Source organism: Lagopus muta, chromosome 12, assembly GCF_023343835.1.
Source record: "Lagopus muta isolate bLagMut1 chromosome 12, bLagMut1 primary, whole genome shotgun sequence".
NCBI classification, from domain to species: Eukaryota; Metazoa; Chordata; class Aves; order Galliformes; family Phasianidae; genus Lagopus; species Lagopus muta.
In genome coordinates, this window is record NC_064444.1 from 18,904,294 (window position 1) to 19,017,967 (window position 113,674).

Consider the following 113,674-nt stretch of genomic DNA (forward strand, 5'->3'; position numbering starts at 1 on the left):
GAGCGCTGATGGAGCTGTGGGTGTCCCTGCTCAGTGCAGGGCTGGGAACAGATGGCCTTTAGGGTCCCTTCCTACTCAAACTGCTTTGTGATTAAAGGTCACGCTGCTGTGGACAAGGAGACCAAAATAAAGGTGGTTTACATGTTGGAGGTGAGGAACCACAGTTAAAGCACAGCAGGGCAGATATGAGTGATAACTGCCACATCTGAAACCCTCCTACACAGCTGCAGGATTTTAGGAGGTTGGCTTAAAGCAGCCAACGGGATGGTGCTGATCACGTCCCAGAATCGTGCAGAGTTGTTTTAGTAACTTCAGACTCTGAAAGTGTTTCCGTGCAAAAGAACGAGGTGTAACCTTGTTTCATGCTTTTTAAAACCTGCCTGCAAATGGAGCAGGCATTGCCCGACGCAGCGCCTGCTGTCTGTGAGCCCTCCGGAACGCTTCTGCAGCTGGGAAGGAGTGAGCCCTGAAAACAAAACCAGACACCAAGCAATGCCACTCCGTGTTCCTGAAGCTCCCAAATTGCTCCTGCCTGTTGTGCGGTCACTCCTGGCTTTCTTTCCAACCTCTTGCAGTTATGCAGCCCCTTACCCTGAGAGAAGCTGCGATGTGGTCCGTTCTCCCACATTAGTTAGGTTTTCAAAGCCTGCGTGTGTTTCCCAGGCTCCCTTTGGTGGCAGCTGTCCTGATCTGCGCTCTCGGTCCCACTTCTGTAGCAGGCAGTGATGGAAATGGAAATGCTTTTTTGTTCCACTGTACTCTGGTCTCACAAGAGCCATATCCACACAGTGGGGAGGAGGTTACAAGAAGGAAGGTTGGTTTTGGAGAGGTCCAAAATGCCACAGCCTGCTGGGATCTTGACAGGACTGCCATGTTCAGGCTGCCTTTAATTCAGGACACTGCTTTATTGCAGGGGTATTGCAGGAATCCATCTGTCTGCACTGAAGCAGGGCTGATTTATTTAAAGTACGCTATTTTGTAAGGACATTTCCAATGCAAATAAGTGAGTTATGAAAGTGGCTTCAAGGATGAGAATTACAGTGAGAAGTTACAGCAGGGAGGTGCATTTGCATGGGTGATGCTTCTTGTAACTCATTTGCCTCCTGTGCTGTCCACGCTGCAACAAAATGCAAATCCCAGAGCATGCATATTCATTGGCTGCTGTACAGCTCGCAGCTGCTCAGGCTCAAGGCTCAGGAACTTTATTAAACATCGTTCTTGATTGCAGATTGAGATAAACGAAATGTCAAAATTGCCTCGGGCTCATTTCTTCAAGCTGAGTAGTGGGGGAAAAAACACAGGACAGCCGAGCACAAACCCAGCCATTGCTGTGACCCACAGCGGGCAGCTGTGCAAAACCCAAACGTCTGCAGGGGTGCTGAGAACTGGGATGGCTGTGCTTCTGTTGGCCAAAGCTGGTCGGATTCTGCTGGCTCCTCAGTGGTGTCCACAGGGCTCCTGATGGTGACCTTGTGTGTCCCAGACTGCTTTTCTGTAAAGGAAGGAGGTTTGCCGTAAGTTTGCAGGCACCAATCTGCTTTTCACCAAAAACGCGCCTACATTGAGGTCTTGCTTGTAGCTGTGGATAAATGCTTGCCGGATCTTTCCACACAAACATCTCCTCCTCGTGGAGGTGTGCGGAGTTGACAGCGAGGATTGACAGTGGAGAATTCAGTGTTTGGTGGAGGGAGAGAGGCTGGGCAGTGGGCAGCAAAGCCTCCCCAGTCCTTGCGGTGAATCTTTGCTTACAGTCACGGTTCTGGGCTGTGTCCTCCTATGGAGAGCTATCTCCTGCTGTCAGCCTATGCCTGGGAGCTCAGTCTGCATCCCACAGCTCTGCAATTGAGCTCCTCCTGCTTGCTGCACAATGTGCTCAAAGTTTGCCTAGTTCAGCCTTGCTCATTGCCAAGACTTCTTGCTGGGTTTCCTCACTGGATATCTTTCTCGCTCGGATGTACAAAACCTGGCTAATGTTTGGCCCAGTTTTAGCACTGCGGGCTGCTGTTTCATGGCAGTTGGGCAGGAATGGTCATCCTTGGTGGATTACAGAATTACAGAATCACAGAATTACAGAATCGTAGGGGTTGGAAGGGACCCCCAGAGCTCATCGAGTCCAACCCCCCTGCCAAAGCAGTTCCCTACAGCAGGTCGCACAAGTCGGTGCCCAGGCGGATCTGGAACATCTCCAGAGAAGGAGACTCCACCACCTCCCTGGGCAGCCTGTTCCAGTGCTCCTTCACCTCACTAAAGAAGTTCTTGCACAGTTCTGTGTGGAACTTCCTATGCTGCAGAATGGATGTCTGCAGGTTTCTTTCCTGAGGATTTGCACTTGGACCTCTGACTTGGGGACATCTGTAGGTCCCTTCCATCTCAACCCTTCTATTTATTCATTGTGCTTTCTTCCACAGTGTTTGCAGTGCCTCTCCTGGCCCTTGCCTATGCTGATACAGAAGCTGTTCCCTCAAACAGCGGTCTTGGTCTGTCTCAGCTGCGGGGTTGATGGATTCAGAAGGATGCACCACGGTGGCTGGGAGGTGCTGCTGCTCCTCCTGCTCTGGCTTGGGCAGGTTTGTGGTTTTAGGGTTAGAGCATGCCTACATGAGACAGGACTGACTGGGAGAAGCTCTGGTGGCTACAAGCTTGGAAAGAGCTCAGTCTTATATGGGACCAGCTGGGAGCTGCAGTTCTGGGCCACTTGCTCCTCATCAGGTCACTGAGCAGCCCCTGCTCCCCACCTGGTGCTGCTGAGGAGCCCCCTTGTTCCCTCCTTGCTGGGGTAGGTGCTCCCACACCAAGGACGGATCCTCTTTTTGGTTCTGCTTTCAGTTCTGCTCTGCAGAGCAAGGGGCTGTCAGGATGTGGTCTCAGTGGGCTCATGGAATGCGTGCATCCTTTCACTACCCTGCAGCAGCACATCTTTCACTGCTGCTTTGAACCCTGCAGCATTCTGCCACCTGAGTCCATCCACCTGCCCACGCTACACACTGCTGCTGCCTCCTGCTGCCCAAGGTTTGGCCTCCAGTGCTGAAGATACCCCTGTTTCAGGAATAGCTTGGCAAAGCTATCAGCCTGGCAGTTGGTCTGTGGTTCTGCAGGGCTTTGCTCCACCCTGGGCTGGAAGGAGCACCTTGCTCCTCTGAGGTGGGCATGGACCCCCGTTTAAAGCTATTGATAAAAGGAAGAACCGAGCATCATTTTGCTTGCACTGTCCTACTTGAGTGTGGCATTGCGCTGAGTAACTTGGGAAGAACAAAACCATCACCCCAAAATGTGGGAGCCCAGGGCAGCATCGTGCTGCATCACAGTGTGCGCTGCTCCCAGGCTGAGCAGCCTCTGGAATAAAAGAGCAATGGGTGAATCTGTTCCCAATGAAGCCCATTTAGATTTTGCCCTGCATGCATCATGGCTTTAAGTGCAATCAGATGGGCTGAGGTCTGTGAATGGCACGCATGGGTAAGGAGGGAAAAGCCCAACTCTCAGGGTTGGGAAGTGATGTTGGTACCACTGAGATCCTGTGCACTTGGGTGAGGGAAGACCTCCCCACCCACTTCCCAGCACAGGGAAGCCAGGCACGCAGGCAGGGTTAGCTTTGAAATGTTTCTAGCTGTGAAAGCAGTGTGCATTGTTAAATCTCATCGGGAGAGGGCAGCCCGCATTCACCATCAGCGCTGCTCATCCTGCTGTGCTTCTGGTCGCTCCTGGTGGCTTTTGCATTATTTTTTTCCCCTTCCCTGTGGTTGGGCTGTGACTTCGGTCCAGCAGCAAGGAAGCCAGGGACTGGGAATGGCAGCAACGAGGGCACAGCCTGTGCCAGGTTCTGGAACCCCAGGGTTCCTGCTCTGGCTGTGGGTTCCTGTCACTGCTGCCAGGTTTTTTTAATGCTCCCTTCCTTTATCCCAGGATCAGAGGTGATGGCAAGGTGATGGTGATCACCTTGCACCAAGGGAGGTTCAGGTGGGATATTAAGAACAATTTGTTCTCCCCAAGAGCAGTGATGCAGCAGCACAGCTGCCCAGGGATGGGGGGAATCACCGCCCCTGGGGTTGTCACAGAGCCGTGGGGATGTGGCACTGAGGGACGTGGGCAGTGGGCACGGTGGGGGTGGGTTGGGTTGGACCTGGGGATGTGAGCGGTCTTTCCCAAACATAATGATTCTGTGGTTCTATGATACGGACACAGTGAGGAGATTAAATCATGACGGTTTCTCGAGGAATGCCCCGATGTGTGCCTGTGGCGGGGCCTGGGGGCATCGCAGCCCCTGGGAGAGCCCCGTTATTGCCACACGTGGTGACGCCAGCCACGTGCGCCCCTAGGGCTGAGCACAGCGAGGTTAGGGAGTGCTGAGCAGGGACGTGGGTCCCTCCCTGCTGCCTGCAGCCTTCAGAGCATCACCTCTCTCCTAAACGCCCTCGCTCGGCACGGCGGGCAGCTCTGTGGGCACGGACCGCGGAGAACAAAGCCCTGGGCGCTCGGATCTGATGCGCCGCAGCCCGGCCCGCAGCGGGGCGTTGGAACTGAATGACCTTCGAGGTCCCCTCCGACGCAGCGATCCCGCGGCGCCGTGCCCGGGGGCTGCGGGACCCCGCAGCGTCTGCTCGCTCCGCAGCGCTGACCTCGTTTGCTGCTCTCTTCCTGGATGACTCACTCAGCTCGCCCGGCTCAGCTGCCTGGTGCCACTTACTAATTTCCACCCGAGCCTTTGTTCCACACCCCTGTGCTTCAACCAGAAAAACGAGATCGGGGTTCAGTGGTTTTTCCTCGTTGTTGGCTGGCTTTCCCAGAGCGGCTCCCGCACGGCCCGAGGCAACGGCGCGGAGCGGCGTCAGGGGAAGGTCGGGGATGCGAGGGGACGGCTCCGCCCCGGGGGGCGGCGGGCACGGCATCGGGACACGGCTCTCAGACGTAGGGTCCGAGTTGCGTTGTGAGGAGACGGGGGCTGAACTCGGCGATCCGTGCGGGCCGCCTCCAACTCGAGATGCTCAGCGATCCCACGCCTCCCATTCACCGCAACCCCGTCCCGTTCAGCGGCGGGTCTCGAACCCGCGGCCTCCAGCACCGCGGCCGCTCCCCGCCCCGGCCCGAGAGGCGGAGGGGCGCGGCCACGCTCTGACCCCGCCCCCTCTCCCGCCCCGCCCCCGGCGCGGCCTCGCCTGACGACGGCCGCAAAGCGCTTTTTCAGCAGCCGCAAGTGAGGTGAGTGGCGGCCCCGCGGCGCGGGGGGGGAGGGGGCCGCGTCCCCCCCCTCGCGCCCGGGGCTCTGCCGGTGCGGCGGGCCTGCGGCGGCTCCCGCCCGCGCGGAGGGGGGCGGCGAGGGAGGGGGCGGGGGGCCGGTCGGCCGGTCGGCCGGTCGCTATGGCGACAGCGCGGGGCGCGCGGGGCGGGGGACGCGGGCCCTCGGCCCTCGGCCGGCCCCCCCTGCTCCTCATCGCTTCCCCGCAGGGGTCCGGCGCCGCCGCTGCCCGTCCGCCGGGGCCTCCGCGCCAATGCTGGACCTGGAGGTGGTTCCCGAGCGCTCCCTGGGGAACGAGCAATGGGAGTTCACCTTGGGTAAGTCCGCGCCCGCGGGGCCCCGCGCGGCTCTCCTTCCCCCCCCACCGCGTTGCGCGGCCCCGCATCGCCGTCCCGGCCCCGCATCGCTTTGTTTGTTTCCCTGCTCCCTGCCCCCCCCGGCCCGCTGCCTCCCTTTGTCTCGGGCCCCGGCGCTTTCTGGCCCCCCCCCCCCCCCCCCCCCCCATCTCTTGCCTCCTCCCCCCCCGTGCGCCGTGCCGTGCCCCGCCGTGCCCCCCGCCCGCTGGGCCCCCTCCTCGTCCCGTTTTCCAGCTTGACACCTCCCTACTCCCCCCACCCTCCCTGCGCGTTGTGTGTGTGCCCTGTGCTCCTGGCCGGAGCTGGGGCTGCTCGTGGGAGGCAGCGGGCGCCGAGGCTGCGGCGAGGTCGGGGTTGGGTGCAGCCTGGTGGCTCGAGGGAGCCTTAGAGGGCTTTGGGGGCCAGTGTCCCGCTCGGAAATCCCGGCGGTCTCCTTGCCGCCCCCGTGCCCTCGCACTGTGCCTGGAGGTCTGTGATCCCTTGGGGGTGTGGATTCGTGGGACCGCAGCGTGGTTGGGTTGGAAAGGACCTCAAAGCCCACCCGGTTCCAACCCTCTGCCCTGGGCAGCGCTGCCCTCTGGGTCAGGTGTTGCCTGAAAACAGGTGCGATCTGAAATGGTGTTAATGAGCACTGCTGGGGTGTGCGCTGCACTGACTACCCCCCCGATCTCCTTACTTAAAGAAAAGTGAAAAAAGAGAGAGGGGAGGATGGAGATGTGACTCTTGTTTTCCCAAGAGCCCCCCAGAGAAGCCCGTTAACACAGTCTCATAGCTAAAACTACATACTGTGTTTATGTCTGTGTGTACACACGCATAGATGTGAGAGGGAGGAAACTCAGCTGTAATTCTTGGAGTAAATATAGCCACCACGTGATGAGTCTAATGTATAATTAGCATGACCTGGTGGTACGGAGCAGGAGGCTGACTCGGCACCCAGACGTTTTGCCCTGTGCTCACGGTGCTGTGTGCTGCGTCCCTGCTGGTGGAGACTCTGGCCATGCAAGTGGAAGTGCTGCTGGAAGTGGGATCCGTGCTGCCCTGCCGTTCCATTCAGCACCCATGTAAATCTGCTCTCAGCCACACTTGTGGCAGCGCTCCTGACCTGCTGCCTGGCTCCCAGCGTTGTGCCTGCACTGGAGATGGCTGGGGGGAAATGCCGGGAGCACTTCTCACATGAGTTCTTGGATTTTGTTTCTGGCTTCACTGTTGACTCACTGCATGACCAGAGCTTGAAAAACTTCACCAAGGCTGAGTCTGGTGCTCGGCTGGGTGCCTGGGTCGCCGCACCTCTCAGGCTACATTCCTGCTGTTTGAAAGAGAACAATTAAATCTTTATTTTGCAGTGCCTATAGCTGTGTTATTAGTGTTAGATGTGTAATTTCTAAGGTACACTTATGTTTCTGCTGCCTTTTATACTTTCTTTTTTGGCGATGTTTCATTTCCCTTTGGCGCATTGCGATTTGTCTTCTCCTTACCTCTTCAGAAAGACACAGGGCTGGAGCTCCCATCAGTGCCTCCACTGAGGATCAGGGTGTCAGTGCCACAAGAGTGAAGAGAGCTACCCTAGTAGTTCTCTTCCCTTGGCTCTGTTAGTGGAGGAGAAGGAGGATGCAGTCCTTTCTATGTTTGGGTTCTGAGTGCTGCTCCTGGAGAATTCAGCTTCCTGTTCGTAGCTTTAATGCACAGTTGCATGGCAAAGTCTGCTTGATTTTCAGCAAAACAGAATGAAGTCAGCCCACGTCTGTTTGCTTGCAGTGTGAGAGAGCTCTGAGTAATGCTGTCATGTGAGCTGTTTGCATGACCCATGGTTGCGGCAGTTATGTTGGGCTACAAACCCAACTTGGGTTTGTGTTCCACCACGTGATTTCTGAGGGAGCCCTGCTGGCACTTGCTGTGAGCGTGTGCTTTGCAAGTACCTGGGAAGCACCGACTTTGGAAATAAGTTTCATGCTTTGAAATCACCTTTGCTGAATTGGAAGCGCAGCTTCTGCTGGATTAAGGGATGCATAGCTTTCACAGCAGCATCTTTGGTCTTAGATTCATTAGCAACAGCAGGAGGCTGTTCCATTTTGGTAACACTATTTACCACTTAACTGTCTTTTCCAAGCAGGCTGCAGAGTTCAGCTGCTCAGGCTGCACCGTGGCTGTTGTTTCCTGGCGAATAGGAAGCAGTTCTGCTTAACTGTGTTCCTCTGCTCCTGTTGTTTTGTTACTGTTGCAGATAGATACTCAAAAAGAGTACTATCTCTTGGAATTTGTAGTGTTTTCTGGTGTAGGACTTCTAGGCACAACCACCTGCTTTGTTTTTCTTATTAGCTCACGCTTTTGGAAACAGTTTTGCCAGAAACATTTGTATACAGTATTTACAGATGGAATCACTGTAGGTCTAATGTATCAAACTTTGCCACAGCTCCGTGGAGGGCTGCGCTGCACAGCAGTGACAGGCACATAGATTAGCACTGTGTTGCTAAGGTTCCTGTAGTGTTAGGAGATCTAAAGCAGAACGGGTGCTGATGGAGGGAGCAGTGTGTGGTTTATAGTTGAGTATTTCCTTTTTTCCATAGATAATGTCTGGAAGGTGCTCTGGAGCTCTGTGTGCACACTATGAAGGGCATAGCTGCTGTCTGAGAGCTCCAGTGCCCAAGCTGTTAGCTGAAGGGAGCTGTAGATCCTCTGCTGAAGTTTTCTAATGGAGGCAATTTGCTTAAAGCTTAAGAACAAGAAGTAGAGGAGGAAAGAGTGAGGAATGTAAACAGAATGTCAGATAACTAAACCATAATTGACTTGCACCAATTACTGAGGAATAAAACCTTGAAATTATGAGCTTGTGCTCTATCTTATAAATGCCAAACCCAGGAGCATGATCGCACGCCACTTGGAAAGGCCCCGGAGCCGCAGCTGGAGTATCTTTATCTTCACTTGCTTTCCCTCATCAAATCTGCTGTCCCTTGCTGTTGGAAGCTGCTGTGTGCTGAAGAAACTGTAAGCTGAGAAGATAGAGTGCCTTCCGACAGCTGTAGTGGCAGAGCTGCTGCGAATATGTTGTATTTTTATCTGTCTTGTACAACTGCTTGGTCGCTTATCGGGCCTGACTGAAAGGTACACCATAAAATGCACCCAGGAACTTGTGGAGTGTGTATGAGAATGCTGACTGACACTGGCGGGTATTTGCTCTGGGCTGTCGTATCGCTGACTGGTGGCCAGCCCAACTTTTCTTATATGCTGCAAGCTGGTGGGTAAACAATGGCCGTTCTGTTCTAGAGCACAGGTTTGCGCTGATAGCGTGAGTCAGGTAGGGGCTCCTCGGTCCATTGCGTGCCTGTGTGTCGTAATGCACTGTTTGCCAATGATGTGATACTCTGCCTCATCCGTAACCTTTCTGCCAAACGTAGGGTGAGCCAGCCTGCGAACTAGAGAAATGCTGTTGTTTTTGCAGGAATGCCTTTGGCTCAGGCTGTAGCGATTCTCCAGAAGCACTGCCGCATCGTCAAGAATGTCCAGGTTCTCTACAGTGAGCAGGTGAGTACGGCTGGTCTGCTCACATCTCTCACCTCCTTGTGTCGCGCAGTTTGGGTGCCATGGCCCGCACTGGTACTGTGTCATGCTAGCACGTGTATTACTCAGAACTGAACAGTTTTGCATTGGGTGTGATGGTCCTCAGCACGCAGCAGTAGTTTAACAGGCACCGGTTTTGTGGATGTGGTGGTGAGGTGCTTTTGTTGTTTTCCCTATGAGGAAGGAAATGTTCTGTAATTTGCGGGATAATTCTAGCCTGTCTTTTCATTGTTGTTGTCAAGTATTACAGTATTATTCAAATCTTAGAACCATTGTGGTTGGGGAAGGCCCCTCACACCCCCAGGTCCAACCCCAGCCCACCATGCCCGCTGCCCATGTTCCTCAGTGCTGCATCCACACGGCTCTGGGACACCCCAGGGCTGGGGACTCCCCACCCCCCAGGCAGCCTGGAGCTGAGTACTCCTTGTATTGGTGTTTGGTTGGGTAGTGATGAGGAAACGCTTCCATGCTTTTCTGGATCTGTAGATCTATCTGCGGGAGGGGCAGTAATTTAAATCTGTTAACGTGTTAATTGTTATTTGTAATTGAAGATTTGTTAGTTCCTAATATACTTTGTCCAAAAGAGGACTAGAGCGGAAACCATTGTGCTGAATGAAGCAAACGTATTATACACCAACTTTACTTTGAAGGAAGGGGGAAGGATGTGGGGCAGAGGAGGCCCCAAGCACGTTATGCGAAATGCACTGCAGTCAGAAGATGATATGCATGTGCTGTAGATCTTTGCATCAGGAAAAAAGCAAAGTCTGCCAACCTTTAATTTTATTTTAGAAGTACAGACTGAGGTCTCATGCATTTACAGTGAGAACTGAATGGCTGAGGAACAAGCTCAGCTCTGGTGGTTTCCTGCTGGATACGCATTTCATGTAATTAGATGAGTTACTCCTTTTGTTTCAGATCATGTGGATTCCTGGCTTTCACGATGGCTGAATGTTCAGTTATTGAAATTGTAGCTCTGTATACTTGATGCATTTGGAGGTGTTTTAGCTGTCTTATTACAGTATGTTTCAGAATTATTTCTAGGCTTGTTTAGATAAGCAGTGAGGCTGCTGTTCCTCTTGGTTTTGTAGAGTCACAGGGTGAGCAGTCCTGTGCTAGAAGGCATGAAGGACGTGCGCCTCTTAATGGGGCATTTACTTATTTCAAGTTGTTCCACCTCATTTCTGATTCTAGAACTCTGGCAGCAAGCATTTCCTTCCAAAAATTAATATGACAATTAAGTGCAATTAAATCTGCCCACGTCCCTCCTTTTAATCTGACATAAGTGGGATGCCTTATAATGCTCTCGTTACTTTTGGAATAGCCTGCTTAGATACCAGGGAGATGCAGATCACGTCCCATTTCAGAGCTGCCATGCTGTTGTGTTTTAGATATAATGCATCCTGTTGTGTTTTTTTTTTTTTGTTGTTGTGTGTTTTTTTTTGTTGTTGTTGTGTGGTTTTTTTTTTGTTGTTGTGTGTTTTTTTTTTTTTGCTGCATCTGTAGGCTTTCTAAATTTGTTTTGTAAGGGACTTAAGGAAAAAAAAAAAACAAAAACCCTTCCTAGGATCGGAATTAGACCTTTTTTCTCAGATCTGTGACCCTAAGGCAGTGCTGCTTCAATTCTAGACTGTATCACGAGAGCTTTGCCAGCAATTGTGAGTGAAGTATTACTGCTGTGCAGGGTGCTGTTAGGCCTTCAGATAGCATGAGGGGAGCAGGCAAGGGGAATGGGAAATCAGCAGCACAGGGCCTTGGAAGCCCTCAGGCTCGTTTGGACCTAGCAATGTGACCTTGAGAACGCGGATTGGGAAGGGGTGGGAGTTGCAGAGAAGTATTCAGGCTATGATGCTGGCATGGCAGCAAGGAGATGAGAAAACTTGGGATGAAAACTAGAGTTCTGACAGTCAAAACACAGACTTCCTCCAGTAGAACAAAGAGTAGCAGTTTTAAGACTGCTCAAGAAAAGGCTGTGTGATGTGGCTGCTCATACAGAAGCTAGAATGTGCCCCAGGTGTCCCAATCCGTGTCAGCCCTCTGCTAGATAACCAACAGGAGCAGCTGTAGGGCACGAGTATTGCCACCAGCCTGTCATGTAGCCTCTTTCCTCCTCTGAGCAGACAGAAATGGAGGGTAGAGTTTTTCAAAGCGAGTGTGCTTCAAGTGGTAGGCTACCAAATAGCTGAACTAGGACCAGCAGGCTGTATGTGCACGGGTTGTACCAGTGCAGGAGAGCTGCTTCCAGAGCTTTGTGGTGGGCTGAGGTGGTGTGGAGCCTGTCCAGACACAGGGAAGCCAGTGGAATGTCTCCTATTGACTCCAGCAGACTGCAAATTAGACTTTGAGTTGTTATGATTCACAGTAACTAAGGAAACCAAAATTCACAGCAGAAGAGTCTGAAGCCTTCCTTTTCAGGCCTGAGGAAGACTGTGACACTCCTGGCTTTCTGAAGTGGAGAACCCTCTCGCTGTCCTTCTGTCGAATGATGTCGTTGCTGTGGTGCAAGATGTGTTATTTCCGTGTGCCAGGGTTGTGGCAGACTGCCCCTGTGTGATGCCTGTGTGTCGTGTGACTGCCCCTGTGTGATGCCTGTGTGTTGTGTGACTGCCCCTGTGTGATGCCTAAGCTTGATGTGTTTGTTTCTGAAGATGCTTGTTTTCCCTCTCAAATTAATAATGGACAGATGCCCTTCTGGGAGTTCTTGAAAGATTCAGAGACCCTAATTTTAGCTGTAAGACAGCTGACGGCATTGGAAGCTTTGGCTAAATGTGTTTGCTTTATACGTATTCACTGAACAAAGAGTTGTTTTCTGAGGCAGTTTTGTTTTTTCCAAGGTAACCTGTTTGTACAAGGATTATATATCTGAATGGAGAAGCCTTGAAATTATAGGCCTAACAGCTTTTCTTGTTTTGCAGTCACCTCTTAGCCACGACCTCATCCTTAACCTGACTCAGGATGGAATCAAACTGCTGTTTGATGCTTTCAATCAGAGACTTAAGGTAATAAAACACCCCTCCTGCAAAGAAAAGGTGCAAAACTAAACCCTAGGATAATACTGCCAGTTAAAGTAGTGTAAATAAGTGTGTGATCTTTCTATGCATTTAATGTACCATATTTAGTGCTGCCTTGTGATAACGAACTGCATTTCTTTTTTGCAGTTCCACATCTGCTCTTTCAGGTGACTGAGTGCTGTTCTGCCTCTCTAGGATGCTGTATGTAGTTAAGACACAAAATAAAGAGCAGGTGGTTGCTAACCTCCCATGGCATTTATGATCTCCAAAAGTCTGTTGTAAAAGTGATGTGAAATGGATCACTGTGGGACTGCAGAGACACAGCTGAATCACTATAGCATTTTAAAAAACTCTCATAACTGCAGCATTTAAAATCTTTCTATCTAACTTTCTTGGTATTTGGGATGATCACAGATTCAGGCTTTGGCACACAGCCATCTGAGCACGGTTCTCTGCTCAGCACCCAGGGGCTGATGGGGCTAATGGTGTGCGAGTGCCCTGCTCCAGCTGCCCAGCTGTTGGACATGTGGCAGTTGAAAGCAGATGTGTGGGTTAAATGCTGTGCCAGAAAATCTGTGCTTACCCTTGAGGTAACTTTGGAGCATGGTGCTCACATCCATACTCCCAGCGGCAGGAGCTGCAACTGCCTTGTCTTTACTTGATACAAGCAGCAGCAAAACATCTCTCTCCAAATCATTTGAAGAACGTGCTGAAGCAGCAGCTGAAGCTGTTCAGATGCTTCTGCTGTAAAACTGTTATGTCTAGCTCAACTCTGTGGTTATTGGAGGCAGTGGTAGCCTGAAACACAGGCATTTTTGGGGGGAGATTTCAGTTTGTAACTGCCTTGCAAAAGTTTCTGTTTTGTAAACTCATTCCTACAACAACGCGACTTTTTGTTTTTTGTTAAGATTTGGAACTTCGAGTTATTCAAGTTGTTTAATTGCATTTACAGTTTTTGAGATAACATCTCACGTATTCTTTGTGAGATAGAACTTTATCAATATAAGCTACACCTGTAGGAGATCTTGGCAAAAAATTATTGTTTTCTGAGGAGGTGGAATTCAAAACTGAATCATGCCAAGCAGACGTCTTACTCCTCTCCAGTCATTTGAATGCCACTGTCCTCTTGTTGAATTACTGCAGGTAGCGTTTGCTCTGTCTTTGCATCTCCAAGCAATTTTTGAAGGTCTTGCTTTGGTGTCACTTCAACACTCAGTGCTGTAAGAAACACGCAGGGATTTTTGCCTGGTTTTTCTCCCTATGACGTTTAGAGTTTTGTTTAAAGACAAAACACACCGACCAACCTCTTCTGGTATGTAGCCATTCAGTGATCAAAGTGGTGTATCTTCTGTTTGTTAGCTCCGGAGAGAGAAGCTGTGTAAAAGCATACAGTGCTATGAAAACTACTCGTAAAACTGCTCCAGAAGCTTTGCAGAAGAAATTCTGTGGGCTTGCTTAGAAGTGAGCAGCAGCACTTGTTGTAAGAAAGTGTGGGTTTAGAATAAGTAATACCTGTTTTTTGAGGTGTGACACTGTTTTCAGTGTTGCTCAGCAGCAGCAAAACTGGAAGAATTGGGATTTTTTTTCTTTATTCTTCACATTCTGTGATTTGTTTCTGTTTGTTGGGCTTTTTTTTTTTTTTTTTTTTTTTTTTAAATGCAGTCTTGCTATTGGATTTGATTGTGAGAAAGAAGTTGAAAGAAAAGTTTGACAGAGCCAAAGTAGCTCATGGTAGCAGTACTCCTAAAACATTCCCTCCCTCTGTTCAGGGAGCACCAGGATGTCTGTGCAATCCCTCTGTTCACTTTCAGGAGCAAAAGCAATGCAGATGTTATGTGAGTTTGTAGCTGATATGAAGGAGGTTGGGTCAGATTCTGAAAGAGTTGCTCTACTGTGAATTTCACTGCACTGACTCCTGTCCAGCTCGGGTAGGGAGAAGTTTTACAGTGCTGTTCTGTTAGTGCTGTTAGAAGACACCTGGACACATCTGTGATCTGTAGTCAGTATGATCCATCAAAGCAGCCCGTGTGACTAAACAGCAGATTTTACTTTGCTAGGCCAATAAGTGCCTTCTGGTGGGGTAGGCAGCCAATTGTTCTTGGTCTTCTCAGTTGTTTGCTCCCCTATATGTAGGATGAGTCAAGCTAAAGTGGCTTCAAAAATGAGTTGTTTTCTGGTGCTGGGGCCTGCTGAACTGTTTCTTCAGTCTCTGTCTTTCATGATTTTGACAAGATCTTTGGACTAGATTTAAGTTTTGCTGAGTTGTGCTTGTTTCTTTCTTTGTGGTAAGCAAAAAGCAATGTTGACATGCATCGATTTTCCACCCAAATTGTGGGAAGAGGGCTGGTGGCAAACCGGTGCCTGCTGGCAGCGCGTTTCTCCATGGCGTGGGCACCTCGTGCTGCAACGTGCTGCCCTTCATTGGCTGTTCTCTGTTGCTCTCTGTTCTGTCTCATGTTCAGCAGAAGTGCAGGAGTGTGTCTGTCTGTTGAGAAATCTGTGCTGCTTTAGGGTAGCTTTGCCATAATTTTAAAGTTACGTGCTTTGTGCTATGCTTGTTGCGTGTGTCTTGAAACATGTGGGCTTTCCAAGCAAACTAGAAATGCTTCAGAGAACTCTTCCAGCTTTTTATGAGTCAACAGCATACCATTGAATGTTGATTTTTCTTTCATTTTTTAATATATAGTGGTTTGGGCGTTGCAAGTAGCTCTATTTAGGGTTATTTGCCAGGCATTTCCCCAAACCAGAACTTCCTTCTTCGCTGGCGATATTTTTGGGCTTTACAGCCACACACAGAGGCAAGGAGTTCTGCTTTGTGCTCTGGCTGAACAGTGCATCCTTCCAAAGCATGAAGAGCACACTTTCTTGACAGCAAATAGGGTGGGCTCTGCCTATTTTCCTTTGTCTGCAAACAGAGGAACACGAATATAGGGTGGAAGAAGACTTTGTTTGACAATGATTCCTTGCTTATCTAGAATCATCCTAAAGCCCAGTGTAGCCCCAGAAATCTAGTAACAGTCACTTAAAAATCACACAAAATCAGTCTTGAATGCCAGTTTGCAATAATGTGTTTGGAACAAAAGAGCCATACGTAGTGTTGATATGCCTAATAATGACTCTGGGGATTCCCCTGGAACATTCAATGAAGTGTGAAATACATTAGAACTAAGAACTGTGGCTTTGGTTCCTTGTGGACTACTGTTCACATTTTCTGCAGTGCTTGGAGAGATGGAAATGCAACGTTACTGTTTAGTTTTTCTGTGTTCATCCTTTCCTTAAAAAAAAAAAAAAAAAAAGTTGGGAAGTGGAAGCGGTGCAGTCAGCACTAGGAATTGCTGCCCTGTAGAGGCATTCTTCAAGGTAGTAAGAGTGACCCAAAGGATGGCCTGCTGCTTGGTTTTCATTTGAGGATCCCCTGACTGGATTACTTTTGGTCTTGCCTAAGAGTAGTCTGTGCAGAAATCAAGATGCTGGCATGCTAGCGGAAAGGCTGCTGTCTGCACATCAGTACTGGTCTGTACAGGATCCAGGGGTACCATGCTGAGTCCATGGCTGTTCTTCACTACTGTTTTGGATGTGCAATTGCTGAATGAGTTCTTGGAGTTTGTCAGTCTGAGATTTATCCTAGCAGAACTGATGGGAGAGGGCCAAGCGCTACAAGCTGCCTTTGCCTTCCCTGCCTTCTGATGAGAATTTGCCTCTGTTATGATGTGCAAATGTGGTAATGTTTGTTTCCTATGTTTCAGGTGATTGAAGTTTATGACTTGACTAAGGTGAAGTTAAAATATTGGTAAGTGACTTAAGACCTTCAACAATCTTTTCTTGATTCCAATGACTGCTTCCTCTCCTTTTTTTTGTTCTGAATTCACTTTTCAACCTTTCTCGTTAAGAAAACAGTAGCTGTTAATAAATAAATGTAGATAACCAAATATTGTGTTTGAGCAAGGTTATTCATTTCCTTCAGTCTTGAGACTTCTCCAATTTAAGTGTGTTGTTGCCTTTAGTAAACGTTTATAATCATTCGTTCAGTGCTCTTAGGGCAGACTCGTTTTGTTTTTCAGTGGTGTCCATTTTAACTCTCAGGCAATTGCTCCAACCATAGAACAAATTGATCAGTCGTTTGGAGCAACGCATCCAGGAGGTAAGCCAAAATATTTCTGGGAATGAGAAGTACACCTAGATTGAGTGACCTTTTTCTATAAAGCCTTTCCTGTATGTCTGCCTGGAGAAATGTGTGGAGACTTCTGTTCTCAAATGATTTGAAGTTGTGTTCCAGAGTGGCCATGTTTTTATAGCTGGAGTCATTGGCACAGAACGCTGCTCTCAGATATCATTAACGATCTCTCTTGAACTGCCAGTACCAGAGAATTCAGAGCTTTGTTGTTGATACTGTTGTTTTTACACGTTCTTCCTCATGGTATGCTCTTAAGTGTCCTTAGGGATTAAGTATACCATGAACATACAGACATTTGAGCTGATCTCCATGCAGAGGCAGCCAGGACAGTTTGCTCAAGCTCTGTGCTCTGAGAGACTTAGTTTGCATCTCCCTGCGCCTCCTTTATGCTCCTGGGAGATGTGAAGCCTTGGGGGCAGCACAACCAGGACTGGGGCAGGTTTCTGTAACCTGACTTGAACCCCCAATGGCTTTTACAGAGCTACTTGGCCTTTTAACACCTCTATAGCAGAAGTGTTATTTTTTTAAGTCCCCTGCTTACATGTGAAAATTGAGTTCGCCTTGGGGGTTTGTTAGATGATGAGAATAAGCAAGTGGTGAAACAGAAGAAGGGGATATTTGTAGCTAACCTGCTCAGGAACCTTCAATAAATGGAGCCCCAAACTGGCATAATGGGAAAGAAGTCGAACTGCATGTGGTTGAGATATCTTCCTCTATTTTTAGCTTACTGGGTTCATTTGCAGTAGTCAGGGTGATCCCAGAAAGACTGGGGCTTCTTGTGGTTGCTGGTGGTTGCACGTCCAGTCTTTGTGCCTATTCTCTGCAATTGGTTTCTTGCACATCACAGAGCAGAGTTTATTAACTGTGGAGGGTCATGTGGCTAAAGTAATATCATTGCATAAAAGCCTGCTGTGGTGGTTGAATATCAGATGGAGATAAATGAAGTTCAGAAGATTTCAGGCTGTAATACTCCAAGGAGCAGAGTAAGCCTTTTTAAATTCCACTTCAGTCGTGATCTTAGCATTTCCTCTTAGGCACACTGAGATCTACAGTTAGCTGTTATGGAAATAGTGTGTACAAGAACTTCATAGAGTTTAGGAAAGGTAAAAGTGGCTGCTTGCCCTTGACAATTTGTAACTTTTGATTTGTTCTGCGACAAAGACTATTTGCAAATATTTTAAAAATTATTGTAAAATTGTGGTGTTATGAAACTTAGAAATAATTATCTCAGCTGTAAGCATTGTTTATGATAGGACCAGCATGTTTTATTACTGTATCAAAATTGCACGTGAGCACTGAAATATGTAGTTTGGAATCATGTGCTTTCATGCTTGCCAGATCCTCGTGCACCTGGCACATTCAATTAAAGTTTGCTTGCTTCATCTGATGGTAGTTTTCACCTGGAGACATGTAGATATGCAAGTCTATTTAAGCTGTTGGCCTCAGTCACTGCTTCACTAGTGTGCAAATGCTTGTTCAGTTTTAATTTTGGAAATCCAGTATCTTCCACTAACAGCCTACTTAGAGTAAGTGCTCTCTAGTAAGCAGTCTGGTCATAAAGAATGCTTGAAGTGTAACATGCGATGCAAAGTTTTGGTCTTTTATTTTTTTTTTTCCTCTGTTTTCTTAAACAGGAAAGGCAAAAACAAGCAAGCACACAACACAGTAGCTTTTCAGTATGTGGGAGGGTTGATGATAGTGTTTTCATGGCCCCCAAAAATTGAAGTGGCTGTGGGGAAAGAAAGGAGGGAAAATAAACTTTCCCCCACTGCAGTGTGACAGAAGGACCAGCAGCCAGTCTCTATGAACAACAGCATGACACAGCCATCTCCTGCTCTGTGCTGTTACTTTCCGTAAAACCCAGTGCAAACTCCTGAAGATGAAGAGCATTCTGTTTGTCTCTGTGTTAACATCCACTAGAATTTCATAACAGAACGTTGAATTTCCCTTAAACCGACGTGGTTGCAGCAGGGCTTTTCTGCACAGGCCACAGTGATAGTTTCAAAGCGTATTTCAAAAGGTTAGCAATGTTTTTTTTTTTTTTTTTTTTTTTTTTTTTTGTCTTGAAACCTTCAATGAGCAGTTCTGGTTTTGCCCCGTCAGTGGTTTTGAAAAAGGAAAAGTCATCAGAAAAATTGTAACCAGCTTCGTTCCCTTTCGGCCCATGTTAGTTTGAAATGTTGTAGTATCTTTGCCATGGAGCTGATTGAAATATGAGTGCTTTGAAGGTCAACAGCTTCACGAAAGCCAAGGCTTTGTACCGCTTTCCATCTTCCTTCCACGGTCTCCTGACCTGAGCTCCTGCTGGGGAGTGCTTGCTCCTGCCAGTGGTTCTACTGCAGTCACATCCTGTGCTGCATCCTCGTGGATGTGGCTGCTTGCCCGAGCGCTGTTCAGTGTGGGTAAGGGCTGTGGGATTGAATGGCACTCGGAGAGAAAAGAGCTGCAGTGGTGTTACTGGAGGGGGTAGGCCCCTGTTTTCCAGCTCTGTAGCTCTCAGGTTGCCCTCTGACTCTCGTGGGGTGCTGGAAAAGTCTCATTTTGAGACCAGTGGGACTTCTGATCTACCTCTGTTTTGCTCAGGACTGGCTCTGCTCTGCTGGTAGCTGTGGCTTTGTCCCATCCTTCTCTACGGGAACTTTTCCTAGCTGCCCACACTTTGCTGCTTTCCTGGAAGGCAGACTCCCTCCCATTCCCTGTCCCAGAATGCAGCAGCAAAGAAGCAGTCCTTTTGCAAGTTCAGCTTTTTCTAGCAAAGTTAATCTGCAGGATACCTGGGTAGTGAGTTTGAAAAGAAAAGCAAACAAAAACCCCTAACAATTAAAAACCATATACCACATAGGTATTTGTGGCATAGGATCTTGAGGGACATGCGAGAAAGATCTTGGGGATAAATAAGTTCCTTGCCCTTTAAACCTCAACATCAATAAACATTGCAGAGGATGGGAATCGATGCGATGTGTATAATCAGATATCACACTTGGCATGACTAGGGGAAAAACACTTCTCCAGCTGGCTGTGGGCTTTGGAAAAGATGCATCATAATTTATCACATGAGAGAGACTTGTGTAATTTTCCTGCAGATCAAAACATTTCCCTCTCCCCACACGTTTTGCTGTGAGTGACAGTCAGGGAAAATGCTCTTAACCAGCACATTCTGCAGCAAAGACAAACGATGACTTCTGAAAGCTTAGTGCTTATTGCCTAACCATTATTTTTCTATCCTGGGCAGTCTGGCATCGTACAGCTATCTTGTGACATGTCTCTGAAGCTGAACATCTAAAAGGCACTTTGTTTTAAAAACAAACAAACAAAAACAAAGCCACAATTAAATGCCTTTTCTCTCTAAATGATAAGCTGCTATGTTTTCTTAAATGTGAAACCGTAAGGAGGAAAAAAACCCCAGAACACTGAACCAATTTCAACTGCATAGGTTGAAGAAAGCAGCTTCTCTTGCTGCGGAGTTTCTTCATTGTGGTGTTTTTGTTGTTTTGCCTCTGCTGTTTTCAAACCCTTCTGCAAGTGAGCCAGCTTCCGTGTGTCAGAAGAACACTGTGTTCTACCCAGCGGCTACCAGGGGCAGGTTGAACCCAGCAGCATCAGTTCCAGAGCTGTTCTCGAGCTCCTGGTCTCCTGGCATTGTTTTTGAGCTTTCCACAGTCTCACAAAACAATGTCTCATCAGAGTAAACAGTGGGGTGACTGTTATTGCTGTTTGTAGATGATGTTGAGCAATTTATTGCAATAAATCGGGACATTTATGACATGATGACAACTGGAAGTCTGTGCATGCCCTGATTTATTATCCTTTTTAAAATCTGGCCTATCAGTGAATGTTTCTGATGGTGCTATTTTTAATTATTGTTACAAACAGATCAGGACTTGTGTGTCTGAAGCCTTTCCTTGTATTACTGCAGCATGCGAGCTGGAGCTCCCCTTGGTGAAGACAGGGAGGGACCTGTGAGCTTTCAACTCCCCCCTCTCCTAGGACCTTGCTTCCCAGTGGCGTGAAATACCAAACTGACTAACCTTTTGGGCTCTTGTGCTTGAAACACCTCGTGGTCAGGGCTGTACAAGTGTCACACAACAGCAAACAGAGTTGTTTAGTGGTAATAGTAGCTGCTGAAACTATTTTAATGCTAAGTGATTGCTGCATTGTATAATTGCATCATTAGGGATATATTAGTGCCTACAGGCTTACATAGGCAACTCTTATTTTAATAAATTTAAGGTTTCTCTTAGTGCTGTCTTTCAACGGCAGCAAATGAGCAGCAAACCAGTTAGCACCCAGTGACTGTGTTCCTCCCAACCTCCTCAGACCTAATGAATTAATTGACCTGCTATGAAAGTGCTTTTGATCTGAGCTGCTAGGGAATTTTGTCAGTTTTTGTAACTGTTTTTTCCTTTCTTTTTCTCTTCTAGTGTATAATTCAGCTGAACAACTCTTTCACCTCAATTTCAGAGGGCTGTCGTTTTCTTTTCAGCTAGACTCCTGGACTGAAACTCCAAAGTACGAGGTCAGCAAATCATTCTTGGTTAATGGATAGTCTTTTTGCCTCTATGCTACTTGCAAAATATCACCTACAGCGTCAAGCCTTTAAGTAAAAGAAACTAGTAATTTGGAAGAAATTTAACTCCTCAGTTGTGCTCTGATTTGTGCTGTGTATTCATTTTGGAGTTAAACATTCTCCCCCTGCTGAAAAGCAGAAGGCACACGCTTAGAGCTTTAGCTTGTATCGTGCACCAGGACTAATAATTCTGTTGTTGAAAAGAATCTGCTAAAAATATGAGCTCCCTCTGTGCAAATACATAAATGTGAAGCAATCTAATGTGGAGCACTTTTTTATCAGATATTTTTGAATCTCATCATAGTGATTATGCAACAAAACTAGGACAGGGTTCATAAAATACGTTTTTTGTCTTAAGTGTCCTTCAGTGTAAGTGCTTTTAGAAAGCCAAGTGAATGAGCTTTATTTGTGATGCCTGTTGGCACAGTTGGCTAAATGTTTGGATGAATTATTGAATGATTTAATGTATTAATGTGTTCTCTGAAATCTTTGGAAATAAGATCACGTCTTCTGTGACTACCACCTGTGCTAATGAAAACAAACATAACTATTTTGTATGATGTTGGGGCAGCTTTCAGTTTATTGCCTGTGATCCTCAGTAAAAAGAATGTGTGCAGTATGGAACCAGTAATAAAACAGAAATGCATCAAATCAAAGTGTGAGCAATCTACCAACATGGGGGCATTTTTTCCGTATCACAGCTTAGCTCTTAAGGAGTTGTATTTCAACATATGAGGAAGCATGGAGCTGGTTGGTGAGGTTACCAGTTAGCAGTAACAAAGGTCAGCTGAGTTCAGAAATACTTGAATCATTAAGGTTAGAAAGGCCTCTAAGATGATCTGGTCAACTGTAAGCCCACCTCACCGTGCCTGCTAACCATGTCCCTCACTGCCCTATCTGCATGGTGACACCTCCTGTCCATTGGCAGCCCTGCCAGCACCTCACCTCTCTTTCAACATTGTTGTTCCTAATATCAAACGTGATCTTCCCATAGTACAACTTGAGGCTGCAACCTTTTGTCTGATGAGTAGTTACCTGGGAGAAGAGGCTGACCCCTGCCTCCCTACAGCCTCCTTTCAGGGAGTTGCACAGTGATGAGGTCTACCTCGAGCCTTGTCTGTTCCAGCCTGAACAACCTCAGTTCCATCAGCTGTTCTCCATAAGATTTGTTCTCCAGACCCTTCACAGTTCCTTTGCACTTCTCTGGACACATTTCAGGACCTTGCTGTCTTTCCTGCTGAGGGTGACCCGAAACTGAACACAGTATCTGGAATGTGGCTTCACCAAGGCTGAGTACATGGGCATGATTACTTTCCTATCCTGCTGGGTTGCACTATTTCTCAATATAGAAGCAAGGATGCCACTGGTCTTCTTGGTCCCTGCTGGCATACGTTCAGCTGGCTGTCAGCTAACACCCCCAGATCCTCTTCTGCCATGCGGCTTTCCAGACACTCTGTCCCAAGCACATAGCACTGCATGGGATTGTTGTGACCAAAATGCAGGACCCGGGACTCAATCTTGTTGAACCTCATCCAGTTGGCCTTAGCCCATTGATGCAGCCTATCCAGATCCCTCTAAAAAGCCTTCCTATCTTCTAGCAGATCTGTGCTTCCTCCCAGCTGCAAACTTTTTGAGGGTGCAGTCAGTCCCCTTCACATCATCAAAGGACTGTCCTAATCCTGACCATGGAGGAACACTACTTGAGACTGGCTACCAGCTGGATTGAACTCCATTCACCACCACTCTCTGGGCCTGGCCATCCAGGCAGTTTTTTTAACAAGTGGGGAGTACACCTGTCCATGTCATAGGCTGCCATCTTCTGCAGGAGAACTCTGTGGGAGATGGACTCCAAGGTTTTACTAAGGTCCAGATAGTCTACATCCACAGTCTTTCCTCATCCACCAGGCAGGTCACCTGGTTGTAGAAGGAGATGAGGTTGCTCAGGCAGGACCTGCCTTTGGTGACCCCGCGTGATCCCCTGCTGTCCCACACGTCGTAGGTGATTGCACTCAAGATGATCTGCTCCATGACCTTCCCTGATAGTGAGGTCAGGCTGGCAGGCATGTAGTTGCCTGAATTCTCCTTCCAACCCTTCTTGTAGATGGCTGTTGCATTAGGAAGTCTCCAGTTGCCTGGAACCTCCTTGGCTGATCTGTCAGGACTGCTGATAAATGTTAGAAAGCTGCCTGGCAATCAGTTGTGCCAGCTCCCTCAGCACCCTCAGGTGGATCCCGTCTGGTCCCTCGTGAAGCAGCAGGTCTCTATTTTCTCTTGAATTGTGGAGGTTTATTCTTCTTCCCCTTCCCTGTCTTCAGCGTTTTTGCTGACCCCTCTCCTGACTTAAACAAGAGTAGAGATTCATTTCATGGTCGCTATGCCCAAAGTGGCTTCCAACCACCACATCTCCCACCAGATCTTCTCTGTTTGTGAATAGTGGGTGCAGGGGGGCACCTCCCCTGGTAGGTTCTTACCAGCTGTGTCAGGAGGTTACCTTCCACACACTCTAGGAACTTCCTAGACTGTTTTCTCTCTGCTGTACTATATTTCCAGCAGTCATCTGGTGAGTTAAAATCCTCCCCAGGAACAAGGGTGAGCGACTGTGTGACTTCTGACAGCTGCTTGTAGAATCTGCCTCTTCATCGTGGTCGGGTGGTCTGTAACCAGGATGTTAGCCTTGCTGGTCTTCCCCCTGATCCTTATCCAAAGGAGAAAAGCTGAAAGCTAACATAAGCCAAATAGAATATCCTAGGAAAGTAGCTTTTTGTGTATGGGTTGAAAGTGCATCTATAAATTAAATGGCTGAGCTCTTAAGAAGGTCAGTTCTAATATCAAAGGTCTGAAAGTGTGAGAATGTAGTGATAAGTAGAGCAGAAAATTTATGCAATGAATGAGTGTTCACCAGATAAGGGCATTTTGCAAACTAGCATCGATGTTAAAGGGATGAAATTAACACAGTAGAAGAGAAAAAATAATTTCTACCTTTAAATAAGTTGTATTTAAGTTCTGAGAAATAGGCTATCCGTTCAAATTTTATATTTCTAGTTGGTGGGAAAACCAAGAAAACTTGAATTCTCATTGCGTGCATGGCTCACTGACCAACTAGTGCCATCTTTTGGTGGATCAGTGCAGTGAGCATTTCATCCCAGCGTGGGAATCCCAGAGCAGTGTAACGTAAGCTCACACCATGTATAAGGCTGGATGTGTTATTTATTTATTTATTTTACCCCCCCTTGTGTTTGGCTAGAAATTCACCTGTGTTGGTAAGATGTCGTGTATTTCTAATGTAACATTTGACCTGAAGAATTTTTAATGTGTCAGGCTAACAAGGCTGGCTCTCTGTCTCCCCAGCCTAACTTTGCGCATGGTCTGGCTTCTCTGCAAATTCCACACGGTGCGACTGTGAAACGCATGTACATCTACAATGGGAACAGCCTGCAGGATACCAAGTACGTGTGGCTGGTTGTGGGGTTTTGATTATTTACTGTGCACTACTTCCTCCTCGTTTACCTATGGTTTTGCAAATGCTAAATGTGGTTATCTATACTTAGTTTTTTATTTCAGTCTTTTAGGGACTAAGCAGTGTGCAGAATGCCTTTAGATATAAATCTCTTTCCAGTTACCATAGGCATTGTCCTCCAACATTGTTATCAAGTGCTAGAGAGTATAAGACTCTTAGGAGGGTCCTGCCATGATGCACATAGCACCAAACTGACTGACTACCAACCAACCAAGAGTCTTATACTCTCTTGCAATATAAAAATAAATTATTTTGGAACTTAAGCCATGTGTGTCTATCTATCTATCTATCACTCAGTCTATATATTTTCAATTCCCTGGCTGAGTTTACTGCTCCAAGGAGGTAACTGATGGAATAGCTGTGTTTGAGCAGTGTGAGTGTTTTCTGTGGCATTGTGTTCTGCCTTCTTCTAAGCAGTAATTTACTGTACAGCATCTGATGTTTTGCTCTTGCTAAAAACACTGTTCCTGGAGTTTGTTACTCAAGTTAAAATTGGAAGAGCTTTTGTAAATTCTTCCTTGTAGTGTATAAACAACCAAACAAACCTAGTGGTAGTTTTGTAGAAATAATTGCAATTTAATGGCAGGAGAAGGCTAACGCATCAATAGATTACTGCTAAGGAGAAAGGCAACCTTGTTTACACAGACACTGTCTCTAATTAGAAATAAGTGCACTTTAGAGAAATGTTGTCTGTGCCTATCTGCGCCGTGCTGGGCTGCAGGGAGAGCACATGCTGCACACGTCTGCCAGCTCAGCACCTGCATTGACTTAGAGGAGAAAGCCCCATCGAACTGGAGCACAAATAAAGCAGCTGTTTGATTGAAGGTATCTTGTTGGTATTTGGGATAGTTTTCTCAAATGTTGTTGAATTGAATAATTTGTTAAACTGAATTAAAATGAGGCCTGTCCCAGGAAAGCAATGTGATCACACACGTTTTGTCTGCACGAGCTGCTTTCACATTCTGGACTATGCAATACATTCCCAGGTGCAGTGAGAGCATGTGGTGAAGGAGCTTCTGGTTGGGTGATATGCCTAGTTTGTGTAGTGAATACCTTTAAAGACCATACGATTTTTACTTTCCTGTGCGAAGTCTGAAATGACTTTTTTTCCTAGGAGCTATTCAGAGGCTATTCAGATGTAGTAATTTCTGGAGTTTTTGAAACTTGCTGTTGGTTTCATTAACAGTAAGGGTCCTTCATTTGAATCCTGACTTGTTACTCCTTTATTTTTCTGCGGGATTTCTAATCCTTATGTTAAATTTAACTTCTGGTCTTCAGTCTGAGCTCAGTGCTGCTTTGTCAAACTTCATGTGCTCTGTTCCAGTGAACTGCCTTCAGGTTGGTAATGGTACCTGGGAAGGCTGTGTCCTACGTACATGTTTGTTTGGTTGGTTTCAGGGCTCCCTTGATGCCCCTCAGCTGTTTCCTTGGCAATGTATATGCTGAGAACGTCGATGTGCTGAGAGATGGGACTGGACCCTCAGGTTTACGGCTTCGCCTCCTCACTGCAGGTATTTGTGACACCCAGAGCACTACAACTGCAGTGCAATTGTAGGTGTTTTCAAAACGGTCTTAAATAACCTTATTTTAAACGATTGGAAGCACAACAAAACTCAGTCACGTTCTCCCGGCCTGCGAGGCGTCACCAAGGGCTGTCCTCTGCAGCCCAAGCTGACAGGTGGGGAAGCGTATCGATGCTGTAGCCCGAGACTTCACTTCTAATTCTGTTCAGCTTTATTTTGCTGTGGAGCCAGCAGCCAGAGTGATGACAAGCCTCACTAGAGGCTGATGAGTAACTTGTCCTTGTGTGTGCTTTCAGAAACTGGCAGGCCTTAGAAATTAGGGAAAGAGACAATGACTGCAAATGAGACTTTTTCAGTGACCTTAACGTGGCAATGTCTTTTTAAGAAGAAATGCTGAGATGTTTGTAACAACTTTTACTAGCAGACCCTGCTTTTTTCTTGTGCTGATTACTAGCTGTGTGTGTGTTAAGGAAGCACTTAGAATATTTTTCTGGTACACAAAAAATGGAAGGGGTTAGAACTTGAGATGAAGAATAAAATGGTTAAAGTAGAGCAGATATTCTCAAGTTACTTTGCTTCTGTCTTTGCAGAAGGAAAAAATGGAGAGCTGTCTAGGGTAGGGAACATGTATCTTCACATGCTAGGAAGGCAGTGAGCTAAGGTAGACTGTCAAGTTGAGTTAGATGTGTGTGTGCAACTCGAGAGAGGTGTTGCCAGTGAATAAAATAATTATTAAAATGTCACAGCAGCGTTCAGGCCACACTTGCAAAGAGGCAGTCCTGGCACGTGGCGTTCCTCTACCAAAGCCTTGCAGAAAGCCCTTTGCAGAAGGTGCCATACAGCAGCTGCAGTGTGAGGTTCTCTGCGGAGATGTTCATTTGAGATAACTCTTGCTTAAAAAATTATGGGTGATTAGGTCAAAATTTTCTGACGTACTGTATTTGAGAGGTGGCTCTGTGACTAACATACAGTGAGAATAATGTATCTGGGAAAAGCTAAATGCGTCCTGTGTTTTGTGTTAATTGATGCCTACGTGTATGTGCATTCTGGGTGCTGCATTCCTGAAAGCAAATGGGGTCACAAACTAATATCCTGCTGCTTGTTGACACGTAGCAGCAGATGTCAGCCATTCATCTTTGTAAGGGGCTTTCAGTGAGATGTATCTGTAACAAACGTGGCTCTCTGATGGCTCCTTCTGATACTGTGCCTCCTGCTCTCAGGCTGTGGCCCTGGTGTGCTGGCAGATGCCAAGATGCGGGTATTTGAGCGCTGCGTGTACTTTGGTGATTCGTGCCAGGATGTGCTGAGCACCCTGGGGTCCCCGCACAAAGTTTTCTACAAGTCTGAAGATAAGGTAAGGGTGCTGGGTAGCACACAGGACTTTGTTACTGTCTAACTACAGGACCTGGGCTTTGTGGGGCCAGCAGTTAGACTTCCACGTAGCACAGATGATGAGCAATTAATTTGTCGCACAGACCAGAATGAACTGCTACATTGTTTTGTTTCTAAAAATATTTTAAGCTGTATTGACGCAAATCAGTTTAAGTTAAAAAATATGCATATATCTGTCATAATTTTTAATCAATAGGAAAGTTGATAAAAATGAGCATTTCTATCCACATAAGCCATAGCAAGTGTGTACCATTTATTTTTTTAAAACATTTTATTTCATTTGAAGTAACCTGATGTACTTTGATCCTTTCCTGATGTTTTTACGGTAACAGCATGTGAGTAATCCTGCTTCATATAACTGAAAAAGAAAAAGGTGTTATGCCTCTGCTAGCAGCTGATGGGCTTGTCGTGAAGCACAGTATCTGACATTTTTGAGCAAGGGCTTCAGTGAAAAATGAGATTATGGCAATTGGTTGGAATGTAGAGAACCAATTGTTAATAATATTCATCTTTGGCAGTGTTTTTAACGTCTGAAAAATGATTCTTGCAGATGAAAATCCACTCACCCTCGCCCCATAAGCAGGTCCCATCGAAGTGCAATGACTACTTCTTCAATTATTTCACACTCGGAGTGGTGAGTGGGAAGCTTCCATAAACAAATGCATGTGAAGTTTTGATTTCCCTACACAGCAGTCCCTTCAGAAGGCTCTGGGGGATGAGAGACTGAAACTCTTGCTGCCTTAGGAATCTCTGCAAATGAAAATAAACACTGGCTTTTTCTAGCACTTGTGAATTCAATCAGTAACCTTTTATCTTATCTAGCACTGGGTGGTGAGCTCCTCATTCTTGTGCTTTGGTGTTCTCTTTGATTTTCTCCTTCTTCCATGCCTGATGCATAGGCAGATGAGCTTTTTGTTCTGAAGTCCATACTCCTGTCCAGTAGAACTGAGACAAGTGTGCCAAAATACCAATGATGAAAGCTTGCAGAGCTGTGGGAAGTACCTCAACTTTTATATCCCCCTTAGTGTAGTAATACAGCTACACTGGTGTAAATAATTAGTAGAAAGACAAGAGTTCCTTGGAAAAATTGCCAACATGAGCAAATGAAACTGCAGTTGTGGTCAAGTGCTGCAGAAAGGGTGCTTTTTTTTTAATTTACAAATAGTCTCATTCTCAAAAATTACTTTTCTTTTTCATTTTTCAATTTGGTTCCAGTTGGATTCACGCTTGTTACTGTATGCAGATACACTTGCTACTCATCTCAAGTTGCTTCATGCCTGTCTATTTTGTTTCTTCTTTTTCTTCAACAGGATATTCTCTTTGATGCAAACACTCACAAGGTGAAGAAATTTGTCTTGCATACAAATTATCCTGGTCATTACAACTTTAACATGTGAGTGTAAAGAACTGATCTGTTTTTGTGTGATCCTCTGTAGAGACAGGAGTTGGACTTGGTGATCCTTGTGAGTCCTTTCCAACTCAGGATATTCTATGGTTCTATGTAGTTAAGGAATAAGTGATTGGATGTCTGAATAAAGAGAACATGTTTCCAGGCAGTAAAGCATTACTATTAGAAAAATCTATAGTACATTTTCTAAGCTGAGTACTTATCTATCCAGTCTGTGTCCCAAGAGTAATTTGTGCTGAAGGAGCTTTTGTGCCCTTTAGAAAATTGTGCTAGAACATTCCAGCTTTATATCCTTTCTGGTGTAGAAAATGAAAGTGGTAATTTTTCCTCTTAATCTGATACTCTCGAGACTCTTCATGTTATTATGCAATAAACTTTTCACTAAACTGCTTGTTAAGAGCTCTTAGTTTGGCTGTGTGGTTTATATTGGCCCTGCTGTTATCTGATAGCTTTACAATTTGCCCTTTCTAGCTACCATCGCTGTGAATTCAAGATCCCACTAGTCATTAAGCGAGGTGAGTATGTCTTGTCCAGTTTCAGGGTGCTTATGCCACAAAACACAAAGTGGCAGTGTAATGAGTTTGCATTTGTAATGCATTCTTGTCTATCAGAGGATAGAGATATGAATGTGTTTTCCCGAGTAGTTTGGAATGGAGGGGAACATGAGCCAGGTAGATTTGAGCCATCTGTCTTAGAAAGGATAACTGATCCTGAATTTATGGCAGAAAAGCCTTGGGATCGGGAGCACGTGGGAGGTGGCAGGCATTTATAGATTACAGCAAAAGAGCAGGTCACAGCTGTTCATTTTGCACTGCATGTGTTAGGCCAGTGCTGTGACCACATTGGATGGGCGCTATGCAAACACCAACCAAGGTGCTGGTGCTTTGCCCTGAATCAATGTGGTTATTCTTTGGGGCCAAATAACATTCCCTCCATGGTCAGTGGTCAATGGACCACAGTCTCTCCATGGTCAGTGGCTCGTGGCCCCACTGTGGTCAGTGGTCGATGGACCTCGGTCAGTAGCTCAGGGTGCCTCTGTGGTCACTGGCAGCACTCCCTTGTCACCAGCTCCCAGTGAAACCAGGGGTTGGGTTTTTTTAGGGTGAGATGATGGTGATAGGTTGACGGTTGGACTTGATGATCTTAGTGGTCTTTTCCAACCTTAGTGATTCTGTGGAATTCCATGCTAATCTTGAAGAAGAAATTTTTTTGCTGTTTTTTTTTTCTTTTGAAGTGAAAAATACTTAAAAATGAGTTCTGCGGTTTTTTAATATTATTTATATTACCTTGTCTACTTGCTTGGATCATACAGATATTTAGCTACAACATCACTGATTTTCTGTAATGGTGCCACTCTTTTGCTGAAATAAGTTCCCTTGTACATAAAGACTCAGAGTCTGCAAGGCAGAATTAGTCAGAGTTGATCTATGCATTTTTCTGTTGAACTTCTTAATGATGTGCTGCTCACTCTTGAAAGGTTTATTCATGATATTCAGTATGAACTGATCCTTGGTAAAACGTGGTGTAGTTGGGAATGAGAACAAACAACCAATAGATACCATCTACATGATGTAGGCAAAATTAACGTCTGTAATGTCCACTTGAAAATGCCCAATCTCAGGAAATAGCATTGTGTGCTGCTCCCAGGTTCTCATATGGGATAACAGTGCTCATTCAGTGAGACACTGAGATGTGCAGAGCTCTGTGCATGCAAGTCCTCTATGTCCAGGTGGAGGCCGGTAACAAGTGGTGTCCCCCAAGGGTCTGTCTTGGGACCGGTGCTCTTTAACATCTTTATTAATGACATCGATGAGGGAATTGAGTGCACCCTCAGCAAGTTTGCTGACGACACCAAGCTGAGTGGTGCGGTTGATACGGTGGAAGGAAGGGATGCCATTCAGAGGGACCTCGACAGGCTGGAGGGCTGGGCTCGGGTGAACCTGATGAGGTTCAACACGGCAAAGTGCAGGGTTTTGCATTTGGGCCGGAAGAACCCCAGGCACCCGTACAGGCTGGGAGGAGTGGTCCTTGAGAGCAGCTCGGCAGAGAAGGACCTGGGGGTCCTGATGGACGAGAGACTGAATATGAGCCAGCAGTGCGCTCTGGCAGCTCGAAAGGCAAATGGGATCCTGGGCTCCATCAGGAGAGGGGTGGCCAGCAGGGACAGGGAGGTGATTGTCCCTCTCTACTCGGCTCTTGTGAGGCCCCACCTGGAGTACTGTGTCCAGGTGTGGAGCCCTCAGTACAAGAAAGACATTGAGATTTTGGAAAGGGTCCAGAGGAGGGCGACTAAGATGATCAGGGGGCTGGAGCACCTCCCCTAAGAGGACAGGCTGAGGGAGTTGGGCTTGTTCAGCCTGGAGAAGAGAAGGCTGCGGGGTGACCTCATTGCAGCCTATCAATACCTGAAGGGAACCTACACCCAGGAGGGGAGTAAACTCTTCAAAAGGGCTGACAACAGCAGGACTAGGGGAAATGGTTTTAAGTTGAAGGAGGGAAGATTTAGGTTAGATGTTAGGGGGAAGTTCTTTACTAGGAGAGTGGTTAGGCCCTGGAACGGGCTGCCCGGGGAGGTTGTGGATGCCCCGTCCTTGGACGTGTTTAAGGCCAGGCTGGACGGGGTCCTGGGCAACCTGATCTGAATGTGTATGTTTGGTGGCCCTGCTAGGCAGGGGGGTTGGAACTACGTGATCCTTGGGGTCCCTTCCAACCCGGGTGATTCTGTGATTCTGTGATTCTGTGATTCTGTGAAGTCATCTGAATAAAGCGTGGGGAACCTTCCTTAGTGGAAAATCAGTGTGGTCCAAAGAACCTTCTTTAGTGCAGGTATTGGCTGATCTGCCTGTCCAGGGAATACTGGGTGCTTGTGAGGGCTTGGCCAGGGATGCATTCTTCTTTGATTGGTTTTCACTGAAAGCACTTAGCTGTGTAAAATGCAATTCTCCTGTGGATGTCACAGCAATTTGAGTGTGTAGAAAAACAATGCCTTTATGCACAAGCTTATATGAAGATTGATTTGTAGCTTAGTCAAGAGGATAAGCATGGAAGTTCTGCTCAGTTGTTTGGTTTTATTTTTTTAATTCTGTTCCTTTAGGTTATAATGCAATACTTAAATGCATTCATTTCTGATTCTTTTTATTCAGCTTGAGTATCACTATGGAGCTCTCCTGTATGCATCCATTTCTTTGTCGTTATTGTTATTTTAGTGTTGTTTTTTTTTCACTTGTTTCATTTCTAATTGACCCTTGAGGATATGTTGGGGACATATAAGTTGAAAACAAACGTTACAAAACACACAAAGAGCCCATCTTTTCCCATCTGGTGGCAGTGCATGATGCTTACTGTCTCCTGTACTTCAGCTTCAGACAGTGAATTGACAGAGTTAAGTTGCACAGTCACTAAGCTCTTTCACCAGAAAGAGGCCACATTTGTTTAGCAGGTGGAAAATACAGAAGAGCTTTCAATCAAATTAAAGACTGTTTGCTACCTTTGGCTTCGTTAACATCTAGCTCCACTCGTACTGCTTCAGGAAAATGCTTTCAGTATTTAGGAGTCGCCAAATGTATGTATAAAACAGTGCTTGAAACCACCAGCAGACAAAGCAATTCTGAGACTGTAAACGTAAATAGGATGCTGTCCTCGCCTGCAGTTTTTCCTGTTATTTTCCTGGGTTTTTTGCTTGTTTACCTTTCTGCAGCAGTGATGCTGGGGCAGTCGTTCCCACGCTCTGCTTGCTTTGTTTTTGAGGCCGTGGTGCTTCAGCCCCAGGCTGTGGGCTTTGCCAGCCTCCTTTCCCAATGCAGTGGTGTGGGACCTGGGTGGCAGGTTGTGTTATTTTGGGGAGTGTCTGTGGTAGGCATGTTGAGCTGTAGGGAAATGTTGTTTCTCTCACATTCTTACACACAACGGGAGAGCTGATCAATGCTCTCTATGATTCTGGTTGCTAGCAAATGGTAGTTAATGTGTATATCAAGTGATGTAATGCTTGCATGTCTCCCTCTATCTAAGGTAACCTCCCTACATGAAGGATTACACAGGGGTCTGTTTGAGCATGAATTACAAGGGCTTTTCTGTTTTTCTTTCACAGATAGCGCCGATTCACAGACTGAAACGTGTACAACGTACAGTAAGGTGAGTCTGTACAGACCTGAATGGTTTCTTCCTTTCCCTAAGCCCCTTAAATGCTCTATGCTGAATTTGCAATGCATTTTGTAGCAAGAACAATGGTTGTTTTATATGGTTTTAAAATATAAAAGTTGCAAGCCAAAACTTACTGTGGTAATGCTTAGTGGTTCAAATGTTTAAGAACTGAAGGTATTTGAATAGTACACTTTGAGCACATGTAATTACTGCGTGCATCTCACTTTAGCATAGCTGCAGGTAGAAGCAGGATAGTAAGTGGAAAGTGAGAGAATGGTGGCTGGATGCAAACAGGAAGAGATGTTCTTAAACCAAATTGTAACAGAGCCTTGTGATCTGATGTAGCTCTTGAAGACATGCAGTAGGTAACTAATGAGGTCCCATGTTATTCCTCTTTCTTCTGGAGGTTGCCAGTAGTTAGATGTTTTTCAGGGCAGCAAGCCTTGCAAAACTCAGTGCCAGTGTGACACCTGGTGAGGGCAGCAGGCTGCTGGAGGATCATATGGCATGCTGAGCCCTGTGAAGTTCCCAACTGGGCAGTTGCTGCTCTGTGTTTGAGAGCTTCTTTAAGTTGAAAAACATTGTGAAAATTCTGCTCCAGAGTGGTTCTACTGTTAACGTGCAGCCGGGATCAGTGCTGTTTTCATAGCTCTGAGGGTTCACTTTCCTGTCAGCAACTTGGAAGCTACTGTTCTTTGCTTTCTGCTTTAAATTACGTTGCATTCTCCAGTGCTTTGACCTATTTCAACTTTGTATGTGAAACTTCAGCTTTTGGTAAGTCTGTTTACAGAGATGAAAATTGCTGGAAATTCCTTGTCATTAAGCAGTGCAGCTTTCCTCCTCTCTTCCCAACCTGCTTGTTAAATGAGGGAGGGGCTTTAGGGAAGGCTAGCAGGGATACTGTTTCTCCCTCTGCAAAAATATGCAAAGGGATATTTTGATGAGGTTTCCCACAGCTGTTTAAAGGACATTCACTCTCCCTGCAATGCTACAAGACTCAGAGGGCAGATCTTTTATATAAAATTTAAGGCTATTTTGAGACAAAAATGAGAATAAACCCTGGGAGCAATGCCTAACTCTGAAAGTTTCTGTTACTGAGTATGGCTCTAGTCACAAAGTACCTTTGTAAATGCAGCTTCTGTGTTAATCAGCAAACAAGCGTGTTGCAAAGACGGACATGATTGGATACCTAGGTTGAAAAATAAAATTAAAAAAGTTTTCCTGTTACTTGCTTTAAGAGAAGGTCTTTGGTGTATTTGCAGTGGGACAGTATTCAGGACCTCCTGGGGCACCCTGTAGAGAAGCCAGTGGTACTTCACAGGTAAGGGAAGTTCTCTTTCTTTTGCTTGGCAGGGATTGAGCTGGTAACAGAGGGTGGGTTTAGGTAGAGAAAGATTATTTATTGCAGTTGCTGCTTCTGGGATTCTTTATTGTCAAAGTTTCATGCCTTTTGGCCAGGAACGAGTTTAGATAACTGCTCTCAGATGAATTAAGGGCTGACATGCAGAAAGAGAATATTTCCAAAATTTCTTGAGTTGTAAAACCCAGTGAAGACCTAAGCAGCATATAAAAGGAATATTTCTGCTTATGTATAATAAATAGTGTAGGTTGTTTATAGTACAGTCACAGGCATTTCAACAACATGACATCTGTGTCTGGAACATATGGCAGCAATCTGTCTGAAGAAGTTTTGCTTTTGGGTACGTGCATGATTGTTCTACAGTTCTTTTAGGCTGACTGAAGATAGAATAGTGTGCTTAAATTTACTCTGTTCCTGCAGGGTCTGAGCTGGCTGTTGGGCAAAAAGGCATTACCTGTTCACAGAACTATTGTGGAATCATATGAATCTATGTTTTTTGTCAGGACAAGTGTAACTTAGGGATACTGTGCCCTTTCTTCCCCCTTATTACTGTTGGGTGCCAGTGAGGTAGAACAGAAACCATGTCAAATAAAGCTGGAGTAAGATAATGATTACATATAGCCCTTACCCATTTTTTTTTTTATGTGTTAAGAGAGTAGATCACCCAGAATTTCCTTTACTGAACACATCTATAAATGTCTCAGACATGCAATTTGAAAGCCTACCAGTTACAAGAAAGGCCAGAAGCTATTTTCTCATTGTTTTTTTTGGCTGCAATCTAAAATCCATTGCAGTGAGCAAGAGTCTGCTATCATTGCATACACGATCAAAAAATATCCGCTGATGCATTACTCTTGAAATATACTGTATCATAATTGAGATTATTCCATTTCTGCATCTGACAGGCTAATTTTTAACATGAGATAGCACATAGTGAATACACTTGAAGGAGGCCAAGAGATTGAAGAATGGCAAGGGATCTTGCACAAAAATAATTTGTAATAGATTATATGGTAGATCTGTCTTCCTATACTTCTGTGTATTTTCAGAGTTCATCCTTCCAAGTTCTGTGAAACAGTTTTCCTGCAGAGATTGTTAGAGGCTTTGATTCCTTTCTTCCTGGTTGTTAGGAACCCTTCTGGGACATTGAACAGAAGTATCCTCTGGCTCACACAGAAACTAGCAGTGCTGTTGCACGACATAGGTTGGCTTTCTTTCTGTGAAAGCCATTCAGTGCCATAAAGATGCTGTAATTTACATTGTATTAAAGAATGGTTATTCTTGCAAGGGAGATCCCAGTCCTCATGCATCCATGTTTCCCTTCTCTTCTATTCAGGTCATCATCTCCGAACAACACTAACCCATTTGGGTCAACTTTTTGCTTTGGACTGCAACGAATGATCTTTGAGGTAAGCAGAGAAAAGCTTGATCTACCTGAGCAAAAGAAGATTAGGAGTTTGCTGATACTGCTACTTAGTAGCTTCTTATTTCATATTTCAACAAAAGCCAGCATTTAAGCTGTGTTTTTGGAGATGGTGGGCAGAACAGGCAACTTCCCAGTTCCTCTCTGAGGCTGTACATTTGCACATTGAAGCTGGCACCTCAGCACTGTTACCTTTGGCTTGTACGAGCAGGAGATATGTGAGTTCAGCTCTGAGAACTGGTGGAGCATGCTGGCGTATCAATGTCAAGGAAGCCTGGAAATCCTTTCTAGGAACTAGCCATGAGTTTTCTGTCTGTGAGCTTGCTTTCCTTTGTTCTTGGGATTTCTTTGTTCAGGCAGATCAGTTCCGTTTTTTTGCTGTTTTCACTCGGTCTGCAGTTCTTCTGATTTTCCTTTTTCCCTGCCATCCTTTTTCAGGTGATGCAGAATAATCACATAGCTTCTGTTACTCTGTATGGCCCAACAAGGCCCAGCAGCCAGTTGAGAACATCGGACCTCCCCCAGTGAGCATCCCCTGCAAAGCCAGCTAATCTAAATGCTACAGAATTAGTACAGCGTGCCTTGATTTGCTGCCACTTATTATACGGAAAGCACGTTATGATTTTTGTTTCTGTTCAGTAAGTCTTTCCACCCAGAAGTGGTGTGGAAGGGAAATTCTCTCAACCCTTCATCGTGGGGCGTGGAACTGTTGATGGAGGAAAGCAGCTTAGGTGCCTGTGCCGTCGAATGTTCCTCTCGGTTGCCCTCATCCTATGCAGCACAGAGCTGGAGAGTGGCCCCTGCCTGTGCCGACAGGAGGGGGACACAGGAGGGGACACGTAATGACTGCAAGAGTTAGAAGCACAAACTTTCTGAGCCTTGGAGCATCTGGAAGCAGGTATTGATTTTAGTCTGTTTGTGTTACTGTATTGATGTGGTGGTCACATTTTAAGAAAACGTGTGCGTGTACATATATAGATATAAACACATGGATATTTCTGTGGCTTAGGACATTGTACCAAGTGTGACAAGGATGTATATATGTCCATGATTTCAGGCACCACATCTTCGTGTAACTTTAAACCAAGCAAGTAGCATGTGCATAATACTTGGTTGTAACATTTGCACTACATACACTTTAATTACTTGATAAATGTTTATCTTCACTGAGGAGCATCTGTGTACTGGGCGTGAGTGGGGTGTGATGGTTATTTAATGTACGCTGCGCATAAAGCTTATTTATACAGTGGATGGAGCTGATCCACCTTCCTGCACTAATATGTACTTGATGTGCTGAAACAATTTTTTTTCTGCCATGGCTGGTTTACTGATTTTTATTTTTTTCATACGCAATTTCAAAAAACGCAGTTCTGGAAGAGGTTATTTCTGTGATCGAATTACGTTTTAGCGACGAGGTTTGACACAGTGCTTCTGGAAAGAAATGGGTGAAGAAATAGCATTGCCTCATATCCATCCCTTCCCAACCCCCTCTTTTCCTACTGTTTCCTCGGGGAGAGAAAGAGAGAGAGAGAGAGAGAGAGAGAGACAGAGAGAGAGAGAAGTTGTATCTGAGTATCTCAGAAAGAATTTCCCAAGCTCTGCCATCACCACAAACACCTTTTCTGTCGCTGTTGATGTACGACTTTAAGTTATGCCAAAGGTTTAGCCAAAGACATCCTTCTTGTTTCACCTTCCTGTACGTAGGCGCTAACCGCACACCCACCCAGCAGACAGGACATAGGCTTCTTTCTAGTTGGGAGATGCTGCTCGCAATGTGTTATCCCAGGAGGATACTTTAGTTTCTAGTTCTTTTATCAGTCTTATCTGGGGGAATAGGTGGTCTGTCTTTGAAATATTGAACCCTTTTTAAAAATGGACAAGAGAAATGTATAATTTTATCCCATTTTTAATATTTTGGTGTAGCAACTTGTGATACATAGATGACAATTTTGTGAGTTTTACTATGTGTGTACAGATTTTGTAAATACGACATTTTTGTAATTTTAACTCCATGTACAGTGTAATCCTGTATAGTTTATCAATGAATGCGAGATAGGAAATCGAATGTTAACAAGTTTTGGATCTCGGACCAGTAGCAGGGATAAATGTGGTGTGTGTGTGAGACGTTCTTTGCCATTTAGTCTTCCTGTATACTGTGACACTCTAAAATGTTTTGCTAAAGCAAACAAAGAAAAAAAGGCACGCGGGGAATCTAATGGATAAGGAAAAAGTTACTGTTTACCTTTATCCCTAGGTGTCACTCCTGTTGAATCCCTGTTCAATCTGTGCTGTCTCCCGTGATCATTGCTTGCTAAGAAAATTCTATGCCTCAACTTTCCTTTAGTTTCCTAATTTTAATTTCATTTTACATAGCCCTTCTGTAAATTAAATGGAATAATAATGAGCATGTACACTGAAAGAAAAATAAAACAAGACTCTCAGTTACTATTTTTGTGTTAAATACAGTTACTGGGTGTTTTTGTAATAAAACCATGGATGGTCCTGCTTTTTTTTTTCTTTTTTTTTTTTCTCTTCTTTTTTTCCCCTTATCAGATAGTCATTTTATTTTAATGTCTTTCAGGTGTGATATTTGAAATACCTTACTGGCATCCCTCCCTTTACAGCAGTACAGACAGGAGCATACATAGCAGCCTGTGTCTCAGCAGCACCTGAAACACGGTGTTGTTACCTCCCCTGAAATGGGGGATGAGAGTCTTTATGGTGCTGTAAATAACTTGCACTGTGTTTAATGAATGTCATGGTTCCACCTACATCAGCTTCCAGGTATTTCCCTCAAATGGATCAAGTTTCAAGGCTAAACGCCTTGAAAAATGTCTGCAGTGAGAAGAGCAGACCTGGTTTCTCCTGCTGCTTGTTTGCACCTTGAGGTCCTCCAGCAGACAAGCTGAGAGCTCCCTGCAGGGCAGGTGTTTCTCATGCAGGTGGAGAAGTGCTCAGCTGCCTGTGCAGCCTGCCCTCCTGCAACATGAGGTGGCGTTGGTCACCCCGTGCTCACTGTGCTCTCAGAGAACTTTGGGATCTCTGACTGGAGGTGCTGCGCGCACTTATGTTCAATACTAAAGCGTGATTGTACTGCTAATAACTTCAATTAACTTCAGTAAATCCTTTTCCAACAGTGACTTGGTTTTAGCTGCAGGAGGAGAAATTCTTGACAGAACAATTTGAGCAAAGGCTACGCAAATGCTCCCAGTGTCCAGCAGCTGTAATTCTCCAGGAGTGGGAGGTCAGGACTGTATAGCCCGAGATATTTAACAGCTTCAGTGCTCCCATTTCACTTGAGGTACTTGGGTGAGTCAAGAAAGAAAAAATACATATATATGTACATATATAGAGTAGATAATTAAATGTTCCTTCTTAATAATTCAGAGACTTCTCAAAGTTGGTCTTGAGGCGTGGAAGAAAACTTGCTTTGAAAAATCTTGCTCAGGCACTAAGAAGAACAGAGCTCATTACCTTACCGTGACTTGTTCTTATTTCCTTTGCTCCCTTTTGATTTGCTGGCAATTTCTTTTGTAAAATGAGAGAGCTTTTCATCCATTAGAAGATTACCCTGGCCCCTAACCCTGTTTTTAAGATCTATTAAGAGCACTTTGCTGTTGTGCAGAGCTGTGCAGGAGGAGGAGAGAAGGAGTCTCCAAAGATAATTTATCAGTGAGGAACGAAAGCACTTTTCCCCTCATTGCTTGGGTTTGGCTTGTTCTTTGTGCTTTCAGTCTGCAGTTTCCTTTCGGATGGGCATGGAGAGAGAATGTGGGACAGCTCCTCTGCGTCTTGCCCACTTGCCCTTTGTAGCTGCAGCTTCATAGCTTGTTTCCCTGAGATGTTTATTTTGTTTTCCACTGTCTGGAGTAAGCTAAGCCAAGCAGTGCCTGTATGGATGCATTAGGGCAGCTAGTATGGAGCCCTGAGGCCTCGTTAGAATGAAGAGCTGAGGAGCAGTGGGGCACTAATGGCAAGTTTGAAGTGCTGGGATGGAATGAGAATAGAGACTGGAGGTGAGAGCTCATGCATGCGTTTGTCTGCTGGGCTTTGAACATTGCAGTGTTTTCCACAGTGTTTCACTTGTTTGTGGTCAACAAAGCTGATCTTGGAGCCCTTCTGTCTGGAGGTGAAACTGACCTTCCTTCCCATGCCCATAGGCCTGCAGGTAGATGCTGATGTCCTGGGAGTGTTGCAAGCAGTGCCACTGGATATCACCAGCACCCTCTGCTCCCAGAAACAGTTTCTGTCAAGAAAACTGAATTTTCTGTTGTAAGGAACTGTTGCACATCTAATTCTTAACAGATTCTTAAAATGAGCCAGCAGTGTGCCCAGGTGACCAGGAGGGCCAGCAGCATCCTGGCTTGCATTGGAAATGGTGTGACCAGCAGGAGCAGGGAGGTGAGCATCCCCTGTACTCAGCTCTGGTGAGGCCGCACCTCGAGTACTGTGTTCAGTTTTGGGCCCCTCACTACAGGAAAGATGTTGAGGCCCTGGAGTGTGTGCAGAGAAGGGCAACGAAACTGGTGAGGGGTCTGGAGCACAAGTCTTACGAGGAGCGGCTGAGGGAGCTGGGATTGTTCAGTGTGGAGAAGAGGAGCTCAGGGGAGACCTCACTGCACTCTACAACTTCCTGAAGGGAGGCTGTGGTGAGGAGGGGTTTGGCCTCTTCTCCCAGGCAACGAGCAGGACCCGAGGAAATGGCTGCAAGTTGTGCCAGAAGAGGTTTAGGTTGGACATGAGGAGAAACTTTTTCTCTCAGAGGGTGGTCAGGCACTGGAATGGCTGCCAGGGAGGTGGTGGAGTCTGGTTTTTGGGGTTGTGAAGGGACAAATGTTCTGAACTGGCTCAGTTATTTCATGTCAACTTTTGTCCCAGTCACCTCAGCTGTTTTCCCCCCTATAGTGTGGTTGCACTGACACAGAGGGATTCTTCTGTGTCTTGGCTGATCAAACACAGCTTGGCACAACACATGCAGCCAGGTGAAAATGTTGCCGCTGTGTTGTGGGGTTAATGCAATACACACCAGCTCTGGTTTGTGCTTTTCATGCAAGGTATTACCCAGGATGTTCCAGAGGTAAAGGTGAAGCAAAATAAGAGGCAAATGAAAATGAAGCTTTCTGAAAATGGAACTCTTGAACATAAAATAGCATGAAGAGTTACAGAAGTATGGGGCCAGATTTGAATGCTTTTAACACAACCTTTTCCATCCCCTAATTCATTCCCCTATGCTATTAGCTCAGTCATTTTAAAGTATACGTATTGCAGTCTTGGAAGCAGGTTTTAAGTGTCTTAATATTTCAGACCTATGTAACAGATTCCTGCTAATGCTTAACCTTCATTTCTACTATTAATGCTCATCAGAGAATGCTTATTTTTAATACCAGTCTCACACACACACACACCAAAAAAACAACCCCGTCATGACGACAAATACGCATTCCCATCAAGTAAATAATCAAAGCAGCCCAAATCTCTTAGTTCCCTCTTCACCACAGCTGGTTTGGGCGAGCTGCAGGAGAGCCTCGGGATGGCCAGTGCTGGTGGGGAGCTGCTTCAGCCTTTGGAGGGACTCAGATGCACTCATGCTTTGGGTTTTAGTTTTCCCTCTCATTCTTCAATTCAGATTTCTGTAAGGCTGAAAAAATCATGGGAGACTGAATTTGGAAGTTCACTGGTTTTGACCAATGTCAGTGGGGTTAGCAGCATCCTTAGGGAAATGCATGGGGCTGATTTTCAGGGCTGCTGAGACCTGCAGCTCCAGCTGGAGGATACAACCCACGGGTGCAGCAGTTCTTCAGATGGACATTCTTCACCTCCCGAGCCTGCAGGTCTCTCAGTGCTCTCTGGACAGTGTTCTTGGTTCTCACATTTAGCATTTAGCTCTGAGATGTTTGATTTTTTTTTTTGCTGCTTGATGCTGCAGTTGGGCTTTGCTTCTGAGAACCCGCTGCAAGATGAATAATTAAGCTGCAGGCAGGAAGCATGGTATTTTAACACTCCATTCCTTCAGAGATGTCCCTGGCTTTCTTTTTTATGGTGTCTAAGCCAGCAGTGGCCTGACCTAATGACAGATCTTGGCATTCCCTACCAGTTTATGCCTTCAGAGATGCGTTCAGAGGTGCTGAATGTGAGGCTCAAGCCAGCTTTGCTCCTTATAATGACCAAATCTGGCTGCTCATGTACAGTAGGAAAAAAATGACTGTGTGCGGGTCTCTAGGTTTCAATAAAACCTACTGTGCTGTGTTAGCTTCGGATATTTGTCTGCCCCGAGGGAGTCTGCCTGCTTTGGTTGCTACTGGTGGTGCCTGCAGAGGACTTTTGTGTTTTCTTTTCTCGTCGTGGGTTATGGTAATGAACGGAACTGCCAAGCAAGGCTTTACGTGGAGCCCCACCTGGTGCAATGAATTAGCCACTTCATAAACCTGCCCCAAATTTCCTTCTGAAATGCACCGTTCTGGGTTTCCGGGAGGTGTCAGGAGGTTTTGCAGAACTCGAGTTGATGAGATCTATGTTTATTCTGCAAATTTTGCTGTGCTTAAAGGGGTAAAGCAGGATGATCGCTGCCTGCTTTTCGTGCACTTAGTGCAGGAGTTAATGGGTCTTTGTGCTCTCCTTGCAGGCAAAAAGGTTTGTGTGGAAAGTCAGGCTCTTCATAGGAAAGGCATAGCTGGTTCCATTGCCACAGCTGAAATTAGGTACTGAAGTTTGTGTCTGAGCACCTGGACATAACAGCTTCATTTCAGAGCAGCATTTCAGTATTCCCCCCATGATCAATGCTGCCAAAAAATTGGGTCAAGTGTAAGATTTTAAAGGTGTTTCCTCCTTGAGCCTGCCTAGTCTATCTTTAGTACTGTCATTGCTGTAAGTATCCCAGTTTTCCCTTCCTGATGCAAAGCACACAGCAATGTTCTTTTTATGCAACTTGCAATCTCTGCCTACAAGGAAGATAACTGATCTGTCCCTGTAAGATAATCTTCTGCATGCTCTGCATTTCCCTAACAAGCTCCACGGGAGCATTCGGAGCTGAGGGTCCACACCTCAGAGCTCTGTTCAAAAGGAGGTCAGCAGAGGATCTTTCCTCCTCATTCTCATACACACCTAAGATTTTAGGGCTACCTGAAAGAGAAGCTCTCTAGTCAAAGGCTTTTTGCCTGCAGTGGCAGTAAGCAGAGTTTAATAAACTGCAGTGGGTACAGCTCTGCCCTCTGGTATTTCCTCAACACATTACTTATGCTGGCATTTGGGGTCTGTAAACTTCCAGCTCCACTGCAGAAGCAAATGGAAACTTTTAAACCGGGTTAAACAGGCCTTGCAGCAAAGACTGGCAAACAGAAGCAGATGTACCTTTCATCAGTAACATCAGATTTACGTTCATTGGACAAAGATATAAGCTGTTCTACAGACAGAGGCAATGCAGTGAGCAGCCTGCCCTAGGTCTGTTTCTGCCAGTCACCAGGTGTGTGCCAGCGCAGGTGGCTCACAGAACTGCAGAAGGGGAGGGGTTGGAAGGGACCTTGGATGTCCTGGAGTTCCAGCCCCCTTGCCCTGGGCAGGGCTGCCAGCCACTGAAGTGCTGTGTTAAACTGCTGCTTCGATCTGGGACAAAATGTGCTCATTGGTGCTGTGTTGTGTGCATGCTGTGGATCTGAAGACATTACAGAGGAAGGAGCCAAACGTTACTGCATCTCCAAGCTCAAAAGGAAGACCTTAATAAGGACTGCTGAACCTGACTGGCTGCTTTGCAGTCACGAGGTAAGCTGTGTTTATTTTTCTACATTAAGTGAAGTCCAGCATAAGGAAAGACTTACCAAGTTGTCCAAAACAATGAATGCTGTGCTTTCACGTTGCTGCCTTGGTGAAAAAGACGTGGTGTTGGTTGATTGCGTGTGGAGATGTACTCAATAGACTCACTCTGACAACTGGAGGCATGCCTGCGTGCTGTCCTTTAATCATGCTATAAGGAATTTCCCAGGCTGTAAACTAAACACAGGTAACACATTTCTCTACAACTCCTAATTCCGTACGTATCGCACATGGTACAGAGGGGTACACCTGGCATTCACTCACCAGTGAAGCTCTGGCTCCTTCCCACATATTACTCCTCATGCAGCCCATGTGAGAATGCTGCATTTCAGGATCTTTCCTGAAAATACCCTTATTCTGCTCATGGCCCTTGGATTCCTGCAGACGACCTTTCCCTGGAAATACATTATTGTAAGGCTTGAACTCTGAAGATGAAGGTAACATGTAAGACGTTACAAATATCGGTAGGTATGACCAGTGTGTTTTCCTTCACAGCTGCCCAGTGATACAAGAACGAAGCCAGCCTACAGCCAGATGGGAGGAAGGATGTGCCCAGGTCTGACTGCATCTGTACTGCAGGCTCTGATGAAATTAAAGCCGCTTCCTGGAGATTTACGACTGATTCCATTTCCTGGCTGTGTGGATGTGCCCTCCTGGTGGGGGATGGCATCTGGAGTTCTCTGAGGGATGGGGGGGGGTTGTTGAGGGAGAAGAAATTACAGAAGGAGTAGCAAATACAGCTTCAGAGGGGAATCCAGATTTTTAACCTCGGTTCTGAGAGATGTACTGTTTGATATCCAAGGAAGGGATGTTCTGTCATGGTAATCTGCTGCTAGAAAAACAAACTGCTTTGAACTATCAACTGTTCTTTGAAAGGCTAAGCAGCCTAGTGTTCTTGTCTGATATTTAAAATACTTAAGAAGTTATAGATTAACTGAAACATGGAAAATCCTTTACCAAGAGGAAGAATACTGGTGGGCTTTTTCTCCCCAAAAGTTTAGAAGGGCTTTTATTCTGAAGCCCTTTTGTCTGAAGACTGCTTTCTCCCTTCACATGACACTCACAGCAATGCTGAAAGTCCTGGCTGCTCTTTGCAGTTGACAGTACGCCAGGAAGAGCACTGAGGTCCAGAGAAGCCAGCCCAGTCCATTGACAAGATTTCCATTGGTTTGAAGAAGCTCTCAAAAGTGATGCAAGCGGCAGCTCTGTGTGTTTTCACCCTCACAAGCAAAAGGATCTCTTCAGATGCAAGCCTTCTGAAGATATGCATTAGAGGGTGAGAGAGGTCAGGTGCTGCTAGAAAGCTATGAGTTTTCACGGAGTGCCAGTCAGCACAGTGTAGAAAGTCTGATCTCCCTCAAGTGCCAAAAGATGGTCCTCTGAGTCATGACAGTGTCAGTGGAGCACGAATTTGAGCTCATGCTGTTGCAAAGAATGCTTTGTAAATCCATCCCTTCCCAGTTATTTACCCACCTGTCTTCTGCTCAACTGGCCTTGTCACCCCAAGCTTATTTTCTTCTAGTCCATGCTGTCTGCATCAACTCAATAGCTGTTCTTTCCTGGGGCTTACAGAAAGCCAATCAGGCAGTGATAATTTCATCTGAGCACCCCCTGAAGACAGCTGATTTCCTTAACTCTAGTTAACCATGTAGTTTGTTTCTCGTTGAGTCTGAATAACTCCAGCCCTAATCAAGGTAACAAGCTGACAGTGATCTCTGTGCTGCTCGGCTTCATCTCTTTCCCTCATCCTCCTTCCATTTTGCACATCTCTTAACAATGCTGAAAAATCTCCGAGGATGGCATTTTGCAATGTCTGTGCACACTGATCTGCTAAGCACTACTGTAATTCTAATAAATAATAATAAATTAAACATATGGTTATGAGTGTTTGGGCACGTTAATGGAGAAGGATCTATGTGGTATGTGTGAGCAAATGTGGAATTCTGGCAAATTCCTGCCAGAGTTTGTTGTCCTGTTAATAGGCTGCACTAAGATACTCCTAAAATCTGTTCATTTGGTTGCAAGCCCTCCAGGTTCCCTTTCTCAGCTGGTTTGACACTTTTCTGCTGCTGGTCTGCCTGCATTAACTGAGAGGTGATGCCTGTGTTGCAATTTGTGCTTTCCTTTTCCATTGGAAAGGCTTCTTCACTTGCCTCTTCTGAGTACAGGAAAGCCTTGGGCTGTGGAGCAGGTTCCACATGAGCCAGATCTCAGCAACTTTCAGACTGTGAACTACCATCAAATCCTTGTAAAAACAGGGGTCAAATGTCTGTAGGTGTGGGGCTGCAGAAGGTTTGACAATACCAAAGGTCTTGAATCCTTCATGCAAAATGGGTTTGAGGCTGATTCTCTGTAAGCACATGCCCAGAAAAACGTCATCGATGGGGAAGAGTTCTACCTCTCCACAAGCCCTGGACAGCTTCCTCATAGTGCAGCTGGACAGCAGGAAGCCTCCTCCTCCTGCATAGGCTGGGTAGATGCTGAGGCCATACATGGTCTCTGGAATGTAGTATTTACTCTTCCGGGTGCGGATGGGACGGGCATTGTAGATGATGTCCCCAACGAAGAGGTCCTCAGTGGGGTTGTGTCTCTCAAGGAAGTCAACGATGTTCTCGATGTTGACAAAAACATCAGCATCACCTTTAAAAATGAATTTCACGTTGTGGCAGAATTCAGCGGCCCAGTTCAGGAAGTGGATCTCCTTCAGGGTCAGGTTGAAGAAAGTGTCCATGAAATCCCAGAGCAAAATGTCCCGGTACGCCTGACTCTCCTGCTGCATCAGGGTCTCCCACGTTGCCAGCGATGTCCTGTTCTTTGGTGTCCCCAGGAGGAACACTCTCTGAATCTGCTCCCCATTCACCAAACCCTCCCTGCCCCAGGTTTTCCGGACAATCTCCCGTCTGTCGAAGTCTTCGACTACTGATTTGATAGCAATGAGCAGAAAGGGGCCTCCAGGTATTCTCCTGCATTTCTTGGGCTGGTTAATGAGGAGGTTGAAGTTCCTGTTGTCCTTGTTTAGGAGGTAACGCTTGAAATTGAAGGCAGAATCAGTGGATGGGGCTGGAGTTGCAGTTTGGACCCTGCCATTAGCCACTTCTGTTCGTCTAGTGCTAGGAACTAATGGGGGTCTGGGTGCTGTTGCCTCAGTCAGTGTGGGTCTCCCAGGTGCTCTGGGGTCAGGGAATATTCTCTGTGTTACTGAAGGCTTCTTCTGCGTCAGCTCCTTGTCCCCTTTGGGGGCTAAATACTCCAGCTGGGTGTAGAGCACTGAGCAAAGCGCTACCACCAGGAAAAGGGTACAGATTGCATCCCCCTTGAGATGAACTCTCATTGTCCCTGCGGTTTTCCTGGGGCTGCTAAAAGCTGTGGCTGAGCTGCCTGGCCCAAGCGTCCATCTGTAAATAAATGCGTGGCACATCAGCAACGAGGATTTACAAAACCAGCCTGCAATTTCATTTTACTTATGCAAACACCAGGACATGTTGAGGAACTCGCTGACAGACACACAGGTCACAAACCTAACGCAGAGCTCAGCACTGCGGCTGTGACTTGGGTAGGAGCTCAGACACCGAGAAGTCATCCCCAACACCCTGAAATACAGCGTGAAACCAGCCCTTCCTGCCCCCTCCCTCTGCCGAGTGCTTTATGCCATTTCAGAGACTTCTCCACTTATGGAGGAAGGTGGAGAATAATGGACAACACCATGCTTTCAGATATCTTTAGACTTTAATTTCTTCTGCCGTGGTCTCTTGGCAGATGGCAGATGTTCTGCGGCAGTGTTTGGTTGGGCCATCACTGGAGCTCTTCCCTGAACGCAAAGGGAGCTCTCCCGAACCAGCAATGATCTGTGCCTTCAGAAGGGATGCATTAGGCACGCTCTTGAATGCACACGGGGCCTTTTCACCGCCAGTAATCTTTATAAAATATTAAACTATTCTGAATAACTTCTCTTCCATTACGAAGGTCGGAAGGGCCATGCTGCCTCTGCCAACTTGCTCCTAACTGGTAAGTGAGAAGCATGCAGATAAATCCCAGCGCACAGAAGCGCAGCAGAGACTGGCATTAGGAATGCCTCATTTGCACATGAGAGACGAGGCTGCCCCGTGCGATACAAGATTTGATTCCCCACTTACGCTCTTCCCGGAGATCTTCTGCCTCATTCGATCAGTCCTTCAGCTGCAAGGAAAAACAGAGAATTAGAAGAAGGCGGAAAGCAGGAGGCGAATCTGGCTCAGGGGAAGAGCTGCTGGCAGCCTCACACATACGTGACTACGTATCTTGCCTGTGCTGTGTTACTAAAAGATACCTTTGAAGATATTACAGTTTTCTGTTATCATCTTTGAACTAGCTGAAGTTCAACTGGCTGAGTGTTTGTGAGAGCACTGCTTCTTGGATGGATTCTGGCCTCAGCCAGGATCCCCTTTAGCTCAGTGGCATCCTTTTTCAGCAAGTCCTTTCTCACTGTCATGGGCTGTATCACATGCTGATGCTAGCTGTGAATTTTGGGTTGGCCATCACCTTTTTAAAGCTCAAAATGAGATGGACAGGCTTGTAATTATGAAGCAGGAAACCAGTGTTACTCCCATGGATCCAGTCAACGTGAAAAAGGCAAATTAATTTCTTGGCTACTCCATTACAGCTGTTAGATGCAGGTTTCATGGACTTCTTCATTTGAACATTTTTTCATTGCTACTTGACCCCGTCTCCAAGTTACTCTTGAAGTGAAGAGCAGTTTGTCATCCTATGGTACCAGTTATCTTCTCCCCACGTGCAGCTCCAGCATACACACTAACCTCTGCATTGCCCCCACTCTTCTCCTAGTGTTACTTTCACAAGAGGTTTGCTTATGCCCCACTAAGGCTCTTTGTGCCTCAGGTAGATTTAAAATCATTTTCTCCCGGCTCTCCGAAACTAGCATGACTTGTGCTCAGCAGGGTACGCCATCACGGCCCTCCAGAGTGAGCAGGAGATGCGCAGCTCTGGGCAGGATGGATCCTGACCGTTTGGCTGTCTCCACTCATCTCTTTCCTCATCTTGATAGCAATTTTTTCCCTCTTTCTATACAAAAGTTTGATCTTATTTCAGCTGTCAGGCTCCAGATGGTAATTAGGGAACTGGATAAAAGTCCTGGCTCTTTCCCATGTTTAATTTTGTCAGCTACGGGTTTGGAATGAAATAATGGAACTCATGATTTCCATGACTTACAGATTTACCCTGCCAGCATCTCTGAATCTGGCAAAAAGGGCCCACAAAAGAAGCCAATAAAAACCCTGAATTGTTTTAAGCCTGGGCTGATAGCCCAGATTTTCTTCTGTGTTTTCAGTTATTGTAAGAAAAGAATCCGAAACAGCGATTTTCATGCTGAACTGAAGCAGTTTGGTGCTGAACAGACATTCAGTCTTCAAGAAGAGCCGCCAGCCTTCGAAGCGATCCCTTGATTGAGTGATGTGGGTTTCCTGGTCAGTGATAATTGTTTCCTTCTTTTGAGAGAAATGCCCTCAGTCGTCACACAGGTGTCAGCTCTGTCCTGTCCCTGAGTTCAGAGCGGCTGATGTCTGTGGCAGAGTCTGTCATGTCCCAAAGCCAAGAGGGTTATTCATCCACCTTGGCACCGGGGGCAAAAACAACAACAACAATTACAGCGCTTTAAAGTGAGCAGATGTGTGATGCCAAACAATAGAGCACATCCTTATGCCGCAGGCCTGATGAGTGGAGAGCCCAGCTGCAGTGATTCGGAGCAGACCAGGAGGGTCCTGGCAGAGGTGGGGCCGCAGGGGCAGAGATGCAGGGCAGGAGGGCTGGGGGCATGCAGCTGGTGGGGCAGCGGGGAGAGCCGGGGGACCAGCTCCTGCTTTTTGAATGTCTGAAAGGTCCTGACAAGTAGCCAAGGGAGGCTGCAATAAAAAATTCTCAAGAGAAAGATGATTTAAAAAATAAAATCTGCTCGCCCTTCATTCTCACTTGAATGACGTGAAGCTTTGGGCTCATCCTGGAAATGTTCTTCTCTTGCAGCGGCTGCCACATCTCCGTTACTTGGCGCTTCTGCTCACACGTGGGGAAAAGCCTTTGGATACTGCTCCTGGATCTCAGTCACGATGGCGTGGTGATTCTGGCGCGCTGCTTTGCGCTGGAAGAGTGGTGACTCAGCCTGCTCGACCTTGGGAAAAGCAGCTGTGATAGCAAAGCAAGCTGCAGATGTGCTACGTGGAGGAAGGGGATCCAGAACAGCCAAGCATAAAGGTGGTCAACCCCAGAGCACGCTGCCCAGAAGGCGTTTCCACCCAGGTCTTCTCCCTCTCTCCTGGAAGGTTTGGGTTGTGCAAGAGAGGGGCTGGGCTGCTGATGGAGATGCCCTACCTGCTTCAAAGAGCTAAAGGAAGCGCTGGGGGCTCTCTGAGTTTCTGCAGTCCTCAGAGGAACCTGCAAAATCTGGGGTGTTGTGGGTGTCTTGAGGCAGCACTTGAGGTTTGAGCTGCTTGTTTTTGCTTTGTGTTGCTTGAACCTGTTTGATGGGAACGGCGCCCAGCGCTGGGCTCTGCCAGCAGCAGGGATTGTTATGTGTAACTGAAGACCAGCGAACATCCTCACACAGGAGCGGTTCAGTTTGAGGAACCCGACAGCAGCTGCACGATGTCCACCGTGAGCAAACCTGCAGCTGGGACTGACGTGGGCCTCCAGCAGAAGGAGAGCTGTGATACCCCCTGTGCTCCTCTGCTCCATCTCCTTTGTCAGCTCTGCCTGTTGCGACAATGGAACCGTTCCTGTGCCACATCTGCCCATGTGAAAGCCACGCAGCACCGCTCACCCCCCGCCTATGGTGCCACTGCTCTCAGCCCAGCGCTGCTGCTCTGACGTGGAATCCCAGCCCCCAGAGAACCTCAGAACAAATCCTGTGAGAAGATGCAGTGCTTCTTGGTTTCTCAACCCTGCCTCATCTGCCAAAGTGATGCTGGCCAGCTCTTATGCTGGTGAACCACGTGTCCTGGTGACCACGTCCTGTACATCAGGTCCTGCAAGTGCTGAAGACCTCTGGGACCCCCTGAAGAAATCTGCTCCCCGGTGCTTGACATTTCTCCAATTTCTGGGCTGTTTGGCAGCTGTGGGGATTTCACCAGCAGCTCACTTGACACAGCAGGTTATTAGATCTTCTATTCTTCTTTCAGCCTCTCCCCCCGCGCTGCCTTTCCCCTTGGCCCAGCTCTAGGAGCAGGCTCTCACTCCACGCCAGGCAGAGGAACAGAGCTTCCATTCACAGTGCTGCTTCCAGGTGATGCTGCCTTTCCTGCAGTCCTTCCCCTCCTGCTCACAGCCACGCTGGCCTCTGGCAGCCCATAGGGATGCCAGGAGCATCCTGGGCTCCTTCCACCTCCTGTTGCTTTGAAACACAGCAGATTGGTCTTAGTGCAAGTCTCATGCAAGACTTCATTTTGTGTCCCATGGGTGTTTGGCTCTGTTGGGTGCTGCAGGAAAACATCAGCACCCAGTGCATGAAAGCATGCACAAAACTGCTGACATTTAGTGGTTTGGGCTGGTTTTGCAGCCTTTAAAAGGGAAAAGAACAGTTCTGTGTGTCTGACCAGGAAAAGAAGCCCTCTTTATTTATTGTCTGGCTGTCATGTAACAAGCTCTAGTTCTGGCATTACTTCTTTTTTGTTCTTGTTTCTTTTATTTGGTTTGGTGCAGGAAAAAAAAACAAAAAAAGAAATCATGAAAGTGAATGCTGTTAGCGGCTTCAATGCTGAACAAATTCTGTGTGTGTGTGTGTGTGTGCTGTAGGATAGCTGTGGAGTGTCCCGTTTGCAGCTCTAGAATTAACAGTGGTGCTGAGCAATCTGAGCGTCTTGCCCAGAAGACGGGCAGGCTGAAACAAAGAGACGCCCTTTGGCACATTGCTTAGTGCGAAGCCCTACAAAAAACAAGAAAAACAGTCGCTGTGCTGCCTAACCAGAAAAAAAGGCAGTCTCATTCCATTCTGAACTCCCTAAACAAAGTGAAAGCAGGTTTAATTAGCTGGATGTCTCCGCAGAGCTCTCCCAGGGGTTGGAAGCTGGAGCCGAATGAAGGCAGTGTGAGGCCACCCGGTGTCAGAGGCTCTGCCCATGAGCAGACAGCATCCCCGCTGCCATGGGGCAGGAGCCCCTATTTCTCTCCCAGCTCGCCCCAGTGCTGCAATGTGAGGCTACATCGGCTCCTATCTGGCCGCTCCCGTTGTATGACAGCCTCCTGCAGCCTGGCCTGGCCCGGGGGGCACGAGGAGATGGCAGTCACACGGTGTTGGTGCGGCTGTCGTGTCATGCCTGGTTACCACTGTGAGAGGCAGCTCCACAAACAGGCTGACAGCACGGCACGAGCGTCTCGGAGCTGCCGAAAGTTCCTGCAAGTCGTGCTCAGCAACTTCCTGCCTCATTCTGCTCTTTCTCTTCCAATTTCCCACGTTTCTCTCAGCGCACAGCCATGAGAGCGCAGGGAGAGATTCCCATCCTCTCGCAGGAAAGAAGCAATTTTCTGTGCGTTGCGCTGTGTGGCCGCGGAGAAACCCCGGCAGCCGTTCTCTAAAAGAAGCCCCGAACTTTGTGCTGTGACAGCGACCAGAGACACGCAAAGAGCGCCCGATGGAGAGCAAAGCACAGCCCACGCGGGGCCAGGGCCGCGCGTCCGGAGGCTGCGATGGCAAGTTCGGGGTCCCGCAGGCAGACACGTCTCAGGAGCCACGGCGCAGAGGGAAGAGCTGGCAGAGGGGAGCGCGGCAAAGAGGAAACGGGAGAACTCCCACCGCTCGCACGGGGCCCGGCTCTGCCCCGACGGAACGCACGCAACGTCTACTTACATCCCATTCGATAGCGCGGATCCCGCGTCCCCTCGGTACCGTCCCGGCAGCGAGCTGCCAGGCAGGCACATCTGGATGTAGTTAGCGGAAGACATTCTTCAGCCTTTCAGCAAAGCCGAGGAAATTCTGGCCGAGCCAGGCGGGGTTCTCCCCTGCACCCCGCGCCGCGCTCACACTGCGGCCCTTCCCCCGCGTGTCCGCGTGGTGCCGGGGGGGCTCGGCCCGCGGGGGTCCGCCACGATGGGGCCCCGTCTGCCCGAGGTCGGTGGGGTGGAAGGAGCGGCCGCACCGGGGAAGCAGCTGGCTGCGGACCCAATGCCGGCACGTGACCGGCGGCCGTGCGCGCAGCTGGCCTGCGGCACAGAGCGCGGGGACAGGATGGGGTCCCCTGGGTTCTGCTCTTTTTCTGGCTGAAGCAGCCAGGAAAAAAAAAGAGAAAAGAGGAAAAAGAAAAGATTTTTTAATTGTAACTTTTTTTTTTTTTTTTTTTTTTTTTTTAACAGGATTTGTTCTTTCCCAATTTAGCTTTTTATTTTATTTTGTTTTGTTTTGTCTTGTTTTTAATTCCATTATGATTATTTACCTCTGCAAAGGTTGCAGAAACTGAGGTTGGGTTCAGTCCTTCAAGAAGGAAACTCAACCTGGTGTTTGTTCCTTTATCCTAGCAGGGAAGTGATGGGAGGGATGGAGAGCTGAGCAGAGTCTGAAGGTGGATCATGGAATCATGGAATCATTAAGGTTGGGAAAGACCTCTAAGGTCATCGAGGCCAGCCATCCTCCTACCAACATCACCCACTGCCCACGTCCCTCAGTGCCACATCCCCACCCTGGGACACCTCCTGGGACGGTGACTCCCCCCCTCCGTGGGCAGTTGTGCCACTATTTCAGAGCAGAACTTTTTCCTAATAATCCAACTACGCCAAAATTCCCTGAACACCAAACTAACACCCCTGCCTTCTTCCTCTTATTTTAAAACTCTTATTTTGAATTACTTCAACACAAAAAGGTTTTAACAGGAGCTGAGTCTGAATGGTTGTCACCACCTACTGATGGCAGTTTCTGTTTCTGTCTCTTGGTTTCTCTGTTTCTGCACTGGACGCACTGACCACTCGTCTTCCCAAGACTGGAGAGTGCCCAGTGGGACCTCCATAGTATGGCAGCTTTTTGTTTATGCCAAGCTTGTCATAAAGCTGTGGTTTTGACCTATTTGGTTGTTTTCAAAAAACCCCTGTGTGGCTGAAGACACCTCCCTCTTTCTCCTCCACAGCAGCAGCCCCAGGCTATCTACCTTTCATCCCTCCCCTGGGTGACAGTCCCGGAGGCGAGGAACAGACGGCGTCCTCTGCTGGGAGCTGTGTCACTCTGCGTGGCAATGCTGTGTCGGTAATTTGGTCAGTGGCGCTGTGTATGCAGTGTCTGCCTGCCTGCCGTAGGGCAGAGCCCTGCTGCCCATCACACCCCTGGGGAGCCATGCTGTGCTGCTGGGAATACAGCGTGGTGATAAATGAAGAAGGGCCGATCTTGGGATTTAAAGTACTGCCTGAGGTTTCAGTGTGTCAGAGTGAAATATTGCTCTGCTCCAGCTCATGGCTGAAGGAATTTCCCCGAGTGCAGCTGTCAGGTCAGCCCATGGCTTCCTGTGCAAACCCAGAGCAGAAGATGGGAAGTCCAAACCCAGCAGCTCCCCCGCAGTGGGCTGCTGCCCCTGAGAACGCTGACCACGAGCGGGGCCCAGGGGGCAGGAGTGGTGCCGTGGGCTTGGAGCAGCCTCACAGATGTAGCAGCACTGGAGGGAACACGGGGAGCTGCCAGATGGCACTTTGGGGTGACCCCACCTGAACAGGCTCAACCATGAGTCGCTAGAAACCGAAGAGGTCATGCTGGCTGTGCTGGGTTTTGACTTGAAATGGCAGCCATGCACTTTCAGGTGGGCACCGGCCTTGGGGAGGACTCTATTCTGCATCCAGAAACCTCAGCTGGATGCTGCTGTGACAGCTGGTGAGGCCAGAACTTCAGAACCCTTTTCTTCTCACCACCGTATGAAGTGCTTAAAAAGAAAGTCTCTCAGGCTCTTTTTGTCAAAAGTATATGTTTATTTATAAAAGAGAATGGAAAAATAGACCAAAGTGCTTTTTTTTTTTTTTTCTTCTCCTATAGAAGACAATACATATAGGCTGAATGTCCCAGACCTGAGTATGCGTGGTTTTGCAGCCCACAGCTGCAGATGCTGATCCCAATCTGATGCTGCATAGTGTGGAAATTTGGAAGTAGAAGGTCAGCAAGGGATTTTTCCACTGATGACTAAGGGACTTGACCACAGATCTCCAACTGATTTAAATTAGTCAAACTCCTTCACTGGCTTTAAAAGTTCAAACCCAGTCAAATCCAGAGAAGAAAAAAAAAATTCATTTTACTGCAATTTTTTTTACTTCAGGCCTTACAAATTGGATCCATTGCTGTGCCAAAGCCAAGTGGCCAGACTCAGCTGTGGGAAGCAGAGCACCTCACCACCCCCACTCACCCACCCTGCTGTGTTGGTCAGACTGAAGAAACCTTCTCCATCCCCATTCCAGTACTACCTTGGATTCAGACGTGCAATGCCAACGGTTCATAGCTACATGTGAAGTTTCAGCTAAACTCAACAAGTGAGTCTGGAGCCCCTCAGTGCCTTGTGTGCCACGTTGGGTTCCTGCTCTGAGGTATGTCTGAAAGGCAGAGCTGACCCTCTGACCCACTGAGGATGTCTCCTCAGTCCTGAAGCAGATTTTTCAACGGATAGCAAAAGGGGAAAAAAACCCACAATTTTGTCACACAAGGAGACCTTTTGCCAGAGCAGCTTCCTCTCCAGGCACCTACAACTTCCCCAAGCAAGTGGTTTCCCTCACCCTACACACCCCTTGATCTTAATGTCCAGATCTTGACATTTTCTGCTGCTATTTCCTCCAGGTTGTGAAACAGATACAGTACTGAGACTTGCTGCGAAACTTCAGGAAACCATTTTAGCTGGGGGCTCTGCAACCTGAAGCTCTGCAACCCGCAGTGCTCAGACAGGAGCTTCCCATTCTGCATTAAAAATAATCCACATATCTGCCTCTGCAAGTGTGTGGAGCCCTGGAAAGTGCAGCTGCAAGCGGTCAATTGGCATTTGTTCTTAATTTGACTTGCTGTGAAAAACTGAAAGTGAATTTTATTATTTCTTTTCAATTTGGCTCACGGTTTTGCAGCGGTTCCAATCACTAACACCAAAGCCCTGTCCTTTTTGCGTCAGCTCGCCCATAGGCAGCTGCAGCTTGTGAGAACTACAGCCAGCAGAAAGCACCTTCCCTGCCCCGCTTCGATTGATCAGCTGGGATGATCAGTCTTTTTCAGCATGTTAAAATCTATGGTGTATTCCTCACCATCATCCAAGAGGCCCAAGGCTGGACTTTGCATGGCTCCGTCCTGCAGGGCAAGTTTGATGCTTTCCTTTGTTCCCATTTTACACCTGAGTGTCTCCCTCTGTTTACCTTCTGAGCAACCTCATGTGAAAGTCTGCGCACTTTGACTTCCACTCTCTCTCGCTGCCCAGCTGTAGCTCCACTGTGCCAAAACAACTCGCTCAAATCCTCCTTTGGATGTGTTTTTATTCCTTCTGGCAGACTGAAAGGAGCCTCCTTCAAATCTGAAACACTGCTAAAACCACAGAAACGGTCTGCACCACAACAAAAGCCCTCTTGGATCCTGCCCTGGACGCATGTTTTGGCCTCGTTTCATGCTGTTTATTTTTTGTCTCTCATTTCATTTTTTACACAGAACTGATAACTATCTTCATTTGCTTTTAATAGCGCGTGCTGGTTTGATGCATGTTTGATGGCCTCCCCCAGCAGCATTTTTTTCAGGCGTATCTACACATAGGGAAAAGCTGCCAAGGGATGCAGCCCAGTCCAGCTGCAGCTTTGCTCTCAGCCCATCTCACACACTAGATTCAGCTGATCAGTGTAAGGAGCACTAAGGGGGTCACCTGCATGTCTTGGCACCTGAGTAGGGGCAGTGTGCAACAGCTTTGCCCAGGAGAAGAAGAAAGCCAGCGTCCAGCACCGAGTGCCTGCTTTCCAGCAAGTATCCCCAACCTGTAATTCTTCCTCTGGTTTCACTCACTGCATTGCTATCAGAGGTAAAGACTCTGATTTCTTCCATAAACCTCTGCTAATGTTTTTTGTTGCGAGTGCTTCTTCCTGTCCTGTGTGCTGCAAGTCCCCTTGTCCTGGCATGCTGGTGCACAACAGCTGTAAAATCTTCTGAATAAAACAGGCCCAAGTAAGTCTGGAGTCATGCCCTAACCATGTGTCAATTCAATGCAAAGGACACTGGATTCTCACATCCTATAATTCGTCTATTTCATCACAAGGCATCTGTGAAAATTGCCTCTATCTGTGTTTGTGCCAAATGACACAGAAAAAAACAACTCTTTTAGCAGGCAGGAGTCTGCTTGAGACCAGAATCAAATGTGCATTGCACATAATATACAACTACTGGTACCTGATTTCTGAAAAGAAGGAGCCAGGAGCTCCAGCACTTAATGGCACGTTAGGGAGGGAATCTGTGAGTAAGAGGAGACACACAGGCCAATTGCTAGCAGAGGAATAAAACGCACAAGGTTTGCATTATAAAAAAAAAAAAAAAGAAAAAAGCATTCATGCTCAGTGCTCCATAATAACAGCAAAGAGAGTTTTTGTACTTAAAGTAGATGCCAAAGAATGAGCTTTTCTCATTTTGAGTGCTAAGAGATGATATAAAAGCTTTTATACACCAATGAGCCACTGCTTTATAATTGTATGAACACTGAACAATGAATACCGGTAGGCTGAAAACTTAGAAATATTCACTACCAATGAGGCAGCACACTGTGCATAGGTCGTGTTTTCTGAAAAGCCATTTGCTGCAAAATAAAGAGCAAACACTGTTGCTCTTACAGCAACTTTCAAGTTTCTGATTTTTTTTTTAGAACCATTGGCCAGGTGGGCTGCTGCCAGAGTTCCCCAGCCAGGGAAAGCTAAATGCTCCCAAGTACAGTCCCACTGCAGCCCAAACTAACAAAGACCAGCATCACTGTGCTGGTCCCAAAAGGAAACGTGGCAGAGATACTCATTTTCTTTTGGGGAGAGCACTGGTACTGCTGGAAGGGAGAGGACAGGACACAGAAAACATTCTTCTATGTCTGACTTAACTTCCAAGACCACCAGCTGTTCCTGCCCATGGATGAGAAGGTCAAAGAGGAAGAGAATTAACACCTAAGTAAAAAAGTATCAGTAAAAAATAAGGAATATGTCAAAACTGGTTGTTGTGCTTCATGGGACCTGTGCTGTGCTAGAAACTTGTTGCTCTGTGCTTTGGTATAGGTAAAGGTATAAGCTCTGCTCTGTTGCAGCCTGCATCAACACACCAAGAGACAGCAGGCCTGTCCCACTGGAACTGAAAGCAGGAATCAGCCCTGAGTTTTAGGTACTTTCTCTTGTAAGCAATATTTTGCCCTCAAAAGCAAGGCAGGTAGGTCCAGGCATGGGATCTGATGCCCAAGTGTCACACAGCAACAACACTGCTGTCATTGGAAAGGCTCTGTGCAGATCCTGACACATCCCTGGTGAACTCAGCAGGCCAAGGACAGGTTGAGCGAAGGCACTGGCAGCCAGCTGGTTGGAGAGGCTTGCTCGGCGGGGTCTGGCTGGTATTTGATGCTGCAATGCACCATACAGCAGCAGGTTCAATCAGTGACCTGTAGGCAATTTGCTGACTCTAAGGCTGTATATTATTCTTGCAGCACTGTGTTTTTCCTTTCACAAACTCCTCCAGGCTGGGAGAAGTGCTAGACGTGAGGCAGTCAATACATTATTGTACACCATAGTCCTGAAAGAGCTCTGAATTTGTGCTTATCCACACTGTTTGTTCAGTGCCTGAAGTCTTCTACAGCAGCAATCTTGTGCCCTGTGGAAGATGATGACTGCCCTTGGTAAAGGCAGTGGGACGTGGTAAGATGTGGGAAGGAACTACACCGGGGTAGAGCAGGACAGGTGTACTTGCTGCAGATGGTCCTCATTTGAAGAAGAAAGAAAACATTATAAACTTGACTTTTCCTTCGTCTTTACATAGTTTCAAGCCCGAAGGCATACATGTCAATATGAGACAATATATTGCAGTTCTCCAGGTGATGGCCCCTGGGCCACATCTGAGAAACACTGGCTTTGCTTCCCAGGGGAATTCTCTGAGATGCCTTCCTTGCTTTTCACCTCTTCCCACCTTCCCCAGGGCTCGTTAACTTGCCTGGCTGCTTCTCTGTGACATTTCAGTCCTGAAGGAAGTCAGGCTGTCTTAGTGGTTCACAGGAAAGTAACATCGACTTCTGGAAACAGAAAGAAATAAGGAACATCAGAGCCCCATGTTGGCTTCTGGGAGCACAGAAACTGCCCAGGGCACTCCCTTCAGCACATAAACCTGCAGTGATTTTCAAGGCATTACATTCCCAGACGCTGGCAGCAGTCTCATACACTAACTAAAGCAAGAAAGCCCTCAGCAATGCCACCACCCTTTGGGCTCTAGGAGTCATCCTCATTAGAATGGAGGCCCAAGAGCTCCTCAGACAAGCTGGTGAGACCATTTTCTTCCAGGGCTGCAATCAGTCGTGCTATCGTTGCCTTCTTCCCCTCCGACTGGATAAATCGAAGAAGCATCTGATAGGCTTGTTCATAAAGTCCGTCTCTGTCGTATTCGTGGGCCAGGTTATCAATGACAGGATCTTGCAGGGCCCGGCAGTTCTTCTGCAAGGAGCGACCCACTTGCTTCCACTTCTTGGACACAAGCTTGGCAAATTTCTGGTGGTCATCTGGTGTGAGCGTTCTGTTGTCTGAAAGGAACAGAGGGCAGATTAAACATAGGGTTTCATGGCTGATGTGATGTAGGCAGGGTTTGGTCAGTGTTCTGTGGAGCTGGGAGGCTGTTCAGAACTCACAGTGCATTGTTAGGAGCTGTGCTGCTGCTCTGCTTGTCTGCTGGTATCTTAACACCTGGCCAGCACTGCGCTGGGAGCAGAAGCGCAAGAGCAGTGAGGCTAAAGGGACTGGTTTGCTGCGGGTAGGGCTTGTGCACTCTGACACAATCCTCTAATGCTGGAAAGAGAAAATCAACTGAGCAGCACCGATGGCTTGGGTGGCACTTACCCATTCCCAGCTGTCTGCTCTGGCATTTCTGGGATTCTGTCAGGCTCATTCCCCTTCCAAAATCCTTCCTTGACATCAAGGTACCTGGGCTTGCCCCTACCTAACATGTTTTTATTTTCCTATTTTTCCTGGGGTTTGCCAGAGCTCAATTTTCTTTGACAGACATCCTCTTTGTTTCCGCCTTTCAAAAGCAACTCAGACCAAGCCCCCTGCTCCCTGGCTACACATCCTTAAAGTACTGAAACGCAGACAGGAGCCCTCTCCTCAGCTGTTTAGCACTGGGGACTGTTCACACACCTTAGGCACGCTTGGAAAAGACCAGGCTGATCTCAAACTAAAACTGCTACACAGGACCACCTGAAAGCTTTCTGCAGCAGACATCACTGGAAACAGACACTGTACCACAGGGTGCCTGGACTAAGCAGGTCAGCCCAGGACAAAAGTAAGCCGAGACCTGATCTGAAGGAGTGTGACAGTATCTTAATACTATTGCAACTCCTTCTCCATGGGATGCTGGGAGATCCTTAGTTTACCCCAGGTACACTCCACCACATGGTGACATTAATGCTCCCTTCTGGCCTTTGAGATTCTCTGGCTCAGTTCTCATTACTCACCAAACTGCTGTCCCTGAAAAAGAAATGTGACTTGTGGGGAAAGGGAGCTGCCTTGAGAAGGTAGAGAAGGGGAGTTCAGTGACATGCAGTCCTTGGAAGGCATGTTGTTGTTGATGTTCTGGTGAAGAATCAGGCTCTTGAGCCGTTCCTCCAGCTCTGTGATCTCCTCGTCCCGCAGGCGGTCAGGCTGTAATGCAAACAGCATTGATGATTTATGTTTCACCATCTCACAAAGCTGTAGGTATTTAGCTGGAGGGCAGGTTTTCAGTGTGGCTTAAGATCACGGTGTTGAGAGTGAAGCAATGAGATTGCTATAGCTGGTATTGTGAATTGGACAGATAGTCTAATGGAGTTCTGGCATAAGTCTGCACATTTCTACCTGCAGTGTGATCTGAAATGGGCAGTGCCCCCCCCCGGGTCTGTCACATGCATCAGTGACTACTTACAAGCTGCACAGAATTGCTCCTAGTCCACATTTATTTTCAGAAGCCTACTGCAAGAATTAAGGCACCAGAGTTTCTCTGATTTACTCCACATGAGAGTCAGACCCACAAAATAGGGTGAGCTGATCTAACAGCTCATGGCCAGCAAAGCAGGCAGCTCCTGCTACTCTCCTTCTCCCTGCCTTCCCCTCCTATACTTAAGTGTTGTTCCTAGTGCTTCTGCAACCTCTCAAGCCTTGCTGAGATAAAACCAATCTGATATCAAAAGAGAAAGTAAGGAGAAAGAGGATAAGGAAATAATGCAGAGCACGTGTGAGCAGTCAAACTCCATGGTGTTCTGACTCAGTTTAGCGCTTACGCTTGCATACAGCAGGTTGGCACCCAGCACTGCCCTCAGCCGGCCACTGATCTTTCTGGCTGCTGCGCTGGTAGGCAGAGGTCAGGCTGAGTCAATTCTGGGGAACAGACAATAACCCATTTCTCTTGTCCAGTCAGCTAATTCAGCAGAGGGAGGGAGCAGCAAGCAGAAGTTGAAAGGATGCCTGTTATCACATGTTTGGTCCTGGGTGAATGGTTTGCATTTCATCTCTGCACTTGCAGAAAAGCAACCTGTCAGAACACGCTCTTGTGCCTAATCTTCCAGTGGAGGCAGAGACTGCCTGATCCTAAGGACTGCTGAGAGGGAAGCAAAGCTGTCAGATACTGGTAGTTCCAGGTGGGAAAAAAACAAGGAGAGGAAAAAGGCAATAAGCTTAATCACAGCAAGTGCTTTGGTTTTGTGGTAAGATGACAAGATCCCACTGTTAGAATCACAGAATCATAGAATCACGAGGTTGGAAAGAACTTACAAGATCAACCAGTCCAACTGCCCTCCCATCACCATTGCCACCACAGGCACTAAACCAGAACTCGCAGCTCCTCATCCAGGTGCCTCTTGAGCACTGCCAGGGACGGCGACTCCACCACCTCCCTGGCAGCCATTCCAGTGCCTGACCACCCTCTGAGAGAAAAAGTTTCTCCTCATGTCCAACCTAAACCTCTTCTGGTACAACTTGCGACCATTTCCTCAGGTCCTGTTTGTTGCCTGGGAGAAGAGGCCCAAACCCCTCCTCATCACAGCCTCCCTTCAGGAGGTTGTAGAGTGCAGTGAGGTCTCCCCTGAGCTCCTCCTCTCCACACTGAACAATCCCAGCTCCCTCAGCCACTCCTCATAAGCCCTGTGCTCCAGACCCCTCACCAGTTTCATTGCCCTTCTCTGCACACACTCCAGGGCCTCAATGTCTTTCTTGCACTGAGGGGCCCAAAACTGAACACAGTACTCATGGTGCAACCTCACCAGAGCTGAGTACAGGGGATGCTCACCTCCCTGTTCCTGCTGGCCTCACCATTTCCAATGCAAGCCAGGATGCCGTTGGCCCTCTTGGCCACCTGGGCACACTGCTGGCTCGTGTTCAGCCGAGCACCAACCAACACTCCCAGGTCCCTTCCTCTTCACACTCATCCAGCCACTCATCCTCAGGCCTGCAGCACTGCATGGGGTTGTTGTGGCCAAAGTGCAGGACCCAGCACTTGGCCTTGTTGAACCTCATCCCATTCACCTCAGCCCAGCGATCCAGCTTATCTAGATTGCTCCCTACCCTCAGGCAGATCCACACCACCTCCCAGCTTCTGCAAACTTACTGAGGGTGAACTCAATCCCTTAACCTAGGTCATCAATACAGATATTAAACAAGATGGGCCCCAGTACTGGCCCTTGTTCTTGCTAGCAGGATTAGCCAGAGCCAAAGTGTGAGATGAGATGGATACAGATGGACACCAGATATCATCCTTGAGAGAGGCACTGATGTCAGAACAGCAGCCTGCTGGCAGCAGATGCTGCATGTCCCCACTCTGTCACAAGCTGTTGGTGCAGTGTGTGATGTTTTTGCTCGTGCTCATGTTACCATTGCTAGGGTTGAGATGTGTGAGGCAGGGGAGAAAGGTAGCTCTATAGTCCTTGAGAAAAGTACCCAGATCTTTTCTGGGGAAGGGCAGAGCTGTTCTCCATATTACAGTTGAGAGCTGAAGGAAGGAGAAGTTGGCAGCCCAGCGCACAGCAGCAGAGCAGAATTTGCACCCGCTTTGCATCCTGTGTTACTGCTTGGCTTCCCTCCCACTCCCATTCACCTTTTCTCTGTATATGCACTCCAGGCAGCGATCCTCATCCTTCAGCATGTTGTCCAGGTGCTCATTGCCAGCCTTCAGCTCCATTTCTAGAGGCACCGTGGTCATGGCCAAGGAGAGCTGGAGGTGGTTCTGGAGGGACTTCTGCAGCAATCCTTCCCGGTAACTCTGCAGGAAGCGGCGGCAGTTCTCCTGCTTGCAGAATTTGAGCTGGACTATCAGGTGTGGGTGGCTGCAGTGCACTTTGAGCATGTCCACACCATTCACGCTGCCGGTGGAGTCTGGCAGGGAGAATTGAGCAGAGTCACTATCCAGGCACGAGACAGACAACCCAGACCCACTCCCATCCACCAACAAGCCTGCAATGGAGTAGCTTTTGAATCATCTTCTCTCTGTGATAAAGTCCTCTGGGATGAAAAGCCTGTATATAAAACCAAGAGGAAAGGATTAGGTTTCGCTGCCCTGTGACCATGAATCCCTGCAGCGTGGCATCCAGAGGAAGCTGTTCTGTACTACAGCCCAGGTAACTTCCCAAAGCAGCTCACTGGGGGAGCTTTTAAGTTCAAGGCTCCACTTCTGGGGCAGAAATGGTTAGATTAAAACAGTACACAACAGAGATACACATTTTATACACAAAAATGCACAGTTCTGTTCAGTTCTGAGCCAGATTTCTGTCCCCATCACTGGAGTTTCAGGCAGTGGTAAAGTTCCTGGAAGGAGACCTAGCATTTCTTTCCCAGCCCTGTGCCCACAGGTAGCTTCTGGCTTGATGCCTTCAGTGCATGTCGCAAATGGCAAATGACAGACCCAGCTACATGACAGACCCAACCACAAGAATTTTGGCTGTCAGAGTGGACACCTTTAAATTTCTTTGCACAAAGAGTGAATTCACTGTAAAATGTCAGCAAGGACAAGGCAAGGATGTGCACTCTGAAGTCAGTGTGGATGGAGCCTGAGAGACACGGACAACAGAGGGAGATCAGGCATTCATCCTTCCTTCCCCCAGCAGAGCTTAAATTCGATTAGCTGTGCACACTGACCGTGTCTTCTATGCTCTCTCTTGCAGCACTGGCCTGTGGGAGGCTGGCTGCACTGCCTGCACAGAGCAGCGTGGATGAATCTGCTCAGACTGCCGTTGTGTCAATGATTTCTAAACCACACACCATGGCATTATTTAAACGTGCCCAGAGGAATACTTAAGGCAAAGCAGACCTGCGTGTTCTGCAATAGCGAGGACAAATGACCTAGCATTTGAAAATCTGTGCTAACAGTGGTATTACAGGGTTTACAGACTGCTGGTTGCATTAGAAGCTTTAGTTTGGTCTAGCATAACTTGCTATGTATATGCTATGCATAACTTGGACTATGTACTTAGGAGAAGCATTTTAATTCTGTTCAGGATTGCTGATCAGAAACGCCCTTTTATTTTTATTACTTCCTTCATGCTTTGTGTTTTGTATGTGCTAATTAAACAAAAGCTTGCATAACTGGGCAAGAGGGCTGGGGTAGGGAAAAGCTGTACAGACATGAAACCTTTCTGAATGGCATACAAGGCAGCCACTTCAAAAGCAGCTTCTTTCTGAAACTTCTGACAGCTTCAGATTCCATGTCCTTTTTAGGTACGAATGAGCATGGTAGCATTTAGCCTTACTGAGAGCTTTCCTCTAAACGTGTGAGCAGATGCACATTCCAGTGAAACAAAGCAGGCAGAAATTGAGCCTAACTGGACAACTCTGTTGGGCTTCCTGCTGTTTCACGTCTTTAGATATGGAACTGGCCTGCACTGGAGCAGCTAGCCAGCTTTGCTAAACTGATGACTGCCAGAAGAAATACATGATAATTGCATAAACCCAGTTAAACACTATGACCTCAGTTGTATGATAGGTAAAGAGCACTGTGTGATAGCTGTTCTAGGTAAATATGATAAATTCTTCAAATTACTATGAGTCTAAAGTCAGCTTGGTGCAAAGGTAGGAAGAGAAACATACTTTTATGGCCATCTGTATCTCAACACCTTTTTTTGATGTTTAAGTACAACTGATGCTAATGTAATTGTGCCTGTTAAAGTCAGAAAATAGCTTCTGTTGGCCATCACTCTTTTAAAAAACAGCCTTCAAAAAAAGGAAATCATGTTTCTGCAGCAGAAATCAACCATTTTTCATACCAACTGCAATCCTCCTACATAACTGTGTTTAAGTAAACATTCATAAAATAGGATCATTCATGAGACAGTTCAAATTGAAAGGAGACCCAGGAAGTCGCTAGCCCATCCTCCTTTGCAAAATAGAGTCAGTTCTGAGGTCAGACCAAGTTTCTGAGGGCTTTATCCATGCCAGGACAGAGAACATACAACTGTGTTCCCAGAGGAAAATGTCTGACCTGTCATCCAATGTCTACTTTGTTTCCATTTATGCCTGCTGTCTCTCATTTCCCATACCACCATCTGAGTGCATCCTTCTCTCCCTGCTAGCCTCCCTGTAGGTACCGGCAGGCTGGTGGTGGGCTCCCCAGATCCTTCTCTTCTCCAGGGTGAACAGGCCTGGCTCCTCAGCATCTCCTTTCCAAGCATCTCGGTGGCCCCCTGCTGAACTTGTTCCACGTTATCAACATCTTTCTTGTACTGCAGGACCCTAAACTGGGTGCAGTATTCTAGATGTGGTCTAATGAGTGCTAAGCAGAGGGAGATAATCATTTCCCTTTGATACACTGTATTTCTGGGTTGCCAGACTTCACCTTTAGCTTGCTACCTACCAAGACCCTCAGGTCCTTTTCAACACAGCTGCTCTCCAGCCAGTCCATCCCCAGCCTGTTCTGCCGCTGGGTTCCTCCTTCTCAAGCTTTGCTACTACTGAACTTCATAGGATCCCTGCTTGCCCATTCCTTCTCCAGATCTCTCTGGATGGCAGCCCTGTCCTTGAGCATACATTGGAGTGCAGGATCATCTGCAAGCCTGACGAGTCATAGTCTGAAGAGAGATGCCAGCCTTTCTGAGTAACAGGGCCTTCCTTTCTGACTTGGCAGCCTCAGCAGACAACAGATGCTTCTGAGCATGAACACAGACACTAAACCCCACAGTACTGATCATAGAATGGCTTAGTGTGGAAGGGATCTGCTGGCTCATGTCCTGCTTTTCATCTACCAGGACCTCCATGTCCTTCTCTGCAGGGCTGCTCTCAATGAGTTCTTCTCTCAGTCTGCACATATATGCCTGCAATTGCCTCAGCCAAGTGCAACATCTTGCACTTGGCCTTGCTGAACCCTGTTAGGTTCTCTAATGCCCTCTTGAGCCTGCCCAGGTCCCTTTGGATGGCATCCCTTCCTTCTATTATCATAGAATCATAGAATCACAGAATTGCAAGGTTGGAAACGACCTGCAAGATCATCTAGTCCAACCACCCTCCCATTGCTATTAGTACCACAAGTTACGAAACCACATCTCGTAGCTCCTCATCCAGGCGCCTCTTGAGTACTGCCAGAGACAGCGACTCCACCACCTCCCTGGGCAGCCATTCCAGTGCCTGACCACTCTCTGAGAGAAGAAGTTTCTCCTAATGTTCAACCTAAACCTCCTCTGGTACAACTTCTGGCCGTTTCCTCAGCTCCTACTATTTGCCTGGGAGAAGAGGCCAGACCCTTTTTCATCACAATCTCCCTTCAGGAAGTTGTAAAGTACAATGAGTGCAATTATGTCAGATGCCCCACTCAGTGCAATTATGTCAGATGCCCCACTCAGCTTGGTGTCATCTCCAAACTTGCTGAGGGTACACTCAGTCCCACTATCTATGTCATTGATAAAGATGATGAAGAGCACCAGACCCAAGACAGACCACTAGGGAACACCACTTGCGACCAGCCTCCAGCACATAGAGCCATTGACCAGAACCTCTGGCTGTGGCCAGCCAAGCAATTCCTTATCCACAGAACAGCCAAGCCTTCAAATCCATCTCTCTCCAATTTAGAGATAAGGATGCAGTGTGGGACTATGTCAAAAGCCTTTCACAAGTCCAGGTAGGTGACATCAGTTGCCCTTCCTTTGTCCACTGATGTTGTCACACCATTATAGAAGGCCACCAAACTCTTCAGGCACGACCTGCACTTAGGGAAGCCACACTGGCTGTCTTGGATCACCTCATCTAGCACGTGCCTTAACAAGTCTTCCAAGAGGATCTGTTCTATCATCTTCCCAGGCACAGAGATGAGGCTCACTGCCTTGTAGTTCTCCAGGTCTTTCTTTCTCCCTTTCTTAAAAATGGGAGTAATGTTTCCCTTTTTCCAGTTACTGTGGACTTTGCATGACAGCTGTGACTTTTCATATATGATGGAGAGCAGCTTGGCAACCACAGCAGCCAGGTCCTTCAGAACCCTGGAATGCATATTGTCTGGCCACAAACTTGTACACATTCAGTCTCGTGAGGTAGTCTCTGACTTGCTCTGCTCCTACAGTTGGAGCGATTTTGCTCCGCTGACGCCCACCTAGAAGTTCAGTGACACAAGAGGTGAAAGAAGCCTGACTGGCAGTGACGGCTGAGGCGAAGAACTTGTTAAGTACCTTAGCCTTTTCCATGTCTGAGGAGGCCAGTTCTCCATTCTCCTTTATCAGAGGGGGTAAACAGTCCTTCATCCATCCCTTCCACCCAGTGTATCTGGAGAATCCCTTGTTTTTCAAGTCCCTTGCCAAGGTTAATTCCACCTGTGTCTGATCCCATCCCTTCACATCCAGACAGCATCGCTACACTCCTCCCAGTCCACCCATCCCTGCTTCCACAGCTTGTACTTTTCCTTCTTTTCCCTCAGTCACAAGGAGGGTGGACACGGTGGCTATGGAGCAGGTCAGCAGCATGCTGAGCCAGACCGCCAGCAGCTGCAGTCTGATGACTGTGGTCAGCTTAAGTCCTGCAACGGCCCCAGCCTGCAAATCCAACTCAGTGTTGCTCAGGTCAATGTAGGTAGCACTCATGAGAAAGCCTGGCCTCATGAAAGCCAGAGCTTGCAGAAGCTGAACCAAGAGTAAATCTTGTTCTTGAGAATGGAGATCTTGCTGTCCAAGTAGGTGGTGGAGGGCTCCTCTGAGGAGGCACCCAGGGGCTGCAGTGGATTCCTGCTGGGTGCTGATGGTGCTGATGCCAGCATGGAACCATCCTGATCGGATGCTCTCAGGTCTGTGTCAGCCACCTCCAAGACCAAGCCCTGCTGGTGGCCCAGGGATGGTTCCTGCTGCCACCTCAGCTGCCCCCACTCCTACCTAATGCCACCACTGCCTCATGCCCCTCTTGGTGGCCTACACTACCACCACACTGCACACTGATCATGAAATGTCTTCCCTTTTTTCCTCTGTTCATTGCTTCATCTCCTTCTTCCCCCCGGCTCACCACCCGACAGACTATGTGAGAGAGCTCTGCATAAAGGCAGGAATCTCTTAATCATAAACTGACTGTAAACCTTTGGAGAGGCTTCTGTGTAGCCTTTTAAGAAATAAATAAGCACAGTCTGTGGCTGATGCAGAATCCTGATAAAAGCTGAAGTGAGACCTACAGAAGTACACTGCAGGCAAAAGAGGAAATGTTTCCCATGACTATAACCCATCCAGACAGATTAATAACTCTTATCACTCATGAAATGGGCACACAGCTGAACACACCTGAGTGCTTCTACAGCAGTGAGTGTATGCTGATTAGATGAAGAGCAGTAGCTGGATGTATTGCTAACCCATTTCAGTTATGAGGGAGATATGTTAGCATGAATGACAGTGAAGGTTTTTGCATCCAGTTGCATTCAAACTCAAATCACAGCCTGAAATTGTGAAAGAAATGGACTAGATTGCATGAAATTGCAGTCATCCTACCCATTAGCTGTGTCTTGGGTTTGCAGAGTAAGCACCAGAACTCCTTACCCTTGAGTGGGGGATTAAAGAAAGGCTTGGCATTGCTATGTGAAGAGATACCAATATATTTCAGTTTGCCAATATATCAGAGAGGATGGGTACCTGCTAATGCCAGCTTCAGTGCCTTGAACACGCAGGGCTTCTTCTGGGCGCTTTCATAGAGATTTGGCAGAATGATAGTCTTGCACGTTGACTGGAGGAAGAGGTAAGCACTGCCGATCCAAGGAGCCGAGCTACCTGCCATCTTCAGCACCTACAAAATCACACAGGTCAGCTGAGAAACCACAGCATAAATGGCCTGACATGGGAAGAACACAAGCATGACAAGATTACGTGGATTTGCCTTGTTTTTTGAAGGAGGTGGTGGTGCTGCTGAAGCAAGCATACCCTATAAGGAGTTCAGTGTTATTTTGTAAAGAACAGCACAATGGAACCTGGTGACCCAAAAACTTGGCAGCTCACAAAGTTCTGCATTCATTCTCCACTGGATTCCATTTATTTATAGTCCAAAAATACTCCATGGCCTCATTTCTCCCCAGCACAGTAAGATTACAACCAAGATGTACTCCGGGATTGTAGATTGCAAACTGAAAATTGATTTATCTAAAACTTTACAGCAAGAAGGTGTATCAGATCATTCTGACCTCATCTGCAGCACCAGTAACCCCCATGGCCATTGCAAAGGCCTTGTTCTCTGTTTACAAAGCTGTTGGGAAGCGTGCATGTGCTCCAGAGAATCCAAACCTGACAACTCAGCAAAAAAAACTGTGGTGCAAGGCCTCCAAAATCCTGAGAGCCACAGCACAGCACAAGAAGAGATGCACAGAGGCTGATGCAAACCGTAACCACAGCAGGATCCCGTGTAGGAACCACATGATACACACCGTAGAGCTGTTGGCACACACAGTGCAAATGCACAGCAGCCTTACAAGCCTCTCACACAGGCTGGGAACCTCATGAGGGTCAGCCAGGGACTCATAACCTGCTCCTAAGAAAGCAGAGCAAAGCCCAGCAGTGCTGCCTTTACCCTGCTGCTGTCACTATGGACTTCGACCAGTCCTGGGGCCATAGGTATTGGAAGGGGGATGGAATCAGTTTGGTCAGACAAACCCTTCGTGTGATTCAATGGGTGTGTAGGACTCTTGGCTCTGCACTGGTAAGCTCTTGGGGATAACTCTTCACTTTAGGTCCTAGCTCTTTTATGATTCCCTTATAGGACAGCGCGTCCATCTCTCCATTCTCACTGTGCCTCACTGGCCAGCTAATACAATCATAGGATGGTTTGAGTGGGAATAGACCCTGAAGGCCATCTGCTCACACCGAGCAGGGACACCCACAGCTCTGTCAGTGCTCACAGCCCCGACCTTGACTGTCTGCAGGGATGGGGGGCAGCACCAGCTCTGTGTGCAGTCTGTGCCTCACCGCCCTGAGTGCGAACAACTTCTTCCTTAGCTCTGATCCGAATCTCCCCTCTTATCCGAATCTCCCCTCTTTTAGTCTGCGGCCATTTCCCCCTGTCCTATCACAACAGAGTCTGCTGAACCGCTGCCCCCCCCACAAACCCACCGGCTCGCCACCGGCGGCCGCCCCGAGCCGCCGGGGTAGTGGGGGGGGAGGGCGGGACGGGCGGGCGCCCCTCCCGCCCTCCCCCCCCACTACCCCGGCGGCTCGGGGCGGCCCTTACCTCCCGCCGCCGCCGCTGCCGCCGCCCGGCCTCGGCGCCGCCGCCGCTTCCGCCTCTGCGCGGCTGCGACGGACGCAGGGAGGCGCCGCCCGCAAGGGGTGAACGGGGAGCCCTGATTGCGTTGCGGGCGGTGTGCCGCGCTCGGCCGCCTCGAGCCCCCGGTGCGAGCCGCTCAGGGCGGGCGGATGGAGCGCGGATAGGGGTGAGGGCTTCGTCGGCAGAGGAAACAGCGACAACAACCAGCGGGCTCCCAGGAAGGAAGCGGGGCTGAGTTCCTCGTTGGGGGAGGGGATGGGGAAGAGCTGCTGTCACTGCGAGGGTGGCAGACATGCTGCGCTGCCGCGTCGCACGCTGAAAGGCAATGAGTCACGCTTCAAAGCGGCGGATTCTTGAAAAAAAACGCGTCCTTCTGTTCCGCTCTGAGCTGTGCTGTTTTGCGTCGCAGCGCTCCGGCATCGGGCAGAAGCCGCGGGAGTGAAGCATTGCTTTGGCTCCGTGGCCCGGAGGCTGTCCCCTGTCTGGGACGCGGCCGTCCCCAGTGCTGTCCCAGGAACGGGGATGCTTGCAAGGCTGCGCGGCTCTGCCGTTTAAAAACCTCGCGATAGGGATTGAGAAGCTGTCTCGTGTCCGTGATTTTATGCGGTGGTTTTAATCTATGAAAAATAAATCTAGAAAAGTGGATGAAAAATACCGTTCCGTTCAGAGCTTATCAATCTCAGCCTTTGTCCCAGTGCTCATAGCTCACACAGAAGGTCAAGCAAAATGTGCTTTCCCGCTTCTAAGTCAGACTTGTGTAAATGGGGCTTATAATGAGTGGATTAAGAGTAATAAAACATTTCTGTCAGGCCGCCATGTCTTCTTGCAGGCAAGGGTCACTGCAATAAAGCTGCCCCATTCTGCTGTGGGCCTTTTGTTTCACAGTCGGTACAAAAATGGATGTGTGGGGCTGTTTTCTGTGTAGAGCTTCTGCTTGCAAAGAGGTTTTTTTCCACTCAGTTTGAGAAATCTATCTCAGCTTTTTGCATACCGGTGCAGCAGCACTAGAAAATTCTCTTGCATTTTTATTACTTACAGTAGCAAAGCCCTTACTGCAGGAAAATGCACTTTTTTTCCCCCAAAGCCTCGATCTAACATCTTTAATACTTGAAGAGTATTTCCCAGCTTCTAGGCTTGGTTGGAAATAGTGTGCAAACATTCGGCCAGTGGATTTCCTCTATTTTTGTGCTGAATTTCAAAATGTGGTGAAGTTTCAAGTTGAAAATAGTGCTGACCCCCTTTGTGACCCAGTCGCGTTGGTTTGACTTTGTATGTAAATGCTAAATATCTCCTTTTTTCTTTCTTTTCTTCTTCTTCTTTTTTTTTAAACAGGTTGTTTGAAAATTCCCTGCAGTTTTGGAAGTTTCCCCAATTTTTGAACCCAGCTGAATCAGCAGCATGCTTGCTCCAGCCTCTGACCCGTGGAGCTGCATCCCAGAGGAAATCCTCATCCAAATTTTCTATTACCTTTCTCTTCGAGATAGATACACAGCCTTCCAGGTGTGCAAGCAGTGGGCTGGGGCTGTTTCTTCCAGCTCCGTTTGGCATTTCACGGAGATCAGGTACGAGGAATGGGTTTCTGAAGCGTGAGCATCTCTGCAGGTGTAACAAGAGCATCACATATCAGAGCGTGTTGAAGATGTGCAGCGCTGTGCTGTGACAGCTAATTGATGTTAGCTGTGATTTGTGTGTGTGGCTACATTTCGTGACTAGCATTTCTTTATGTAACAGAAAATGGTGTTATGCAGTGTGGGCTTTTATGTTAACTGCTGATGATTTGGGTGCCACGGGAAGTATTACATTCTTAGGTAAGTCCCTTCAAGTTGCTCCTTGTATCACCAAGAGACAAAGTTATTGGGTTGTCATCCTCATGGTGGCACTTACCTCCCCAGTGGTCTTTCTGGAGGCTGACTCCTCTATCCCCCTCACTCGGTCAGAGTTTGGCCTTACAGTGACTTGCCAGGCATCTAGTGAGGAGAAATGTGTGTCATCTGTTGGTGTTTGCCAGAACACAGTAAAGGAGAGAATCTGCTCTGTTTGCTCGGTTTACCTTCCGCAGTGACTGACCTTTTGTTTTACCCTTCCAGCTGTGATTCAGAGGATGAGGAGGGCATGCTGCAGAGCCTGTGCCAGTTCCTCAGCCAAATCAAACACCTGAAGATTAGATTTGACCAATCCAAAGAGGTCAACCGCAGGAACGTGACGCGCATCTTGGATGTGCTGGCAAAGCAGAACCACAAGCTGCAGCAGCTGTGCATTGCGTGCCATGGGGAGAACCCCTATTTCTACTCTGGCCAGGACATCCTGCAGAGCATACGGAATATGTGCAACACTAACACCCAGATAGATCTTCAGCATGTTGATTTTCGAAATATGCCCTTTACTCTTGATGGGGAGCTTGTTGAACTCCTAGCTGCCACCAACCCAAACTTGCAAAGTTTGTTCATCAACAACCGTACCCTGGTGTGCAATGTGGCACCGAACACCATTAGGAAAGTTCTCAGTGTGTGTCCCAAACTCTCAGCCTTGGGAGTCTACTATGCCAGCCTGTCCAATGATGTATTTCTGGAGCTGCTCAAGCCAGAAAGAGCAGCTTTCATCCACTTAGACATTTTCTGTGAGCGCCTGGACAAATATATACCAGTCATCTCAGAAGAGCTGTGGGCTGCTGTCAGGCAAAAACATCCTCGACTCTGTGTAGACCTTGAATTCGATCATACGGTCCCTGGCTGCACGATACCACGGATCCTAAAGCAGAACATACCTGTGAGCACACTGCAACTGAACACCTACAATTACATGGTAGATCAGATCAGGTTTGTCACCCAGAGCTACAGCAGTACTCTGAAGAAGCTGACGCTCCAAACCACATCCTCGGAGGACTTGAATTCCTCGCTAGTAGAGCTGGCGAGGCACTGCCAGAAGCTGATGGAGATCCACTGCTACTGCATGGTCAGCAAGGAGGTGGTGGAAGCGTTCCTCACGCACTGCCCCTGCCTGAAGCAATACACTCTCAAGGTCACCAAGGAACGGCACCCCTGGAAACCAGTGGCAGTTCGGTGACCGGATCACCTGTTCAGCAGATGAAGCATTTGTTCTCAAATGTGATTGGTCAATGGCCATACAAAGAAATTGAATTAGATATTTCTAAATTTTTTTTAATGGAATGGGGAGGACAAGTCTTTTCTTTGTGTTCTCTATTTAGCAATAGTGGGAATGCCGTGTTCACCCTTTGTGAAGTTTTACAGGAAATCACAGTGAAATTTAATTTTTATGTTATGTTTTAAGCATATCTCAAAGTCAAGCACACTGTGTCAGGCACCCAGCAACTATTTAGGCAGACACTTAAGGAAGCGACAGCTTCAGTGCAGGTGTTCTGTGTCTGTTGGGGTCCTTAGCCACATGGGTTCACCTATAGTGACAGGCAGTGGTCATCTGATGTAAAATGCCCTCCAAACTTGATATTTCTCTTCTGGCAATTTCTGTGATGATGAGCTCTCCTGGTATCCAGCTATCAGGTAACCTCCACTTTGTAATGGTTTAAACAGGAGCTGAGTTATGTTAGAAAATGTAAGCAGGACGAAAAGCACTTAAGAAAGAGCACTGTTAAGGTCAGAAGAAAGACACATAGCCTGCAAGTATCCTTCTCTGTCCTTTCTTTCTCAGAAATGCACATTTTCAGGTATTTGAATGCCTTTGGCAAAGACCTATGCTTTCACTGCATTGTTAATGTTTCTTAGGAGAATCAACAGTGTTTACAGTTTTTCCTGTCTCAGTCAGCAGCAAATGGCAAAGGTATCTGCCTCTGAGTTAGGATGAGCGTGTTGTGTGGTTGTGCCAAGGATTCTGATGAGCTGTGATTTCAAGAGTAGATTCGGATTTTAAATGGTCCTGGCATAAAGCTCCCTTTGCAAGCAAATATTTAGAGCAATCTAAAGGATTTTGAGTGATAACAATAAAGCATGTTTTCTCACAGTTACACATGTAGCTGTTTTCATCCGCCACTTTTGTCAGCCAAGAGCCAGACCAGCTCTTCTGGTGGATGAGACCCATAGCCAAGCCAACTTACAGTTCTGCCTTTTCAAACCCTTGATGAAGACGTGCAGCTCTGGGCTCTTGGCCAGGCTGCGCTCACCTCCACCGGCCAGCTTTGGGGCAAGAGAATTCCAAAATAAAACTACGTGAGCGCTCAGACAGAGGCGGTGGCAGCGCTGGGGCGTCCCGCAGGCTCCCAGCGGGTGGATTCAGCCTGCAGCCTTGCTGACCTCCCGGTGCAAGGTGCACAGCACGTGTTCCCTCTGCATGACGCTGCGTATTTATTCACAGCTCTGCGAGATCGGCTGCGGTGCATTTTCATTCTGTGTATTGTTCTCTGGGGCTGGTGATGCCATTGCATTGTGCTGAGTTTTTACGAGGGAGAGCGGCACTGCTGATGTGACTCCCAGGAGCCTACTTTCTACTGGCCCAGGATAAAATTCAGTGGTTCATTCTCTGTCGGACACACGCACGTGCAGGGAGGCTGGTGCACTGACAGCGATGGGGTCGGTGTAGCCGGGACACTGGAAAGCTATGCAGGATTCACCCGGCTCCCTGGTGATGGATGGCTACTCCAGCAATGTGCCAGCCTTCCTAACCAAGCTCTGGACACTAGTGGAAGATCCTGAAACAAACCACCTCATCTGCTGGAGTACGGTACGTGCAGCCAATGCTGGGTTTCACTTCGAGTGCTGTAAGGGGTGTCTTAGAACAGAAGCCTTTAAAAAATCCAGACTCTTTAGGAGAGAAAAGTTTTTCACCTTGCTTCAGTTCCCCAAAGTTTTCTGGAAAAGGTGCAAAGATATTAAAGGACTTCAGTGATGACTGGTTGATTTCACAAGCATCTCTTAGCAGCCTGTGCCATGGTAGCAGGCAGCAGGCTGCCATAAGGAGCCCTTGGACCACAAGCTGAAACACAAACGGGTCTCAGATTGGCACTTTAAATTGCCCAGTGTGTTGTAAGAACTTCACTCACCTTTTCAGCTAGTTCATGTGATGGCTGTGGTGATGTGTGTATTTGTCTGTACCACTCCTCTAGTGATAGATTGCTTTGGTTTGGCTTCTTATTTATCTTAGCTCTTATTTATCTTATCTTTAGCTTTAATTTACTTAAGTGCAATCAGTGGATAAAAATGATTAATCTGTCCCTCTCATAACGTGTTTTGAAACCGCATTGTGCTTTTGACCTGAGTAAGGCTTGCTGCAAATGGTGCTGTGATTTGTCTCCAGCGGGGAGCTATCAGATCAGTTGTGTGTATGAGCATGGCCTCTGAAAAAAGGCATCTGTTACAAAAGCAAATTTAAAGGGGGGGGGAGAAAAGCCTGAAGCAGTATTTTTGCCATGTGTTTGTGTCCAGTGCAGCTTTCATTCAAAACCTGAGATGGAATTTAAGTTGTGTTGTTATTCAGGGCTTTCTGAAGTTGGCAGTACATGGCCACTTGGAACCACTGTGTTTTAAATAAGGACTTTTGAACTAAATATTAGTATGTATAAGCAGTCCCCTCTGTGTTACATGTGCAGTATTCCTGATGTCGGTTTCAGGTCAGCTGTTATCTTGGACCTTCCATCACATGCTCTGCTTTCCTGCAGCCAGACAGCAGTCTTCTTGGGTAAGGCTTCTAGATCAGAGAAGCATAGAATCAATTTAAGATTGGAAAAGATCTCTAAGATCATCTGCAGTTGTCTGAGATTCCCACGTTGCATCCTTTTCCTTGTCAGTGCTGTTAGAGCTGAGAGGCTGCGAGCTTTGCTAAGATTTCTGGATGTAATCAGAGCTGTTGATAAATAGGACCCGTATGGACAGAATAAACTGTCACATAGCAGAGGGTCTCTGCCCTGTGGGTCTGTCAGAACCAGTTGGGACAACCATCTGCCAAGACTGATGGGCAGATTGTTAGTGAATCTCCTGAGCACTTGGTGAGTTTTGTTTCTGCTCTGTGCGGCAACGATCAGTGAGAAGGACGCTGGTCAGAAGGCACTGTTGAGGCAAGAAGCAAGGTTGTGCATTGTGAGCATGCAGGGTTAATTGCTAGAGCAGGCAGAAGGGCCTGAACACAGCGGGAATTGGCACCGTGTGCCAGTGGGGTGTGTGATGGGCGGTGGGTGCATGGCGAGACCAGGTGAGAATGCATTGCCAGTTCTTCTGTCCCTTAAGAAGGTGATGTGGATTTGTGTTTGCAGAACACTTCAGGGCAGCTGCAGTGCAGTGTGTCCGCCAGGCAGGAGGCCAGCAAGGGAAGGCACGTGGGCTGCAGTCTCAAATCCTAGTGATGCATCCTCAGAAGCAGCACTTTTATCAAGTTAAAATGCATGTTGCTAGCCTGAGCTGTTAAAGCATAACTGCTAAAACCTTATGCCACGTTCAGCCACGTTTGTGGCTGCCCTTGTGACTGTGTGCTTTCAAAAATAACCCAGAGAAGGCGTGTAGAGCGTCTGCATCAGAGCGGTACCCCCAAGGATTTCACGCTTTGCTGTGTTCTTGTGCCATGTCTCCAGGCACTGCTCCCTCCAGGGCTGCTGTGCTCTGGAGCAGATGGTTCACAGACAGACCTGTGTCAGCACCTTCATTGACTGTAATGGTAATTTCCACTTTCCAAGACCTTCTCTGGACACCAGAGTGTTTCTGGGAGGTGCACACAAGAAAGGGCAGCAATTCTGAGCTATGAACACTTGGGATGTAAAAGATTTTTTCTCACACCTGAGGCTCTGAAAAAGCAGTCAAAAAGGATCAAAAATGCGTCTGTGCCAGAACTGAAAGGGGAACATCATTCACTGAAAGTTGTTGTCACTCTTTGCAGCTTCAAGGTGACAGAGAAGAACTCGTCCTGCTGTAGGACCCAAGGGAACCACCTCCTCCTGGCCTCCTCCTGCAGTCTTCTGACTGCCTCTGTCCTTATTGCCTTTGCAGAGTGGCACCAGCTTCCATGTGTTTGACCAAGGACGTTTTGCCAAAGAGGTGCTGCCCAAGTATTTCAAACACAACAACATGGCCAGTTTCGTCCGGCAGCTGAACATGTGTAAGTTCAACCCGCGTGGGTCTCATGGGATACGGGGAGAGCGAGAGAAAGCAAGGCTGGGATGGGAAGCATGGAAGGGAATTGTAGATAGAGACGTTGGGAGCCCACGTATGCACATCGCTGTGACATCATTGATTTTGCCGAAGAGGACATTCCTCTTAGACCCCAGGAAAGTGAAATTCTTGTGTAGAAGATCTATAGATTCTTCCATAGATGCTAGCATGACATTTCTGTTAGATAAGCTGTGGCTAAGAAATTTCAGCTACCAGGTTCTCCGCTTTCCTTGATTGGTTTAATTGCCATATGGGGATTTTTCTGGCAGCTCAGTACCGTGAAAGCTCCCTCAGAAACAGCTTCCTTTGAGCATAGTGTGCCCCCAGCTTGTCTGTTTTCACAGCCATATTGCTCAGCTAAGGTCAGACAGCATTTCACCCAGCAAGCCATGCTAACTGGACACATTCACCACTCAGCAGAGGTTTGCACGTAGCTGTTAGCAACACCTAGACCATGTTTGCATGAAATATGCATCTTCTCTGATAGTTTTCTGAAGTGCTACTTTCTTTCAGTCACTACTCCGTAAGCTCGTCAGTAAAGTTTTCCCTTTGCAATTTAAGCATACTGTTGTGAATATGATGCCAGTCTTGAGGGGGGGTAGTGTGATGTAGAAACCCTTGCAGAACTTCAAAGAGGTATCCAATGTAGATTTCCCTCACTTCTGGTGGAGGCCAGGAGGAGAGCATGGGCCCACTGACTCTTCACCCCCACCCTTTCCACACAGATGGCTTCAGAAAGGTGGTGAACATTGAGCAGGGGGGGCTGGTCAAGCCCGAGCGGGATGACACTGAGTTCCAGCACCTCTGCTTCCTGCAGGGCCACGAGCACCTCCTGGAGCACATCAAGAGGAAGGTGAGGGGCACTGGGCTGGGGGCTCTGTGATTGAGACGTGTTCGTTGCGTGCATTCTGCCACAGCTGCTTTCCTCTCTTGACAGTTCTCCAAAGGCAGATTTGTTTTTTTCTGAAACGCAGCCTGGCATGCTGTGGGCTGCTTGGCGTAACTCAAACTTCACCTTGCAGTGCGGTTTCCAGCCTGGGTTGTACATTCAGCTGTGACAAGGGTCCTGTGAGTGCAGGGCTTGGCTGTCACCAGCTGTTGGTTTGTTTTGCTCTGTTGCCCAGTGCCACAGATCTCTGTGCTGTGCAGCCAGGCTTGCTTCTGACCGTTCTGGCATTTTGAACATCGTCTTTTTCTAGATCAGTATGACACATCTCTTCCTGGATCCCCAGCACTCCCCTCCGGTTGCTTTAGAGGCAATAACCTACTCCTGCCACCTGTCTATTGTCTTCTAACTTGTTCTTAGCCTCCAAGAAGGGCTAATTGACTTCAAGAAAGTAACCTACTGACTTCAGAAAGCAACTACAACAAAAACATCCTAGAAATCCAAGTGTAATATGTCAGTTGAAAACAGTTACAGTTACACAAAATTGAAACAATTAATCAAATGACCTAGTTCAGCGTGTTCCTGTTCCTCGAAGTTCCTTTTTTTCCAAGTTGATTTGAAATGCATGCCTAGTGGACAATATCCTACAATATCCTACTGCCAACTGCCATCTGTATGGAAGCACTTTTCCTGCTCTTTGCTGCATTTTATCTCACTGGCCCTTGCAGTAATACCCAGACTCTTGTGAACACGTTGCCTCCCTGTGTATGCCAGCATACCAGTCTGGCTCTGGGAGTCCTGCCCCTGAGCCACAGCCATTGCTCTATCTGTCCACAGCCCTTCTGGTGCTGGTGAAGCCCACTTCTGCCTTTTTCTTCCTTAGGTGTCAGTAGTAAAAAGCGAGGAGACCAAGATGCGCCAGGAGGACCTCAGCAGGTTGCTGTATGAGGTACAGATCCTGAGAAGTCAGCAGGAGAACATGGAGTGCCAAATGCAGGACATGAAGCAGTGAGTTGAACCCTACTTGGGCTGCTTCTTTGCAGGCATTTGCTTCTTGAGAAATGGTCTTGGGGAATGCTTGAAAGGAGGAGCCTAGCACAGCTGCCTCCAGGGGAGCACATACTGAGCTAAAAGTCTTCTCTTTGCTTAAATACCCTGACTTTGAAGAAATGAGTTGGTGTTATTTATGTATCTTGTTAGCAGTAAGTATGAACAGAGCAAATGCTGATGCAGGAGTGTTACCTTCACAGTGCTGCACGAGGACCTGCTGCATCTGAACAGCTGACCTCTGGTTTGGTTGGAGGGATTGGATCTGCTGAGATGATAATTTGTGGATTTCTGTGCAGAGCTCCCAGTGAGCTACAGCACACAACCTAATCGTTAGCCTCTCTGTCTTCTATGACAGGTAGACATTATCTCTTCATCCATATTTTCCCTTCACAGATGAGATAAGCACAGAGGAAGCCACACAGGAAGGAAGAGTCTTGGAGACTGACACAACTGTGTTTCCTCCAGATAGAAGTGAAGGCAGAGAGAGATATGTGACACAGTGTCAAACCTAGGAGGGTCTTTGGCAGAAATGCAGTGGTACCACATCCAACTATTTAAAGTCAGAAATCTATCACTGTTATCCTCCACATCCAGTACATATGACCAGCCAAAAGAATGTAAGGACACAAAAGCAGCTGAAGCATTTACATCTCTGGGCCCCTCTCTTTGTTGTGTGGGAGCAAGAAAGGTGTATGCTGCACTTCTTCCATGTGGTCGCCTGACCTCCCAGCCACCTGAATGCGATAGCTCAGCCTTTAATCCTTACTCAATTTATAATGCTTCCCACGCTTAGCATGTGTGTGAAATCACGCTATGAAATCCAGGTACAGTAGAAAATAAAAGAAGTTTTCCTCTAGGCTTGTTTCTTACTTAATTTTTGAGGAATTCTGTCAGGGATTCCTGCTATATAAGCTACTGTATAGGGGTAGCTGCTTTGCTATTTCAAGCCACAGATTATCTTCCCAGCGATAGCATCAGTCCACATTAGGAAGACTATTACCACCAAAAGGATGTATAACGAAAGTATTTATAAATTGTACCTATATGATAGGTTTTGCTGGCCTGACAGTTTTTCTTGCATTCATACACTTAAGATAAATTCGCTGGTGAAGCCATTTGCAGCACAGAACTGGCAGGGATTCAGAGTTTGGCCCAAAAATTTCACAAAGGAACCCAAAAAACATGCCCTCCTACTATCCTCCCATACATGTGGTGGCTTCTCTTTACTTGCTTCTCCTCCAAATTTTGGTCTGTAGTTCTAAAATTGAGGAAAAACAAGGAAAAGAATCGTGGCTGTGGCTGGGACATCTGCAAGTACCCAAATCTGCAGTGACCCAAAGTGAGACTTTGCTGAGCTGAGTGGTGCACATCGTGGCAGCACCATGGACTGTTGGGATGTTTCTGTTTTACTTTCAGGCAGAACGAAGTCCTTTGGAGGGAGGTTGTTTCTCTGCGGCAGAACCACTCGCAGCAACAGAAGGTGATCAACAAGGTAGTGATCATACAAACCACAACTCACGTGGACTGCACAGTGCGTGTCCTCGTCTGATTTTTCTTGTCCCATCATCTTCTCCACACTGATACCACAGTGTCTGTGTTTTCCTATCTTTCTAATTGCATGATGTTCCTACGTGTCCCGTGGCCAATGGTCACCAACAATGCATGGAGCAACTTTTGCTCTATGATTTTCATTTCACTGCCAGGCCATGCTGTGATGTTAGAAGTCACTATTCCATTCAAGTCTTGAGCAGGAGAGCACAGCCCTCACTGCCTGCCCTGTGTGATACCGTCTTTGTTCTGGTGGTCTTGGAACTGACTGCTCTATGCAATACCATCCTTGTTCTGCTAGTCTCGATGCCTTCAGACTTCCCAAGCCTTTCCTCCCCATGCTGCTAATACTGCAGCAGCAGAACTGGCTAGCCCTTTCCTCAGTGGCCACCTTCAATATTTTGACAATTTAGAGGAGCTATCTCCCTTAAACTGTAGTGTGATCTGCTCTCCAGTGGTTCCAATACGGTGCTGACGTGACTGTGCATGTCACGTTTCTCAGTGCCCCCAGAGCCACATTCTGACCCTCACGTGGCATCAGTCATAAGACTAAATGGAAATGCACGAGGCCGTCCAGCCTTCCTCCAGCTCTGAGGCCAGACCAGCCACTCTGCTTGTTGTAGAGGCATTTATGCAACTCTGTTTTGTTACATTTAGGAGTGAGTAAGAGGCAGCTGTGGTATATCGTAATAATGCTCTCTTTGTTAGGAGGTCAAAGCAGAGCTTTAGCTTGAGCTGACCTGGAAAAACGTTGCTAAGTGATTCCTCTCCAAAGCCATCCTGCATCGTACTTGTTGTCAGTTCTATCAGCACTGAACTTCACAGGGCTGAAACGCTCAACCAAAAGGGCAGAGACCTCCCTCCAGGGTCCAGGATGTCCTATGGGAGGTTTCTTCTTTCCCTTGCAAAGACCTTATTAGATTTCATGGAGGGCTTTGAAGGAGCCAAGTCTCACTCCAGGCCTAGGAATCGCACAGTCATGAAGGTTGGAAAAGACCTCTAAGATCATCTAGTCCAACCGTCCACCTAGCACCAGTATTGTCCCCTGCCCATGTTCCTCACTGCCATATCTCCATGGTTCTTGACCACCTCTGCGGATGATGACTCCCCCCAAACCTGGGCAGCCCGATCCATTGTTTGCTTGCGTACCTCCACATGCACGGTGCCCTACTGGATCGGGCTCCATGAGTTCTGCATGCATTGGCATGAGAGCTCTGAGCGCATGCAACCTGCTGCCTTCGTGCACAGTGGATTAACGTCCCAGAGTCCTGTTTCAGGCTTCCTCCTGCAATTTGGCTCCCATATTTCATGGCTGCTCCTGGCTTTGGAGTGGTGTCAGGAGGGAGGGATGTGTGAGGTGGAGTGAGGAGTGCTGAATCACTGCTGATTAACACCGGACTGTGATCTCTCCTGACAGCTGATTCAGTTTCTGTTTGGCCAACTCCAATCAAGCCCTGGCAGCGCTGGGATAAAGAGGAAGCTGTAAGTACCCTGGTGTGGGGCGTGCACATAATGCTGCCCCCTCGCTAAAAGCACAAGCTCAGCTCGCGCAGGCAGGCGGTCACCGGACCGGGCACCATGGTGATGGGGAATGAATGGGCTGAACTGCCGAGTCAGACCTGCTGACATGCCCCATTCAGCGGCCTGTAGAGAAGCACTGTGTCAGCTTATGACCTCTGTTTAGGAAAGATGGGAACAGTCACTGGTGGAAGAAGAAAGGGCAGGGCCTCCGTGCTGGTCGTATGGGCAACCAATTTCCCACTGGAAATGGAAGCAGGGCTGGGCAGTTGTCATAGACCACTGCTGTGAAAAAGAAGCAAACCATTAGTGAGACTGTGCTGAAAGGGGCAGAAGAGCACAGGATGATTGGCACAGAATGTGTTGGCCTCTTTACAAAGAGGGATAGCACTGATACAAGCCGGCTGCAGTTTGCACAGCGCTGTGCTTTTGCTTCCTTGGAAACACTAAGGTCTGTCTCCAAGGCACCCCAGTGCAATGTACGTGCTGGTAGCACTGTGAATACGTGTGCATAAGGCTGCAGAGCAGAAGTCCAGAATGGAAAAATGTATAATGTTGCTGAGGCATAAGGCTTTCCTCACTGCAAGTTACAGAAATCTCTTAAGCTTGTAAATCATTTCAAAATTATTTGTGCAGACAGGGGTCCGGGGATTCTGCGGGGGGGTATCCTAAACTTCAGGTTTGCATTCTCTGCAGCCAGCTCTGACTGTACGGACAGGTATTGCTATCATTTCTTCCTTATGTGGGAAAGAAGTTGTGCTCTGTACATTTCACTCTCCTCTTTCAAGTAAGATCTGTAAGACCCAGACCTTCTTTTCTCTGCATGGCTGCTAAAGGCCCTTTTTAATGGTGATATCCTCTGCTCCCTTTCCTGCTCTGTAGCACTGAACAGAGGCATACACTACAGCTGAGGAAATAAAGAGTAGCCAGGAAACCAACCCTTGGCTGAAGGCTGTTGCTTGTATGAGCAGCCAGGGAATGGCTTGGTTGGTACATACTGGGACAACAAACCTCTTGTTTCTCTTCCAGGCCTCTGATGCTTGACAGTGGGTTATCAGCTCCACAGGTGTCCAAGTTCAGCCGGCATTTGTGTGCAGACGCCCTCCATGATGCCTATTTCATACAGTCGGTGGGTGTACTTCGGGGGGTTTCTTTGGCCATGCAGGGAGGAATGTCTGAAGCAATAGTATGGTTTGCTAGAGTAAGAGCTTGGCAAGAGTGTGGCGGTGAAGAAGAGAAGAGGTTTACAAAACAGAGTGGCATTCTTTAGGTCCTTGCTTGGGCAGGAGTTCTGGAAGATGGAGCTGGACGAAACCAGCAAGCTGCCTTTCCCCTTCTTGGGCCCATGGAGAACCAGCTGACTTACTTCTGCTCTTTACTGCCTCAGCAAGAGAAATCTGTTTTCCTTTTGCTTTCCCCTTAGCCATCGACAGAACCCACCTCCTGTCTGCACAGCCCTGCGATGGCTGCAGGACCCATCATATCTGACGTTACTGAAGCATCACCATCCAGCGTAATAAATATGCAGTCCCCTCCTGATAATGACAGGTAAACGTATTTGTGTGTAAAACCAAAGAGAATGGGGCATACCGGGGCTTGTTGAGAAAGTTTCCTCTTAGCTTTGACAACGAAGAAACCGAATCAAACTGTACATCTTTCTGCTAATGAGAACAGAAGGGTTGCATCATGACTTCCGACGTTTGACATCTTTTCTGAGAAGATGTCCCAGTGACTTAGGAATTGAATGCAGGGGCATTTTAGTGCTTATCTCTTCCTGCCACAGACGTGCAGTGTATTTGGGGCTGGTATCAGAACAGCTACACAACGATGTCAGTGGAAACTATGCAGATTGGTGACTCGTGGAAACAGATTCTCAGGCTTATAGGCAAGAAACTGATCCTAGGAACTGCCTGTAAATCCACCCAATAACTGAGAACATCACCATTAAAGTAGCTAGAAGCATTTAACCAGCTCCAGGTAAAAAACTGTGTGCTGAAAGGCCTTTCTGAAGCAGAAGGATCTCAGCTAATTTCTGAGTGCCATCTGGCGGCCTCTGATCCGCGCTGTGTCTGTGCAGCTCCTCAGGAGTGTGATGCTGCTGCAGCAGCAATGTGAGCTTCCACCACAAGAAGAAAAGGTGATCTAAAAACAAATGCAGGGGAAGGCTGTGTAGTGTCATATACCATCCCATAGGTGGGACCTTGTTCTTGCACTGTCTCGCAGTGGAGCTGGTGGGATGTAAAATAATACAGTCTGGTGCAGCTTCACATCCCCTGTGCCTGTTGGTCCGTGTGCCATTGGCTGCAGCTGCGCAGCTTCCCAGGGAGCTGGATAGTTTTCTGCCAGTGGCACAGAATAAGTTTTGATGTGGGAGGTTGTAATGTTTGAGCCTCCAGTGTCATATGTGTGGTAGGAATAGCATGGAGTGCTCCCACTGCAAAAAAAACAAACCTCTGCTTCCAAACAGATAACCGTCTGACTGGGGCTGTCTGACCCCAATAGCTTCTGCTCCAAATCCTGACTGGCCACCTGTGTCACTGAGATTTCTGGGTAGCTCACTGGTCCAACGCTGGTTCCAGATGGGGAGGTCTCACCGATCCCATTGCTGTTTTCAGGGTGGAGACTTCCCCTTATCTGTAATCCCTCTCTAGCTAGTGCCTGCTTACCTGTATCGAGTCCAATACTCATCTGAAGAGTGATGAATGTGTGAAAGTGTGTTTTCTGTATTTGCAAGACAATCTACTGGGGTAAATTCATTATAACCACGACTGATGCAGTGACTGAAGACATTCCAACTGAGCATGTTTCTGATCATAGAATCACAAAATCATAGAATCAGCAAGGCTGGAAAAAACCTTCAAGATCATCCAGTCCAACCTTCCACCTCCCAGCAATATTTCTCACTAAACCATGTCCCTCAGTACAACATCTCAACATTTCTTGAACACCTCCAGGAACGGTGACTCCATCACCACCCTGGGCAGCTCATTCCAGCCTCTTTACAGCCCTTCTGTGTAGAAGGACCCTTTACTGTATAGCACTTCCCAGATATTAGCAGCTCCTGCTGCCCTTCCCAGTGACCTGGAGCAGTGTGTGTGGAGCTAAGTGTTGTCTCTGCCGCAGGGAGAAGTGCCTCATGCTGATCAAGGAGGAGCCAGCCAGCCCCGGGGTGAAGGCCACTGCCGAGCCCGAAGTCCCGCTGTCCGGCTGCCGGGCCTGCCCTGAGCCCCCTGTGCTTCCAGTTGCCATGGTGCAGTCTGTCCTTGAGGGCAAAGGGAGCTGTGGGGTGGCCCCCCCAGGAACCTCACAGCCCCCTGAGAGGAGAGGAAGGAGGGCACTGCTGGACAGGTGAGGAGAGCTGTAGCCCCATGTGTTTCACAGATCTTCCCATTACTGGGGGAAAGGGAGGCTGACTTTAATCATCCTGTGCAGATGGTGAGCTCTGTCCTGCATCCAGGAGAGTTCTCTCACTTGCTGGCTGTCAAGTGCCTGTCCCCTTCATGCTCTGTTGGGGTATATTTCTGGGATTAATGCTGAAATCATATGAATTGAGGGTGACAGTGGGCTCTTGGACCTCTGAGATCCCCAAGTCCAACACCAGCCAACTCCCACCATGCCCATTAGCCATGTCCCATGGCTCCATTCAGCTGGCTGCCAGCTCACACCCCCAGATCCTTTCCCTCTGTGCAGCTTTCCAGCTGCTCTGCCCCCAGCCTGTAGCAATGCATGGGGATGTTGTATCCAAAATGCAGAACCCACCACTTGGTCTTGTTGAACCTCATCCAGTTGGCTCAACCAATTCAGATGACTTGATGTCATCTGCAAACCTACCAAGGGTGCACTCCATCCCTTCGTCCAGTTCATCAATAAAGATATTGAACAGGGCCAGCCCCAGCACCGACCCCTGGGGAACACTACTCATGACTGATTGCTGGCTGTATTGAACTCCATTCAAAGATATGAAGGTTGCTTAGCTCTGCTTTGTATCCATGCAAGCCTTATCTATGGCAATGTTTTCCCTCATCTTTCCTCAGAACAGATATTTCAGACCCACTGGAGGGCCCCGACTGGAGCCTGGAGGGGCTGCAGCTGCTGCTGAGGAGCCAGCAGTACGGCCTGGAGTCTGCAGGCCTCCTGGATGTGAGTGCAGCCCTGGGCAGTAGGGAGGGCCCTGGTGGGGCTGTGGGATGGGTGGGCTGTGGTGCTTGTTCTCAAGTCGCCCTCTGCCACTGGCTCTGCTCGTTTCTGTTTCCTCATCTTGTTAGGAGGTGTTTTCCTGTTACTGACACACTTTCCTCTGTCGGTGCAACTGAGTGAGAATGAATCATAGAACTGTACCCCAGATCACAGCTCCTTTCCCCGCTTGTTCAATTTCTGCAAAATTGATGTGAGTTCCATCGTGGTGTGTTTTTCCAAACAGGTCTTCAATCCCAACTTACCAATGAGTGAGTGCAATTTGGCTGAAATGGAAGCCGGTCTGTCCCCGGTAAGAGATGGGTTTCTGAGATAACACCAATGTAAACATGCAGCAGAATTTCCTGTAAGCAGAGCTCGGACCTAGCTAAGGAAATGCTATGGTGTAGCCAGAACAGAGAGTGTGGTAATGCACACACATGGAAGAAATGAGGAGAAATCCAGTTTGGTGTTATTTGTTGGGAATTGATGTTGACGCAGATGTTCCTAAAGTGAATATGGTGATTAAATAAAAAGTGAAGTAGATGTGAGGTTCCCAACTATTTTTCTGCCCTCCATGACCAGAGGTAGATTCTCCCTGCCAGTCGGGTGGAATAAAGATTGAGTGTTTCTGCCATGTCTACAGACATGCAAAGTGCGATCTCTTTCTAATGAAGTGCCAGAAGTCTCTAAACCTCCTTCATGATATCACTTGCCTTTGTAGGTTTAGGTTTATTAATTGAGAATTTAGTAGGTAATCCCATTTCCTGAGGGCCTCTGCAGGGACAGGTAGTATTTGCAAGTCCTGCAGCAAGGGGAGGTCTCTTAAAATGGATTGCTGGGAGGAAGCCGCAGTACTCAGTGCTTCACTCCTCAAGTCCACTGAATTTTGCAGCACCTAAGGATGCAGCTCACTCTCATCCTTCTGAGTCCTGCAGAAAACTATGAGCATACCAAAACTGTGAGTAATGTCTGCAGCACGTTGCACCTAGAAGCATAGTACTGGACAGCTGAAAGCTGGTTTTACGTAAAGATAACCACGAATGAACAAATGGAAAGAAAAACACTTTCTGTGCTTGTTGCTTGCTGTAGAGGATGGTGGGTTTGCTTGGTGCAGCCACAGCAGCTCTAGCCTGGCTTGCTCGTGTGATGAGAGCTTCAGTGCGAGTGGGGGATTGCATCTCTATCAGCAGTTGAGTTTGGAAGCAGGGTGGGGAGCAGAGCACACATTGCTGGCGGATGGTACACAGCATCAGTAAGCACTGATTCTCAGAAGCGGCCTGATTCTAACGAGCTGCCCTGTCTTTGTATAACTGTACATCGTAGTTTGTATTTTTGCATCAAGATGCAGCGGCTCACAGTGGATATGGAGAAGAATGCAACTGAGCTGAACTCAAAAGTGTTCAACCCATCATTCAGCAATGCCTGCCCAGGTAGGAGCACTGGCAGCTCTTGCAGACTTGGGGATGGGGTTGTAATGATGCAGAGCCCAGCACTAGTCATTTGCCACCCGGAGGGTTGTTTCACTTTCATGATTTCCATCAGCAATAACTACTGAGTTATTACAGAGAAGAGGCAAAAATATGGGAAATAAACTGAGATTAAATGTAACCAAATGACCCCTGTTCCTGGTTGGGTCCACATCAAATCTGCATTAATTCTGTTTTCTCTGCCTGTTCCTTACCAGCTAGGAGCAATGTGGCAATCTAAGCGAGCTGTTGGGGTGAAAAGAGCTGCATGGGCCCCGTGTTTCCTCTGGCTTCTGCTCCAGGGCTCCCATAGCTGCCAGCAGCATTTCTCTTTTCCACCAGACTTTTTTTTTACCATTCCTCAATGAATTTTCCAGGGAAATGTTCAGCTGAACATCCCACCCCCCCTTAGCGATTCTGAAAAAGTGACTTTTGGTATGAATCCAGAAATGTTTTCTTGGCCATGGAATAGTGATATACTATGATTTTCATGTGTATTTGTTCTGGGCTAGATCTGAAAGAAGGTTCTGTTAGCTTTGTTCAGGTGCCATTGCCACCTGATCCCAATCTGCAGTGTTTTGATGTGTAGTTCATGGGCTTCCAGCCTCCACCTTCAGTTCAGCATCTTACATGAACAACAAAGGTATTAATGCCCAGAAACACTGGAGAGAATTATTCAGCAGGCTGGGGCTGAACAACACAAGGGGTGCATCTCCTGTCTGCAAAGCCTTTCTTGTCCACACGGGGTGAGATGCTGGAATAACAAGGCAATTGGTGGAGGTCTCCTATTGCAAAAGCAAGGAAAGCAGACAGTTCCAGATTGAAAGTCTCTTACTCACCGCTCAATGTCTCCTGTAAGGCATCTCAGTATTCAGGCAGGACCCACCTAGGCCACCTGGAAAGAATTCCACAGATTTTAATGGTCTTTTGACTGAACCCCTGGACTCACATGTTTCCGAGCACTTTTTGCCTTAATCAAGGTCCTTCCCCTCCTTGCGCAGCAGGAATTTGCCCCTTTTCAATGCTACTTTCATAAATGCTGTAATGTGCCTTCCAGGGACTGAGTTTTCTGTTGTCTGTTTGCATTTCTAGGGAAAGACGTCCTCCTTGAAAGCTCCCAGCAATTCCTCACTGACCGGCAGTCAGTCTTTGGAAACGACATCATCAGCTTACATGAAAGTTCATCGCTGTATATTCCATCTGAAAACATGGCTTCCTATCTGTCCTCCGGGGGTGTCCGAGGGGATATCCCCTTAAACCTGAGCTCTTCGACTGATAACAACCAGTGATGTCACTTCCAAGGCATCATCTCCCTCCCACACACCCAAGCATCCACAGGTTTGAATGTAAAAAAACAAAAGCAACTCGGAAACCTACAAGGGAGTTGTCGTGCCCCTTCTTTTTGAGTAGATTGGAACGGTCAGTAGCTGTTGCACTGCACGCCCTGTCCCTGGCTCTCAGTGTTTCATAGGCTCAGTGGCTCTCAGGATCATAGTCTTAGAACAAAATGCTGCTTCTGGTGCTTGTTCCTACGTGGAGCGGGAATGTGGTGGGAGCTGTTTTTCTTCAAAATGCTTTTACAGGTGTCAAACTTTTTAAGAAAATTGAGTGAAAAGTAGCTTGGAAGTTCATCAGGGACCTCACAGAACAAAGCAATCCCAAGTGGTGTCTGCAGCAACAAACTGTGGGATGTTAATAGGGCAGCGCAGGTCAGCAAAGAGATGCATGACCCTTCTGAATGCCATTGTTTCAATAGAAGATTAGTTTTAAGTCCCAGACAAGTGCTCTAGAAATACTCTTTTATTATCTATTCTCTGTTTTTGATGGGATGTGTTTGTGCCTCTCCCCTGTCTTCCCAGTGTAAGCGGGAACATTAAACTCCCTCAGGATGTGCTGAAGATAGTTTCCTGAGTGATCCCTCCAAGGAGGTGCTTTTGGCTCCAAGGGGAGCTGCAGGCATCATACACCCCACAACATCCCATCCAGAGTTGAAAGGGTTGTTGGTTATTTTTCCCCCAGTTTATCTTCTGCAACGTAGAGGCAGGGCACCCCATGCTTTAATTCTTGTAATAAAGGATGGAGTCTTCTGCACCCACAGTTTTTTATTTCCAAAGAGGACTGGTTTATTCTTGGTTTTTGTGCTGGAGAAATATTTCATGTCCAGTCCAGTGGTGTTTCTCCTCGGCCTTGACCTTCTCTGTTACCCCTGGAGATGTGCCTGTAGGTTTGTTGATGTATGAAATCTGATGAACTGGTTTAATTGATTTGAGCCCCTTTTTAGAAGGGCTCTCATCTTCAGGTACTTCCTCAGTGTCCAACAGAGGCAGAAGAGTTACTCCACCGTGTCCCAGAGACTTTTCTTCTGCATTTTGTGCATCTGAAACCAGCTTCTACAGGCCCATTTAATCTTCCTCTTTCATGTGGTTTCTGACAACTGAGTTTCTCAACAAAGCAGAGCTTTGTTTTTTATTCTGTAGTTCTAATGAGAACATATTATTTATCACAGTATCCTCTAATTGAGTTGTTTTTCCTTAAGAAAGCTACCCAAAAGCAGTGGGACAGACACAGGAAATTCACCTAACTCAGGCCTTCCAAGGGCTCAGGCAGGGATGTGTAAGCCACGCCAACTCCATTGGAAGAACTGCTCTGCCAACTTTCACTACTGTGTTGATTCTTGGTACTAATTCGTATTCCTGAGCGTCTAGAATGGCCAAGCAGCATCCACCTAAATATACGGTTGATCAGATGAATGTAGGCTCAAAATGTCCTAAATAAGATGTGCGTATTTTAAATGGACTTTCCTGTCACAGCTCTTTGCTCCATCCATTTATCACCGTGTGAGCAGATGGGAACAATTCAGACGCTCATTTTTGCCAGCTGGCTGCTATGAGGGGCGATCATCACCCTGGAGGCACTCTTGGCAGAGTGATGTTGTGAGAACTTTTGAATTAATTCCATCCACTGTTTGTCTGTTCAGGACTAAGGGAAAATCCTGGCAGCCCCCACTGGCCTGGTATTTAGATGGTGTTCTTGAGAATAGCATGAACAATGTTTCTTTTTTGGCAGATTTGTGCTCAGAGAGCTCATCTAGATCAGGCCCACTTGGCTCTGTACTTTGTCACTTGAACCAATGGAGATCTGTTGAGCTGCAGTCCGGTTGCTTCCTTTCTCATGGGAAGCTGTGTGCTGTCTCTCCTCACCTGACAGGATATGTTATCCTTGTTCAGGATTTATGTCTTTCTTTGAACCTTCAGATGCTCAATTCCTTCATGTTAGCACTGAATGTATACGGGTTCAGTAAGGTGTCTAAGCACGTGCATAACTTCAAACTTCTGAGCAGCTTTCATTTATTTTTATGAAGTCTGTCACATGCCTGAAGTTGGACACGTGCTTGGATGCCTTACTGCAGTGTCCATTTGTGGTTGAAACACAAACCACCTCAGGAGAACTACTTGCAAGGAGGGGCAGCCCGAGCTGCGAGGGGCCGAAGGGTCTGGCCCCACCTTACACTGCAGCACTTCTTTGCGGTACACAGACTGCAAGCACTGTGAGCAGCTGCTCCTGAGTGGTTCCTGGGATTTTCTTTAGGCTTTTTGCTCTACTGTCAACATGAGCTTGGATCCTGATGGAGAGAGGGTAACGTCCAGGAAAGCGTTGAGAGCCACTCCTGAAGAAGCAGGCTGGCGTTCCTTGGCTTTTTAAATTGTTAATTTACAATGACGTGCTGAGACTGCGTGTGTTTGGTGGGTTTTTTTGCACTATGCTGTACATTTGTAAAGTTTTACAGAAAACAATAATTAAATATGCTTCTTTTTTCTCATTTAGTCTCATGCTGGCATTTACTCACATTTCCCCCCTTTCTCCTTACTCAGCTTCCCCTTCCCATCAGAGGGGACTGGTAAGTGACAATAACGTTCTGAAATTTAACATTCACTTGTGAGATGATGCACTGGCTGACCCACTGATGGACTGTGATCATCTGTGTTAAAACTGATATTCAGCTTTGTGAAGAGAAGACTCCTGTAAGGCTGCTCTAAGTCAGGCCTGCTCTCCGCAGGCACTTGCTCACCCCTCACTCCTCCTGAAGACCAAGGATTTTCACAGTGTGCCTTTACTGGTGACAAGTGGAAAACGGCCGAAGTTAACGTAACTGTGCCATCATCTTCCTTCAGGCTTTGGCCACGGTTGTGCTTTGTGGTTAGCAGCAGTCTTCTCACCACCAGATGGCACCTAAACCTTAATTGCTAATTGCAAATACAGCTTTTCAACAAAAGCGTAGTAACTTTTCCTTGAAGAGAGCATGCCTACAAGGTCTGTTCCATTCTATTTACTACAAATTATCACATCTGAGAAGTCTGAGAAAAAGACATTCAGCTAAACTTGGCTTAACAAAGTCACCTCTACTCCTCACATTGCCACCAATTGTTGATTCTATCACAATGTCAGCTCGTGAAGGTGAAGCCACCTCCATCATCCTGCCACTTAGCACTGTTCAATAACCACTTTCTGAAAATGTGAGCAAGAATGCCATAGCAGCAGAATTGACCCAGAGTTGGCCATTTCTTCAAATTATTAATTATTGTTATTATTATTACTGTTGATACTGTGGTGTACAGAGGATACACCACCCTCTGGTGATTCTCAGTTCCTTGAATTTTGTTCTCTACTTCAGAAGGAAAGTGAAAAATAAAAGGAGGGCGGATGTGAGGAAATAAAACCCTCCAGGAGTTGCTGCTCTTCCACTGCACTTTGGCACAAAAACTGTAGAATAAAAGAGAAGCTACTGAACAGAGAATTCCTTTAGTCTGCTTTTAATACCCAATTTATCCACCACTGACTGGCTGGCTATTTTTGTTTCATTTTTTGTCAAGAGAAAAAAAACATTAAAATGGCAGTCGTCAATAATGTTCCACCACAGATTGCCTTAAAAGGTAAAATCATATTTTCCATTCTCAGACATTATTTCTGCATTTGGTTTTGTGTGAACTATCACAGTGTCTATGAATATTTGACCCTTAAAATCTTGGTTTGTCATTAAAGTCTACCCAGTATGACATGTATTGATGACAGGTTACAAGTAGAATATTTATTTAGTTCAAATGACAGAAACATGTTGCAATATGGATTGAAACTAAGTAACAAGCCATAAGTTACAGAAGAAACATTTCTAGAAGGATGCAATGGAAAGGAAAGGACATGACAGAGTGGAATTTAACCTTAAAACACAAGTGCCCTCACTTCTACTGGTAGTACAGCTGGAAAGCTGCCCCAGAGAGGAGCACCTTTGGAAGGGGGAACACGAGGCACTCCTTACCTGCCCTGAAGGTCATGTGTTGGAGCAACATCAGTGCTGAATGACTGAAATACTCTTGTTTGAGGCACTGGGTTTTTATAATAAGTATAAGGTCTGTTTTAACAAGCAGTTCCATTGCTGAGCTTTGCATCTTGAGAACAGCCGTACGCAGTCAGCCAGGCATGATGCTCCAGATATGATCTGTTGTATTGAAAGCCATCAGTCTAATCCCCTCTCACTGTCCGTGTCGTCATGGGGTTCATGAGAACACTCCTCACCTTCAGCCAGCAGCTGTACTCCTCCACCACTACTACTCCCTGTTAAAAGGCAAGTTAAAGGCAGGTGAAACTCACTGGTGATTTCTAATTCTGGAAATAGAAGTGTGGAGCCCAGTTTTTAAAAAACATTTAGATTAAACTCAGCAATGACTCGTGTAAAAAAAAGAGAACGCTTTAATTTTTAATTCATTAGGATTCCTATGTAAACAAAAAGCAGAGGTGATTGTTAAGTTACATTGTGGACTTACAGTTTTTTGTTTTGTTTTTTTTTCCACAAGAGCTCAACACATCCCTAACGTCAGCACATATGTGCCACCCATTCTTCTCTGTGATTAATTGCACGGCTGTAATCTTACCAGAGCAAGCAATGGTGATCTTCCTGCCCCCTTCCTGTTGGCTGGGGTCATCTGGCTGACTGCAGACTGATGACAACAGTAGGTTATTAGGAGGTTGGGGGGTAATCTCCTGTACCAAGACTTTACTGGGCTTAGCTGGTTTGTCTTCTTCTGAATAAGAAGGCTCTGTGAAGAATTCTTTAACAAGGGGTCTCAAGCACTCCTTTTCTTGCTCTTTATGGATCTTATGCACATTTGAAAAAATGGATGTTGCAGCTTCTCCTACTGAGTCCTCAAATGTGTTTTTATTGCTTTCCTCTAATACAGAATCACCATCATTTGTCGTTTCAGAAATTATTTCAATCTTTGGGTGATATTCTTGCTGGAAAGGTAGAAAATGTAATTGAAAATATTACTATGTTAGATGTAACAGCAAGAATAGGTAAATATCACTTGGATCCATACATTATTGCTAGTCTTGATGTGTTTTTCTGTCAAAATGTACAGAAGACCTGCTTCATAGCCATTGTTCTGCTTTTTTGCAAACTGATCTTGGGTTAAGTATGTCACACATTAGCCATGAGCTGATCATAAGCTACTAATCATTCCTACAAGAAAAGGTAACTGCAGCAATTCAGCAATAGCAATTGCTGAAATCTAGAACTCTTTTCTTTTCCAGTTCACTGTACCAAAGTGAATATGAGCATTACATTAAAAAAAACAGAGGATCCTAATTGCGTAGACCAGATCAGAGTAGCACGGCCCTTTGATTTACCCAAGCTGGTTGATATTGAGTCAACCTGAACACAAATTTCTTTTTATATCAGACTGAATAGAAACAAAAACCCAAAAGTACATACTTCAAGAGCAAGTCACTGACAAGGGCAAGAGGATTAATGGGCTCAGATCTATTATATTACCTTAATCATAACAAGAATTTAACTTTGGCACTTCCAGTGCTCAGGAAATGACCTTAATTAAGAGGCAATGGGAACTCAAGGCTGGATTTCTGCTGAAGAATTTATTCTGAAGTGGAGGGTTTGGGGAGTAAAGCAGCAAGACCAAGACCAAGAGGTCTACATTTCACCACTGTGAGCAATGCTTGCATGACTCACTTACACAATGCACTGAACTTTGCTAGGACTTACAGACACTGCCCAAAAGAGGGATCTGACATCTTTAACTAACTGCATTTAAGAACCAAACGCCCTGGGGAGTACGAGAGCTGCCAACACACGCTTTATTAATCCTCTTTGTGCCCTGCTCTATTCCTTCTCTTATCTTCTATTTAACTGGAGGCTTTGTTGGCCAAGACATTTTGCGACACCAGTACAGCACGTAACCAGAAGAGCAAGAGAAACCCATGCCTTACACAAAATTTTACAAGTCCCTCCAAGCTATTGCAGAACTGCATACTCTATCAGCCTACTTCCAGCACGGCACATATGAGCCACCAGCAGCACAAGAATCAAAGCTGTGCTTTCAATCTTTGTTGTTTTATTTTGCTTCTTCCTCTTCTGTTTCTGTCTATAGTCTTGCCTACCAGATTAATCTGAGCATGGACCAAGTGGGCTGGCACTGCATTGTGTCTCTCTAGTTTAAAGTGAAGCCAAAGAGTTTTGATCTCTGTACTTTAAGTTGAAAGGTTTGCTTTTATTCAGCAGTAGGCTATCTGGACAACCTACTCAGTCCTCTGCAGCTAATTCGTACTGGTGAAGTATACTTTACGAATAATCTTAATTTAAATACTATATTATAAGAAACTAATCTTATTTAACTGTCACATTTTTGAACTTTAGTTTTTCATTCTCCAATTTCTACAAGGCAAAACTTAAAAAAAATAAAATTAAAAGAAAATTTACAAGGGGATAAACAAGATCTGCCTAAACATCCATTTTAGTTTATAAATACACAACTGATTGTATCTCCCAAAACAGCATTTCACAACTGAGATTACCTTCCTTTTGCAAAACATTAGCCAGGCAAACTTCATCAGTGGTACAATTAAGGATCTTACCTTTTGAATAAATATTTCCTCTTCTGGAGGAAATTCCTTTACATCTGTGTCTTCTAAATCAGGTAGTTCCTGAAGACAATCACAAAGTCAGTGGGAAAAGTTAGCTCAAATAATAAATATGACATCTTCATCTCCCTGGGAATATTTTTAATACAGTGCTGTTCCAGGTAAGGAGCTGCAACTAGAAAAACTGGACTGTCATGCTCTCCAAGATGACAGTTTTCTGTGTTAAACATGTGGGAAACAGACAATTCATCTGCTTCCAGAAATAGTAAATGGGAAAGGGATAAACAATGCCAAGTGGAATGCTCTTTTCTACTATTCTGACTATGAAAACAAAAAGGAAAAAAAAAAGAAAAAAGAAAAAGAGGAAGAAAGATGGATAGACAAGAAGACACTAACACAATTTTAAAAGGAAATGTGGTTTACATCTCTTGGCTGTCTCTTATCTATCAATAAACTTAATCTTAACTGTAATTCATCTTTTTGGTAAAAGCCAAAATAAGATCTTCTGACTTTTTGAAACAATTTCTCAGTAAATGTTTTACTGTGAATGCCATGTAATTAAGGAAATGGAACTGGAAACTTGCTCAGAATTTTTTCCGTCAGACAGGATCAGTTCTTCCAGGTTTCCATTAGAAAACATTTTCTAAATCACACGCCAGTTGCTGACAATGAAAGCAAAAATGGAGGGTAAAATACAAAATGTCAGGTAGAACGTAATACCTTTCTAGCAGTTTCTCACTGCAGTCTAATGCTGGTAAAAGCACCTCCTTTAGTACTATGTTTTAGAGCAGACTGGTTTTGTACAGCTATTCACTTGGCACAGCAGCATCAGGATCATCTGATCTGCAGGGTCTTGTATGTGAAGACGCATACAGAAATAAAACAAAACTTGTTTCCTGATGTGGTCGTGCTGGTGTAGCACATCCTGAATTCACACCATTTTAGAATGAAAAATGCATGCATTAGGATTGATTGTAGGTTGGTGTCAGAAGGGAAATAGCTGTTAGTTCAAACGCTGCTGAAGATTACGCATGAAAACTAGTTTGTGCACGTCTGACTTGTTTCTGCTCGACACAGGGACGTCAGATCCAGCGCACTATAAATCTTCCCCTCTCTTCTCACTTGTGTTACTACTGAGACCGTCCACGGGCTCCAGTATTTGAATAAAGACTACAGACTTCTTCAGAAATCCTAATTTACGGCATCTTCTCAGCCACCCCCTGCTATGTCAGTGCTAAATGCCTCTGGAAAATCTGCAATAGCGTAAGTATTGGAGGCTGCTGCCAGAAGCTCCTGACGTTAAGTATCAGCTGTAGAACAGCATAGCATAGAACACTGAAATGTGCATTAGTATGAGATTTGTTGATTTTTTTTTCCCCTTCTGTAGAATTATAATATTCCTACTTCTTCTGTGATGAAAGAAACTTCATGTAGGCATGCTGAAGCTTTTCTTTTATACTGTGTTACACAATGGTGCCATACAGCAGCAAGAAAAGAGCTTGTATTTCAGCCCTGCGGGTTCTGCTTATGAAAATCACATTGTATATACTTGAAATTGCTGCCAGTTCTCTCCACTACCCTTGTTAAGTCTATTATCAAAAACACCTGAATAGGAAGATGCAGCAATAAGCCCTTACTGAAACAATGAGTTGAGCTTTACAGTAATAGGATGTTTTTTTTTCCTAGTCATTAAGAGCACAGAAGAGATGTAAGTGACTTTTCTAAAGCGTTTCAGTAAGAATTTAGTTAGCAGTGTTGCACAAGATATATTAACTACTCTGTAAAATCCTAAACTCAACAGTTTGCAGTTGTGTCATAATCTGGCACTGTCGGTTTTGCAGTAGGGTTGTAGCTAGAGTATACTGAATAATACTCCTTTGCACTCAAATTGTATTTCTCAGTGGTCACACTCATGTCTTCGTGGCCAAATATGACAAAATGCTTAAATGTTTGCATCATCAGATAGAAATCTTAGAAAACAAGAATACATTAGAAATGCTAATCCTTTACTGCCTACATGAAACATGGAAATATGCTTGCAAGTTTTATTTTGAGAACCAATTATAACATCCAATATTACCAGCTAATATTGACAATAACTGGGTGGCTATGTGCTCCTTATGTTTTTCCTATGATCGTTTCTCTTCTCAAATGAATACTTCATTGGAGTTTTCCTTAGAAGGACGTATTTGCTCCCTGGATTCTTTCTATTGTGATTTCTATTTTTCACATGGAAGTCCTTGCTAACTCTCTCCACAGAGATCTCAGACCTAGAAGTTCAACTTCAGGCTATCTAATAGCCAAAGGACAGAACAGACTTTGGTAACAGTAGTAAATTCTTTCCACTTAATTTTTTTTTTCTCCTACTTTTCCTAGTAGTGGACCTTTCTTGGAAATCTGGCCATATACTTTATCTAGCCAGGATGTCAAAGGAATTAATTTGGAGTAGACAACAAGCAAACCAAAATCTGAAAATAAAACCAGAATCTAATACATACACCAAGTCGAAGTTTCTCTGGTGTCTCACATTTGATCTGCTCGATTTCAGCACACTCAGCCAGTTCAGGAACCACAGCCCTTTCAGAAGCTGTCTTCTGTATTGGAAGATCTAAGAAATAGAGATAGCAAGTTGAAGAGAACTAGCTGAATAAAAGACTTTGTGTGCTTGCTGCAACAGTGAGCACTGTAGAAGCAAATAGCCAAATTCAGTGTTTTGTCATAACCTTGGTTCCCTTTACATTTCATAAATATTTGTACTTTTCAATAATGCATTCACGTATTCATGTAAAAAAAGTATTCTGTGTGTGAAGGCACAGAGCTGTCTCTGAGTGAAGCCCAGCTTTTGCTAGAAGAAACACTATACAGACTTGGGAGCAAGGGAAGCCTGTAAGCTCTCCTGTACTGTCATTAAATCTAGCATACATGAGAAGTAGAGTTCCAGTTTCATTTATCAGAAGCTGCAGACTGGGCACTCCGAATAGTTTTCTTTGTAATATTAAAATAATATTTTATCCAGAATGACTTGCTTTCCAGCTCATTGCTATGGAAATCTAGTAGAATGTTTTCAGCTACGAATCAGCTGTTTGGAATCACAGGAAAGGAGAGCTACACTGAGTCTGCTGGGCTTATCATCTGTACTTCTCCAGTTTGGTTTGATTCTTCACTCTGTACTTTACCATCTATCTTCCTGTTGAAGTCTGAGCATTTGTAAGAATTTGATTCACGTGCAGCCTCAGGAATCTTTCCAGATGGGAAGTCAGTGTTACCTCCTCTGTCTATTAGGAGCGTTCTCACATCATCATGAGCATCAAAATTTTCATTTCCAAATTTCTCTGTCTTCTCTTGAGGTTCTTGCTGTTTTGATAAATTTGATATCTCTGATGCACTGTAATTTTCTTCGTTACCTGAATTTGCAGATGCTCCTATAGAAGAAATGAGTTCACTAGAACTGCTGAGTTAATCTGTTGTTACTTATTATAAATATCGAAACTGCATATGGTCGTATTAGCATAGCCAAAGATGCACATCAAAAGCTCCTGGTTTGCTTGAGCAGCTATTCACAAATCAGCAGTCTTCCCAGCACTGTGGCACTGCTGTGGGTCTTCCCATCTCAGTTCCCCTGCAACTACAGTTCTCCAGCAAGATCTCAGCTAGAGAGTGCAATACAGTAAATAATTATGCTATATTTGTATTTAAATTTGAGAGGACTCACTACATTTAAAATATATGCTTGCACATTTTGATGATCAGTATCATCTACTTTATGCAATCTATCAGCTTATTGCAAAACTTTTACTTGTTAGTCAGCCATGTCTGACTTCAGAGCCTGTACAATGTCAAAATGTACCTCACAAATACTTCTCTACAGGGTAATACTCCCTTATCACTTGGCTTCAGTCTTGTTTATCCTGAAACATGCATGATGTCCTTGAAAATGTTAGGCTGTGGATTATCAGTGGTCATAAATTTATTCTATCTTGAATAATGAGAATTAGTGGCATAGAAAAGGGCAGTAAGTGAAACCTTAACTAATTAAAGACCTTCCTCCAATTCCCTGCGTTATCACTGTGGATAGGCTCTAAGTTTAACCAGTTACAGTTAATTAAAGCAGCAGCACAGGGGTACCTGGAAGCGGACTTGTGGTTAATATGGGGTTGTGCTGGAGCCCCCAGGTGCCTGAATCCAGCTCCATTCTGCATCCTGGGGAAATACAGCTTTTGGGTTGCTACCTGCCTCCACTCACCAATACTTACTGCAGCTACTGTGGCACTGACTTGCACCTGCTTTCTCTGGTGCAGAGCACAACAGCTGGAAAAGCTGTGACAAACATCTAAAATATGAACCACAAACCTTCTATGATGTCTGTTGCACCTTCATTTCCATGTTTTGCACCTGCATCTCTTTCTTCTATATATTTCTGTGTCTTCTTTTCCAATGCTTTTTGCCTGATTGCAGCTAAAGCATCAATGCTATCTTGGATCTTTTTTCTCTCTCTAGTTTCCCATTTTTCCCTTTCTGCCTTCTCAGCTTCAAGCCCTCCAACAGCCCAGGCTTCTGCACAGGCTCTATGGAAAAGAAAAGAGCTCACTGTAATACAGCCAAAAAGCTCATTGCTCTGACAGAAGAGAAATTTAAAATAGTTTGTAACAGCACCAAGTATTTTCAACAGGGAAAAGGAAGATAGCAATAGCAATCCCTTATGGAGCAGGGCTTCACCTGCATCTTTTCTTGCAAGCTGAACGGCAACAAAAGAAATAATATTATCTAAGCATGGGTGGTTACAACACCAGAGATCCATCAGGAGTTGTGATCATGGCTCTGCTTTCCCAGACACCTGCTCAGCTTCTGTTGAAATTATGACTCGATTCTGCAGTCTGTAGACATTCCTGTAGAATAATTCTGTTCAATACTTATCTTCTTTTTTTTTTTTTTTTTTTTAAAGGTATGTAGCTCTCTCTAGTATAATTCTATTGTAATGAAAGGCACCTGCCTGCAGTAAATTAAACCAGTCTTTTCTTTCCATGAAAATATTTATTAAAAAATAGACAAGATCATTTGAGCCTTACTGCTGTGAAAAGAAGATGCCTCTGCTTCTTACCTATCCTTTGGGAATACTGGTCTGTCATCCAGATACGTTAGCTGTTTCAGTCGAACAGTAAGTGTTTTTCTATAATTAGTGATTTTCTTAATCACTTGATTTCCCATTAAATTCAGCACATGCTAGAGAAACATGGAAATAATTTTTAAAAGTTGAGCTGCAAACAAACTAACAATCCAACAAACAAAAAGCATACAGCTTGGGTACGCACTGCCTCTAACCTTTCAAAAACAAATAGTGAATAAAACAGTTGCCGTAAGTCATCTACAAAAGGGCTAATAATGTTTAATAATAATTATTTTAGATCAAGACCCATCACATGCTGGACTACTGGACAAAACAGCTTCGTAAGATTCACTCATACGCTTAATCCATACCCTCAGCTGTATTTGGCTTACCAAATTAGGCATTGTCTCCAGAACAGTTACAATATTTGGATCACTTAAGTTGTTGTGGGAAAGATCGAGAACAGAAATACTTGGACATTCCTGCAAGTGTTGTATGTCTTCCACTGTTTCTAACTTATTGTGAGCAATCTGCAGAGTGTTCAGGACTTTTAGACAAGCTGTCAGACAGAAAGAACACAATGAAAGGAGAGAGCCACTGCTTCACAGAAAACTGTCTGGAGCAAGTAGAATTTTCAGCATCACTGTACTGAAACATGGGTAGCTTTTTTCTCAAGTTTGTTGCTCTGCTTATACATATTTTTTGGCTATGCCTCCAAAGCTGCTTCCTTCACCTCAGGAAAAATAGTTATTTGTTTTAATACTGGTTGGTTGTTGTTAATTCATGTTTCAAACTAGTTAGTTACACAAAAACTTCTGTTTTAGATTACTCTTAATGTACATAAAAGAAAATAGTCCTTTAACAGATGTAAAAGATTTGGTATCACATCTGCAACTGCCAAAGCAAATTGTAACTGTAAAGTAAATGGTAAAACACAGATTGACAGCCTGTCTGCAAAACAGAGGAGTACCGAGATGGTATTAAGAAGTGAGGAAATACTAAACATTTCTGGGTCTTTGTATTTAAGTAGTAATTATGTGTTTTCTGTTTCCTCATATACTTAAACTGCAGAACTGTTAAACTAAAATACATAGATTTGATTTGATAGTCGCCTCGTGGACTTCGGTATTGGATACTGTGCAACATTTTAATACAAATAATAATAATTTAAAAATGAAACTACTGTCAAATCTTATGACTATGGGCTTCTTGTAACTCAAAACATCCTTCACCAGCAGTCCTTACAGAGATTCTCAATGGTCTTGACATAGTTGTTACTCAGATTGAGGGAATCCAGCTTTTGTAAGGACTCCAGGTTTTCGATTCTGTTAATTAAATTGAGCTGCAAGTAGAGGCAGCGCAACTCTGTCAGAGCCTCCAAATTCTCAATTTTTGTTAAGCCATTGCATTCCAGCCACAAACACCTCAGCCCAGTGTACTCTTCAAGATTCTCCAAGCGGTCAAATCCTGCAGAAAAAAAAAACAAAAAAGATGTTTCAAACTGAAACTGCATTGGCTAAAATTAAGTCATTCAAAGCATAAATTCATTAAGCCAGTGCTGCTGAAACAGCCTGTGAGAATACCTGCACTAAAACTGATGGTAAGACTTCTAGCAATTCAATTGGCCCATTAAGGGAGAAAATGTACCTACAAGGTACCTATTCTGGTCTTCATCTTGTGGAGCGCTTAGATTCTTAAATACTGAGAAAATAGTAAACATAAAGTCAAATGTTGAAGGTAGGTTTAGCATGTTGTGTTTATTTAAAACCATTCACCATGCTGGATAATCGGAAAAACTGCTCAGAGATCAGAAAAGGGTGACCTGTTCTAGCAACTTATTCTTTCAGTAGTATTTGAGAACATACAGCATGTGTTTACTGTTGTTTTGTCACTACAGAAGTCCCAAAATTTGGTGAAAACTTTGTTACACAAAGACATTTAAAAATAAAACATATGAATTAGATCAGTATTTTAAGACATCTTTTCTAAAAAAGCAGTGCCTCTTGGTTCCTATCAATCTTTTGAATGACTCTACAAAATGAGTCAGGCCAATCGCCTAAGGTTCACTTTTCTACCTTCATATTTGCTCGTTTTGTTTCACAATTACATTATTATATCAAATTAAATTATGTTTCTCATTTAAAAGGATGTTTAAATACCTACCTCACATCAGTGAGCCATAAACTAGATTCCCTGCCAGGATACTATTTAGAGTGATACATCCATACAATCTTGTACACGGCTTACCTTTATAATGCAAGTAAAGCGTATCATTTAAGGATGGGGTCAAGTACAACTTTTGCTGCTTACAAATGTCTTGCAGAATCTTTTTTGTCATTCTAAAAGAATAATAGGAAGCAGAAGCAAAAAAACTTCAGCACACATTCTATTATTTTTTATAAAACAGATTTCAATGCAAAATAATATTTCTTCTATGCAAGAGAAATAGCTACAGCTTACAAGACAATACTCAGAGTGAAAAAGCTCTACATTTTTTTAGATCTGCTTTCCATTCATACCGGCCTGAAGTGTGTTACCAGGCCCTTCCTATTTCTGCTATAAAGAGAATGTAGGTAGGATATTAGAGAGCTCATCTTCTTTAAAAAGAGCAGCATGAATTTTTGTTAGACTGGTTATTTCTTCTTCTGCCCTTTCCTCCATTTTTTGCTGCTTTGGTGCAACATCTCTGCTGGCATAGCCAATAAGCAACACCTAGGACCCTGAGTCACCATTTCAGACTAGAAAGTCAATAGTTATCAACCTAACATTTTGATGAAAGGCTGGCAGCCAGTAACATTTTAGCACACCTCTTTAATTGGCTAGGAATGCCAGAGCAGAAAATGGGCAGCATCAGTTAAATGGTAATTACTTAACATTCAGTTCTGTTTACGAGAGCATTCATTCAAGTGAGAACCCAGAAAAGGATCCCAAGGGAAGCCCAGGGCTACAGATGTGCAGAGACAGGGATAAACTTGCGGTTGTTGCAGATCCTGCTCTAGAGAGCACTGCACTGATAGTTCCATGGAGGTGGCAGTCCTCCAGCACAAACTTTACAAAGAATAACTGGATACTGTTTTGGAGGCCAGTCTGCACAGCTAAACACAATTTTAGCATAGGGAATAAAATTGGGAACCCATCAAGAAGATATCTAGTAAAAACATTCTGAAGCTGAAAACACAGATTTTTTCCTGCATAGGAAGATCAGATTCTTTTAAAACAAAATTCCACCCGAAATATAACTTGTAGTAGATATCCTTCACCTAAAGAAATATTGCAATAGCATGATACTATATGATCCAAAATTATTTTCCACTTCCAAGTCCCTTATTAATAGAATGAACTTGGCATTTGTGGTCTTATTTGTAGGACTAAAACTTTTAACAGTAAGACTTCCTTGGCAAGCAGGTATTTTCAAAACAAACAACACCATGAGTAAAGGCAGTGAAGGTGTATCTTTCACCATGAACTCTGAGATTTCTCTGTTAGATACAGTCACTTACCATGCTGTAAACTTCAATATTGCTGAAGAACAAAAGTCTAATGCAGTAAACTGACTAGTTCTTGGGGCAATACCAAATATGATTGTCAGCCTGTTACTGCTCTACAGGCTGAAATAAACCTCTGGAGGAATGAAGGATTTATAAATGTTGAGCAAAATCTCTAAAACATACTGTTTTCTTGCACTGTGAGCCCAAGTATGCTACTATACACAGTGTGCATGCGGTGTATTACTCTGGTTTCCATTGAGCTATTCAGAGCAGCATTTAATCAAATCATCAGCATCCTTAGGCAATTTACAGAACCATAAAATGTGTTCCTTAAGAATGCTAAGTATCATGTGCAGTTGTTACACTTCTGACATCATTACTCACATTTATTTAATTTATTTTAATTTTAATTTAATTTTGATGGCCTGATTAGCCTGGGATAATGAAGTTACTTATCCAACCTAGTTCCTGGTAACTCGGAGGGCCTCTGTCCCTTCACATACCTCTGCCAAAAATTGTCCTGACAGCTGTAATATTTACATTAAGATGAATTAATACAGTGCATCCTTTGAATTCATACTGAGAATTGGTCAAATCTGGTCCCACAAGAGTTTGCAGAAATTTTTCCAAATCCACTAAAAACTACATCATACATTTAAAAGGTAGTTTGCTAAATAAAAAGAAGTACATATCAACAATTCCTGAGTTATTGATTAATCTCAAGTTCATCTTCAAAATCATTTTCCAGAGTTAAGGTTAACATGTAGAGAGTAAATATGTGAAGCTCCTACTGATTTCAGTGATGCCAGGATTTAAATAAAAACCATCAATAAACAATATTTTACCTCACACAGCCCCCTTTTTCTTCTGTCTTTTGACTGAATGAGCTGGTTACTGACTTGTGATCACCAACCAATTTTTGCTCATCCCGTTGATCTGCTCTGGATGTACAGTTGATGGCTTTCTGTTCAGTTTTAACATCTTTGTTGTAAGAAAACAAGTTGCAGTTCAGTATGGGTGGAGGAATATTGTGTCATGTTTCCAGTTAGTCCAGAAAAATACTGAAAAGCACTTGAATATGAATTTCAAGAAAATTTGCGTTCTAACCAAGATTTTTGCAGATCTTTTTAATTAAAATAAGCTTAACTTTCTATAGGAGACAAAATACAACAATAACTAGTAACAAAATAAACTGCTGAAATATTGCATTTGTTTACATATGAAAGTCAGGCAGAACACTTAAGTCTTAGGTATTATTATAATATACAGTGAGAATACGATACTGGCACCAATGTTTTAGGATCTTGGACATCCACTGTATATTACATGTAATTAACAATAATTAGAGCTAAACAAGACTGCTAAAGCCTAATTTACGCGCTAAGACTACTTTAACACGTAAAGATAATGTCAACAAATCAGTCAACACAAAAACTGTCTGCTCTTCCACAAATTTACCTTTTTGTACTTTTTGGAGGGTGTCTCCAGTGCTATAGTTATTCAAGCTGTCTTTACTCTGCCTCTGGCCAATTGCATTTTCAATAGTTTTCTCTTCAGATTCCTGCTCAGAACCTTCTAGTTTTGCTTCTGGTCCTGACTCTTAAGAAAGAAACAAATAGGATGATTGTACACAAGTCACAAATATGACTGTAATTAAAACAATTAGAGGTAAGGCCGGATGTATGACTTTAATACATAAAGTAAGCTTCCAGAAAAAGGAAATTCAAGAAACAAGGAATGGCGGGAGGGGAAGGGCCAGTAAGCCTCAGTTACAGCAAGACCTTCAGTGAATTCAGCGTGGGAAAGAACAAACTTAACAACAGACTCTTATATACTCAACAACAGTTTTTTTCCCAGCTGCGTGGACTCAGCTCAATCACTGCTGCCCTGCGCCTCCCAGCAGTGCAGCTGCCAGAGCTCACCCCTGCTGACAGGACAGCCTTCACTCAGTGCGTGGGCAGCTTCATTTCCAGTGTTGCTCAGCGTCTCTCTCAACACCTCTGGCGCAATGACCGCTCCTGCGTGGCCTCTCTCCAAGTCTCTGCTGCGTGACAGCATTCTGAGATACGAGATTTAGACAAGCCGTGTCAGGTCGCCGCGCGGCTCACAGCGCTACTGCCAGACGCTACGTCTAAAAGCTTTGGCAGGACCCGTCAGAGGCAGAGGAGACCGGAACGAGCAGATTACGGAGCGTGCGGCTGCTCAGCGGGCAGCACCGTGCCGGCGCGGCCCAGACCCCCTCAGCACACAGCAGCACAAAGGCTGACCGAGGCGCTGTTCTCCTCAGCGCCGGCCTGCAGCCCCGGGACGGCCCTCCATTACCTGCCCCCGCAGCTCAGCTCGTGCTGGCAGCAGGGACGCGGGCCGGATGCCCAAGGCTAGCAGCCCGTCCGGGCCCGGCGGTCAGCAGAAGCCGTAGGCCGACCGGGAAGGAACGGACGGGGAGCCAAGCGGACTCCCGGCTCCCGCCCCAACGGCCGCCGCTTCCATGGCAACGCCGTGCGCGCCCATAAGGCCCCGCGGCGGCCGGCGGCGCTCTAGTGACGGCGGCGCAGCGTCGGGGCGCGGGATCGCTGTGCTGCGACGCGGTAGGGCCGGGGCCGGGCGGGCCGTGAGGTCAGGGCTGGAGCAGCGCGCCAGGGCCGCTGCGCGGGGAGAAGGGGCGAGCGGCGGGCTGGGGTCACGAACCGGGACTAAAAAACATGGCATTTCCACGATTTCTTCAGTCATCGAGGAGATCATCCAGTTCCAGCCCCCTGCCCTGGGCTGGGTGTCAACCCCCTGCTCAGGCTGCCCGGGGCCCCATACGTGGCTTTGGGCATCTCCAGGAATGAGGCACCCGCAGCTTCACTGGGCAGCAGTGCCGGGGTCTCCCTGCTCTCTTAGTGAAGAATTTCTTCCTCGCATCTAAGCTAAATCTCCTGTCTTTTAGTTTAAAGCCATTCCCCTTTGTCCTACTGCTGTCTGCCCATACAGAAAGTTGTGTGCTTATAAGGTCCCTTCAAGTTCTAGAGTACTGCAGTGAAGTCTCACCAAAGCTTTCTCCTCCCCAGGCTGATCAAGCCTGGTTCCCTCAATTTATCTTCACAGGAGAGATGCTCCAGCCTTCTGATTATCTCCATGATCTTCTGTGGACCTGCTCCAACTGCTCCATATCTCTCCTGTACTGGAGTTCCCAGGCATGGGTGTAGTAGTCCAGATGAGACATCATGAGGGCAGAGTAAAGGGGACAATCCCCTCCCTCACCCTGCTGTCACCCCTCTGTCGCTGCAGTCCAGGATACCATTGGCTTTTCAGACTACAAGCACACACTGCTGGCTCATGTCCTACTTTTTGTGTACCAGGATCCCCGCATCCTTCTCAGCAGGGCTGTTCTCAACTATTTCTTCTCAGGTAGACGTACCTGGCATTGCCCTGGCCCAAATGCAACACCTTGCAATTTGCCTTGTTGAACGTCATTAGGTTCTTGTGTGCCCCCTTCCTGTGCCTGCCCAGGCTCTCTGGACAACATTGCTTCCTTCTATGGTGTCAGCTGTACCACTCAATGTCATCAGCAACTTGATAGAATCAAATTGATCTTACTCTGCATTTTGATATGTGTTGCTCATGTTCTTCATGGAAGCTATGCCATATTTTCACATCTGGAGGATTTAATGTGCTTTTTCTAATGATAAAGGGATCGTGTGTTTTTGTTGTTGTTTTTTTCTTCTAGAAAGTACTGCTGACTGATTCCTGAAATTTCCCTGCTGCTGTTATTTTTAGTGTTGCATCATTGTTGATAATAATGCTGTGAAAACTATTTTCTAGTTCCTACTCCCTGGTGTAGGACAGTTGGAATTGCTAAATCTCAGAGGTTTGAAAAGGTTGAAGAGAAGATTATAATTGCCTGTGTCTTTTTCCTTTTAAGACTTCTGATCACCATGGCTGCAGTGGATCGCTTCAACCTGCTGTACAGAGAGATCAGTCGTTCCTGCAGTTTTTACGTTGAGGCCCTGGCTATAGTTGGAGCTTGGTACACAGTCAGAAAATGTCTGACTCTTGTGTTTGACACTTACAGTATGCTCAGGCTTCATGTTATTCCAAAGCTGGTTGGTGAGATTGATATTGTCAAGCGGTATGGAAGATGGGCAGTGGTCACTGGTAAGAGATTGAAGCAGTATATTTGTGTATGTTCATATGATTTGCTAGATGAGCTCAGAAGTTAGGGCCTGTATTAAGTCAGGTCACAGCTGCAAGGTGAAAACAAGTTAATTTGCCTGAGTAGTGATGATTGTTGAGCACCTTAGTAAATTCAGTTCCACAGGTGAACTCTGTGTGTTGACTGGGGAAGAATCCCAGACCAACTTTTCTCAGAAATTGCAGGGTGTCTCTCAAGCACATATGAGGACACATGAGGATCTGTAAGTAACCATGGAGCTGGCAGGCAGGCCTGGTTGACAGAGGTGCAACCGACGTACTGTTTTTGCTTTGAGAGTTTCACATGCTCCCTTGCTCAATTTATCAGTTTAAGTCCCACACACCTGACATCCTCTCCTTTTATTAAGCTTTTTGCTGTTGTCATAGACAGTATGAAACCTGTCTTGATGTGGGATTATAGAAGGTTGCTGCTGACAAGATTATCTTTGCTGGTCTCAATCCACAACACCATTATTGGTACCATGTAATCTTCAGAGAAGGGAATAAAGCTATAAAAGCACTGTTGTAATAGAAGACTGGACTGGTTCTGACTTTCACCCTGATACTTTTTTGTCTATTAATTACAGGTAGCACAGATGGTATCGGGAAGGCATATGCTGAAGAACTGGCCAAACGTGGAGTCAATATCATCTTAATCAGCCGAAGCAAAGAGAAGCTGGAGGCTGTATCTAGAAACATATCTGAAACCTATAAAGTGGAAACAGATTTCATAGTAGCTGACTTCAGTAAGGGGCGTGAGGCTTACCATGCCATTAAGGAGGGCCTGAAAGATAGAGAAATTGGGATTTTGGTGAATAATGTGGGACTGTTTTATACCTACCCAGATTATTTTACTAACCTGTCTGAGGATATGCTGTGGGACATGATCAACATAAATATTGCTTCTGCTAACATGATGGTGCATATCGTGTTGCCGGGCATGGTAGAGAAGAAGAAAGGTGCAATTGTGAATGTCTCATCTGCTTCCTGTTGTCAGCCAACACCAATGCTAACGATCTATGGAGCCTCTAAAGTAAGTTGGGCTGTGATGTTTTAATAATGTGCACTCAAGAGTAAAAGCATTATAGGCTGTGGGTTTCTTTTTTTTTTTTTTTTTTTTTTTTTTTTCATATCATGTGTTACGCTGCAAACTTTTCCTTACCAGTAATGGACTTCGAGCCTAAGTCAGCTATGTGAATTATGTGTGGACTTCAGCATAATCATACTGCTAGGGGAAATGTCATTTACCTTGGAGGAATGATGTATAGGTCAGTAGTGGCAATTCTATGACCCACTGAAAGGCTGAAGAATTTGTTGGCTCTTCTGTAGCTGAACTATACAGAGATATCTCAGTGTACTTATGTACTTGCAGACTGATTATTTGGTAGCAAGAGGGATTATATTCATGCACAAGCTACCGCTACAATGAGAGCTGTGGCAAAACAAACAAAAAACCCCACACCACACTGCTTCAGCTAATACTAACTAGCTAGGTGGAGCAGGCAGCTTCTTACAGTGCTGTCTGTACAATATCTGGGGAGAAATGAAAAAGAACCCACAGACAATTATTCTTCCTCAGGAAAGCCAGTCAGTAGTGAATAGGATGAGACAGGGAGGTGATGCTCAATATATGGATGTGCATGAGGATGCGGACTTTGGCAGCATAATTTGCCAGTTAATCTACAGAAGCAGGGGAAATAGTGGAAGGATCTCTTCCAGATCCAGCTGTATCAACACAGCGGTTACTGCTTTGGGCAGATGGTTGCTGCCCTCTGCTGGAACCCAACCCTCAAACGGCCTCATTCCAAGATACCTGTTGGGAGAATGTAGATGGTTTTACTCCAGGCAGAAGAAAGTACTTGCTACGTATGACTTCTTGCAGATTTTCTTCAGCATGGAATCTGTCTTAAGATTCCTATCTCTCTGTTGCAGAGCATCTGTGCCTTGGTTATGCTAACTGTACGTAGACCTGAGCCATATCAATGAATGGAAAAGAGCAAAAAACAGAAGACTACTAAAAATTCTTACTTTAGCTAGCATCATTGGTCTAGATCTGAGATCAGGTTTCAAGCATGGTCTATGAACTGTTTACTTAAGCACTGAAAAGGGTACAAGCTGCTTTAGCTTCCTAGAGTTCCTTGTGCATGAACAGCCTAGGGTGTTCGTAGTGGTTGATTTCCTTGCTTTTGGTTTTGGTTGTTTTCACAAAGTAGGTGTAAGAGCATTTGTGGATGACGTTTTTCCAACAGTGGGTTGGAAACTGTGTTTTTGGAAGGCCGTTTGGGAGCAGAAACCCTTTCACTCACCAACTGTTCTCTCTGAGAAATGGCCATGCAGGACAGCCCTATCTTCAGCATGGCATCAGCGTTGTTCTCCTGATGAGACTGAGCCAAGCTAATTTCTCATTCTGATTCACAGATATTAGGCTAGTGCTTTCTTCATGTTTCAAGTATGCTACAGCTTTTCTGTAGTTTTAATAAAAATCTGCTCTGGAACTTCATTGTAAAAACAAAACTGAATATCTTCTTTCTGCTTTTGTTTTTCTAGGCCTACTTGGACTATTTCAGTAGAGCATTGTATTACGAATATGCTTCAAAAGGAATTTTTGTTCAGAGTTTAACCCCATTTGTAATTGCTACAAAAATGGTGTCATGCAGCAGCGTTACATCAAAGAGATCTTTCTTTTTTCCTTCTGCTGAAGAGTATGCAAGTCATGCTATTTCTACCCTTGGGTTATCCAAAAGGACTCCTGGTTACTGGAAGCATTCATTAGAGGTAAAGGAATTCATCAAACTACTTAATGTTTGTCAGGAAAAAAAAACAAAACAACTTTCATTCCTTAGGAGCCTGAATGAAACTATGTCAGCGTTCTGGAAAAGTACAGCATATACCATAGGATCTAAAGGCATTGTGCAGTGTTATCTCACTCTTTCCATTTAAAAGAACACGCATGTTTTTAGAATTGTAATACAATTGGGAATTGGATCCAGTACAAACAAGAGTAGCTTCTTGCTCAGTCTTAATTTATGGGCTGTACTTCTACTTTGGGGTAGGCAAGGAAGATGGAGTAATGCAGGAAAAAGTGCACATTCTTAACCAAAGCTACATGGATGCAGGTTCTCTGTATGACTTTGAATTTTGGGGGAGATGGTGGGCTCTTACATCACCTTATGACATTACCTTGTTGATTGAGCCAGAAGGCATTGAAGTGTGGATTACTCCAAAGTAAAGACAAGAAACAGGAAGGATTCTGGCAAGATTTGTGAACTAAAGAAAGTAGGCAGTATTGCTGTTGAACAAAGTGCTTCATTCTTTATTTGCAGAACCTCACCACCGTGCAAGCTGCACACACCTAAGTGTGTGAACACACTCTTTCCAAAATAGCTAAATAACCTTACATTCAACTACTTAAAAGTGTTAGTTTCTTGTGTTCAAATAAGTATTGTACTTTAGTGGTAGATTGAGAAACTGTTTATTTATCACACACAAACTGTTTATTTATCTTAATCTTCTTGTTCCTTTCTTCTTTCTCTCTTCCCTTGTCACCCTTGCTTCTCCACAGTTCACACTGGGTGAACGTCTACCTGAATGGATCTGGGCATGGTTTGCACAGTACTTCTGCAGAATTATACGCAAGGAAGCTTTAACACACAAAGCAAAATAGGAATATCCAGATGTCCATTATAAATAAGTACTGGAATCTGATCAGAATGCTACAAAATGGTCAAGTGAATCCTGGATTTATTGCAATTTATCCATAACTTGCTTAACAATGTAACTAGTGTTACTCGTAGCAATAACCTAGACATTAGAAGTCTGGATCCCGCATCGTTGTGCTAAGCAGCTCCTTCTCTGCATTCCTCCAGGACAAAGAGTTGATCTCAGTTCACTTTGTCTGTAAGGTAATAGGACAGGAGCAGATACAACTTTAATTCTGATAGTAAATGACTGTCTTTTGTGTAGTGCTATGTAATCTTGATTTGTAATGTTAACAGAATTTGAGAATTCTCCAGCTCTGGTGATATTGGGCCCAAAACAAATCATGCTCTTTTGAAAAGACAGTCCTATTCAATCAATATGCAGTTTATGAGTCTTCTGGTCTTTTTATGGCAGGTCCTTGTATGTTTTAAGTGCAAATATTGTTTTTGGACAGGGTACTTACCATACATCTTAATTTTGATAAAGTCATACTAATTTGGAGGTCGTTTAAATGGCAGAAAAGGTCTTACAGAACTACAGAAGAATTTGAAGATAACGTTTTTTTTTTTCTTTCTTATTCTAAGTGTGAATGCTTTTGACCACACTTTAAATATTCCTTCAGCAATCTGAAGCGTGACTGAAGAATTGAAACAGATTGTAAAAAAATACATTAGCTAAGAAAAAGTAAAAAAGAAAGAGTGTTCTAAGAAAAAAAGTTAGTTGCATATGACAATTAAAAAAAAGTTACTGATGTCTTGATTCTGTATGGCTGTTTTTATTTATATTAAAAAATGTGTATATATATTTACTAGATGTCATCTGGTATCGCACTGCTTGTATTTCTTGTAGAGACTAAATTTCACAGCTGTCCTTTCTTTGAACATATTTGCTGCCTGGAACAAGATGTATCTTAAGATTCAGAACATTCGTTCTGTATTTGATATCATCATTAGTAGTGCTTCTATAACGTTACACTGAAATATCAAAATGATGAAAATAACTGTGCAGCATTTTATACACAGCACTATGTCTTTAGGATAGCGCTCCTCTCAGGCTGTTGCCCATTTAAACAGATTCATTTCCTCTTAATAAATTTTTCAGAGAACAGTTTTTGGCTGCCTTTGCAGCCCAGCTGTGAAGAAAGCTTGCTCTAGGGGTGGTGACCACTGATGAAATGTACCACCCACCCCTCACTGTGCTACATCCACTGTGCGGTTGCCATAAGCACTCA

General features: G+C 46.0%; 7 protein-coding genes across 18 annotated transcripts; 4 read left to right on the plus strand and 3 right to left on the minus strand.

Moving 5' to 3' along the window:
- Window positions 1-5,121: 5,121 nt before the first annotated feature.
- PHAF1 (phagosome assembly factor 1) lies at window positions 5,122-37,107 on the plus strand. 2 transcript variants are annotated; one of them, XM_048958543.1, is made up of 17 exons: window positions 5,122-5,193; window positions 5,440-5,547; window positions 9,023-9,105; window positions 12,054-12,137; window positions 15,896-15,939; window positions 16,211-16,290; window positions 20,745-20,839; window positions 24,239-24,336; window positions 25,806-25,918; window positions 27,151-27,284; window positions 27,873-27,956; window positions 28,633-28,715; window positions 29,202-29,245; window positions 32,818-32,861; window positions 34,133-34,191; window positions 35,567-35,639; window positions 36,092-37,107. In XM_048958543.1, the coding sequence occupies exons 2-17, from the start codon at window positions 5,484-5,486 to the stop codon at window positions 36,179-36,181; spliced, it is 1,272 nt and encodes a 423-aa protein (XP_048814500.1). In that variant the 5' UTR covers window positions 5,122-5,193; window positions 5,440-5,483; the 3' UTR covers window positions 36,182-37,107. The 2 variants fall into 2 exon arrangements, with proteins under 2 accessions (XP_048814500.1, XP_048814499.1); XM_048958542.1 differs by lacking the exon at window positions 5,122-5,193 and having other exon boundaries at window positions 5,361-5,547.
- Window positions 37,108-43,568: 6,461 nt separating this feature from the next.
- On the minus strand, window positions 43,569-52,587 carry B3GNT9 (UDP-GlcNAc:betaGal beta-1,3-N-acetylglucosaminyltransferase 9). Its single transcript, XM_048958545.1, has 3 exons — window positions 52,287-52,587; window positions 47,593-47,635; window positions 43,569-46,854 (listed from the first exon to the last, which is right to left on the minus strand). Exon 3 carries the CDS (start codon window positions 46,788-46,790, stop codon window positions 45,543-45,545), a length of 1,248 nt encoding a protein of 415 aa, XP_048814502.1. The 5' UTR covers window positions 46,791-46,854; window positions 47,593-47,635; window positions 52,287-52,587; the 3' UTR covers window positions 43,569-45,542.
- Window positions 52,588-57,513: 4,926 nt separating this feature from the next.
- On the minus strand, window positions 57,514-71,593 carry TRADD (TNFRSF1A associated via death domain). Its single transcript, XM_048958544.1, has 5 exons — window positions 70,262-71,593; window positions 68,680-68,830; window positions 62,700-62,977; window positions 60,091-60,277; window positions 57,514-59,163 (listed from the first exon to the last, which is right to left on the minus strand). The coding sequence occupies exons 1-5, from the start codon at window positions 70,589-70,591 to the stop codon at window positions 58,856-58,858; spliced, it is 1,254 nt and encodes a 417-aa protein (XP_048814501.1). The 5' UTR covers window positions 70,592-71,593; the 3' UTR covers window positions 57,514-58,855.
- On the plus strand, window positions 68,843-74,848 carry FBXL8 (F-box and leucine rich repeat protein 8). 3 transcript variants are annotated; one of them, XM_048958552.1, is made up of 3 exons: window positions 68,843-69,733; window positions 71,630-71,859; window positions 72,385-73,360. In XM_048958552.1, exons 2-3 carry the CDS (start codon window positions 71,696-71,698, stop codon window positions 73,358-73,360), a joined length of 1,140 nt encoding a protein of 379 aa, XP_048814509.1. In that variant the 5' UTR covers window positions 68,843-69,733; window positions 71,630-71,695. The 3 variants fall into 3 exon arrangements, with proteins under 3 accessions (XP_048814509.1, XP_048814510.1, XP_048814511.1); XM_048958553.1 differs by lacking the exon at window positions 68,843-69,733 and adding an exon at window positions 70,353-70,463 and having other exon boundaries at window positions 72,385-74,848; XM_048958554.1 differs by lacking the exons at window positions 68,843-69,733; window positions 71,630-71,859 and adding an exon at window positions 72,027-72,105.
- Window positions 74,849-74,866: 18 nt separating this feature from the next.
- HSF4 (heat shock transcription factor 4) lies at window positions 74,867-91,838 on the plus strand. 3 transcript variants are annotated; one of them, XM_048958537.1, is made up of 13 exons: window positions 74,867-74,989; window positions 77,242-77,350; window positions 78,129-78,256; window positions 79,173-79,297; window positions 80,756-80,831; window positions 82,305-82,369; window positions 83,435-83,534; window positions 83,829-83,953; window positions 85,529-85,753; window positions 86,440-86,545; window positions 86,826-86,891; window positions 87,924-88,011; window positions 89,140-91,838. In XM_048958537.1, exons 1-13 carry the CDS (start codon window positions 74,867-74,869, stop codon window positions 89,334-89,336), a joined length of 1,533 nt encoding a protein of 510 aa, XP_048814494.1. In that variant the 3' UTR covers window positions 89,337-91,838. The 3 variants fall into 3 exon arrangements, with proteins under 3 accessions (XP_048814494.1, XP_048814497.1, XP_048814496.1); XM_048958540.1 differs by having other exon boundaries at window positions 87,905-88,011; window positions 89,140-89,247; XM_048958539.1 differs by lacking the exon at window positions 89,140-91,838 and having other exon boundaries at window positions 87,474-88,000.
- A 1,085-nt stretch (window positions 91,839-92,923) lies between these two features.
- On the minus strand, window positions 92,924-106,993 carry DNAAF1 (dynein axonemal assembly factor 1). 5 transcript variants are annotated; one of them, XM_048958531.1, is made up of 14 exons: window positions 106,891-106,993; window positions 106,491-106,627; window positions 106,027-106,167; window positions 105,414-105,549; window positions 103,328-103,419; window positions 102,326-102,547; window positions 101,473-101,639; window positions 101,075-101,196; window positions 100,327-100,541; window positions 99,153-99,398; window positions 98,475-98,584; window positions 95,971-96,039; window positions 93,975-94,335; window positions 92,927-93,657 (listed from the first exon to the last, which is right to left on the minus strand). In XM_048958531.1, exons 2-14 carry the CDS (start codon window positions 106,624-106,626, stop codon window positions 93,560-93,562), a joined length of 2,115 nt encoding a protein of 704 aa, XP_048814488.1. In that variant the 5' UTR covers window position 106,627; window positions 106,891-106,993; the 3' UTR covers window positions 92,927-93,559. The 5 variants fall into 5 exon arrangements, with proteins under 5 accessions (XP_048814493.1, XP_048814492.1, XP_048814488.1 ...); XM_048958533.1 differs by lacking the exon at window positions 106,891-106,993 and having other exon boundaries at window positions 92,928-93,657; window positions 99,243-99,398; window positions 106,491-106,639; XM_048958536.1 differs by lacking the exons at window positions 105,414-105,549; window positions 106,491-106,627 and having other exon boundaries at window positions 92,924-93,657; window positions 106,891-106,978.
- Window positions 106,994-107,044: 51 nt separating this feature from the next.
- HSDL1 (hydroxysteroid dehydrogenase like 1) lies at window positions 107,045-113,194 on the plus strand. Of its 3 annotated transcripts, XM_048958546.1 has the most exons (6): window positions 107,095-107,156; window positions 107,659-107,961; window positions 108,476-108,708; window positions 109,332-109,777; window positions 111,292-111,519; window positions 112,307-113,194. In XM_048958546.1, exons 2-6 carry the CDS (start codon window positions 107,750-107,752, stop codon window positions 112,406-112,408), a joined length of 1,221 nt encoding a protein of 406 aa, XP_048814503.1. In that variant the 5' UTR covers window positions 107,095-107,156; window positions 107,659-107,749; the 3' UTR covers window positions 112,409-113,194. The 3 variants fall into 3 exon arrangements, with proteins under 3 accessions (XP_048814504.1, XP_048814503.1, XP_048814505.1); XM_048958547.1 differs by lacking the exon at window positions 107,659-107,961 and having other exon boundaries at window positions 107,045-107,156; XM_048958548.1 differs by lacking the exons at window positions 107,095-107,156; window positions 107,659-107,961 and having other exon boundaries at window positions 107,968-108,708.
- Window positions 113,195-113,674: the final 480 nt, after the last annotated feature.

Coding starts and splice junctions, on each gene's coding strand:
- PHAF1 (XM_048958543.1), top strand. CDS start 5,484: ATGCTGGACCTGGAGGTGGTTCCCGAGCGCTCCCTGGGGAACGAGCAA. Junction 20,840..24,238: donor CTGAAACTCCAAAGTACGAG/GTCAGCAAATCA, acceptor CTGTCTCCCCAG/CCTAACTTTGCGCATGGTCT. Junction 29,246..32,817: donor CCCACTAGTCATTAAGCGAG/GTGAGTATGTCT, acceptor TTTCTTTCACAG/ATAGCGCCGATTCACAGACT.
- B3GNT9 (XM_048958545.1), bottom strand. CDS start 46,790: ATGAGAGTTCATCTCAAGGGGGATGCAATCTGTACCCTTTTCCTGGTG.
- TRADD (XM_048958544.1), bottom strand. CDS start 70,591: ATGTCTGCCACCCTCGCAGTGACAGCAGCTCTTCCCCATCCCCTCCCC. Junction 68,831..70,261: donor GGCAGCGGCGGCGGCGGGAG/GTAAGGGCCGCC, acceptor GTGATTTTGTAG/GTGCTGAAGATGGCAGGTAG. Junction 60,278..62,699: donor AGTGCATATACAGAGAAAAG/GTGAATGGGAGT, acceptor TTTGCATTACAG/CCTGACCGCCTGCGGGACGA.
- FBXL8 (XM_048958552.1), top strand. CDS start 71,696: ATGCTTGCTCCAGCCTCTGACCCGTGGAGCTGCATCCCAGAGGAAATC. Junction 71,860..72,384: donor TGGCATTTCACGGAGATCAG/GTACGAGGAATG, acceptor TTACCCTTCCAG/CTGTGATTCAGAGGATGAGG.
- HSF4 (XM_048958537.1), top strand. CDS start 74,867: ATGCAGGATTCACCCGGCTCCCTGGTGATGGATGGCTACTCCAGCAAT. Junction 85,754..86,439: donor AGGAGGGCACTGCTGGACAG/GTGAGGAGAGCT, acceptor ATCTTTCCTCAG/AACAGATATTTCAGACCCAC. Junction 86,892..87,923: donor TGGAAGCCGGTCTGTCCCCG/GTAAGAGATGGG, acceptor TTTTGCATCAAG/ATGCAGCGGCTCACAGTGGA.
- DNAAF1 (XM_048958531.1), bottom strand. CDS start 106,626: ATGCTGTCACGCAGCAGAGACTTGGAGAGAGGCCACGCAGGAGCGGTC. Junction 103,420..105,413: donor GAAAAAGGGGGCTGTGTGAG/GTAAAATATTGT, acceptor TTATTCTTTTAG/AATGACAAAAAAGATTCTGC. Junction 96,040..98,474: donor CAGAGAAACTTCGACTTGGT/GTATGTATTAGA, acceptor GATTGTCTTCAG/GAACTACCTGATTTAGAAGA.
- HSDL1 (XM_048958546.1), top strand. CDS start 107,750: ATGGGTGTAGTAGTCCAGATGAGACATCATGAGGGCAGAGTAAAGGGG. Junction 107,962..108,475: donor TCTCAACTATTTCTTCTCAG/GTAGACGTACCT, acceptor TTTCCTTTTAAG/ACTTCTGATCACCATGGCTG. Junction 108,709..109,331: donor AAGATGGGCAGTGGTCACTG/GTAAGAGATTGA, acceptor TATTAATTACAG/GTAGCACAGATGGTATCGGG.